Source organism: Mustela lutreola, chromosome 8 (assembly GCF_030435805.1).
Source record: "Mustela lutreola isolate mMusLut2 chromosome 8, mMusLut2.pri, whole genome shotgun sequence".
NCBI lineage: Eukaryota > Metazoa > Chordata > Mammalia > Carnivora > Mustelidae > Mustela > Mustela lutreola.
In genome coordinates this window covers 65,582,883-65,722,612 of record NC_081297.1, presented here as the reverse complement: position 1 = coordinate 65,722,612, position 139,730 = coordinate 65,582,883, and the positions used below count along the sequence as shown (strand labels likewise).

Genomic DNA, 139,730 nt, shown 5'->3' with positions numbered 1-139,730 from the left:
AATCAGGGAGGCCTTTGAATGCCAGGTTTAAAAATTTGATTTGGGAGAGCACCTGGGTGGCTCAGTTGGTTAAGCATCTGACTCTTGATTTCAGCTCAGGTCATGATCTCAGGGTTGTGGGATGGAGCCTCACATGTGACTCCATGCTGGGCATGGCATGGAGTCTGCTTAAGATTCTCTCTCTCCCTCTGCCCGTCCCTCACCCACCAGCACACACTTTCTCTCCAAGAAAAAAAGAATTTGATTTGGGGTGCCTGCCTGGCTCAGTGGGTACAGCGTACAGCTCCTGATCTGAGAGGTCATGAGCTTAAGCCCCACGTTGTGGGTAGAGTTAACTAAAAAGAATTTGATCTTTGGGGCACCTGGGTGGGTCAGTGGGTTAAGCCTCTGCCTTCAGCTCAAGTCATGATCTCAGGGTCCTGGGATAGAGCCCCGCATCAGGCTCTCTGCTCAGCAGGGAGCCTGCTTCCCTCTCTCTCTCTCCTTCTTGTGATTCTGTCTTTTGTCAAATAAGTAAATAAAATCTTTTAAAAAAAAGAATTTTATCTTTATTTTGTATTTTTTAAATATTTTATTTATTTACCTGACAAAGAGAGAGACACCGAAAGAGGTAACACAAGCAGGAGGAGTAAGAGAGGGAGAAGCAGGCTTCCTGCTGAGCAGAGAGCCTGATGTGGGGCTTGATCCCAGGACCCTGGGATCAGGACCCAAGCTGAAAGCAGATGCTTAAAGACTGAGCCACCCAGGCACCCCAGAATTTGACCTTTATTCAGTATCCAGCATTCTTGAAATATACCACTAGTGGTATGTAAGATGATTCATGTAACATACACACTTTAAAATTTTGTTTTGTTATGTAATTTTTTAAAAGATTTTATTCATTTACTTGACAGAGATCACAAGTAGGCAGAGAGGCAGGCAGAGAGAGAGAGAGGAGGAAGCAGGCTCCCAGCAGAGCAGAGAGCCCGATGCGGAGCTCAATCCCAGGACCTCGGGATCACGACCTGAGCCGAAGGCAGAGGCTTTAACCCACTGAGCCACCCAGGCACCCCTGTTATGTAATTTTTAATGTGTGGTGGGAAAAACAATAGTCATAACGTCAAAATTATGATTTCCCAAATATTCTTGCACAGAAGCTAAAGCTGATAGTAAGAAAAGCCAACAGAATTTGAGAAGAGTAGTAAACATTTATAGGGGTGGACAGACACTATGGACATCATCATGAATACAGTACAAGGCTTCAGTAGCACTGCAGTGAGCGATGGGATCTTTGCCATTACATTCGTGGGCTAATGGGGAGAGGCAGTACCACAAGGAAAGCTGGGCTTTATGATGTAGAGGATGTAGGACCAAGAGAGGTTGGGGCTGGAGGTGGAAGTTCTATTAGGAGGCCAATACTCAGAAAGGAGATGATGGCCTGGACCAGGTAACAACCAAAACAATAGTGGAGGGGCGCCTGGGTGGCTCAGTGGGTTGGGCCGCTGCCTTCGGCTCAGGTCATGATCTCGGGGTCCTGGGATCGAGTCCCGCATCGGGCTCTCTGCTTGGCAGGGAGCCTGCTTCCTCCTCTCTCTCTCTCTGCCTGCCTCTCCATCTACTTATGATTTCTCTCTGTCAAATAAATAAATAAAATCTTTAAAAAAAAAAAAAAAAAAACAATAGTGGAAAAAAAAAAAAAAAACCAATAGTGAAGACTCATAGAGAAGGCACTCCAGATAGAAGTTGTGAAATTAAAGATCTGATTAAAGCAGACGAAAAGAAGGAAGATGGCAATTCCATAAACAGGATCAGAAGACATGGGAAGAACAGGAATGTTTTAGCAGGGGTAAGGAGAGAGAGTACTGAGTTAATGCATTTATTTTTGACATATATTTGATATTTGGGGCTCCTCCAGATATTCACATGCTGATGGGCCAATGAAGGATGTGTGTCTCTAGCACTCCACAGAAAAATAACCAGGATATACATGCAGGCCTCTTCCTTGCATGTTCCCTAGGTCTGGTTCTCCTCTCACTCCTGCACCTACACCTGACTTCTGCTAGTATGGAGATGATAAATACCAGTCCCTTTCAGGAAAATGGGAAGTACTTAGGTCCTCTCAGGGGAACTTGCTCAATCCAGGGACCATAAATAGCAATATGCAAAATAATTGAATCTACCTATTAGAGCTGGAGGATCTTGGTGATGACCTGGTATCACCATTTTCTCCACACTATAGGCTGAGAAGCAACAGCCTGGAGAAATAAAGAACATGGATCTTGCAGTCAACCAGACCTGGTGTCAAATCTTAACTTATTCCCTATGAGATCTTAAGCGATTTACTTCACTACTCTGAGCCTCAGTTTCTCACGATAGCAGATGTCTGCCATTCTTTCTGGCTGCTGGCAGAAAGATAGAGGTCCCGGAGGCCCATGGCAGTGGTGTCAGCAACACCCTCCAGCATCCGTGGCAGAGTCAGCATTGGGCTGTAAGCTACAGTGTCCAGTGTTCAGTGGCGGTTGCCACAGTGCCCCCACCGGCTAGGTTCAGTGATTTGAGGCATTTTTTCTGGCTGCCTAGCCTCAAAAACGCAGGTCTCCAGTGGTCCCTGTGACCTGCTTAAATCCTTCTGGAATCGAATACTTATTTTTGCACAACGGTTGTGAGAAATAGATGTGATCCTGTATGTGATATGTATTTCTTAACAAAGTATTACGAAGTATTCTATTAAGAAAGAGTTGGTACTCCCTGAATTAACGCCATCATAATAACTGTCATTATTAGTCAAAAAGTGAATTCACAGTTCGGCTAGAGAGGTATGCCCAGAGGAAGGCAGATGGGCGGGCTCCCTCCCTGACACCACCGAGAAAGATGATACTGGGAAGAATACTCAGTCTAGCCAATTTGCAAACTGGACTTGCTCAGGACACCTCCAAATATTTGTATGCCAGGGAAGCCTTGCAGTAATTCCCAAGTTCCTGATCTGGGTCCTCCCATGCCAGTGTATCCATCGCATTCTCTATCCACTGCCCAGAATGCCTGTGTCCTCTATCTAGGGTACTCTCTTTTCTTTCTTTCTTTTTTTTTTTTTTTTAAGATTTTATTTATTTATTTGACACAGAGAGAGACAGATCACAAGTAGGCAGAGAGAGAGGGAGAAGCAGGCTCTCTGCCGAGCAGAGAGCCCGATGTAGGACTCAATCCCAGGACCCTGAGATCATGACCCGAGCCGAAGGCAGAGGCTTAACCCACTGAGCCACCCAGGCGCCCTGGGTACTCTCTTTTCTAGTGAGGTACCAGATTGCTGCCTGATGAATAGAAAATTAGGACTCTCTCAGTGGGGTATTTCAGAAAGTCGTCTGGAGGCCTGAAGAACCATTCCTGTCCCACCAATGACTATGTTGGGTACCTCTCTCATCAAGATCATTCTGGGCACATAGTAACTATTCTTATTGACTGAGTTACTCATGTTGCCACACTCCATTTTGGATTAATAGAGTGATATTAGCTGATCAATTATTCTTTCTCATCTATTTCATTTTATTTTTTTAAGATTTATTTATTTATTTTGAGAGGGAGAGTGAGCGGGGGAAGGGAGGGACAGAAGGAGAGGACCTTAAGCAGATTCCATGCTGAGCATGGAGTCAGACTAGAGGCTCGATCTCATGACTCTGAGATCATGACCTGAGCCGAAATAAAGAGTCAGACACTCAACTGACTGAGCCACCCAGGTGCCCCCTTCTCTTTCATTTTAGATACACTAATATCACGCAGTCTTTTTCTCCTCCACCTTACTCTTTGCTCCCTACTTCATCCTATGAACTACTAGGTCCTACCAATTCCGCAAATATAAATATTGCCTACAACTGTCCCTTCTCTCCATCTCCACTGCCATCTCTTTATCTCCCAGCATCATCTCCCATCTGCACCACTGCCCTACCCTTTCTCCTTTTGCTTTCCTCCCTGGGCTCACTAACTCCCTTCTAGTCTGTTCTCCACTCAGGAACTAGAAAAATCTTTCTAAAATCCAAACTTGATCAGGCCATTCCACAAAGCTAAAACCTAATTAAATTAATTTAATCTATTCAAATGACTGTTTCTCTAGAAAAATATTTTTTAAATATTTAGCATAGTAAAATGTCTATTAGTACTTGCAGAGGCCTAATAAATATTTGTTGAGGAGGGAGTCAAATGTCTGAGCCTGGGAAGAAATGCCTTGTTCTTTTGTGTGTTAATTCACCTTGTTCAAATCTCAGGGCACCTCCTTCTTTCCAACTACTTGGAAGTACCTCATTGTGGCCTCTGGCATCTCTTACATAGTGATTTCCTCAAGGTCACACAGCTGGTGCAAAAGCACCAAGTAGAATATACAGCCCTATTGTTCGCAACTGTAGAATCACAGTTAAGGGAGAAGCAAGTGCGGCTGAAAAGTGACAACCACCTGTATGAGGTCTGATCCTCCTGCAACACTCCCACCAAGTTTCTAGGTCTTGCTATAGAGTTTTTCCAAGATAAAGGACATCTACCTCCTCATCCCACCAAAGCAGCCCCTTCTTCTTTAGACAATTCTAACAGTTATTGAAAAGCAGACAAGTCAAAGAATAATCCATCCTAGCCCACTTATCAGAGAATAGAGAGAATGAGGGAAAGAAGGTTGGGTGTGACAGAGACCCACATCCTCCTTCCTGGGCTGGTCCGAAGGTGCTTTGGGTCAGCTTCCTCTAAGAGGAAGGTGGATGACTTTGGCTCTAGCTTAGTTTACAGGCAGACTTGTGACATTTAGCCTCAAAACCTCCAAGATATACTATAGACTAGCCAGGGACTAGAACAGGGAAGGGATGTGTGTGGAGGAAATGGGATTAATCCCAGCTCAAATGTTGGGTGGAATCCCAGCTGCTGCAGCTGCTGAAGGCTTAACCAGCTGTTTCCTGGGCAGCTGCAATGTCCAGCCCAGGCCTGGCTCTCGGGGTGGCAGCTCTGCCTCAGCTTAGGGCCATCAGCTCTAAACTAAGCCAGACTCTGCCAAGAGAATGGCTGGAAAGCAAAAGAGAAGAGCAGAATAAGAGTTCCCAGTCCCAAGAGCTTCTTCTGTTTGGACACCACGTGGTGTGAAGTCAAATAACTATGTTCTTAGGTGATGTGGTCCCCAGGAGAGAAGCTGAGAAGATAATTTGGGTTTAGGTTTCGGAGAGAAGCAAAGCCAGGGCTGGAGGTATCGCCTTCAAATCTGTCCCCATCTTATCCTGCCCTGCTCCAATATCCCTACGCTGTCCTCCACCATCTGACTCCAGGCCTTTGGAAGATGCCGTTCCCTCTGCTTGAACAACTCTTACCCATCTTTCAGGTCTCAGCTTCAACACCACTCTTCACCTTCCACCACATTCAACAACCGTCTGACCACTATTTCTTGCCAGGTGAACTGTGAGAGCCATGCCTGCCTTACCATCCTCTCCCCAAGGTAGGAACTCAGTAAGATCTGCCTGAAGATATCCCCCCATCTAATGGGAGATGTTCATGTGCATACAACAACCAATTCACATACAAAGACAGTAACAGGTAGGAGAGGAGAGTCTGAATGTGCTAATCACCCACACAATCCCACAGAGAAATACCCTAACCAGCCATAGCCTTCTTCCCATAGACAGCTGCTCTAGTCTTCCAGCCAGAGAAGGCTTCCTCTAATAGTAGAGACCACACAGGTACCGTCAGGGATAAAGGCTCTAGGTCGGAAATGCTCACTTTTCAGAGTTCATTATATTCACTAAATAAAGACCCCATCTTGGCACTGGATTTTTTTTTTTTTACTTCATACAGCTCTGGAAGATTGGATTAGTCCACTACGGCTGTCATAACACAATACCATCAACTGGGTGGCTTAGACATCAAACATTTATTTTCTCACTATTTTGGAGGCTGGAAAAGTCCAAGATCAACGTTCTGGCCAATTTGGTTTCTGGTGAGAACTCTTCCTGGCCTGCCCATCGCTGCCTTCTCACAACGTGTTTGCATGGCCTTGCCTTGGTGCATGCAAAGAGAGAAAGCACCTTTCTGATGTCTCTTCTTAGGAAGACACCAGTCCTATCAGATCACGGTCCTACTCTTGGGACTTCATTTGACCTTAGTTACTTCCCAAAATAGTCACACAGGGGCCTCACCTCCCAAAACAGTCACACAGGGGCTGAGTGGCTCAGTGGGTTAAGCCTCTGCTTCAGCTCGGGTCATGGTCTCAGGGTCCTGGGATCAAGCCCCACATCAGGCTTCCTGCTCAACGGGGAGCCTGCTTCCCTCCTTCTCTCTCTGCCTACTTGTGATCTCTGCAAATAAATAAAATCTTAAAAAAAAAAAAAAGTCACACAGGCATTAGGGTTTGCCCATGTGAATTTGGAGGGGGAAGCATCTATTTAATCCATAACAAAGTATGATCTCCCCTCTCCTCTAATCTGCAGGATTTCCTTTATTGGCTAGATAACTTTAGTTAAGGAAGGCAGTGATCCAGACAGGAGAAAGAAGAGCCAATGAAAATGAGAAATAGCTGTCAAAAAGCTGGGACTAACTAGTGACTCAGTGAAGGGAAGGAGAGTCCAAAACTTTTTATTTATTTATTTTAGAGCAAGTGAGAGGCAGAGGGAGAGGGAGAGAATCTTCAGCAAACTCCCCGCTGAGCTCAGAGCCCGACACGGGGCCCAATCCTGCAACCCTGAGATCATGACCTGAGCCCTAAAACCAAGGTTCAGACACTTAACCGACTGAGCCACCCAGATGCACCAAGTCAAAAACTTCTTAAGGCCCTTTCAGATGTGGTCTTTTCCATCAAGGCAGTCTTATTTCTTGTTATTCCTGCTCCAGGTCTCCCACTTACTAGCTGCGGTCACTTGAGCCAGTGACTTAAACCTGTCTTTGCCTCGGTGTCCTCTTCTGTAATACATTCCCACAGGGTTATCGTAAGGAGGAAATGAGAATGCATGGGAAGAGCTAGCACAGGGTCTGACATGTAGTAAATTCTCAAGAAACATGAGCTACATATAGTTACACTCCCAGATCTCCCACTCTAGCCAGCTTGCTAGAATCCAGATTCCAAGTGCCTGTTCATGTCGTTACTTCTGCCTGGAATGCCCTCTCTGGTCTCCTCCACCTACATGCCTCCACATCCTAGCCAGGCCCTACTTTCTCCACAAGGCTTTCTCTGTACTAATATGACATTTTCCACCCATTCAGTTCACCCTGATTAAGTAACAGTGTTGTTTTGGTAGTTAAACATCTTATACCTTTCCTCCCAGAGAGAGCTCTTTCTTAATATTTTGTGTTTTTCATGTCTAATGCAGCGCTACACTGTAGATGTCCAGTAAATCCGGCTTGAAGAGAGGCTGGCGGGGGGGAGTCTGGATTTTGGGGGGTTAAAAAGGTCAACTGAACCTTGAAGCGGTGGTTCTCAAGTCTGGTTTCCCAGGACGCAGAGAGGTCTTGCTGAGATAATCACAAAATACTCTGTAAATTCTCAAAACAAGATCACTTTAAATTATTCTTTAGTTCTAAAGCAAGCCCAACTCTTTCACACAGCACCTTCTGAAGGAGTGTTATGAAATCAAACAATTATGGGGGCAACACCCCCCCCCAAATATTTGGGAACCATGGATAAATTCTGCTTCTAGTGGAGTGGTGAGGAGAGAAGCACACAAGCAGCGGAAAACAGCAAAGGCAGTGAGAAATGGGAGCAGAGTGTAGAAAACCTTGACCGAGTGCCTTGGCCACACTGGGCACAGACACTGATCTTGTCAACAGTCCTTCTGGGGAAGCGTCAGTATCTGCAGGTCTTCCTGACTTTCAGGCCATGCTCTGGGAAAGATCCACAGCTTGGACTGTGAGATCAGAAGAGGGGTGGGAGGTGGCAACAGGTACCTGGTAGGGACAGAAGGAAGTGGTCGGTGGGAGGACACTAAAGTTAAGGTAAACTTATTCTGCTTCCTGTTGCTTTTATCAAGCACTTCCTGGAAACCTAAGTATGTTTTTATCTCTAGACATTGAACTCCAGGGTCACAAGGTGAGGGAGATGCACAGAATCTGGCTACAAGTATACCTCCAGTTTCTGGGAGCCATAAAGCTAAACCAGGTAGGAAGGATGCAAAAATGCCAGGCTCCGACGGGTTTTCACAAGGAGAGGCGTGTGGGCTCCTTACCAGCTCTTAACACCTGTGGCTCAGCCCTGGCAGCTTACCAAGCCCCACCCACCATCTCAGGCCTCCTGAGACAAGTTCTCCTCCGCGCAGGTGCAGTCCACTCATCCCTGCAGTCTAGTTCTTTCTTTGGTCTGGAAAAGAACTAATCTTGACGGCCACCAGAGGGCGGTGTATAGCAGGGACCCTATGGACTGAAACCGCACAGCTGCTACGGGCCAGGGCTGGCTCCTTGGTTTCACCACCAAACTTCTCTCGGCCTGAACCCAGACATTCCGCTTCTACTGAAGTCCAACTTCCTCTGAGCTTCCATTCTTTTTTTTTTTTTTTCCCTAAGATTTTATTTATTTATTTGACAAAAAGAGAGAGAGAGATCACAAGTAGGCAGAGAAGCAGGCAGAGAGAGACGGGGAAGCAGGTTCCCGGACGAGCAGAAAGCCCAATGCGTTACTTGATCCCAGGACCCTGAGATCATGACATGAGAGGAAGGCAGAGTCTTAACCCACCCAGGCACCTCCCTCCGAGCTTCCATTCTAGCTCAGGAGCACCTGACTGTCTGAGTTCCTGCCTGTCTGCTGCATTGGAACCTGAAGGTTCTCAGAATATCCAGCCCAGGGAAGCAGAGCCAGGAGAAGAGGAGAGGAAAGAAGAGGGGTGGGGTGTGGGGTATAGGAAGCCAGCAGAAACAACAACTAGGACAAGCGATCAAGAAGAGGGTTCCAGTTGTAATGCCTATATGCTCCTTGCTTGGAGAGCCTCCCTATCTTCCCCTAAACACACACACCAGGGCTTGAAGCTGTTCTCTGCCCCCAGGCCTTCAGGAGAGAGAGGTTCCAGCCCTCTGATCCCATTCTTTCTCTTGACCAAGAGTGTGTGGGGACTATCAGTTATAAATTAACTGGGGATTCCCACGGATCACCAGTTGGTCCAGTGACATCCCAGAATAAAACATCACCCCCATTCAGACCCTGGCACCTCATTCAGGGCCTTCAGGGAGGGACCAAGACTGCAGGCTACCAATCATGGGCCAGAATTCTCTGAGTATCAGTAATGCAATAGCCTGTGACCTCGCTGGAGCCTCTGTAAATGAGAAAGGACATGTGCAGACCCTCTTGCTCCTTCAACAACCCTGGCCCCTCCAACATTCGGTATGCAAGCATGCGGACAGAATGCTGGTCCTCTCTGGGTGGGAGAAGGAACCAGCAGCCTAGAAAAGCACACGACTCTCTGCTCTCTTTGCTGATCAATAGGGACGCCCCCTCCGATGGAAGGAAGCAGGCAGGAAGACCTGCTGGGCAAGGAGGGAGGAGTCGGAAGTAAGGTATTGACTCAGAGTTGGTCCCCTTCTCCCCTCCTCTCAAGGTGAATCCCCCTCTGAACAGAGATATTTTCCAATAAGCTCCTGCAAGCCTTCCCTTTATTAGGCCACCTGTAGGAAAATGTCAGACATCAGATTGGCTGGCTGTGTCAAACAGTGTTAACGCCGTGCCCTGGACCCTCACCTTGCCAGGCGGGGCAAGCAGATCATTATATTACAATTTATAAATAGAAAATAAAATAAAATAATTGGTTGGGGCTGAGGCACTCGGGAAGAGGTGAAATAGTCCTCTTCAAGGAGTATCCACCATCGACCCCAACTACCTAGGGCTAGGGATCTCCTCTTCGCTCCGGTGGAGGTTGCCCCTAAACCAAGCAGTCCGGTCTCGTGTCCATTTTTCTCCCTATCCCCTCCTCCCTGCCTTCCCGAGTCAGCATCCTCTGCTGCCCACACCCCCAGATCTCAGGCCACACGGCCGGTTTCCTCGGGCGCCTCGAGGTTTCTACGCCGGACGCATTCAGCCCAGTAGCTCCTCCGCCAAGCGGTAGAGGAACCGAGAGTACCAGTGCATGCCCGTGGGCTGGACTGCCCCGCCCGGAAGCAGCGCCCCTAGCGCGTGCAACAGGCGCAAAGGAGCGAAGGCGCGGTGTGCCCACTGGTGACTCTCCAGAACCGCATAGCACGAGGCCAGGACGTCGTTGACCAGCAGCGTCCCGTGTGCTGTGAGTGGCGCGAACACGCCCACGGCTTCCTCGCGCGCCACGCGGGCCACGCGCGCCGGTCGGAGCGCGTCCCCGCCGGGCGCCAGCACCGAGTCCCCCGCGCGCAGCCTGCGCGCGAACACCGGCGCAAAGTCGCCCGGCGCGGGAGCGGGCCCTCGAGCAGCGAACACCAGGTGCCAGGGCGTGAGCAACAGCTTGCGCGGGGGCCGCTCGGTCTCCACAGCCACGAAGGAGGCCCGGCGCTGCAAGTCCCGGTCCAGGAAGAGCAGAACGGGCGTGGGCACCACCCGGCCTGCCGCGTCTGCCGCCAACACCCAGTCACCACGGTGCAGTTCTCGAAGCCCCTTCCGCTCGCCGCTCCGCAGGCGCACAGTGGCATTTCCCGGAAAGCAGCCGCCTGCCCTGACGGCCAGGGAGTTATCTGCAAGGAACAAGCACAGCGATGATTGAATCAAGACCGGAGGTTCCGGGATGTTGGTACGGATTCTCAAAGATGTGGGTCAAGCCCAGAGCAGACCTCGCCAGTCCTGGGACATGTAATTTCTCACGGATCTGGCCCCAACATGGGCAGAGATACAAGGATGGTTTACAACACTAACGGCCAGTTGGTCTCCCCTAGGGTCGCACCAGAGCTACGCAGCCTCAGTTTCCCGGAAAGAGCCCCCTTTGGGCGGACTTCACCACCCACCCCCTACTGTACCGGCTTTGACCGACACGTGGACGTGGTTGCGGGACTCGTAGTAGACCCAGTCGAAGCCGGCTTCCACTGCCAGGCGCGCCAGCAACCCATACTTATTGCGGTCGCGGTCAGACGTGGTGATGTCCAAGGCACGACCTTCGTAGTGGAGAGAGTCCTGAGCATGGTGGCCGTCCTCGTCCCAGCCCTCGGTCACCCGCAGGCGCACTCCGGGCCACATATTCATCACGGCAATGGCCAGCGCGTTCACCCGCTCCTTACAGCGCTGGCGGGGAATCAAAGAGTTAGTCTCCTCACTACCACGACCACCGCAGGGGCAAAAGGGACCTGAAAGGGAGGGTCAATTCTTCTTTGTTTTCCTGCCCCCACACCACTTCCTCCCAGCTTTTCAGTGTCCCGGAGAAGTGAGAACCCGAAGAGGTGGCGTCGTCAATACCCACTCCCGTTTCAGAGCACTGTGGGAGAACTGTGGGGTCACCTCAGAGATTGAGAGGGGTCCTGTACCTAACTCTTTCCCTACTTTGGACCCCTGCCCCTCACTCATTATGGGATCTCGGCTCAACCTGGGAGAGGGCAGGAGCTGAAAGGGCGGGTGGAAGCTCTGTCAGGGAGGGTTGAGCTGCCTGGCTCCCCGAGAGGAGCCCCTGTTTTGGCCTGGCCCCCGCCCCAAGCCCCGGCTGCCCTCCCTCCGCCCTGATTCATCTTTTGTTTCGTTGCCTTCCCTGGCACCGGGCATCGCTTCCTTCCTTCCTTCCTCCTCCTCCTCCTTTCGGCCCCTAGCATTAACCCCTTCGTGGTGCGAGTACCCCCCACAGAGGTGCCCAAAGCGTAGCCGTGCGGGATCAAGGCTACTGGAAAAAGGGTTTGGATGGCGGGGGCTGCGCGAAGTACAATGGCCATTCTCCGGGATGACTTAACCGAGCGAGAATCCCGGGCCGAGGCCGGGGACTCGCCGGGAGAAGCGGACTCAGCAGCTCCATCCACAAAGGCGCTTTTCAGCCGCCCCGGCTCCGGGAGAGGAAAGGGCAGAAAGCCGCGCCCCCCATGCCTGCTCCCGCCCGCCGGGGCCCCCTCCCCCAGTGCGACCAGCCCTCCCAATTCCAGCCCAGGCTCTGCCAGCCCTGAGCCCCCGTCTCTCCATCTCTGTTCCAGATGCAGCCCAGAAAGGCGTGGGAGTAGCACCTGAGATTAATGGGAGCTGCCCTAGCGTGGACCTGGGAGGCCCCCTGCAGGGTGGGAGTGGAGAGGAGGAAAAGCAGCGGGCTGGAAGCCTGCACCCGGGGGAGTGAGATCGCGGTTATCTGGGCTGCTCTAGTCTGGGAGCCGGAGACCTTGGCGCGCACCATACCACCGACGCCGCGGGAGGAGGCGCAGAGAGGACAGTTTCCTTTTCTTCTCCCCGCTCCGACCTCTCACCTCAGACTTGGTTTTCTCCTAAGTGCCAGAGGGGCATTTCCCTCCTTCCCTTCTTCCCGCGTTTTCTACACCTCCGCAGGGTTGGAGAGCAGGGGAGGGGAAGACAGGAAAAGTGGTAACTCCATCCAACTTTTTGTCGTTTTGTCCCCTAAGGAGGCCCTGAGGCCTTGACCTGCGGGGGCAGCAGCCCAGTGCAGAGCCAACTCAATGGAGGCCTTTTGCAGCCAGGGTGTGGGAGATAAGCAGGACGGAGGGGTTCCCAGGCCTTGTCAGAGCCCCTCCAAGGCCTGTCCCTTGTTCTGGCTCTTCTGCTGCAGGTGGCGGCCAGGGAAAAGGGCCACAATATTCCACGGCCAAGGAGGGAAGGAGTGTCCCCTTCCCAATCTCTGAGTAGTAGTAGAAGGAATTCTTTCTCCCCTGGACAGGTTTTCCTAACAAAGTAACCTGGAAAACTATGGCAATTAATCAGAGGAAATCCGTCCCCCTCCCTCTCCCCCCACTTCTCCACTCCATACACAATTAGGTGGTGTAATGGAAAGTGTATAGACTTAGAATCAGGAGTCCTGAATTCTAGTCCCAGCCATGCCACTAATTAGTTTTAAGACTTTGATTAAATTGCTTTTCCTCTTGTGGCCCAGCTCTCAGCCGCAAAATTAAAGCGAGGAGGTGGAAGAATGTGATTTCCAAGTTTCCTTCCAGGTCTGACTTTGAGATCACTGGCCAGAGATGGTCCTTCACTCCCAAGGCATTGCTCACCTCATCCTAGGTCAGCTGGGTTCTAGTTGCAGTAGATGCTCAATACATGCTAGTTGAATTTAATTCCAAGGAAAACCTCTGAGCTAAGCTGAACTTGAGGGATGTGGGAACACTTTGATTCTTAGGTGGGCCCATCTGTTTTTCCCACTGAGAACTACTTTTCACCCAAAACAGTCATTTAGACTCTAGAATAGTCTTGCCTTGCTTCTAGGACTCCCCCAACCCCCATGCTGAAGACAATTCCTGCCCAGCCCCTTCTCAGGTACATGGCCTGGTGACCTAACCCTTGGCCATCTCTTTCCCAGCCTCCTTCAATCTCTTTAGCCCACAGATCTTTTCCACAATCAGGTCAGGAGCCAGGCTAAGGGTAGAGCTTTCTGTCTGCTGCCTCGCCAGCTCCTGGCCCCCAGCTCACCCCAGCCCTTCCTGCCTGGCTCGGTAGCTGACCCCCGGTCCACGCCTCAGCCATTTCCCGTCTCGCCTGCCGCCATCCTCTTTTCCCCGCCCTCGCTGTCTCTCCCAGCTTCACTCTCACTAGTCCCTCCTCCCCTCCCCATTCCAGCTTCTCCCCGTTGGAATCGCTCCTATCACTGAGCCCAGTAAGCACTGGTTTAGGGTCTTTTTTTTTTTTTTTTTTTTGGTTGGGGGGGGGAGGGAAGGTGGAAAGGTAGGGAGAGGAGATCTTTGGGATTAAGGTGTCTATAGATGAAGCCCAGCTTACCCTCCCAGGCTGCCACAGGAGTTGGCAATGCCCTGGCGCAGGTGGGGAGAGGTCCTCCTTACCTCGGTCATCAGGCGGTCTGCACCACTATTCTCCTCATCCTTGAAGATGATGTCGGGGTTGTAGTTGGGCACCAGATCCCGGAAGCGCTCAGAGCCCCTTGCCACTCTCCCCTCGGCAGGCCCACTGGCGCCCAGGGTCCGCTCAGGCACGCTGGGCACAAATTGCTTGTAGAGCAACGGCACGAGCTGCTTGCGCACGTAGCGGCGCCTGCCAACAGGCCCCCGGCCGGGCCCGCAGCTCTGAGCGGGCAGCGCCAAAAGTGCCAAGCAGCACAGGGGCACTAGCCTGGCCGGCAGCGCCATGGATGCAGAGCACTCGGGCCAAAGGGAATGTTCTTGTCCTCACCAGCTCGCCCGTCAGTTGGGCATTTCCCCAGGCACCAGAGAGCGCAGCAGGCAGAGCTGCCCTCAGAGTGCCCTAAAGCTCTTGGGGCTCTGCGCACCTGGCTGCCGCTAGCTCAGCCTACATGCTCCCGGGGGGTCTGGAACCTGCTACTGATGGGCCATCATAGCAGGGAAGGGGGGTCGTGGGTGAGTGCCAGCCCAGCCTGGCTCTGCTGCCCGGCTCCTGCGCTGCCAGAACCCGGCTCCGCCTTAAGTGGCCCCTGGCCCCGCCCCCCGCCCTTCTCCCAGGACCGTCCCGCCCCCTCCCACCGGGGCGGGGGCTCTAGCCGGTGACCGCTGGTCCATTTCGCGACTGAAGCGTGTTCCATCCTGGAAACCAGGCAGGCACCTGTCTAAGAAATACTAGTAGCTTTTCAATCCTTAGCTGCCTGGATAAGCATCCTTCTACTTCCAAGCCTAAGCCTGGCATCAAACCACCCTTCTCTGATACTTGAATTGGATCTTTACTCTCCTAAAGCCTATCCTGGCAGGCCATTGTCCTCTGCTCTCCTCCAGGAAGTATGGGTTCCAGTTTCCACCTAAGGCTAGCCAATCCCTTTGGGCATACAACCAGAAACTTTCTTCTCTGTGGTCCTCCCAAAGCCTCCCCGACTTTCATCTCTCCTTGGCAGTAGTAACCAGAACTGGAAGGGGTGGGTACCAGTGGACCATTTTCTCTGGTAACTTTGCAGCCTTCTGCTGAGAGCTTCCCCCAGAATCAGGGACAGCTCTCTGTAGTTATAATTTGGTTCCGGACTTCAAACGTCTGCCCCCTGTCTTGTCCTTGCCAGACATCCAATGGCTACTTCTTTTCAAATGTATAACCTGTCAACTGGAAGATTCTGGAGGGCAGTGGGTACTTAAGGTCATAGTCTTAACAGGCTAAGGGGCTCTTCCCTTCACGTTCAATTTAGGCACCTCTCTAGCTTTCACCCTCTGGACCTCCTGGGGCTCTGCTTCCAACCACTCAGGTCTCATCTCAGAGGCCTGGAGCCTGCAATACTTCACCCACCAATTCACTATTGTTCAGAGGCTTCTGCCTTTGGCTTGCATCACAGTCCCAGGTCCTGGGACGGAGCCCCACATCGGGCTCCCTGCTCAGTGGGAGGCCTGCTTCTCCCTCTCCCACTCCCCCTGCTTATGTTCCCTCTCTTGCGGTCTCTCTCTCTCTGTGTCAAATCAATCAATCAATCTATCTATCTATCTTTAGAAAAAAAAATCACTTTCTCACGGGGCCTGGGTGGGCTCAGTCAGTTAAATGTCTGCCTTTGGCTCAGGTCATGATCCCAGGGTCCTGGGATCAAGCCATAGATTAGGCTCCCTACTCCATGTGGGGCCTGCTTCTCCCTCTCTCTCTGCCTGCTGCTCCTCCTGCTGGTGCTGTCAAATAAATAAATAAAATCTTAAAAAAAGAAATCACTTTCTCTAAGAAGGCTTCCCTGATGTCCTGACACTGCCCAGCTGTTTCCCTGAGAACTAGGAATGAACTGCCAACCATTGTGGTGTTAGAATTGTATCACCCTTATTAGACAAAGCAATTCTTAAACACGAAACTGTTTACCATGAATCCCCACAGCTCAGTGCCTGGCCTATAGTAGGTGCTCAGTTAAGTATTTGTAACATCCACACTTTTTTGCTGTTCAATACCCACCCCCCAGCTCCATGGCTAGCACATAGAGCAACTCTGTATACATTAGAAAAAAGTGTTCCTTCCTCAAGACACCTAACTGCCATCTGCAAGAAAATAGTCATAGCAACTGTATATAAGACTACAAGGTGAACGATACCGCTCCAGAAGTTGCACAATACACAAATCTGTATCCTCTTGAGCAGAAACTTTGTCCTTGCCCCTCCCCCAGCACAGAAGGGGGGCTCACACAATCTTCTAGGCACTGACAGCCTCTGGAAAGACGGAGTTATGTTCTTTTCTGGGAACCACAAACCCATGTCAGCCAGCCGCTTTTTACTTTGCGTCCAACCCAAGTCAGGGAGGAAAGGGCTGAGGATGCTGTGTGCATACAGGGAGAAGTTATCCCATTCTTACAGCCATGCCCACTTACCGCCAATAACCAAAGCACAGAAACAAGCTGTGAGTACAAGAGTCAGGAGACCAGCCAGCTTTAAACAAGGCTAAAGGAGGAGGAGGTTCCCACTGCCTAATTGTATGACCTAATACTAGACCCAAGTCCCTAAAAGGTACTAAGAATGCAGATGGAGGAAAGGGTAAGGATGGTAGGCAGGATCTCTCTGTTCTTCTCAGCTGGTAGACTCAGAATTGGTGGGAATAAGGCTGTTCAACAGACACAGAGACAGGCCCTTTAAAAAACCAACACAAACCCTGGGATCAATTTTATTGCTGATGGTTGTGGTCTCTTCTTTCCTACACCCTTGTCTCTCTGATGGTCCAAAGCCCCTGAAGGATAGCACAGTGCTTAGGCTCTGCTGGGCCAGAGGCAAGGGAGACAAGCTGCCTCCCAAGTCTGCCCCCAGCTCAGTTTCTCCCCTGTCCCCACCCCACCCTATTGCACATCAAATCATGTAAACATGGCTACGGGCATGGCCCTGAACAGCAGTGAGGCAGATTGATGTGTAAACAGATTTGGGACCAGGAGCCAGACCCAGTCACCCAGCCCCACCCCAAGCTGAGGCCCTCAGTTACATTTGGAAAAGCAGGGGGGCCTGGTCCCAAACTCTGGCTCAGATTATGCAACAGTGCAGACAGCTCAGCTCCCCTCTACCACCCTCTCAGATTCCAGGTTCTGAGGTCCACCCACCCTTGGGCACCCCTCCAGGCCTGGGCAGCAGATGGCAGTGTCCAGTTTTCTCCCTCCCACCCCCAGCTGGAAGTCATTGGTGCTGGCTCTTCCGAGATGCCCGGGGAAAACCGGAGACAGGCAACGGCAATCTGTCCAGCCCTGGAGAGGAGGGAGGGTGGGCAGTCAAAAGCAGGGCATAGGCCCAGTCTCAGGGAATAAGACAACCAAGCCATAGAAGGGGTATATGAAGTACATAACAAACAAAGCAGACAGCATGCCACCTCTCCTGCTTGGATGACCCCAGTTCCAGAGGGCCCCACTTCACAACCACCCCATTAGCCTGCGCCCCCACTCTCTCTCACCAAAGGCCCGGATCAGCTCTGCCCGCACAGCTGCGGTAAAGGTCTTCACCAGACAGAGAGTGGTGAGGCCTGCGAAGGCTGCGTTGTAGAGGAACACGATGTAGAAATTGCCCAGCCAGTTGAAGCGTCCAAAGTCACCCAGCAGGTCAAAGCGAGTGAGCCCTGAAGTACAAAGGCCGGTATGGGAGTGGGCTCCCCAGCTCCAACTTGGCTCAGAGCCCCGTTTTCTGCTGCCTCCTAGTGGCCACATCTCAACACTGCGTTTGACAGGCTGGCCTTTCCTATGTATTAACTCATTCCTCCTTCCCAACTTGTTCTCAGAGGGAGTTATGGCTGTTGAAGAAAGTGTCAGCAGCTAGGCTTGCTCCAACTTCCCTTCCAGAGTTCGGCATCTTCTCCAGTGGGACCCCCTCTGGCACCATGTGTCCCGAAGAGCAACCTGGGCCCGCCACTTGTTCCTGGGCCAGAAACCTAAAAGCTGGTCACCCTGTGTAGAGGCTAAAGAGCTTGAACTCAGATCAGGCTGGTTTGGTTCAGATAAAACTCCACCCCTAACTGATTGTGTGATCTGCAGCAGATTCCATAAATTTCTGTGCCTCAGTTTCTTGGACTATAAAGTAGGGAAAATAATGGGACTGTAAGAATTAAATGAAACAACACATACAACACATACAAAGTATGTGCCAGGCACTATTCTAACACTCGAGTCCTTAATCATCATAATAATGTTATCACAAGTCCAAATTTTGGGGCCATCACCCACTTAAAAAATATTCTTACCCGCATCCAATTTAAGGAACTAACTAGTGGACCCATAAGCCTAGTTTCCTACTGAAAACCCATGGCATAAATACAATGGTACAGTGGAGGCAGTGTGAACAGAAAAGAACCAAACAAAACTGATGTAAATACTAAATCATTTAGGAAATGTGGTTCATGATGTGGTGAAGGCAGAACTCCCATACTACCCTAGGGAGAACTATTACTTTTGAACTTTTGAACATTTTTACCAGGAAATTCTAGATGGTAGCTCTGAACGTGGGAGAAGGACTGAGTGTGTTGTTCATGTCCCAGTGTGTAGAAAAAGCACTGGACTGGTGTTTAAGAGACACTGAACTGGTGTTTAAGAGACAAGGGTTCTAGCCTGACTTGGCCTTGCTTTAAGTGAGCTGTATAGCTAGGTACATTGATCAGCTTCCCTGTTTTTTGTCTTTAGAAGATGAGAATGTTTATCGAGGATCCAGCTCACAGGAAGATTTGGGGGAAAACGGTGCTTCTCCACCAAAAAATGGAAGTAAACAGGGGAGGCTGTGGTATACAGCTAATGGGAAGATATGAGCTTTATAGCAACACTATTCTGAAGCTCAACAGAGGCATTTTACAGAGCCTCAATTTCTCCATCTCTATAATGGGGGTAATATCTCCTCATAGGTTGTTGTGGGAATTAGAGAGAGAATATATATAAAATGTATGCTTAGCACCAGTAGGTACTCAAGAAAAGCCAATTCCCTTACCTCCTCTTGGTACTTACCCAGGGTTCGAGAAAAGACAGGAAGTGCTGAGCTTAGGACCAGGAGACAGACACAGTTCCCAATTATCTAGGTGGGAGTAAGGAAAGGGAAGGTGAGGGTAGCAGAGCTGTCAGTACCTCGCACCCATGCACGCCCCCAGGAGGCTTCCTTTTATTCCCGCCTAGCTACCTGTGTCATGGCTGTGTCATGCCATCTGGGCCGCAGACTCCGGAAGAATGGAGAGCTGTAGAATCCCACAACTGAGGATACCATCAGGTAACTGCCACGAAGTTAAGGAAAAACTGGCCAGGTCCTAAGGATGAACGCCTCATTTCAAAGGGAATGGACCTCTCCCCTAACCTTCCTTTCAAATAAAGTCTTTTTTTTCCTTCTTCCTGAACTGCAAGGTGGGTGAAGACTTGCCCCCTTCCCCATCATTCCCACCACACCTCCCCACCACAGTCCCAGGAGACAGGTTCAGTGAACAGAGGCAATGGTGGGTTTCCAGAAGGATACAAGATGAGTATAACCTGAATGACGGCACCAAAGGCGCCCAGCTTGGAGAAGGAGACCTGGCCCAGGGAGGCATCCTGAGAGATAGAGTGGCACCACTATGGAGTACTCCCTGCCAGGAACACCACCCAGCACCCAGTACCCAGACTTCCCTCAGGTCTCAGCTTCTGTCTCCCACCCCAGCCTTTCTTAAGCCTTCCCTAAAAGATACACAGTCCAGTACCTGCATGCCCCGGGGCATGGCAGCCTCATCAATGAGCAGCTCCAGGATGTGGATGGCCACAATGAGCACAGAGAGGCCCTGTGGGAAGCAAGGTCATGGACTCCCATTCCTGCCCCAGCCCACAGCTATACTGAGAGCTGAATGTTAAGAACAGACACTCTAGGGGCACTTGGGTGGCTCAGTGGGTAAAAGCCTCTGCCTTCAGCTCAGGTCATGATCCCAGGACACTGGGACTGAGCACCGCATCGGGCTCTCTGTTCAGCGGGGAGCCTGCTTCTCTTCCTCTCTCTCTGCTTGCCTCTCTGCCTACTTGTGATCTCTGTCTGTCAGATAAATAAATAAACAAACAAACAAATAAATAAATAAGAACAGACACTCTAGTCCAACATTCCCTTTCCCACTAGCTGTGTGGGACCTCTTCAAGGTTATTGTTAGCAGAGCACCTTGGAGGGTAGTGTAAGACACACCTTTCCCAGTAGGAGGATGGCAAGAAATTTGACTAGAAAAACATACCTCCTCCCCCAGATTGATGAAACTTATTTCCAAGTCCAGAACATGGCAAGTGGAGGGATGGACTGATTTCAACCCTTATTTTCACCCCAGAGAAAACCTGTGTAACTACTCAGTGGCCATCTATGACCTTAGGCAAACTCCTTCAGTCCTGTTTCTTCACCTACAAAATGGGTATCAGTGGGCTCAGTACAGGGCAGGACACAAAGGAGGCAATAAGGGAGAGGCAACTACTATTATTGATGATAACTGGGTCCATGCATCTCCTCCCTCCTCCCTCCTCCCTGAGAAGACCTACAGTAGTCAAGAGCCTGCCATTCGTCACCCCCACCAGGAATGGAATACCTACCGTCAGCACCAGCAAGCACAGCATGGCCAGAGGGTAACCCAGATTCCGCTGCCAGGCTGAGGCCTTCCGCCGCTTCTCTGCATGGAGATGGAAAGCTGTTAGCGAGGGCCTAGACTGACGGGCTACTCTCCCTGGGGAAACACAGGTATCCTCATCCTACCAACCTACATACCCAGCAGGACCCTCTGTGTCTGCAGAGCCAGGACCTGTCTGTGCAGCAGCTCCACATCCAAATGCAGCCAGCAAGAGGTGGGATCTGAGGGCAGAGAAGATGGGGCGGCCTCCCAGTCCTGTAGCCCCCACTCAAGCCACAGCCCCTATCCCAGCCAGGGGGAACCACGACTCACTGCAAATCCTGCGGGTTAAAGCTGCCTCCTCAAAGGCTGAGCAGTACAGCTGCTCCTCTAGGTCTTCTAGCAGCTGGGGACAGGGGAAAGGGAGGGACTAACTGTCAGAGGCTCCCCGATCCTGAGGGCACCAAGGAGACCCCTGCTCATCCCAGGCTCCACAGTCTCATTCACCACCCCGTGGCCAGAAGCTTGATCCAGGCCCTCCCAACTGCCTTTTGCTCTGCCTTGCATGTCTGGTGACCAGCCCCAGATGGCGGGAAAGGGTGAAGGATACAGGAGCCAGCAAAGGCTGTGGCCTTCCTCAAGGTGTGTACTAAACAACTGTAGGGTAGCTTCACTGTCTGGCTCCAGCTTTGCAGGAATCAAAGGGCAAAGAGCACTACATACCCGAGGCTTGACCAGTAGCTTCCCAGTGACCGAGAACATGCGGGCGAGACCTAGTGGAGTACACACTGTGGGGACAGAAGCCAGTTACCTCCCAGACCCTTCTCTCCACCACTTCCCCTACCCACCCTTCTATTCCCTTCTCCTTCCACCCTGGTTACTTTGATCCACGGACCTTGCCCATTCCCTCCAAGACCCTCAACACTCACCCAGGAGTAGCAGGACTCCAAGAAAGGAGATACAGGAGTAGAGGTAGGGGAGGTAGTACTCCCAGAAGTCTAAGGGTAAAAAAGAAGTATGTCAGTTTTTCTTCCTGGGGACTGCTGGGCCTCAGCGACTAGCAAGGACACCATACATAAGCCTACAAGGGTTAGGCAAGTAATGGTGAATGAGGAAAGCTGGCCTAGTGTCAGCAGAAGAGGGAGCAGTGGGGCTACAGCAAACTGTAGGCCCTAAGACGTATCTACAGAACACAGCTACAGGGGTGCCAGGTGGCTCAGCCGGTTAAGGGTTTGCCTTTGACTCAGGTCATGATCCCAGGGTCCTGAGATCAAAGACTGTATTGGGCTCCCTGCTCAGTGGAGAAATTACTTCTCCCTCTCCCTCAGGCCCTTCCCCTTCCATTCATGCTCTCTCTCTCTCACATAAATAAATAAAATCTTTAAAAAATAAGATGGGAGGGGTGCCTGGTGGCTCAGTGGGTTAAAGCCTCTGCCTTCGGCTCAGGTCATGATCTCAGGGTCCTGGGATCGAGCCCCGCATCGGGCTCTCTGCTCAGCAGGCAGCCTGCTTCCCTTCTTCTCTCTCTGCCTGTCTCTCTATTTGTGATCGCTGTCTGTCAAATAAATAAATAAATAAATAAATAAATAAAAAATATGGCAGGGAAGGAACATAACTGCTATTAGGCCCAGCCCCCAGGGTCTAGTGAGGCTGGATCCTCAACTTTGTCAGGCAAAGCCACAAATCTGGATACTAATGTGAAATCTCTCCACTTTTGCATGTCAGCAACTGACTCATTTATATTTTTAATCATTGCGTGGGCCTGAGGGATCATTTCTGCAGGTTGGACTTGTCCTGATGTCCATCAGTTTGAAACTTCAGTTGAAGGAACACCGTCCCAACCTTCCCCACCTGAGAGGGATACGGTTGCTCCAGGCAGGGGAGTGCATCAGCCAAGTGCAGAGCCACTCAGCCTGGAGGGAGGGGAGGAAGGCGGCCCTCTCACCATAGAGTGACTCCCTGCTGGCCTTGTTGTTGTCCACAATGGCCGATGCCACCCATACCATACCCAGCACCAGTAGGGTGAGGAGCATCAACATCACCACCGTCTCGTAGACCCGGCCCAGGACACCCTATAGGAGGAGGCAACACGTGAGGGGCAGGATCAACACCAGGGGAAGGAAGGAGACATGGGCTGGCATGGGCTGGGGAAACCAGAGATGGCTGGATTTAGGAGATAGGGAAGGGCATCTCCCTCTTATTGCGCCAATTTGCTCCGTCCTCCGACCCTACATCTAGGGCCAATCCTCATGCCAGACAGTCCTCATGGGCAACCCCCACTCCCCAGATCCCTTCTGTATCCTGCATCCTGCCTTGCTGTGGGAGGCTGACCCCAGAGGGCTGCATCACACAAGCTCTTTGCCCTCTGGTTCAGCCTGCCCAGCGAGAAGGACAGGCAGGGCAGTGGAATGTAGAGAGAGAGGGGGATCGGGGTAGTTCAGTTTCCTTTAATCTTTGTCACTATGGTTTTGGCAGTAGCTGTGAAGTACCTCCCAGCTCAACTATCAGTGGGTTCCAGAAACTATGTCCTCCTTTCGTTCCCACAGGCCTAGGGGTGGTAATGACTTCCAGCTAACAGTAGCACCTCAAATTCCTTATTGATCCCTTTAACTCTGACTGAACCTCTGCAAATAGTCTTTGTTAAAATCTCTTCAGTGGGGCACCTGGGTGGCTCAGTCAGTTAAGTGTCCGACTCTTCTTTCGGCTCAGGTCATGACCTCAGGGTTGTGAGACTAAGCCCCAAGTCAGGCTCTGCACTGGGTATGGAGCCTGCTTAAGACTGTCTCTCTCCCTTTGTCCCTCCTCCTCCCTCTCTAAAATTAACAAATAAGATAAAATTAAGTAAATCTCTTCAGTTGACCCATCTGAGTAGAATTCTGTTTCCTGCCTAAATTGATTGATATATTCCCCCACTCACCTTTCTGGAGCCAGCGAAGCCCTCAGACTCAGTGAAGAAGTATGCAAAGGGCATGAGGAAGATGAGGGACAGGTTGGAGAAGAGAAAAATGAGGTTCCAGAGGCCTAGAGCAAAAAAGGAAAAGCAGAGGTGGTTAGGCGGGGGGGAGATGGGGCAACGACTTATGGGGGACTGACCAGGTGGTGGAGGAGGGGGCAAGGACAGGGTGATATAGGACTCATTAGCTGAGGCTGCCCATGTCTGCATGAACCTAGGCTGTTCCCTATCACCATCCCAAGCTGCAATCTGAGCCACGTACCATGGATGAGGGAGCCATTAAGCCACTGGATATAGTAGTTCCGAGGCAGTGAGAGGAGCACCTCGTTGCTGATAATGGAGAAGGGCAGGAGCAGGACAGCACCCAGGGCGACGGCCAGAGTAAAGGTGCAGAGCTCGAGCCTGGGCAGAGAATGGGTAGTGCCCTTGCTTAGTTCAGACACTCACTTCCCTGGGCCCAAGAATTCCCTGCTCATCCCCCTCGGTACCTATGTTTCTCCTGAACTACCTGTAGCAGCGACAGACCGAGGGAAGGAGCCATGCAGCTGAGGCTCTACCGACTGCCCCTTAACCTCCCCCCTGCCGCAGCAAAGTCTTGCCACAGGGACGGGTACACCTTAGGCATTCATGTCATGGGTCATGACACTTGCCCAGACTATCCCCAGGAATGCAGTTCTCCTACACACACCTGCCTGGTACAGTAGGCATGCCAAGCTAAGGGGCTTGTCTTCTATGTTCTGCTCAAAGATATGGGTTTCTGAGTTTGCTTTCTCTAGCCTAAATAAGAGCAGGGTCACCCCATATGGCTAACCCCTGCACGAAGGCACCAGGCAAAGGGGGAAAAGAAGAACCTGAAACCCAGCTTCATAGCCAAGGCTTGTGTCCGTGGCTGCCTCAGGTAAAAGAAGAGGCACTTTTACTTAGTTGGCCCACCAAGGGGGAAGGTTGCCTTCTTTTAATCTGCTGACTGGAGGGGTCGTCTCTGTATTTTCCCTGTATGTGCTAAAGAATAATAACAGCCTGCAGCAAGGGCCATCCTGTCAGAACCAAGCCCCCCTGCCCCTGAGGGTTCCACCTTCCACATCCCCTGCTCTAGTCCATTTGTCTACATCCCTGCCCCACTCCTTCCCTGATGACCACTGGGAAGCGAAGCCAAGCTGGAACCATTTCCGGTGACTCAGGCCCCAGCTAACAGTTCCTGGCCAAGAGGCTCCCAGAAACCCCTGGCCTAACTGGGGAGACAGGAACAACAACTTTTCCAAGCGTCCCCAGGGTGAGGTAAAGCCGGAAGAAGCCAGAAATGGGGTGGAAGCAGGAACCTTCTCTTCACTGTGTGACACCCCATTCTCCCCCTAGCTCCAAGAGTCACACTATCCCAGCTTCTAAAGGCTCCTAGTACCAGAAGCTGGGGCAGCAACACTTACGCAATCTTGTTGACTGTGGCATCTTCATCGTCTACTACGAAAGAGAGAGAGAGAGAGAGAGAAAGGCATGGGGAAAAGGCAAGACATCAGTGGGCAGCTCTGGGGACCATCTGTGCTGCTGTGTGCCCTCCTGTCCCCTCCCTGCCCCAGAAGAAGGGCCTGGGCCACACAGGCAGAGTTGGCCTGAGGCTCTGGGAGAGTTCACACTATGAACCCCGCAACATATTCTCTGGCCAAGGTGGCATGTTAAAGATCTGTGTCCCAAGTGGAAAGAGTACAGGCCAGAAATTCTCTCACTTCTGTCTCTCCCCATTATCTCTCTCTTTGTAAGCTGGAAATATCAGAAACCAGTCTGGGCAGCTGATGACATCAGTGGCTGGGGGCAGCAAAGGGAAATGAGGCAGGTGGGGGGGCAGTATTCACAGGGAAAGTCCTCAGGAGAATTATACTGAGGAGTAGCTGCCTTCTTGGGTGGGGGTTCATGAAGCCTTCTGGAGGGGAGGAAAGACTGAGGCCAGGACAGAATGATCTGGACAGGCTGGGGCTAGGAACTGGGGCCAACGTGCCCCCCAAATCGTACAATGCCTACAGAAGGAAAGCTCCAATCTGAGCACATTTATGCCCTCCATAAAGAGAAAGGCCACCATCACCAGGTACTAGGGTCCCCAGCGGTCAGGTAGGTCTCTGTTCCTGGGTATAAGTGCTCTAGATGAGGACAGAGTTTGTGCCCATGATTACACTGTCCATTTTAGGTTCCCAGAGGGCTTTCACATTAACTATCTCACATGAGGTCAGTGAACTGGTTAGAGACTGTTAGGCCCATTTTGTAGAGGATGGAACTGAGGGTCAGGAAAGTTACAGGACTTTCCCGGGGGCTTTATTCATTGCAGACCCTTCTGTCTAGAATACCACCTTGCTCCAGGCTGTGGAAGAAGTGAAGCAGAACAAGGGAAGTTTCCAGAACAGCTATCCTTCCTTTCCCAGCAGGCACCATGGGCCCACTCCCCTGAGGCTGGCCCCATGGCAACAGGAACATCGGCAACGAGTAGGGGAAAGGGAGGGCAGTCACAGGTACCTGTGGTGAACTCAGCAGGCTTCCTGAAGTGGGTCAGGGCGATGTGGCAGAGGATGTAGAGTGTCGCAAACAGAAGTGTTGAGATCTGCGGCAGAGTGTGAGCTGGGATGAGAAGCTCTTATCTCCAACATATTTCCAGAGCCCCACTGGCCTCTCTGTTAATTCTATGGAGTCACTTTCCCAAAACAAGGCTCCACACTTCTAGGGGTTTCATCTTTCTCCCCAGCATTTCCTTCTAGTCAGGGTCCTCAGGGACTTCTAAGAAGCAGCAGAGAGAGGATAGGGAGACAGTACTATGTCCTGCCCTATGAAGCTTTGCCCTGGAGAAAACAGTTTCAGCTGAAGCCTGGTTGGTAAATAGACAGAGAAAACCCTTAGAGATGCACAAACACACATACCTGAAACGGGCCACAGAATCAGAGGGAATTTACTCCTGGCACATTATTGAAAAGGGAAGTAGGTTTCAAGGAAGAAGGGGATGTGTGCACTGTCCTGACACCCTGTTCCTCCTCCCATTCCTCCCTTGCCCCTGCTGCCACTTTGACCCAAGCTCCAGGGAAGAGTAAGTAGGAATCATGTTCCTAGACTAAGTCAGAATTTCTAGGGGTGCCTGGGTGGCTCAGTCAGTTGGGCATCATCTGCCTTTGGCTCAAGTCATGATCCTGGAGTCCTGGGATCAAGCCCCGTGTCGGACTCCCTGCTCCACGGGGAGTCTGCTTTTCCCTCTCCCACTGCCTCTCTTGCCAGCTTGTGCTCTCACTCTCTCTCTTTCAAATAAATAAATAAAATCTTAAAAAAACAAAAAAGAATTTCTACTCTGTGTTTATTCAGGGGCCCTGAAAGATCAGGTCTGCTCTGGGCCAACCCAGAGCCTCATTTAATCCCCCACCCCTAAGAGTAGACCTTAGTTGGGGCCCAACATCTAAAATCTACAATGTTTCTAGAGCCACATCAGACCTTTTAAAGGCTGTCAATTCCTGGTCCTTATTAAGTGACTTCCAGCTCTAGAGCCAGGCTGACCCATGCCCCTGGGCAACTGGACTTCCAATCCACAGGCAGGACTTGGCCAGGTTAGTCTGCACATGCATGCATCCCTACACTGTTCCAGGTAAGCTACTGTTGCAGAAGGGAGGAGTCGCCGGTCAGCCTGGCCCTACAATCAGTGCCAGAGAGCCTTGAGATATTATTGCATGTATTTTTTATTTTTTTAACTAGTTTATTTAAGTAATCTCTACAGTTGACACGGGGCTTGAACTCACAACTCTGAGATTATGAGTTGCACACTTGGGGCATCTGAGTGGCTCAGTCAGTTCAGCATCTGCCTTCAGCTCAGGTCATGATTCCAGGTTCCTGGGATCAAGCCCCATATTGTGCTTCCTGCTCAGCAGAGAGACTGCTTCTCCCTCTCCCTCTGCCTGATGTTCTGCCTACTTGTGCTCTCTCTCTGTCAAAAAAAAAAAAAAAAAAAAAAAAAAAGAGTTGCACACTCTTCCAACTGAGCCAGCCAGGCACCCTGCCATGTTATTGCATATAAAGTATGCCAAGAGGGGCGCTGGGTGGCTCAACTGGTTAAGTTAAGCCACCTGCCTTTGGCTCAGGTGATGATTCCAGGTTCCTGGGACTCCCTGCTCAGCAGGGAGCCTGCCTGCTTCCGCCTCTCCTCTGCCCCTCCCCACCCCTGCTCCTCTTTTCAGTCTCCCACTCTCTCTCATTCAAATAAATACATAAAACCTTTTTTAAAAATGAATAAAGTAAGCTAAGAAAGCAGGATCAGTCTCCTGAGTCCTACAGTCTCCAAGAGGAGCTGACCCCACAAGGAATCTGCACACACATATCTACACACGGAAGGAAGAAGTCAAACAGACCCAAGGAGAGTGACAGGTCTAGAACAAAATTTTAGCTTTTAGCATTAGGGAAGTGGAGTAGAATGAGTTACTCAGATTGTACTGAAGATTTTCTACTGCCTAGTGCTCCCTCTGCCCTTGGGCTTGCGTAATAGCCAGGAAGGTGGGAGGGCTCAAAAGGTCAGGCTGGAGCTCCACCCAGTTTCAGCAGAGGCTAGGTCATTCTCTAGAGCAGGGGATGGGAGCCAGGTGGGGGAGGCAACAGAAGTCTAAAAGCTGCCCTTGGCCAGCACTGATGTCCTCAGCTAATAGGACTAAAGAATGGGGGAGACATTTAGGAGGCTGCTTCTCTGTCCAAGGTCTCATCCCTCCCTGTTCTCTAGGAATGTGGGCCTCTGTCCCTACAATGTTTCAAGGCCTGGGTGTGTCTTCACAACATGCCCAACCTTACCATGTGGGACTATCCATTAAGGATCACACAAGGAAAGTTGATCTGGAGTTCCACACATGGACGGGTACATTCCCTACTTTTCAGTCCTCCCAGATAAGAACAGACCTAGTTAGGTGGTGGCTCACTTTGCTCCTCCCTCCAGTCTGAGGCTGCAGGGCAGACTGAGGAAAAATAAAGGATGACCCTATCAGTGGGTTCCCTCTACTCATTAATACGTCTGTCCTTCCAAACCTTTCCTTTTTTCCTTCCATTTAGTGTTTGGGGGTGAGGGCTACTCTGAGGAACTCTGAGGAAAGACATAGGGGAGAGATGAGAATTGAAAGCAGGCCTGAGAAATCTGCAGCTCCCTAAGTACCCCGCCCCGGGGGTTCCCCTGGGCCCCAGAAACAAGGAGTCCATCGCTGTGTGGCAAATTCAGCTGTTGCACAAGGTGGCAGTGGGGGAGTGGGGAACGCAGCCTGCTGCCTCTGGAGCTCTGGGGAGGAGGGGGACCACTCAGAGGGAAAATCCCTGAATGGCTGGGGAGCTAGAAACCTCGGTTTACGGAGTTTCCAAAAAGCATCAGTGAGGATGCAAAGGAGGAGATAACTTAGTTGTTCTCCATCTCTACACAGTAAAATCCACCCCACAAGAGGCCTTCCTTCCGAAGTGGGAGACCAACCAAAGTGCCCCGTTCCTCTGGCATGCCATCCCTAAAACTCCCAAGTCTTTTCTGGAACGTAGTTCAGCTTTTGGACGTCTCCGCTTCGTCAAACATCAGCGGAATTTGCGGGGTCTCCACAATTAAGCCCATCCCTCTCAGACTATCCGATTACGAAATCACTCGACTCGCAGACCCATGCCCTGAGGCCCCGCAGGCCCCGCAGGGGTGGGGGACCGGAGGGCGGGTGGGGGACTGGAGGGCGGGCGGGGGGAGGGGCGTGCAAACGGGAGGAACGGAAACCGACCCGCGGCTTTGTTTATCGCGCAGCTCCCCAACTGATCCGATCTAGAGGTTCACCAGCCCGAGCGCGGGTCTTTCTGTCACACCGGGGCCATCCGTCGCTCGCCCCTAGACCACGCAGGACCTGACGGCGCTCTGACCCCGGGTGGTCGCACTCCAACCCGAACTTCTCCCTCTCCCGCGACACCCTTGCTTCTCCCCCGCTCGGTCCCAGGTACCGTTCCTGCCCAAGTCCCGTACTCACAATGCACTCGCGAACCCTCTCGTGGAAGAGCTGCTCTCGCACGGATAGCACTTCGTAGTCAGCTGCTTCCATACTCCGTTCAGCATGACTGGGGCGGGGGTGTCTCCGGGCCCGGGGAGGACGAGCGGGGATGAAGCCGCCGCCGCCAAGCACCCGGACCCAACCAAGGAGCCTTTCCTCGCAGCCTGCGACGGAAACTCGGGGTAATCTGGAGCTCAGATTCAGTCGTCCGGACGCCTTAAAGGGGCAGGTACTACGCGCCTCGTTTTAAAGGGCCCCGGCCCCCTCCGCTCCCTCCCCTTTAAGGTCCGGACTCCTACAACTTTAACGCAAACACCCTCCAACAAGCTCGCAACGAGGAAGCGCAGGTGCTGGTTCTATCTACCGGAGATCCCCTGACGCCACAAGGGATGGGCGGGTTTCTTCCAGAGAGCGGGGTTCATTGGCTCCTAAGCGCTGCCGCTCATCGCTAGAGGAACGTTGATTGGCTTGCCTCGAGGAGGGAGGCGGGATCTTTGGGGCCTTTGAGCGCTAGCTCTAAAACTAAGCAGCCGTCTCCTTCAGCTCCTGCAGTTGGGAGAGGACGGTTCCTGCATTTTCGGAGCAAGCAAGATTTTAATTTGACTGTGGTTAAATGAACCATTTGGATCCGGCCAGCCAGGCAGGATGTGAGGGCACCAAGGGGGTTCCGAAAGGTACTGCTGCTCAGTAACCCAAGGCCTGTAGCAGCATTTTCTGAAACCGAGTTTCTGTTGGTGCGGGACCCCTCCCCTCCACTGCTAGGAGTTTTCACGCAGTCACTTTCGTGGGAAGCCTAGTGCTTGCTGGAGCAAATACTGAAGAAAAGTGGGTAGAGAACCACAGGAATATCCTTCTGAAACTTTGAGGAACTACCCCTGGGGGACTATTGCTTAATGGGGCTGAGTCAAATGTTAGCTGACCTCCTATTCTGTGCCACTCACCTTACAGACTTTTATCTCCTTTGGACATCACCAGCCTTTCAGAGGAAGGTATGATTAGCATTGTAGAGATTAGAAAATAGTGAGACGTTGTTACGTGCCAAGGTCACACAATGAAGGAATGCCAGTTACCTTCCTGAGACCTTGGAATATGTACCGTTGGGGAGGTTCCACCTTTATGGACTTGAACGCCTTCCTCTAAATTGGATAAGCAAGGGAAACTCAAGAGGACAGAGTTTTGCAAACTGCCCCAGTGATGGGTAAGAGCCCAATTGTAAAGGCATAGAGTGCATCCAGTTATATCTGAACGAGAGTCAGAGGCCAGAATTAACAGCTGAATTCTGTACCCTGGTAACTTTTCCAGAGCAAGTTATTTTTGTCCCTTTTTTGCTTCCCCACTGATTTGCAGTTGAATCGTGGAAAATAAAAAGCATGTACTTAAAAAAAAAAAAGCATGTATATATGTATATGTACACAGATATATATCTGTGTATACACATTTGTCTTTAGTGATAGCAAAATAATGAGAGGAGGTAAAGAGCTGATTTCCCTCTTAGCAACCAAGCTTGGGGTGAACTGAACTCCAGCAGGAAGAGTGGGTAGTTACAAAGAGATGAAGCTAACTGGCTGGGTCCTGGCATCTGCTGGAAGGAAGAAAAGGAGAGCACAGGGAGGCAGTTTGGGCCTATCGAGTGTGTTTTAGGAATAAACATACTGTGTTTCATTTGGCTTAAGGTGTATTTTTTTTTTTAAGATTTTATTTATTTCTTTGACAAACAGAGACCACAGGTGGGCAGAGAGGCAGGCAGAGAGGAAGGGAAGCAGGCTCCCCGCTGAGCAGAGAACCTGATGCGGGGCTCAATCCCAGAACCCTGGGATCATGACTGAGCCAAAGGCAGAGGCTTTAACCCACTGAGCCACCCAGGCTTAAGGTGTTTTTAACAAATCAGAACAAACATTTAAAAATCAGGATACCGGGGCGCCTGGGTGGCGCAGTGATTTAAAGCCTCTGGCTTCGGCTCAGATCATGATCCCAGGGTCCTGGGATCGAGCCCCGAGCCCCAGGGAGCCTGCTTCCCTTCTCTCTCTGCCTGCCTCTCTGCCTACTTTTGATCTCTGTCAAATAAATAAATAAAATCTAAAAAAAAAGAAGGAAAAATAAAAATCAGGATACCTTAGGGGCGCCTGGGTGGCTCAGTGGGTTAAAGCCTGTGTGCCTTTGGCTCCGGTCATGATCCCAGAGTTCTGGGATCAAGCCCCACATCGCATAGGGCTCTTTGCTCAGCAGGGAGCCTGCTTCCTCCTCTCTCTCTGCCTACCTCTGCCTGCTTGTAATCTCTGCCTGTCAAATAAATAAAATCTTTAAAAAAAAAAAAAGGATACCTTAAAAATTCAGATTTCTGTCTCTTAGAAGATCCGGCAGAACTGGGCAACAAGGACATACGGCTCAGTAGATGGGGCAGGATGTGCTCCGGTCTTCCACAGTCCCTATCACTTGGGTAAAACCTCCCCAGTTTTTCCATTTATATTGTCACCCCAGCTGTGCATTGGAGGTTGTTACCTACGCTAACTCCTCTCTCCTGCTTCAACTTGCTGCCATCTTCACCCCGGCCTTTGGTCACTTCTGGGTGGATCCTGCCAAGCTCTTTCCTTCCTTAAGGTTCTATACTTGATACTTCCTCTTCCCCTTCCCCTTCCCAGTTTGTTTTGGCTGACTTCAGTCGCTTTCAGGTTAATACCTGTTCAGTCTTCCCCCACTACATTATCTAAAGCAACCGAATTTTGTCACATTATTTATAACAAGTTACCATAACTTAATTTGCTTGCATTTGTTTGTCTGCCTCCTCCATATAGGCTTGTAAAGGGAAACAATCTTATTTGTCTTTTTATTTTTTTTCCAAGTAGGCCCCAGAATGGAATCCAATACAGGGCTTAAACTCATGACCTTGAAATCAAGGCCTGAGCTGAAATCGAGAGTCAGATGCTTAACAGACTGAGCCACACTGGCACCCCATATTTGTCTTGGTTGTAGTTATTTCCCTAGACCTTAGCCTGATACACAATACATGTAGACACTCAAATATTTACAGATGTGATTAGAAAAGATAGCCGGCATTGCTGGTAATCAGAAGAGCTGGGTTCTGGTTCTAGCACTGTCATCCTGGACTACACTTAATGTCATTTGCAAAGCTAGAACAGCCTTCAGATTGCTTCTAAATCTAAAAATCAAATGTTCACAGTCCTTTGCAGTTTACAAAGTGCTGTGACATCACCAAAACGACAGACTATTAAATCTCATTCGTACAACAACTGGTTAGTATAGACTCTGCTTAGAGATTTATCATCCAGAATGTACAGTGATGTACAACTGAAGTAAACTTTAAAAGGCAAAATATCAATAAACATATGAACTTGGAACTGCATAATAGAAGACAAGCTCAAGGTCAGAACAGAGAGAAGAAATCTAGAATACCTTCTAGAGAAAGTAGTTTTGAGCCCAGTGACAATCATTTATTTGCTCACAAGTCCTTGAGCCCTTGTTTACAAATCCAATGGAAGCCCAATAACTTTCTTTTCAATGCCTATGTTTAGGGGTGAGAGATTTTCTGGTTACTGTGTTACTACTCAAAAACTATGCAGAAAGACACTCCATAATACATTTTTTAACTTATCACATCCCACTTAGTCCAAATCCTATCTACTTGCAAGGCTCAACACTAATAATGTCTTCTCTTCCATTCTTTCCTGAAGGGATTTCTGCCTGTATAGTTTCAATTATTTAGTTCGGTGAACAATTAGGCATATATGTGGTGTTTCATAACATTATCTTGAGCTATTATTTAAATCTTTTGTATTGTTTAAATTTACCTCCATTTATGTATTTTCTCCTTTCCCCTCTCCTTCAAGAATTGGAAGCGTGTATTTGGCTTCTAATTAATTAATCCCTTTCCTGCCAACCTCAGTGCAGTTCTCGTAGTAAACACTCAATGTTTGTGGATTCAATCTGCTTATGAGATTAGTAACCCATTCTTCATAAGGAAGAGGCTACCTTGATTATGGAGGGTTAATTTCAACTTCTTCAAGCAACACAAAGAACGGAATTAATCCATACTGAGCCTCCACCAAGTGCTAATTATTTTTTTAAAGATTTTTATTTATTTGACACACAGAGAAATCACAAGTAGGCAGAGAGGCAGGCAGAGAGAGAAGAGGAAGCAGGCTCCCCGCTGAGCAGAGAGCCTGATGCTGGACTCGATCCCAAGACCCTGAGATCATGACCCAAGCCAAAGGCAGAAGCTTAACCCACTGAGCCACCCAGGCGCCCCCTCAAGTGCTAGTTATTAATAGATACTTTACAGGGGCGCCTGGGTGGCTCAGTGGGTTAAGCTTCTGCCTTTGGCTAAGGTCATGATCCCAGGGTCCTGGGGTCCTCTGCTCAGCGGGGAGCCTGCTTCCCCCTCTCTCTCTGCCTGCCTCTCTGCCTACTTGTGATTCCTGTCTGTCAAATAAATAAATAAAATCTTTAAAAAAAATAAAGGGGCGCCTGGGTGGCTCAGTGGGTTAAAGCGTCTGCCTTCGGCTAAGGTCATGATCCTGGGGTCCTGGGATCGAGCCCCACATTGGGATCTCTGCTCGGCAGGGAGCCTGCTTCCTCCTCTCTCTGCCTGCCTCTCTGCCTACTTGTGATCTCTGTCTGTCAAATAAATAAATAAAATCTTAAAAAAAAAAATAAAAAAATAAAAATAAATTTAAAAAATAGATACTTTACATAGATTATTTTGTTCGGTGTCAAAAGGACCCTAGAAAATAGACTTTATTGTTTTTAGAGATGAGGAGGAGTCAGTTCAAAGAGATTGAGTAAGGTGTACAAGGGCCAACACCACCAGGTGGTGGAGCTAGGGTTTGAACTTGGCCTGTTTGATTCCAAAGCCTTCCTTTTTCCTGGTATTTTGCTATTGCCTCTTTGTGGATATATCCCCCACTTCTGTATTCTCCTCATTACTATATTGCTTAGATATTCAGTGTAGTAGAAAGCTAAAACTTGAACTTCAATAACTTCAAGAGCCCTGGAACCCTTCCATCTATATCTTTGAGGCCACTTTTGAGCTTCTAAAGATTTACTGCTGAACAGCAGGGTGAGAGGAGCAGATAGAAGGCCAGAGGCATGCACTCCCCAAGGTGACTGGGGCAGGAGAGGGACAGAGAGGGACAGACAGATTAGGAAAAGTTGCCCTTTTCTTTAAACAGAGATTTCAGAAACCTTCCAGATTATGGATTATCTTCATTTGCTCTTTGCTTACCTACATTTCCTAATTTTTCCCCATAATTTCCTGGGTCCTCAGGAAGAGTTCCTTTGGGGTGAAAATGCTATAGGCTAAGCTATTTTGTGTGAATTTTGTTTCCAGGTGTCCCAAATTAATGGTAGTCAAATTATACCTCAAAAAAATTCATACTTTTAAAAAGATTTTATTTACTTGAGAGAGAGAGCATGAGAGGGGAGAAGATCAGAGGGAGAAGCAGACGCCCCGCTGAGCCAGGAGTCCGATTGATGCAGGACTCAATCCCTCGACTTCAGCACCAGGACCCAAGCTGAAGGCAGCAGCTCAACCAACTGAGCCACCCAGACGCCCCTGACAAAGTGATGATATTAGGAGGTGGGGCCTTTAAGAGGTAATTATGTTTAGATAAAGTACACCTTCCTTGATGGGATTAATGTCCTTCTAAGAAGAGAAAGAGACTAGAACTTTCTCTCTTCGTCTTGTGAGAGTAGAGCAAAAATGCAAGCCAGGGAGAGAACTCTCACCAGACACTGATTCTTAAGACTTCCCAGCCTCCAGAACTGTGAAAAATAAGTCTGTTGGTTAAGCCATCCAGTCTATGGTATTTTGTCATAGCAGCCCAAGCTAAGGCTGTAAACCTCCTTTCTTTCTGATGGAAATTGGACCAGTTCCTAGAAATGGACCAGCAACTTTGGGATTGCCTTCCTCTCTAGGGTGCCAGGGAAGCTAGAAAACTAGAGGTTTCTTTTAGGTAAGAACTACCTGGATCTGAGAACCTGTTGTTGTCAGTAGGGGGTGGGCAAGGGTTTAAGAAACATGCTTTGAGAGATTCTGTTCCTTTGTCCCTACCTATCTCTGGCTTTTCAAAAAATATTTGAGAGGATAGTTGTAATGAAAGATAGGCTTGAAATAGCAGAAAAATTTGAAATCCTGGACTCTGGGAATGGAGAGGGATCTTAGAAATCTTCAGTTCTCCCTGTTTGCCATTCATGACATGGATGGCACAGTGGCCCACTGTTGATCCTAGCTGATTATTAGAATGTGAGATGCAGTGTTTTCCCCCCATCTGTTGCTGTGCCCTCTGGATTTTTGAGAAATGAGGCTGCTGCCATTTCTGGATAGCAGATCTTCATTGGGTTTCTCTATTCTAATCTAAACATCCTCAGTTCTCTGAGTTCCTCTACCCAAGGCTACTTAGCATTCCACTCAGCCCTTGGAGGGAACTCTCTTGCCTTTCTGTATCTTTTTTGAGGTGCCCAGAACTGCATAAACAGTTTGCATAGCAGGACAAATAGTGAAGAGGATTGTGGGAGTGCTCAGCTGCGTAACTTTGCATACTGATGTAAAGATGGAATGTCTAGGGTGACACCTGCCTGTTCTGGCAGCTGGGCCACACTTTGGTCCCTGGCACACATTCATTTAGTCAGTGTGAGCTGGCAGAAATTCCTGCATGCTAGTATCATAAGACACTTGAGAGGGTGAGGGGTCCTATTTATGATGAATCATATCTTATTTATGAAGAATGTTGGGAACAATTTTCCCTCTACCTTTATTTGATATCACTGTCTACCCTGTGGTGTCTTCCTGAGGCATCTTAGATCTTTGGGCCTGGGAAAAGGGGAAAAAAGGGAAGAGAGTGGAGGGGCAGTCATCTCTAGCTTGCAGAGTTAAAAGTTTGAATCTTGGTCCTGGGTGGCTCAGTCAGTTAAACAGCTGCCTTCAGCTCAGGTCATGATCCCAGGGTCCTCAGATTGAGCCCCACATCAGGCTCCCTGTTCCACAGAGAGCCTGCTTCTCCCTCTCCCTCTGCCTGTCGTTCTGCCTACTTGTGCTATCTCTCTGTCAAATAAATAAGTAAAATCTTAAGAAAAAAAAAAGTTGAGGGATGTCTGGGTGGCTCAGTCAGTTAAGTGGCTGCCTTCAGCTCAGGTCATGATCCCAGTGTCCTGGGATTGAGTTCCACATCGGGCTCCTTGCTCAGCGGGGAGCCTGCTTCTCCCTCTGCCTCTGCCTGCCACTCTGCCTGCCTGTCCTCTCTCTCTCTGACAAATAAATAAAATCTTAAAAAAAAAAAAAAAGTTTGAATCTTTGTTCTTGCCCCAAATTAATTCTTGGAATATTTATTGAGTGCCAGTTATGCACTAAGCACCAAGCTAGGTACAGGCCATAGAAGGGTAAACACAATAGATGTGGAGCTTATAAAATCCGAAAGGGAGAAAATATATTAATTAAATAATCACACAAATGATTAAATAATTCCAAAATATGATTAATGCCTTGAGAGAAAAAGTGGAAGCTTCTATGCAAATATTTAATGGGGACTCTGAGTCTGATCTATTCTTTAAGTTCTTGAAGAGGTAATACTTCAGTTTCCATCATCAAAGAAAGAGTATGAGAAAGTGAGCAAAGATGGAGGAGGCAGTTATGGCTGTAAAAGGTATTATATAGGTGGAGGGAAGAGTGAAGGCCCCAGGCAGGAATGAGATGAACTCTACTCCATCACAGCTGGACACAGTAACATTTGACAAGCTGTTAGTTGGGAGATGGGTTGGTCAGTTGAGGGGTGGGTGGGAAGGGCATTTATTTTGATGTATGGACCAAATGGCAGAGAAGAAATAGCTGGGCCTCACAACACAAAGATACCAGTATCTACATGATAATGTCCACATCATCAGATGGTTATTGACTTTGTGTCAATGAGTTCAGATTGATCTGGCAATCTCCCTTCCTACATGTTGACCCAAGACCACGTTTTTATACCCATCCCATCCTGAGGAGTAGGGCAGAAGCTGAAGTTAAGAGCTTGAGTATGGGGCGCCTGGGTGGCTCAGTGGGTTAAGCCGCTGCCTTCGGCTCAGGTCATGATCTCAGGGTCCTGGGATCGAGTCCCACATCGGGCTCTCTGCTTGGCAGGGAGCCTGTTTCCTCCTCCTCTCTCTCTCTGCCTGCCTTTCTACCTACTTGTGATTTCTCTCTGTCAAATAAATAAATAAAATCTTTTAAAAAAAAAAAAATCTCCTTTAAAAAAAAAAAAGAGCTTGAGTATGGGAGTTCCTAAATCCTGTGGCTGCCTGATTCATAATGTCCGAGCATGAGGCCTAGGTGCCTCTAGGGATGGACAGAACAACAACAACAAAAAACGACAAGCCAGAGATGCCAAGTCAGTTACTTCCTGTTTGTTGCGTATCTTCTAGGCTCAGCTCCAAGGTGACAGGGCAGAGTTCACAAATCTGAGCTCTGCTCTTCTGGGCAGAGAACTCGTTGTCAGTGGTGCCATCTGCAGGACATTAAGGAATTTGCCAGGAATTTGATGGGATTGGGAGGGGAAAATGCCATCTCTCTTCTCTCTCATTCGAGCCTCTTAATCTGACCATGTACCTGGCCCTCCATAGGGCTGAAAGACTCCTATTCCTTCTGAACTTTTAGCAGGCAATATTTAAGGCCCTTGGTCCTACAAGACAGGACACAGGGCTATAGTATCACTTCCCTTCTTCCCCGCCAATTAAATCTGTCATTTGTTTAAAAAAAAAAAAAAAAAAAAAGGCACTGGGCTCCTCTCATTTTAAGGTCATCTCAAGGAGGTTAGGAATGCTACATTGTAAAGGCATTTAAGTATTCTGGTGTTTAGAAAAAGGTAGGTGGGAGTAAATCCAGTCTTGATGTGCTAAGGTTAATTATCATCATCATACTCGCCATCTGTACGTAAACCCTCCTTGGGCTTATTTCTATTTCTTTTCAAAATAAATTGCTCGTTTTTCCTTGGCAGTGGCTTTGGTGTCTCACTGAGTAGAGCTGTCAATTCCTGGGGTGCCCTGTTCCTCATTTCTGAAGCTTAGATGCACATCACTAAGCTTCAAGTCCTTCCAGACTTAATTGTCCTATTTGCCACCCTCTTCTGAAAAAGGCAAATGGGAATCCGGAGTGCAAAAGGAAAGATAGGTCGGGGTGCCTGGGTAGCTCAGTCATTAAGCACCTGCCTTCAGCTCAGGTCATGGTCCCAGGGTCCTGGGATGGAGCTTGGCATCAGGCTTCCTGCTCAGGGAAAAGCCTGCTTCTCCCACTCCTCCTGCTTGTGTTCCCTCTCTCTCTCTGTCCAATAAATAAATAAAATCTTTGGGGAGAAAAAAAGGGAAAATAGGCCTAGAAGGTTAAGAGAGCCTAATGACAGAAGAAAGAGTCGAGTGACTCAATCTGTTTCCTAGGCCTCTCTACCATGAAACTCAACTCAGAAGGTGCTTAAAGAGACCTGGGCCTGAAAAGAGAGTGAATATCTTTTAGAAAACCCTCAGGTTCGATGTTTGTAGTGAATAGAATAATCTGTCCTAAGAGGGAAATAAATAATCCTTGTTTTTACTTCCATTAGAGCAATCTGTGGGCCATAATCATACCAGGAATTGTGTTGCTGCCAGGTATCAGACCTCGGGGGCCCCCAAAGGAATGCTTCATGACATTTCCTGGCTGCCTTGGCATCATTATAGGCAGCCCCTTCCTCCCCACCCCAGTCCCACACTTGATATTTCATGTCACCAAAGGTTTTGACTATTAGTAACTACTAATCATCATGTTGCATATAAGATGATTAGGAACAGAGGGGACAGAGGGAATACTGAATTCAAGCAGCCGGTTGGATCAATAACCAAATAATTAGAGAATAAAGAGGATTGGATAGTTCAAAAAGAAGGTAGATAGGAAGTGTCTCTTCTGAAGATAGCTTAAATTAAAACAACCACAAAGGTTGAAATTTGAGTTTGTACTATAGAAAATGGAAAATATTTCTAAATTACAGAGGTTTCCTCCCTTTTATTTATTTTTAAGACTTTATTTTTAAGTAATCTCTATACCCAAAATGGGGCTCAAACTCACAACCAGGAGATCAAGTCGCATGCTCCTCTGAGACAGCCAGGCACCCAGGTTTCCTCCCTTTTAAAAAAATGAAATATATCAAGTGTACTGGGAAAAAAGATTAATATAACCATTATTGTTCTATCCTATAAAAACATTAAATCTTGGGGTTTGTCTGTAACTCCCCCTGATTCTTGCCTCCTGTCAATGTGAAGTTTTCTCACAGACTAAACAGGACTGACATGTGTAACAAATGGGATACTGTAGAAATGAGACAGTGTGACTTACAAGGTTAAGTCATAACATTGCGGTTTCCAACTTACCTTCTCTTGGATCACTCACTCTGGGGGAAGCCTGCCCCCATGTTCTGAAGACACTCAAGTAGCCCTATTGGAGAGAGGTCCACGTGTGAACTAAGCCCACCTGCCAACAACCAGCACTCACTTGCAAGGCAGGTGGGTGAACTGCCTTGGAAGAGAATCTTCCAGTCCCAGTGAAGCACACAGGGCCTCAGTCAACACCTTGACTTGCAACCTTATGAGAAATCCCAAGACAGAACTAGCCAGCTAAACCACTCCTTAATTCCTGACCCTTAGAAACTGCATGAAGTAATACATATATATTGTCTTAAACCACAGAGTTTTGGGGCAATTTGTTGTGATAATAGGTAATAAAATTCCAAACAACTAAGTGCCTTACACTAGCCTGTCCTCTTATTTTGCTTTATTACAGATTAATCTTCTTAAAAATACAACCTCCTCCCCACCCCAACACACACACAAAACCCAAACAAAATAAAACATCGGGGTCACCTGGATGGCTCAGTTGGTTAAGCAGCTGCCTTGGGCTTGGGTTGTGATCCCAGGGCCCTGAGGTGGAGCCCCAGATCAGGCTCCTTGTTCAATGGGGAGACTGCTTCTCTCTCTCCCTCCGCCTGCTGCTCCCCCTGCTTGTGTTTGCTCTCGCCCTACCTCTGTCAAGTAAAATCTTTTTTTTTTTTTTTTTTTAAGATTTTATTTATTTGAGAGACAGAGATCACAAGTAGGCAGAGAGGCAGGCAGAGAGAGGGGGGGAAACAGGCCCCAATGTGGGGCTCAATCCCACGTCCCTGAGATCATGACCTGAGCCGAAGGCAGAGGCTTAACCCCTTAAGCCACCCAAGCGCCCCTGTCAAGTAAAACCTTAAAACAAAAAACCAAAAACCAGATGCAGTTGAAATGCTGGCTTCTTGATCCTGTCCCTGCCTTGTGCCTCAGAACTCTGAAAATGCTCACAGCACACTGCAGACTGAGTGTGTGCTTCCCTGATTTCAGGAACCCAGGACATCTTTCTGAAAAGGTCTTCTCTGCATTACTTTGCTGCTGTTTCCAGGACTCTAGTGTAGCTACCTTTCCCTCTTGTTTTGCAGAAGAGAGGGATATATCAGAGGGTTTTCAGACATCTCTCAAGACCGCCTTTGCAATCAGCACTAACTCAAATCCTTCAGTCCCCATTTGGTCAGTAATGCAGTTTAGGATTTCCCCATAGCACTTTCCAGTCCTGGCATCTGCCTTCCCCAGGTGGCTCCATTTGTGTTGCTATGCTCACAAATCAGATTGTTTCAGGAGCCAAGAATGCTTCTGTAAATTTGTAGGGGAAACAACTGGGAGAACTTTGGTATTTTTTTAAACCAAGGATCAACATCTCCAAAACTTTAGTCCCTGTACTTCTGTTCCACTGTGCATTTTCTCTGCAGTAACACTATTTGCATCCTGTTTTCCTATCTACTATAGTTTAGATGTAGCCAAACTATATACTTGAAAGAATGTAAATGATGCCAAAGGCCCTAAATTGTAAACTCTTACCCTACAGAAGTGTTGCCACTTCATTCTCCAGTAAAAGTAGTGCTTTTCTACAAACATCCTCAGCCTTGTTTTTTAAGCACACAGCTTATTACTTGGTTTTCTTGTAGAATTTTTGCTATCAGCAGATATTATGATCCCGCAACTTATGACAGGGCTGTAAACAGCTTTTACTTCATCATGCTCAAGTCTGTTTTCCCGTAGAAGGGTCATTTTGAGACTCTTCGTTATGTTGGTAGATTAGCACTCCTTTAAAGAGCAGTCATGGGTTTGTAGGACATTTAAAACTTCGCTGACCAATAAGCTAGATTAGCTCTGAACTAACATTTTTCTAAGCTGCTTTCAGATTCTAACACTGGTTGAGGTGATATTAACAGATCAGTGTCAGAATCCAGCTCTCCTGCTTTTCTAGTCCAGTGTGCTCCCTTGTCCCCAGAGGTGGCTACACAGCAAATAGGATTCTTGGTATTACCACCCTACAGCTATTTTCCAGACATGATGAATGGTAGGACATCCCGAATTGGAAAAGCAATTTAGAAAAAGCACACAAGTCAAACTTTCTTTCTTAAAGCCTTTACTTTGAGACATGATGGAGAAATGCAACAGGTACACATGGAAAAGACATGATCACAGTTAAAAGTGAAGACAATCTAACCAAAAAGCTTTAACGCCTGTCAGCTAATGTTGAAGCTTAAGTTCGGAGTGTGACATGCTGCAGGGCTGAAAGGAATGGTAATTAGTATTCCTCTCCTTCTTCTTCACCCTCTCCTTCAACAGAATCTACACCAACCTCCTCATAATCCTTCTCAAGGGCAGCCATGTCCTCACGGGCCTCAGAAAACTCCCCTTCCTCCATGCCCTCCCCCACATACCAGTGAACAAAGGCACGCTTGGCATACATCAGGTCAAACTTGTGGTCCAGGCGAGCCCAGGCCTCAGCGATGGCTGTGGTGTTGCTCAGCATGCACACAGCTCGCTGGACTTTGGCCAGGTCTCCACCGGGCACCACTGTGGGAGGCTGGTAATTAATGCCCACTTTGAAGCCAGTGGGGCACCAGTCCACGAACTGGATGCTGCGCTTGGTCTTTATGGTGGCAATGGCGGCATTGACATCTTTGGGAACCACATCGCCACGGTACAACAGGCAGCAAGCCATGTATTTACCATGGCGAGGGTCACATTTCACCATCTGGTTGGCTGGCTCAAAGCACGCATTGGTGATCTCTGCTACAGAAAGCTGTTCATGGTAGGCTTTCTCAGCAGAGATGACGGGGGCATAGGTGGCCAGAGGGAAGTGGATACGGGGATAGGGCACCAGGTTGGTCTGGAATTCTGTCAGATCAACGTTCAGGGCTCCATCAAATCTGAGGGAAGCGGTGATGGAGGACACAATCTGGCTAATAAGGCGGTTAAGGTTAGTGTAGGTTGGGCGTTCAATATCGAGGTTTCTACGACAGATGTCATAGATGGCCTCGTTGTCTACCATGAAGGCACAATCAGAGTGCTCCAGGGTGGTGTGGGTAGTGAGGATGGAATTGTAGGGCTCAACTACAGCTGTGGAAACCTGAGGGGCTGGGTAGATGGAGAACTCCAGCTTGGACTTCTTGCCATAATCGACAGAGAGACGTTCCATCAGCAGGGAGGTGAACCCGGAACCAGTCCCCCCTCCAAAGCTGTGGAAAACCAAGAAGCCCTGAAGACCTGTGCACTGGTCAGCCTGGTAGAAAAAAGAAATAGAGAAAACGTAGGATTACTGCTCTTTGCAACATATCCCAAGTAAATATATTGTCACTTTTCATACAAGTCCAAGAATACAGATCTTATTTTGATAAGAAATGCTTACATGGAGACCTTCGTAGAATTACTAAGCATTTCCTACTTACATGACACCAAATAGTTCATGCTTTAACTGGGTTTTTAAAGAAAAACTATAAAGGAATAGTTTACCTCACTCTGTTACACTTTAATTCGGTGTCTGAGATGAAAAGAACCTATTTCAAGTGTCTTCCTTAGGATCATTATTTACTTCGTGAGAATAAACATACCAGCTTCCGAATTCGGTCCAAGACAAGGTCAATGATCTCTTTGCCAATGGTGTAGTGCCCTCGGGCGTAGTTGTTGGCAGCATCTTCCTTGCCTGTGATGAGCTGCTCAGGGTGGAAGAGCTGGCGGTAGGTGCCAGTGCGAACTTCATCTGGAAAAGGCAAACACAGCAGCCCCCCATCACTCACCACCTGCACAAGCCTGCTCAACTTCACGGGGTCCCTGGGGCTCCAAGACAGACCTCCTGTCCCAGACCGCCCGGGGGGAGCTCACCAGGTTACAGAGGCCAACTCACCAATGACTGTGGGTTCCAGGTCTACAAACACGGCCCGGGGCACATGCTTGCCAGCGCCCGTCTCACTGAAGAAGGTGTTGAAGGAGTCGTCTCCTCCCCCGATGGTCTTGTCACTTGGCATCTGGCCATCGGGCTGAATGCCATGCTCCAGGCAATAGAGCTCCCAGCAGGCATTGCCGATCTGGACACCAGCCTGGCCGACGTGGATGGAGATACACTCACGCTGTGAAAAGTAGATTAAAAAAAGATAATTAGTACTAAGCTAATCTAGTAAAGACTGTAAAGCAGAACAAAATAATTTATATAATCAATCTCACAAACTCCCCCTTCTAAAATGAACTAAAATTTATTACTCTTCTAGGAGAGAATCACTATACTTTTCGATCTGCATTGCTTTTAACGAATTTCTTCTCCCTATCTAAATTGGGAAGGCCTCTTTCCAGACCAAGAGCGCTTAGTCACAGCTTCCTCCTTTGAAGAGGAAGATAGGGAGGCCATTCATTCAGTGCTCAGGCCTCATAATTCCATTTTAGACTAGGCGGCCAGATTTCCGGGCAGCTACCATCGCAGGAAGCACGTGGCCAGAACGGTGCAGAGGAAAGTCTGGCCGCAGGGACAAAGGGCGGGGCTTTGCGGCACAGGATGAATGAGCAATTCAGGGTGAGCGCGCGTCCGCGCCCCTCTGTGGCCACCGGGGCCGCGCAACTGCAGCCACACGCAGCAGCCACGTCTGCGGAGGCGCCTGCCATGGCCAACCATCTTCTGCTCTCCCAGGCGTTGGGCTAAGCCCAGCACGTTCACATCTGTCAGGGCACAGCAGGGGATTATCGGCGGCCCAGATCTGGACCAAGATCCGATTTCTGTCCCCTCAAAATCCCTCACCGCCACCACCTGCTCCTCTGCGCATTCCTAAACTCTGACCAAGGAAAAACAGATGGCCTCTTGAAGCTGTTGGGAGCTAATTGTCCTAATTCTCTGGCGTATTGCAACATACCCAACAAGGAGTCGTTCTTTACATTTACCTTATCGCTCTCGTTAAAAAACAACAAAAAAACCCCCAAAACTGAGGCTAACAGAGACACGCCCTACAGCAGTACACCCGCAGCTCCCCGGCGCGCACGCGCAGACTGCAGGGGCGGGCTCCCGCCACTCCCAGGCGGGAAGGTAACGGTCGCGCCTGCGCTTTTGTGTCGGGCTCCTTCCCGCCTCCGCGCTTCTGGCAGAGAGGAAGTGAGGGCGTGGAGAGCCCGGGCGCGCGCGCGCCCGCCAAAAGCTGGGGAAGGAAGGGGGGATGGGAACGCGCGGGAAAAGACTGCAGGGTCTCGGGTCTCGCGCCCAAAAGGTAAGGGCTAATTGAGAACCCCAACCACGGTGTGGGGAGCCGGCGCCCGGCCATGCCGTCCCAGAGTCCGAGAAGAAAACGCGGCGGCCCCCCTTTCGGGCCCCAACCATTCTCACCATTCCCACCCTGGCCTCTAGCCTCAATTTTCTAGCCTTCCAAAACCACAGCGAGATCCCTTACTAACGCCCCCCGCGAGACGGTCCGGCTCACTTTTCCCGAGCAAGGGCGGAGCCCCGAGCGGCCCACTCACCATGATGGCTACGGGTTAGCAGGCGCAGGCGACAGGAGCAGACACCGCGTCCCGGTTACCGTCCCCGACAAGCTAAGAGTCGAGGTAAGTAACGCACTGAGTCGGAGGCGGTGCTGGAGCCACTTAAGTAGCGGTCCGGGGAGGGGCTGGCGGGTCCAGGCGGTGCCACGGCCGCGGGCCCCTCCCCCGTCTCGGCGCGCCCACTCGGCGCCCAGCTCGGCCGCCGCAGAGGCGGGTTTCTGGCTCAGAGCCCCCTCCCCGCGCCGGCCCTACCGGGCGGGGTCCGCCGCGCCTGCGGACAGTGAGCTCGGGTGCTGCAGTCTGCGGCGCATGGCCGCCAGGGCCTGGGCGTGGGGGCGGTCGCAGGTTTAGAAACCAACCAAATGGGAACGGGAAAGGAAGCTTGCCTTAATTTGGACTAACCCTAAGACTTAAGAAGTCTGTCCAGTTTTAAAGGTGAAGCACCATGAGATGCAGAAAATTCTGGTCCGGATAGCTTGGCTGATTATTTTCATGTTGCCACAATTTGTCAGTGAGTTTTCCTTTTTATCTGCCCTCGGTTCTTTTAAAGGCAGTGCATTCTTTACCTACCTGATAATGTGGAGGATGCAAGGTTTAGAAAACAGACCAGCTTTATTTGGTTTATTGTAATGACTTGTTCGTTAAACTAATGTGCCAGAGGTTGGAAGCAGAAATATTTCAGTCATTCAAAGAGTAGTACATAAGCATTGAACATCAAAGCTGTTAAAAAGGCCCACTAGGCCCCATTTTTAGACATAACCAACAACTTTATGAGACAGTCCCAGGGGCTTTTAAAAAGGGGGATACAAAGATACATTTCAGATTTGGTAGCTGAATTGTAGAAGTGAGGACGGAAACTTGGGTAGTGAGGAAATTGACACTGAAGGACATTAGGAAGTAGGGAATCCTTGTGTTATACAGAGCTTTGTAAAAACTCGATAAAGTAATTGCTTTCTGTTACATCATGATAGATCAATTGGTTATAGCCTCCTTCTAGGAGGCCCCGATTGTAGCTGATACCCTCCTTCCCATCTCTGCCTTTCAGGAGACTCTATTCCAAGATCATAAACTTTGTAAACCCTTGGTAATGCATGAAGTGGTTAGTTAGGGTTAAAGTGTGGCTTTAAAATGGTCCTAGAGGAAACCTGTTGTTACACTATTCAAAATATCCTCCCACTGATAGTATGTAACAAAAAAGTAAATGGGAAACTAACAGTCCACAGTTCATATTCAGTTATTATGCTCAGATTTGGTGAGGGCTTCACCCTCCATATCAGACAAATAACAGATTTACATTGTTAATATGTGTATGTGGCTTGTAAGGATATGTACACACAAACACACACACACATTTTTACTTTCTTGTATATGTCAAATTTCCAGTCATATGAACCTGGAATACAAGCAAGGAAGTTTCCTTTTATTTCTAATAAATATATTTTCTGTACTCCTTTTTTTTTTCTTGGTATGATGATTTTCTGTTAAAAGATTTTCAACTGAAGATAAAAATTTACACATATTTTCCAAACTAGGTTACTGGAAACAGGATATTTTTGAATATTGTCTCACTTATTCGTAAAGAAGATAGAAAATAATTAGTTTATCTGGATCAGGAAAAGAATGTTAGGGAACCACCCTGCTTAACTCCATTTTGCTGTCTGCTCTGGATGGAAGCCTTTGGAAGCAGGCACCTCCCTCCTTCTAGCTCTCCGCAGAACCTTAGAGCTTTCACTGCAGAGATTTGCTCCTGTGGGCCTGTATGTGTCCCCAGATATCTCCCTAAAACCATTAGCTTTGCTAGCCTTGTTTCTGTGAATTCCCCTGTTGTGAATGAGGAAGTATTTGAGGGTTTTTTAGGTCCCTGATGACACCGTACTTTTCAGAGAGTAATTTAGATCCAAATGGACTTTTAAATATAATCTAATCTGGTATCTTTATGCCAGAAAAATACTGAATAATGGTAAGTTTATTTTGTTACCTCTTTAGTACCTGAGAGGAAAGGCTGACATTTTTTCCTTTTTTTACCCATATTAATTTACATAGGTTTATTTGTTTATATCATATATAAGATGTATATACTTTGTGTATATTTAACAGCTAAATAGTAGTTATCTATTGCTGGAATATAAACACAGTATTGTCCACTGTCTTAACATTTTAACTGATTATTAGGTGTTTGTTTTGTTGGACTGTTACAGGGCCTGTAACTATTTCTTTTAAGTCTTTGGTGTAATGGGAAACCCTGTGTTGCTATTTGAGCCACTCCCATTTTTGCTACTTAATATCATGGCCATTTGCTACTCTTCTACGCAGTCAGCAACATTTTTAATAGTTCCATATTACGGTTTTAACACAATAGTTCACAACATATTTTGTTCCTTTAACCAACTCTATAGGGAAAGGAAAAAAAAAGTAGCAATTAAATTACCAAACAAAATATTTTCAAATATTCGACCTTTTATTCTTATTTATTGCAGTGTTTTAAATTTACATATACTGTTTTGTGTTCTCTCTCCCGCTACCTCCTACCCCCTACCCCCACCCCCACAAGTAGATGGTCTAGGGGAAATTGGTTTCAGATAGTACTAGATGCAGTTTTAACTTTGTCAGTTAATAGTGGTATGACTTTAGACCCTTAAATATCTTTCTCCAACTTCATTTATAAATGGGAGTCAGTGAATTTGAATCATCTTTTTCTCATACTGTCACATTCAAACCCATTAGTATATTTTATCAGTTTTATTTTCAAAATATGCCCATCTTTTTTTTATCACATCCCCTTATTTTGTAGCATTTATAGAACCTGAAATTATCTTCTTTATATATTAATTTACTTGTTTAAAATTTCTCCCTAATTACATGCAAACTCCATGTCTGTTTTTGTGGAAACCAATCTTGGTTGCCCCTCCAAAAAACACCTTCTTCCATTCTTTGCCAAGATAATCTCTCTCTCTCTCTCTCTCTCTAAAGGATATTTATGTGCTCAAAACCAGTGGATAAATCAAAGGGAACCCTATTTCCCTTTACCAGATTTTTACTTGCTTTTTCAGTCTCTTTCATAATTGGACCTAGTTCTGGGAAGTTGGCTAGGGTATTTCTGCAAATGGATTTGAAAGAGGACTTTAACTACCTACATTTAAAATATATATATATTTTATTTATTTATTTGACAGAGATCACTAGTAGCCAGAGAGGCAAGCAGAGAGAGAAGGGGTGAAGCAGGCTCCCCGATGAGCAGAGAGCCCAATCCAGGGCTCAATCTCAGGACTCTGGGATCATGACCTGAGCCAAAAGCAGAGACTTTAACCCACTAAGCCACTCAGGTGCCCCTCAACTACCTCCATTTTGACCTCAGCCTTTACCTTTTTTCTTTTTTTAAAAAAAAAAGATTTATTTATTTATTTATTTATTTGAGAGTGAGAGTGAGAGAGAGAAAGAGAAAGAGAGAGAGAACGTGAGAGCATGAGAGGGGAGAAGGTCAGAGGGAGAAGCAGACTCCCTGCAGAACTGAGAGCCCAATGTGGGACTCCATACTGGCAATCCTGATCACGACCCAAGACAAAGGCAGTTGCTTAACCAACTGAGCCACCCAGGCATCCCAGTCTGTACTTTCTAAGGGATTAACTTCTTTTTTCCAAACTTATCTCTCTCTTTTTTTAGGATTTTATTTTATTATTATTATTTTTAAAGATTTTATTTATTTGACAGACAGAGATCACAAGTAGACAGAGAGGCAGGCAGAGAGGGGGGCCGGGAAGCAAGCTCCCCGCTGAGCAGAGAGCCCGAAGGGGCTCGATCCCAGGAGCCTAGGATCATGACCTGAGCGGAAGACAGAGACTTTCACCCACTGTGCCACCCAGGTGCCCCTAGGATTTTATTTTTAAGTAATCTCTACACCCAATGTGGGGCTCGAATTTATAACCCCAAGATCAAGAGTCACAGCCAGCCAGGCGGCCCATACCAAACTTATCTCTCTTTTTTTTTAAAGATTTTATTTATTAATTTGACAGACGGAGATCACAAGCAGGTAGAAAGGCAGGTAGAGAGAGAGGAAGGGAAGCAGGCTCCCTACTGAGCAGAGATCCCGATGTGGGGCTCATCCCAGGACCCTGAGATCATGACCTGAGCCGAAGGCAGAAGCTTAACCCACTGAGCCACCCAGGTGCCCCCCTAACTTATCTCTCAACTCAGGCAAAAGACCTTGTGGGCAAAGCATCCCCTGATGGGAACCCAAACTACCCTTTTGAGCAATAAGGACTGCCTGAGCCAGCAAGACCCCTCATGACTGACCATAAGACAATGATCAATTTAACCTTCACTGCCTACCTCTATGTACCCACCAACCTTGTTCCACACTTTCCTTATATATACCTGGAAATATTTTCAACACTTTGGAGTCAGTCTTTGAGATGCTGGTCTGCTGTTTTCCTGGTGTTGGCCTCACTGAAATAAATTCTTTTTTTGTTTCACCACCACTCTTTCCTCTGCCTTTGGATTTTGTCAGTGATGAGTGGCTGAACCTGATGTGTTTGGGACCCCCAGAGCCAGGTGCTTTTCCACTCTTGTGCCCTGGCTCTAGTTTTCCTCCCTGATCAAAAGAGATTGCATCTTTGAGGACCTTTTGTTTCACTCCTTCCCCTTCCTTTCTGCTTTTGGAAATATTTTGTGAAGGTGTGTTGTCTATAGCCAATTAAGATTTTCAGCGTCTTAATATAAAGAGAATCAAAGAGATGGTAACTCAGTGCTCTGACACTCTGAAGCTGCGGAGCCAACCTTGAAACCAGCTACGTCCAGATTTTTATTTATTTATGAAAATATTTTATTTATTTTAGAGAGCATGTGCACGCTGCATGGGGGAGATGAGCAGAGGGGGCAGAAGGAGGAGGAAAGAATATCAAACAGAACCCCCCCACACCCCCCGTCTGTCCCATACACAGGGCTGGGTCCCATGACCCTGAAACCATGACCTGAGCTGAAACCAAGAAGAGTCAAGAGTTGGTCCTCAATGGACAGAGGCACCCAGGGCCCCCCAAATTTATTATTACAGTAAGTGCCTAATTTGATGTTAAATTTCAGACTTGGTGATTGGATACAGAATTTGAAGGAAACTGAGCAATGGAAGTTAATTTTTAGTTTGGGGGGTTAAACAGCTAATTGAATGGTGGTTTTTGTTTTGTTTTGTTTTGTTTTTACTGATATCAGAATACTGAAGGAAGAAGTGGATGGGAACTGAAGAAGAGACACAGGAGAAGCTAATAATTCAGCTTTGACATGTCTTGAGCTTTAAGTGTCTGTGGTACAGGTACCTGGAGAAGTCCATTAGTTAGTCATATATGCAGGTATGAAGAGAGGAGTGGGATACAGATTTGAGAGTCTTCAGCATAAAGATAAGTAAATGATGGAGATGGATAAGACCACTCATGAGGAATGCACTGAGCTTGGAGAGTGGTGGTCTTAGAGAACTTGGCCTTAGTAGGGAATCTGAAGAATGGTCATATTTAAAGCAGAGAAAAGAAACCTATAAAAGAAGTCTGAGAAGGAATGATCAGAGAGGTAGTACTGGGGGTTTCACAGTCCTAGGAAAAGGAGAGTTTCCTGAAGGAGAACTGGTACAATGCCAAATGCTGCAGAGAAGTTAAGCAGGGTAAAGACTGGAAAGTGTCCATTGTGTGTATATAGAAAACAATATTTTTAAAAAAGATTTTATTTATTTATTTGACACAGAGATATCACAAGTAGGCAGAGAGTCAGGCAAAGAGAGAGAGGAAAGCAGGCTCCCCACCGACAGAGAGCCCGATACGGGACTCGACCCCAGGACCCTGGGATCATGACCAGAGCAGAAGGCAGAGGCTTAACCCACTGAGCCACCCAGGTGCCCCACAATATCTGTTTTTATTTATTTATGGGACAAATTTATTGAGAGCTTACAATGCAAATATTCCTTTTAAGTGTTGGGTGGATATAACAATGAACAAAATATGTCCTCCCTCTCATGGAATTTATGTTTTAGTGAAGGAGAAAGAAAATAAGTATATAACAAAGAGATGTGAAAAATGGGGCGCCTGGGTGGCTCAGTGGGTTAAAGCCTCTGCCTTCAGCTTAGGTCATGATCCCAGGGTCCTGGGATCGAGCCCCACATCAGCCTCTCTGCTCAGCAGGGAGCCTGCTTCCTCCTATCTCTCTGCCTGCTGCTCTGCCTACTTGTGATCTCTGTCTGTCAAATAAATAAATAAAATCTTAAAAAAAAAAAGAGATGTGAAATATAATGTCAGGTGCTTTGGGGTGCTATGAAGAAAAATAAAGTGTGGAAAAGAAATTAAAGTTACAGAGGAAGGCTATTTTAGTTAAAGTGATCTGAGAATGCCTCTCTGAGGAGGTAGCTATTTGAACAAAGACCTGGATTAGGTGGTAGAGTAGAAATTTCAAGCAGAGGAACATCAGGAGCAAAAGCCTGAGGTTGAGTGTGTATGCCTTTTTTAAAGCAATATTAATAAAATCAGTGAGATAAAAGCAGAGGAAGTGATGGAAAAGTTATTTTGAAATGAGATCAGAGAAGTATATCAATGTCTAGATCATGTAAGTGTCTTTCTTATTAGTCCTGGGAAGACTGTTTTATTCTAAAATCAGGGAAACCATTTCATAGTTTTGAGCATAGATGTGACATATTCTACTTTGAGATTTTAAAAGGATTGTCTAGCTGTTATGAGAATAAACTATAAGGGGTTAAGAGTAGAATAAAAAAGGGGTACCTGGATGGCTCAGTTGGTTAAGCGTCTGCCTTTAGCTCAGGTCATGATCCCGGAGTCCTGGGATTGAGCCCCTTATCGGGCTCCTTGCTCAGTGGGGAGCCTTCTTCTCCCTCTCCTTCTGCATGCCACTCCCCCTGCTTGTGCTTTCTCTCCCTCACTCTCTCTGTAAAATAAGTAAATAAAATCTTATTTTTTTTTAAAGTGTGGAATAAAAAATATGAGTTGGAAAGGAATTGTAGTAATGCAGATAAGAGGTGATAATTACTTGGACCAGGGTGGACCAGTGGTGGAGCTGGTAAAAGGAGGTCAGTGTATGGACATATTTTTGAAGGTAGCATGGAATGTAGAGTGAGAAACAAAGAGAGGAGTCAAGCATGATCCTAAGGTTTTTGGCTTGAGCAACAATGGGGAATACTGAAGGAGGAACAGGTTTAAGGAAATAGAGGGAATCAGGTGTCAGTTTTGGACATGTTAAGTTTGAGATGTAGGGTATTAGTCATCTGAGTAGAAATGATGAGGCAGTAGGCTAAAGTGTAAAGAAGTCACACTGGAGATAAATTTAGGAGTCATCAGCATAGAAACTGGGTAACATCACCTAGGAAGAAAGTATAGAATAAAAGAAGACCAAAAAAATAAAATAAAAGAAGACCAAGGATTGAATGCCAGAGCACTTCAGCTTTTAAAAATTAGGAAGTGCATCCTGTAGTCAAAGTGGGAAGGAGCAGCCAGGGGTGTAAGAAGAAAAACATGAGGAGTGTGGTGTCCTGGAAACCAAGTGAAAAAAATGTTTCAAGTAGGAAAGTGATAACTGTGTCAAACTCTTTTTTTTTTTTTTTTAAGATTTTATTTATTTATTTGACAGAGAGCGATCACAAGTAGGCATACAGACAGGCAGAGAGAGAGAGGGGGAAGCAGGTTCCCTGCTGAGCAGAGAGCTGGATGGTTGGGGGGGGTGCTCAATCCCAGGACCCTGAGATCATGACCTGAGCCGAAGGCAGAAGCTTAACCCATTGAGCCACTCAGGTGCCCCTCTTTTTTTTTTTTTTAAGGTTTTATTTATTTATTTGACAGAGAGAGACACAGAGTGAGAGGGAACACAAGCAGAGGGAGTGGGAGAGGGAGAAACAGGCTTCCACTGAGCAGGGAACCAAATAGGACTCCATCCCTGGACCCTGGGATCATGATCTGAGCCAAAGGCAGACCCTTAATGACTGAGCCACCTAGGCACCCCCAAAGGAAATATATATATATTTTTAAAGATGGGAGATACTTTCGCATGTTTATTTGCAAGTGAGAATAAACAAAAGGGAGGGGAAAATTGATGATGTGAGGAAAAGGGAATGAATTCAGGAGCAAAGTTTTAGAATAGTGAAATGGGAAGGGGTTTAGTGCGCCACTCAAAGGGTTAACATTGGAAAGGAGTATAATGGTTTAGCCACTGACACATAGGAGGAAGCCAGAGGATGAGCACAGATTTGGGCTGGCCGTTAGATTTGGTGGTAGGAATGTTGGAATTTCTCTTCTGGTGCTTCTTTTTTCTTCTAGTGAAAGAGGAAAACAGGTAATTTATCCTTATTCTCTCTCTGTTTGTTTGTTGGAGAGGGAGAGAGACAGGGGTGGGGAGTGGCAGAGGGAGAGGGAAAGAGAGAATTGTAAGCAGGATGCACACCCAGTTCAGAGCCCAACATGGGGCTCCTCCGATCTCACAACCCTGAGGAGGTTATGACCGGAGCTGAAATCAAAAGTTGGAGGCTTAACAGACTGAGCCACCCAGGTGCCCCTCTCCCTGTTTCTCAATAACAACAGAACCCTGATTTTGTTGGGAGCAGGGTACCAAGCTTCTATTCCAACTACAGAAGGGATATCTATGTGACCAAGTTCGGGTGAGTTGTTAGTGGAAGTTGTCTTGTGGGGCTTCTGAACTGGTTTATGTTTTTGTTCTTTTCTCTTTTTCTTGCTTAGCATGTAGACATGATAACTGAAGATCAACCATCTTATGACAATAAAGTGTACCTAAACCATTGCTAACGGTGAAGGAAGATAGAGTCTTGGTCCCTGATGACATTGTGGAGCTGTAGCACAAGTCCAGATTGCCTATCTCTGAACTTCTCATTATGGGAGGAAATAAAACAATTTGTTTAAGTCACACTGATCTTTTCCCCTTTTTTTCCTTTTTCTGGGATGTATGTGTCTGTTATTTGCAGCTGATTGAATTTACAACTGATGTGGTGGTGGGATCTTGTGGAATTTTTCTTCTGTATTTAAAATTTTTTCTTTTTTTTAGAGATACGGTGTTGGGGAAGGATCACTGGCTAAATGTGAGGATTGGGGAGGAAGTGTGGGAGTTCTGAAGAGAATAATATAAAATAGTCATCTCTGAGAGAGGGACAGTAAATCAACTATGGAAATGTAGTAGAATTTTCAAGTATTGTTGAAGGCATAGTAGGTTTTTCAGACATTTGTGGCTGTAAATATAAAATAATATCAGTCATCCTGGTTATGTTTTTCTCTAGTCAGTTCAGCTGCTCAGGTGAGGTATGAAATAGATGGAGAGATGGATTTAACCAGGATTGATATTTTGCTGAAACTGCTGGATCACACTGTAAAGTAGAAGACAAAGTAGATGTTAGTCACTGAGAAGACAATTGAATATCTGAATGGATTTTAAAAAACATGTAGTAAAAACAATAGACTTGAAAGCAAAACTTAAACATATTTTGTGACTAATTAAAAATTCTAATTGTTCAAAAGTTGAAGAGAGGGACAACTGGGTGGCTCAGTCAGTTAAGTTAAGGTTAGGGTTAGGGTTAGGCTCAGGTTGTGATCCAGGGGTCTTGGGATCGAGCCCTGCATCAGGCTCCCTGATGAACTTGCTTCTCCCTCTCGGGCTCCTCCTGCTTGTGCTCTCTTTCTCTGTGTCAAATAAATAAATAAAATCTTTTTAAAAACAAACAAACAAAAAACAAGTTGAAGAGAGGTGCCTGGGTGGCTCAGTGGGTTAAAACCTCTGCCTTCGTTTTCTTGACTGTTTCCTTTGCTGTGCAGAAGATTTTGATTTTGATGAAGTCCCAAAAGTTCATCTTCGCTTTTGTTTCCTTTGCCTTTGGAGACATATCTTGAAAGAAGTTGCTATGGCTGATATTGAAGAGATTACTGCCTATGTTCTCCTCTAGGATTGCCTATGTTCTCCTCTGAGTTTTGAAGGGGTGGGGGGTGGGAGGTTGGGGTACCAGGTGGTGGGTATTATAGAGTGCACGGATTGCGTGGAGCACTGGGTGTGGGCAGAAATAATGAATACTGTTATGCTGGAAAAAAAAAAAAAAGCCTCTGCCTTCTGCTCAGGTCATGATCCCAGGGACCTGGGATCGTGCCCCGAGGTAGGCTCTCTGCTCAGCGGGGAGCCTGCTTCCCTTCTTTCTCTCTGCCTGCCTCTCTGCCTGCTTGTGATCTGTGTCTATCAAATAAATAAATAAAATCTTAAAAAAAATTGAAGAGATAAGCAGGTATACATTGAGAAGTTTTGTTTCTACCTTGCGATGGTTAATTTTATGTGTTAGCTTGACTCGGCCAAGGGATGCTCAGATAGTTGGTTAAATACTATTTTTGTTTATGTCTGTGAAGGTGTTTCCAGAAGAGATTAACATTTGAATTTGGTGGACTGATAAAGTAGTTGGCCCTCTCCCAGGGGAGCAGACGTTATTCAAACCACTGAGGGCCTGGGATTCCTGGTTAACTCAGTCAGTAGAGCATGTGAGTTCAAGCCCCATTTGGACGTAGAACTTACACAAAATGTTGATGAAAAATGAACAAGCATTTTATGATCTCATAACATAAGAAAGAAAGTGTTATTTGAGGGGCACCTGGGTTGCTCAGTGGGTTAAGCCTCTGCCTTCAGCTCAGGTCATGATCTCAGGGTCTTGGGATCGAGTCCCACATCTGGCTCTCTGTTTGCAGCAGGGAGCCTGCTTCCTCCTCTCTCTCTGCCTACTTGTGATCTCTGTCTGTCAAATAAATTAATAAAATCTTAAAAAAAAAAAGAAAGCGTTATTATTTTTTTTTTTAAAGATTTTATTTATTATTTATTTGACAGAGAGAGAGAAATCACAAGTAGGCAGAGAGTCAGGCAGAGAGAGAGAGAGAGAAGCAGGCTCCCGCTGAGCAAAGAGCCCGATGCGGGGCTCGATCCCAGGACACTGAGATCATGACCTGAGCCGAAGGCAGTGGCTTAATCCACTGAGCCACCCAGGCGCCCCAAGAAAGCGTTATTTGAGTCCAAGTTAGGACAGCTGCCCAGGAAACATGATCTCCACAGGGAAGGTGCTCTGAGAATGAATAATTTTTACAGGGTTATATACTTTTTACATCTCATGAAAGCTGAAAGGATTATAGATAAGCATATAGGCAGGAATCACAAGTTTTATCATAAAAGAATGCAGGGAGTAGGAGCATTGATGGATATCTCAAGGACAAGATGGTTTTTCTTTAGGCTAGTTGTTCACAAAGCAGATGTACAATGCATCCGTGGCAGGTCATAAATCAGGCTTTTGGTTTGAAAGAAGTTTATGTACAGTCATGCTGACTTAGAAAAAAATCTAAAATGGCTTCTCTTGTTTATCAGGCCTTTAAAGAGTTTTTCTGTCATCAAGAGTATTCTTTTGTTATAGATGTATCATGATTTCTTTAATGAATATTTTGAAAGCAAGGCCTTTTTTTGAAGGAACTTTTTTTTCTTTTTTCAAGGCTTTGTGGTTTCCAAGGAGTCAGTATAGCAGGACTTCATGTTTAAAGTTCATGCTGGGGCACCTGGGTGGCTCAGTGGGTTAAAGCCTCTGCTTTTGGCTCAGGTCATGATCCCAGGGTCCTGGGATCGAGCCCCGCATCGGGTTCTCTGCTCAGCGGGGAACCTGCTTCTCCTGCCCCCTCTGCCTGTCTCTCTGCCTACTTGTGATCTCCCTCTCTGTTAAATAAATAAATAAAATCTTTTAAAAAAACAAAGTTCATGCCAGGATCCATAGAATTGTGAAGAATATGTGGTGATGAACAAAATCATTATCTCTACAAAAAGAAGTAAGGATTCAATCAACAGACAGGAAGTAGTAAATCTAAAGCAGAATGGTTAAAGGTTTAGCTGCTTGTGGGTTCCTAAAACCAGATCCAGATTCTCATATCTTAAGATTTTCTTACTTTACTTCACTAGGCCTTGGTCCTGGCAGTTGAGATTCGGGTAGATCAGCCAGTTGAGGAGATAGTCTAAGTAGAGAAATCTTGTGTTTCACTTTCTCTGGTATAGGTTGGAGGACTGTAAGATTCTTAAAGAAGCCCAACATCTGACATAGTGCCTGAGTAGTTGAGTAGCCTTGAATATAAGGGGGCATGCCTAGGCATCTGGGACTAAAAGCAACCAAACAAAAATTTTCCCTACACGCCACCATGATGGCAAAAGAGAGCAGAGAGCACCCAAGTACCTAGTGAAATGCAGAATTTCTGAGAAGGCTGGCAAACTGAAAAAGACTTTGAATTAGAGTAAGGACTCTGACTAGAAACCAAGGCAGGAACTTAGATACCAGTACAAGTCAGAAGACAAGTGAGGTGAACAACTCATCAGAGACCATCAAGGTTGGAAGAAAATATAGGGATCAGATTCCGTTCTTCCATTCAAGAACAATACCTAAGCCCCTCTAGGAACTTAGATCACTTTAGAGAAGATAAGAGGAAAAGGAGAAAGAGTTTAAATCTTGATTTAGACTAAATATTTACTCAAATGAGACCATTTTAAACAAGAAGTAACTGATTTACCTTGAAGTAGTATTTCTGTTTTCTGTCCTTGCTGAGTGTTTGTGAGATATTGAATTTCAGCTATTGAGAAGGGAAATCCAAAGGAACAAGAACAAAAATGTAATTAATACCACTAATGGACTTTTGGCGGAGAGGTGGGAGCATTTGGAAAATTTTATATAAAAATCAAGCAAAGATTGACGCAGTTATGAGGTTTAGGAAAAATAAAAGTTTGTATAAGAAAGGAAGTATGATTATAGTGGACTATTTGCTTCAGCAATGAATAATTTTAAAATAATCACAATAATACAAACACTGGCTCATTTCTGTTTGTTTATTTATTTATCACTGGCTGATTTCAATTAAAACTATGTTTAGATAGGAGGTGAAGTGTGAAGAGTATAAAAGAACTAAGTTCTCAAATGACATGATGAAAAGTAAGTAGATAATGTCTAAAATTGATAAATTAAGAAAGGGGTGCAGCATAGGGGCACCTGGGTAGCTCAGTGGGTTAAAGCCACTGAGAAGGAGACTCCCCTGAAGCTGGAAGCCCAATGAGGTACTCGATCCCGGTACTCCAGGATCATGACCTGAGCGGAAGGCAGTTGCTTAACCAACTGAGCCACCCAGGTGCATGAGAACTATTATTTTAAAACAATATTATTTGATTTTTGGTTTTTGTGAATTTTTTGTTGAACTCTAAAATATATGTAACAACTTACATATAGAAAAGAGTGTAACTCACAAATGTACAACTTGATAAATTAAACACACCTGTGTAAATTAGCACCCAGATCAAGAGTATTTTATTTTTAAATCATGTACATGGATTCTTTATTATATGTTTAAAATTAATAATAATAAAGAGTTAAGATATCAGGAGGGATTAAATGCTTTTTTAAAAGATTTTATTTTTTTATTTGACAGACAGAGAACACAAGTAGGCTGAGAGGCAGGCAGAAAGAGAGAGGAAGAAGCAGGCTCCCCGCAGAGCAGAGAGTCCGATGCGGGGCTTGATCCAAGGACCCTGGGATCATGACCTGAGCTGAAGGCAGAGGCTTAACCCACTTAGCCACCCAGGCACCCCTATTTTCATTTATTTTATTATTATTTTTTAAAGTAAGCTTTATGCCCAATGTGGGGCTCAAACTCATGACCCTGAAATTGAGAGCTGAATGCTCTTCCAACTGAGCCAGGCAGATGCCCCTTGAATTTTAATTTTTATTGTTGAGTTATATTTCTTTATATAGTTTGGATATAAGTCCTTTCTCTGATAATTGATTTGCAAATATTTCCTCCCATTAAAAGGGTTTTCATTTGTTTGATGGTGTCTTTTGGAGCACAAAAGTTTTAAATTTAATGAAGTCCAATGTGTCTTTTTTTTTTTTCTTCTGCTGCTTGTAATCTAAGACCATATTTACTCTAATGTTTTTTTCTAAGAGCTTTACAGTTTTAGCTCTTATATCTAGATCTTTGATCCATTTTTTTAAAGATTTTGTTTATTTGACAGATGGAAATCACAAGTAGGCAGAGAGGCAGGCAGAGAGAGAGGAGGAAACAGGCTCCCTGCTGAGCAGAGAGCTCGATGTGGGGCTCGATCCCAGGACCCTGGAATCACGACCCAAGACGAAGGCAGAGGCTTTAATCCACTGCGCCACTCAGGCGCCCCTCTTTGATCCATTTTAAGTTAATTTTGTATATGGTGTGAGATAGGAGTCTGTATTAGTTTCCTAAGGTGCTATAACAAAATACCATAAACTGGGTAACAGCAGAAATTTATTCTTTCATACATAGTTCTGTAGGCTAAAAGTCTGAAATCAAGGTATTGACCAGGTTGGTTTCTTCTGGAGGCTCTGAAGGAGAATCTGTTCCATCTTTTTCTCCTAGTTTTGGTAGTTGCTGGCAATCCTTGGCCTTCCTTGTCTTGTGACATATCACTACAATTTCTGCCTTCCATCACTACGTGGCATTCTCCCTGTCCATCAATGTCTTCATGTGGCCTTCGTTTTTTTTTTTGTTTTTTTTTTTTAAAGATTTTTATTTATTTATTTGACAGAGAGAAACACAGCGAGAGAGGGAACACAAGCAGGGAGAGTGGGAGAGGGAGAAGCAGGCTCCCCGCTGGGCAGGAAGCCGGATGTGGGGGCTAGATCCCAGGACTCTGGGATCATGACCTGAGCCAAAAGCAGAGGCTTAACCCACTGAGCCACCCAGGCGCCCCTTCATGTGGCCTCCTTATAAGGATACTTGTCACTGAATATAAGGTCCACTCTAATCCAGTAATACTTCATCTTACCTAACTACATCTGCAAACACCCATTTCCAAATAAGGTCCACTCTGAGGTTGTAGGTAGAGATGAATTTTGGGGGACATGATACAATAAAATAAATACAGGATCTAGCTTCATTCATTTGCACGTGGATAACCACTTGTCCCACCACTGTTTTCAGAAAAGCAAATTCTGTGGGGCACCTTGTTATAGCCTGGCAAAGGTTAAAATCTAGGTTCCCCAGTCAGCGTTGTTGGCATGAGTGGGGGTGGGATCACAGATTTTTCTGTGGTGCTTGTCTGGAGAAGAGCACTACTTACCTAAAATTTTCTGTTTTGCTATACTGCTCCTTCCCTGATCCTTTGGCTAGGGAGAGCAGGTTTGTTGTTTTATCTGTACCTTTTGGTTGACATTTCTAGATTATCAACTTCTTCAGCTCAAAGGAAATCAAAGCAGAAAGAAAACGCAGGGAACTCACACCATGTTGTTTCTTGGATGCAAGTTGTCTAGCCAGATGCCTCCTCTCTGTCTTTCAAAGTCTTTTTTTTTTTTTTTAAAGACTTGATTTATTTGACAGACAGAGATCACAAGTAGGCAAAGAGGCAGGCAGAGAGAGAGGGGGAGGCAGGCTTCCTTCTGAGCAGAGAGCCCAATGTGGGGCTCCATCCCAGGACCCTGGGATCATGACCTGAGCTGAAGGCAGAGGCTTTAACCCACTGAGCCACCCAGGTGCCCCCTTATATAATATACATATATATATATATTGTTTGTTTTATATGTAATGTCTAGAGTTAGAGGGAGGAATTAGGGAAATACTCCACTATTTTACTTCTCGAATGCAATGAATTTACAGATCAAATTTAGGTAGAACTTACATCTTTGTAACTTGATAATTCCAAATCATGAATGTGATATATCTCTCAGTATATTGATTATAATATCTCTTAATGAAATTTTTAAATTTTCCCTTAGCTTTCCTGTTCATTTTTGGGTTAGATTTAATCATAGATTAAATTTATTAAATTTATCTATGCACACTATATACAATAAATCAGATAAATTTATTAAATTTATTTTTTAAATTTATTTATAAATTTATTTATAAATTTATAAATTATATTTATTAAATTTATTAAAATTATTAAGTTTATTAAATTTATCTGATTTATTGTACATAGTGTATTTGAAAACTTTTCATTTTATGTTCGTAGTGACTATATACAATACAATTGATTTTTGTATATTAATTTTGTACCTAACAACAACCTTGCTGAACTCTTAAATTCTAATGTAAACTTTATTTTTGGAAGTTTGTATTATGTAACCACTCTGTAAGATTCTTTCTGACACCATGGCGTTTTCCATTCCAATTTTTGATTCTCTGCCGCCACCTTGGTGTTTAGCATTCAATTCAATTCTGATGCTACCTATATAGAATTAGTGAAGACCCCAGCCAAGGGCTCAGTCAAACAAGACTATCCCCACTTCAGGTGCCAGTTGCAAGTCCCAGTTTGCCACCTATACTTCTGACCCACCAACTATAAATTCAGGAGTTCCTGTGACCCTATCTCTCAGGTTCAATAATTTGCTAGAAGGACTCAGTGATCTCTGAAAACACTATGTTTACATTTGCCAGATTATTGTAAAGGATACAACTCAGGAATAGCCAGGTGGAAGAGATGCATGGGGCAAGGTATGGAAAGAGCATGAAACTGCCATGCCTTTTCTTTGTATACTACCTCCCAGCACTTTCATGTGTTCACCAACCCAGAAGCTCTCTAAATCCTGTCATTTAATTTTTGTGGAGATTTTATTTCCACAGATGCTCAACTGACTGGCCACCCAGGCACCCCTAATTCAGACTTTTAATTTCTTCTTTAAGTTCTTTTCTCAGTTTGTCTTTGTTTACAAATTTATTGGAATTAAATTATTTATAATATCCTACTTTGTCTTTTTAACTCATACGACTTCTGTGATGATGGCCTTTTCATTCCTTATATTGGTTATTTACACCAACTGTTTTTTTTTTCTTAACCAGTTTTGTCAGAGGTTTTGTCAATTGCATTATTATTTTCAAGGGATGAACTTTTGGCTTTATTTGATACTCTTTTTTTAAAATTTTTTTTTTAAGATTTTGAAAAATTTATTTGACAGAGAGAGATCACAAGTAGGCACACAGACAGGCAGAGAGAGAGGAGGAAGCAGGCTCCCTGCCAAGCAGAGTGCCCAGTGCAGGACTTGATCCCAGAACCCTGAGATCATGACCTGAGCCGAAGACAGAGGCTTAACCTACTGAGCCACCCAGGCACCCTATTTGATACTCTTTATGTAGATTTGTTTTTTTACCTTATAAATTTAGCTTTTAATTTGATTATTTTCTTCCATTTTTTCTTTTTATTATTATTATTATCATCATTATTATTTTAGTAATCTCTACCCCCAGGATGCGGCTAGAAATCATAACACTGAGATCCAGAGTCACATGATCTACTGACTGAGCCAGCCAAGCACCCCTCTAATATTTTAAGATGAGTACTCAGATCTTTACTATTTAGCTTTCATTCTTTTCTGATATATACATTTAAGGCTATAATTCTTCATGTGCATGCTTACACAAAAAAGCCCTATATACTATAGTCATTGAGTAAAATGTTCTCTACAGATCCAGTAAATCGAATTTGTTCACCACAATATTGAACTATTTTATATCTTTACTATTCTTTGTATGCTTGTTTTGTTTTGTTTGGATTTATTTATTTATTTAGAGAGATAGAGAGTGAGCCAGTGTGGGGAGAAGCAGAAGAAGAGGGAGAGAGAGAATCCCAAGTAGACTTCCTGCTACTGTGGATCCCAGCTTGGGGCTTGATACCAGCACCCTGAGATCATGACCTGAGCCAAAATCAAGAATCGAAAGCTTAACTGATGGAGCCACCCAGGCACCCCTAAATGCTTGTTATTGAGATGTGTTTGTGGTAATTTGCTATGGCAGCTCTAGGAAATTAATACAATAATTTTAATTTTTATCTCTACTATTTCTGTTTTTTTTCTTTTTTCTAATCTGTTTGCTCATCTTTTCTTTTTTTTTAAAGATTTTATTTATTTATTTGACAGAGAGATATCACAAGTAGGAAGAGGCAGGCAGAGAGAGAGAGGAGGAAGCAGGCTCCCTGCTGAGCAGAGAGCCCAATGCAGTTCTCAATCCCAGGACCCTGGGATCATGACCTGAGCCAAAGGCAGAGGCTTAACCCACTGAGCCACCCAGGCGCCCTGCTCATCTTTTCTTATTTTCTATTTCTTACAGGTATTTTCAAGTTTATCTTTTTTTTTAAAAATACAGTATACAATTATTTTATAATCTGGATCTAGTAATTCTAATATCCAAAACATTTGCTGAACTATTTCTGTCCTATGTTTATACTGGGTGATGCCTTATTTCTTTGCATTGGATAACATTGTTTTTTTACCATGAAAATTCAATTTCCTCGGGAGATTTGATTTTTCAATGCTTCCTTTTCTAAAAATTAATTTTAATTTTAATTACAGTGTAGTTAGCATACAGTGTTATGTTAGTTTCAGGTGTACAATATAGTGATTCAACAATTCCATACATCACCCAGTGCTCATGATATCAAGTACACTCCTTAATCCCCATCACCTGCCCTCTGGTAACCATCAGTTTGTTCTTTGTAGTTAACAGTCTGTTTTTTGGTTTGTCTCTCTCTGTGTCTTTTTCTTTTGCCCATTTGTTTTGCTTCTTAAATTCCACATATGAGAATGCCTGGGTGGCTCAGTCAGTTAAGTGTCTGCCTTCGGCTCGGGTCATGATCCCTGGGTCTTGGGATCGAGCCCCACATTGGGATCCCTGCTCCGTGAGGGGTCTGCTTCTCTCTCTTTCTCTGCCTGCTGTTCCCCCTTTGTGTGCTTTCTCTCTCTCTCTCTCTGTCAAATGAATAAATAAAATCCTTTTTTTAAAATCCACTTATGAGGGGTGCCTGGGTGGCTCAGTGGATTAAAGCCCCTGCCTTCGGCTCAGGTCATGATCCCAGGGTCCTGGGATCAAGCTCCTCGTCTGGCTTTCTGCTCAGCAGGGAGCCTGATTCCCTTCCTCTCTCTCTGCCTGCCTCTCTGCCTACTTGCGATTTCTGTCTGTCAAAGAAATAAAATCTTAAAAAAAAATCCACATATGAGTGACATGGTATTTTTCTTTCTCTGACTGATTTATTTCACTTAGCATTATACTCTCTAGCTCCACCTACATGTCATTGCAAATGGTAAGATTTCATTCTTTTTTATGGCTGAATAATATTCCAGTGTATTTGTATGCCATATTTTTCTATATCCATTCATCTGTTGATGGACACTTGGGCTGCTTTCATAATTTGTCTATAAACATAGTGTGCATGTATCCCTTTGAATTAGTATTTTTGTAGTTTTGGGGTAAATACCCAGTAGTGTAATTACTGGATCAGAGGGTAGTTCTATTTTCAAACTTTGTTCAATCTATTTTTATTTTTTTATTTTATTATTATTGTTAAATTTTATTTATTTGACAGAGAGTGAGAGCACAAGCAGGGGGAACAGCAGATGGGAAGGGAGAAACAGACTCCCCACAGCCCAGTGCAGGGCACGATCCCAGGACTCTGAGATCATAACCTGAGCTGAAGGCAGACACTTAACCACCTGAGCCACCCAGGTGTCCCTCAAACTTTTTAAAAAAATATTTATTTATTTATTTGAGAGAGAGAAAGAGAATGAGTGGGAGGGGCAGGGGGAGAGGGAGGGAGAATCGCAAGCAAACTCTGAGTGCAGAGCCCCACCTGGGGCTCAAACAGCCCTGAAATCATGACCTGAGCTGAAACCAAAAGCAGGTTGTGTAACTGCACCACCCAGGCACCCCTATTCTTAACTTTTTGAGGAACCTCCATGCTTTGATAAATTAGATTTTGAGGGTGGAATTTCTTTTTTTTTTTTTTTTTTTTTTTTTTTTTTTAATTTTAAAGATTTTTATTTATTTATTTGACAGAGAGAGATCACAAGTAGGCAGAGAGGCAGGCAGAGAGAGAGGAGGAAGCAGGCTCTCCCCGGAGCAGAGAGCCCGACGCGGGACTCGATCCCAGAACCCTGAGATCATGACCTGAGCCGAAGGCAGCAGCCCAACCCACCGAGCCACCCAGGCGCCCGAGGGTGGAATTTCTTGATGTCTAAGATAAGGATTTGCTTTATCTTCTGCCAGATGCCTGAGGGTACTACCAAACTAAGATGACTTTAAACTTACAGCTTTAGGACTTTTTGGAACATCCAAGTTATGTGGATTAGAGTTGCAGATCCATGCAAGAACTGGTTGTTTTGGACGTATCTCAGGTATTCTTGTTTGTTTGTTTTTCCCCTTTACCTTGCTCACCAAGGCAATTTTTTTAAAAAGATTTTATTTATTTATTTGACACAGAGAGAGAGATCACAAGTAGGCAGAGAGGCAGGCAGAGAGAGAGGGGGAAGCACGCTCCCTGCTGAGCAGAGAGCGTGACATGGGGCTTGATCTCAGGACCCTGAGATCATGACCTGAGCCGAAGGAAGAGGCTTAACCTTCTGAGCTACCCAGGTGCCTCACCAAGGCAATTTTCATCACAACTTTCTGGACAAAGGGGTTGGTGTAGATTTAATTCTGGATCACTCTTAACACTGAAGACTTGGCCCTTTGGAGTTCCAACTTTTTGAGCAGGTTCTTCACTGATTGTACTTCTCGTTTTGGGTGACCCTAAGCTTTACAATCCATTCTAGCACTTAAAAGGTCTTAGAAAAAATGGAATTAGTGTTCCATTTCCCCCTGCCTTAAAGATTCCTTTCTGTCATACCAGCTTTTTGAAACTTTTAAGAAAAGGCTTTTATCATTTTATCCATCATTTTTAGTTTTTATCGGAAGGCACTTTGGAATATCTAGTCTACCATATTGTTGGAAACCCAGTTTTCTCTTACCTTTTAAAAAACGGGTGATGGCACATATTGAGTTACTGCTTTTAGGGGCACCTGGGTGGCTTAGTTGGTTAAGCATCTGACTATGGCTCAGGTCATGATCTCGGGGTCCTAGGATTGAGCTCAGGGTCCTGGGATTGAGCCTTGTGTCAGACTCCATGCTTAGCAGAGTCTACTTGTCCCTATCCCTCTACCTTTCCCTTTGGTCATGTTCTCATTATTTCTCTCTCTCAAATAAATAAATAAAATCTTTTAAAAAGGTATTGTGTCTTTAGACTCCATTGGTTTAAGTTTTACTTTAAAAAATGTCAAAATATAATATGCTTATAATTACATTCTTCTTAGCCATTTAAATTTAACTGGAACAATTTAGATAGCCACTTGGGTGGCTCAGTAGGTTAAGCGTCTGACTTGATTTTGGCTCAGGTCATGATCTCAGGGCTGTGAGAGTCCTGTGTTGGGCTCTAGGCTGGGCAAGGAGCCTGATTAAGATTCTCTCTCTCCTTATCTCTTCCCTCTCCCCACCTCATGCACATGAATACTCTCTTTCTCTAAAAAGAAAATGTCTGAAGAGGTATGTAGTTTTCAAAAAATTTTAGGTGGTACACACGCAAAACGTGAAGACCACTGATCTAGAGAAATGGTCACATAAGTTTAAAAGAAGACATATATACCCATCCGGTCTCATGGCTTTAACTGTTATCTATACACTGGTTACTATCAAATTTTATCTTTTTTTTTTTAAATAAAGATTTTATTTATTTATTTGACAGACAGAGATCACAAGTAGGCAGAGAGGCAGGCAGAGAGAGAGGGGGAAGCAGGCTCCCCACAGAGCAGAGAGCCCCGCGAGCCCAATGCGGGGCTGGATCCCAGGACCCTGGGATCATGACCTGAGCTAAAGGCAGAAGCTTTAACCCACTGAGCCACCCAGGTGCCCCACCAAATTTTATCTTTTACCCAGGCCTTTCCCCTATTCCCTGATGCACATATCCAGCTGACTACTCAACATCTCCAACAGGATGTTAAATAAGCATCCTAGATTTATCATGTCTACTTCCTCCTTGTACTCACACGCACACAATCTACTTCTTTCCTCTCCTAGTGTTCTTTCTCTGTGTTCTCCCTCTAAGTAAATGTTATCTCTGTTCACCCAGTTGCGTAGGCCAAAGACCTTTGAGGAATTAAAGAAAAAAAACAGCCAGTAGAAATACCAGTCACATTATGTAACATAATTGTGCATAGGTATTAAACTTGGTAACTCAAAAGGAATATCAGTTATGTTGAGTCAGTAGTGAAGAAGCTGATTTTTACCTTTGGTGTTTTTTTTTTTTTTAAGATTTTATTTATTTATTAGACAGAGATCACAAGTAGGCAGACAGGCAGGCAGAGAGAGAGAGAGTGGAGAAAGCAGGCTCCCTGCTGAGCAGAGAGTCCGACGCGGAGCTCAATCCCAGGACCCTGAGATCACGACCCGAGCAGAAAGAAGGCAGAGGCTTTAACCCACTGAGCCACCCAGGTGCCCCTTTGGTGTTTTTGAAGGGAAGATAAAAACAGATGAGAGGCTGGTAATTTTGAAGTGCTCATTCATTAATTATCATTAATAAAAGTTTAAAACAATATAGTTCATTTAAGAAGGAAGAGAATCAATGTTTAGTTCCGTATAGGTTTTTTTTTTTTAAGATTTTATTTATTTTAGAGAGAGAGCACATGTGTGTGTATGTGCATGCATGAGAATGGGGAAGGGCAGATGGAGTGTGTGAGAGAAAATTCCAAGCAGAGTCTGTGCTGAGCACAGAGCCCAACATGGGGCTCAATCCCATGACCCATAAGATCATGACCTGAACCAAACCCAAGAGTCAGATGTTTAACCAATTGAGCCACCCAGGCTCTTCTAGTTCTGTACAGTTTTTTTTTTTTAAAGAGATGAATGTTTTATTTTTTTAATTAGTTTTATTAACATATAATGTATTATTTGCCCCATGGGTACAGGTGTGTGAATCATCAGGCTTAGGCATTTCACAGCACTCCCTATACCACATACCCTCCCCAATGTCCATAACCCAACTCTGTACAGTTTTTTGAATTATCTAAGGTTTTTCTTTTTTTTTAATTTTAAAAAATTATTTATTTATTTAAATAAATAGGCTCTATGCCCAAAGTGGGGTTTGAATTCACAACCCCGAGATCAAGAGCCTTCTGTTCTGCTAACTGAGCTAACCAAGTGTCCCAAGAAAGGTTTTTCTTTAAATTTAATAAAATTTATAATGCCCTGAGTATACTAGCTTATATACCCCTAAAAACATAAACTGGGAGTTATAAAATATGTACTGCTGAAGCCATGTAAGTTATGAAGAATGTTGGCATTTATTCTACCAAACAACATATGATTATGTCGGGGAAGCAGGCAGATATTCTGCTTCTCTCTATATATATATGTGGAAGAAAATTACGCTGTGTTTAACTTACCCATCTGGCAGAACTTAAGGTTCAGAATATCAAATAAGGATTCTTTAAAAGTTAACTTTCTCTCTTAAACAAATTCTCTCTTGCCCCATTTAACTGATTCTACAGAAGGTGTCTTTTTTTTTTTAATAATTTTCCTTTTTCCTTTTTTTTTTAAAGGATTTTATTTATTTATTTGACAGAGAGAAAGATCACAAGTAGGCAGAGAGGCAGGCAGAGAGAGGGGGAAGCAGGCTCCCTGCTAAGCAGAGAGCCAGACGTGGGACTCGATTCCAGGACCCTGAGATCATGACCTGAGACGAAGGCAGCGGCTTAACCCACTGAGCCATCCAGGCGCCCCTACAGAAGGTGTCTTAATGCTCTTCTGTATAACAGCTGCAGAATAAGATGTTCTACTTAATAATAAACCCAAGGAGGGGAGGAGAGTCCCTGCATCTTATCACAGATGTAAAAAGCCATCCCAGTCAAACAAGTACATTGGATCCCCAATGAATATAGAGAATATGTTGTGTGTAGCACACTGGTGTTTCTTCAGAGAAGTTAAGACCACACAAAAGTAAGAAACTTAGCCAAACATGGGATAGAAATTTAGTTGTCCAGAAATGAAAAAATATGGGGATGGGACAGAAAATCTAAATTGGAAATACGCTAAGGTTTTAAAAGTTTTTCATTCTGTATGACAAATAAATCTCTTCAAAATCTTGTAAAAGGACTGAGAGACTTGAATTATAATTACTACATTTTCTAATAATAGATAATATTTCAGTTAAAATCATGGAATAATTATAAAACATTGTTGAGAGAAATTAAAGACAATGTAAATATATAGATATTTTATATATAAGGATTGGAGGAATTAATATTATTAAGATGGCGGTATTGCCCAAGTTGATAAGTGGATGCAGTGTAATCCCTATCAAAATCCACAGCTGGCTTTTTTACAGAAATTAACAAACTGGTCCTAAAATTCATTCGAAAATTCAAGAAACCTAGAGGAGCCAAAACAATCTTGAAAAGGAAGAACAGAGTTAGAGGACTCATGCTTCCTGATTTCAAAACTTTCTGAAAAGCTACAGTAATCATGACTATGCAATAGTCATGTAACAATAGATTTAATAGATTAATGGAATGGAATTGAGAGTCTAGAAATAAACTTTAACATTTATAGTCAATTAATTTTTTTGACAAGGGTTCCAAGACAAATCAATTAGGTAAAAATAGTTTTTTCAACATAGAGTGCTGGGACAACTGGATATTCATATGCAAGAGCATAAAGTTGGGTCCTTTCCTTACACATGCACAAAAATTAGCTCAAAATGGATTATAGACCTAATGTTTTGGATAAAATGATAAAACTTATAAGGAAATGTGGAAGTAAATCTTAATGACCTTGGGTTAGGCAGAGCCTTAAGTAGATACAACACCCAAGGTGTAAGCAACAAAAGAAAAAATTAGATAAATTATATTGCATCAAACTTAAAAACATCTGTGCTTCAAAAGACACTATCAAGGAAGTAAAAATACAACCCACAGAATATAAAGAGAAAATATTTGCAAATCATAAATATTTTAATAAATATTAATAATAAATATTTTAATATACTTGTATCTGGAAGATATGAAGAACTATATAACTCAATAACAAAAGATAATCCAATTTTTAAAAGGGCAAAAAAATGGACAAAGAATCTGAATATATAGTTCTCCAGAGAAGATGTACAAATGACCAGTAAGCACATGGAAAAGTGCTCAATATTATAAACAATCAGGGAAATGCAAATCAAAACCCCAATGAGATACCACATCACACCCATTAGGATGACTACAATAAAAAAGACCAATAATAGCAAGTTTTGGAGATAATTTGGGAAACTTGGAACCTTATGCACTACTGATAGGAATGTAAATGGTGCAACCACTTTGGAAAACAGTGTGTCAGTTTTACAGAATATTAAGCACAGAGATACACTATAACTCAGAAATTTCACTTCTAGTTATATACCCAAGAGAAATAAAAGCATAGCCACATAAAAACTTATACACAAATGTTCATGGCAGCTGTGTGGGGAAGAATATTTTTTTCTTTTTCCTTCTGGGTTCTTGGCTGGGGCTCTGTAACAAAAAGAAAAAAAAAATGGAAATTTATTAACATGTATATCTCATATATACATAGGAGAAACTCGGGGATAGTAACTCAAAGGTTTGGGTAGAACTTGGACTTACATAACATCATAGCAAGGAAATAAATCTTTAGAGAAGTGACAAGACAAAGGAAGAGAGCCTTGAGTCTCTAGGGGCAGCAAATTGTAAATATAAGGGAGCCTAATGGAAGATAATTGGATTGGTCAGTAAGGTTTGTGATGTAGAGTCCTCTTGTGCTGTCTCTGGGCTGACAAAAGTCTAGGGTTGTTAGTGATTAATTCTGTACAAATTTATGTCTTGCTTTTAGGCAAATAGGGAGAGGACAGAGAGACCTCTCTCTCTCTCTCTCTCTCTTTTTTTAATCTGCTTCTCTATTGCCTTCAATTCAAAACAGTTGTTGTGTAGGGGCGCCTGGGTGGTTCAGTGGTTTGGGCTGCTGCCTTCGGCTCGGGTCATGATCTCAGGGTCCTGGGATCGAGCCCCGCATTGGGCTCCCTGCTCCGCAGGAAGCCTGCTTCCCTCTCTCTCTCTCTGCCTGCCTCTCTGCCTACTTGTGATCTCTGTCTGTTAAATAAATAAAATCTTAAAAAAAAAAAAAAAACAGTTGTTGTGTAAAAGTGACATGTGTTGGGGTAGCAAATTCTGCTATCCTTTATAGTATTATTCATAGTAGCCAAAACGTGGAAACAACCCAAATGCCCATCAACTGATGAATGAATAAAGGGAATGTTGTATACCGATACAATTGAATATTATTTGGCAATAAAAAGAAATGAAGTACTGATACATGTTATAACATAGCTGAACCTTGAAAACATTATGCTAAGTGAAAGAAGCTGCCCATTGAATGGTTCCATTTACATGAAATTTCCAGAATAGGCAAATCTATAGAAACAGAAAAACATGGATTAGTGTTTGCCATGGGCTGGGGTCAGGGGTAATTGAATGGGGAATGACTGCTGATGGATACAGAAGTTTGGGGATTTTTTTTGTTGTAGCATGATGAATGATAAAAATGTTTGGAATTCCATGGTGGTAGTGGTTGCACAACCTGGTGACTATACTAAAAACTTAAATTGTACACTAAAGGATGAGTTTTATAGCATATGAATTATATATATCAATTAACAATGCAAAGAAATTGCTGTATTCTAAAATTTCATGCCCTACTGATATTTCCTATAACAATTTGGATCAATGAAATGGAAATATATCTACTTAAGTTGATTTTTAAAAAAACAAAAAAGCCAGTTACAAATGCCTGCATGCTGTATGATACCATTTACATCAAGAGTCCAGAATAGGAAAATATATAAACACAGAAAGTTTTCATTCCATAAATTCTTTGTTTTTATCTGCTCTCACATATCCTTAAATGTAAGCTCTTATTATTTACCAGGATTTACCTTCATATTTGCCCTTTTAATTTTTATTTATTTGTTTTTAAGATTTTATTTATTTATTTGACAGAGATAGAGCACAGCAGGGGGAGAAGCAGGCAGAGGCAGAAGCAGGCTTCTCGCTGAACAAAGAGCCTGACGTGGGACTTGATCCCAAGACCCTGGGATCACGACCTGACCTGAAGGCAGGCACCTGACCGACTGAGCCACCCATGTGCCCCCGTATTTGTCCTTTTTGTTGCTCTTAATTTCCTTCTGCATATCTATCCTTCTATTTGGGATCATTTTCCCTTTGGTAGAACTCCCTTTGGTATTCCTTTTTTTTTTTTTTTTTTTTTTTAAAGATTTATTTATTTATTTATTTGACAGAGAGAAATCACAAGTAGACAGAGAGGCAGCCAGAGAGAGAGAGAGAGGGAAGCAGGCTCCCTGCTGAGCAGAGAGCCCGATGCGGGACTCGATCCCAGGACCCTGAGATCATGACCTGAGCTGAAGGCAGCGGCTTAATCCACTGAGCCACCCACGCGCCCCTCCCTTTGGTATTCCTTGAATGAAGGTCTACTGGTGGCAAGTTTTCTGTTTTTATTTGTCTGAAAATATATGAATTTGTCTTCATTTCTGAAGAACTGTTTTTACTGAGTGTAGAATTCTATTTTGGCCATTATTCTCGTATACCACTTTGAACATATCATTCCATTATCTTTTGGCTTCCAACAATTTGTTGAGAAGCTAACTATTAGCCCTATTGTTCTTTTGAAGATATGTCCCCCTACCACAACTTCTTCTAAGGTTTTATCTTTATGGGTGGTTCTATCAGTTTAATGGTTAAGCATCTGACTCTTTTAAAAAATTAATTAATATATTTATTTATTTTTAAAGTTCATTTTAAAAATTATTAACATATAATATATTATTTACTCCAGGGTACAAGTCTGTGATTCATCAGTTTTACACAATACACAGCACTCACCACAACGCATACCCTCCACAATGTCCATCACCCAGTTACTCCATTCCTCCCACCCCACTCCCATCCAGCAACCCTCAGTTTGTTTCTTGAGATTAAGATTCTCTTATGGTTTGTCTCTCTCTCTGGTTTAATCTTGTTTCATTTTTTCCTCTCTTCCCCTTTGATCCTCTGCGTTGTTTCTTAAATTCTACGTATCAGTGAGATCATATGATAATTATCTTTCTCTGATTGATTTATTTCACCTAGCATTAATACCTTCTAGTTCCATCCCCGTCGTTGCAAATAGCAAGATTTTTTTTGATGGCTACATAATATTGCATCATATATTCCATCATATATATACATATTCCATTATATATATATATTCCATTATATATATATCTATATATCTATATATATCACATCTTCTTTATCCATTCATCTGTCAAGGGACATCTGGGCTCTTTCCATAGTTTGGCTATTGTGACATTGCTGTTATAAACATTGGGGTTCAGGTGCCCCTTCAGATCACTACTTTTATATCTCTGGAGTTCATACCCAGTAGTGCAATTGCTGGGTCATAGGGTAGTTCTATTTTCAAGTTGTTGAGGAACCTCCATACTGTTTTCCAGAGTGGTTACACTAGTTTGCATTCCCACCAACAGTGTAGGAGGGTTCTCCTTTCTTCACATCTTTGCCAACATCTGTAATTTCCTGACTTGTCAATTTTAACTATTCTGACTGGTGTGATGTGAGGTGGTATCTCATTGTCATTTTGATTTGAATTTCCCTGAAAGCATTTGACTCTTAGATCTCAGCTGTGCTGACTGAACCATGGTTGTGAGGTCAAGCCCTGTCTTGGGCTCTATGCCCAGCATGGAACCCACTTAAAAAAAGAAAGAAAGAAAGAAAGAAAGAAAGAAAGAAAGAAAGAGAGAAAGAAAGAAAGAAAATGAGTTTAAGATTTTATCTTTATCTTTGGTTTTTAGCAACTTCACTATGACATGCCTAAAGTATGCTTTTCTTTGTATTTGTTCTGCTTTATTTCAGAGAATTTGTCATATTTGTGACTCTGGTTGTTTCACTACTTTTGGAAAAATTTTGGTGATTTTCTCTTCAAATTTTATTTCTATCCCATTGTCTCCCTCTTGTCTCTGGATCTCTAATTAGGTGTGTATTAAATTTTTTTTTTTACAGTGTCTCATCTGTATTTTATGTTCTTTTTTGTATTTTTTTTTTCTTTCTTTTTTTTTTTTTTTTTTGTCTTTGCGGTTCAGTCTGGATAATTTCTTCTGACCTGTCTTTTATTTATTTTTTATTTTTTTTAAAAGATTTTATTTATTTATTTGACAGAGAGAGATCACAGTAGGAGAGAGGAAGGGAAGAGATCACAGAGAGAGAGGAAGGGAAGCAGGCCCCCTGCTGAGCAGAGAGCCCGATGTGGGACTCGATCCCAGGACCCTGAGATCATGACCTGAGCCGAAGGCAGCGGCTTAACCCACTGAGCCACCCAGGCGCCCCCTGACCTGTCTTTTAGTTCACTAATTACCTCTTTATATGTGTCCAATGTGCTATTTAGTCCTATTGACTTCATGTGATTATTTTTTGGTTCTGGAGTTTTCATTTTATATTTCATACAGCTTCCTCTGCTGAATTTCTCTATCTTGTCATTTAACTTCCTAAACCTGGGCTCTTTCCATAGTTTGGCTATTGTGACATAATGGTTATTTTTATTTTTATTTTTTTTAATTGTTTAAGTGATTCTTTACACTTAACATGGAACTTGAACTCATGACCCAGAGATCAAGAGTCACATTCTCTACTGACTGAGCCAGCCAGGCATACCTCATTATGCTTATTTGAAAGCCCATGCATGATAATTCCAATATCTGACTCTTCTATGGATCTGTTTCTATTCTTTGATAGTGCTTCAGTTTTTGTCATTTTATCTTGTCTGTGGAAAACCGGTAAAATTTTTGTTTAATACTGAAAGTGGTTTATGAAAAATTAAAGAGAGAATTCTAGGCCCTGGATGGTATTATCTTTCTCTAGCAAGAGTTTACTTTTGCTTCTGGCAGTCAGTGGGGGTAAGATTAGACCATCTTAATCAAGTTGATGAGAAGCTGAGTTGATGAGTTGATGAGAAGCTGAGCTTTGGTATTTATAAGGGCTGGTCTCTTCTAAGGTAAAGGGCTATGTCTCTTTATTTGACACAAAGAGAGATCACAAGTAGGCAGAGAAGCAGGCGGGGGGGTGGGGAGCAGGCTCCCCGCTAAGCAGAGAGCCTGATGTGGGGCTTGATCCCAGGATCCTGAGATCATGACCTGAGCCGAAGGCAGAGGCTTAACCCACTGAGCCACCCAAGTGCTGCAAGTTGTAGGCCTTTGGGGGTCCAAACTAAAAGTAAAGGAGTTTACCAAAGTTCTGTAATCGTAGTAGGTCCCGAACATCCAGTTTTCCCCACCATGCTCTGTAAGACTACAGGTAGACCAGTTTTCAGTCTTTAGCTACTGCTTTCTGCTCAGCTTCTCAAACTATCATTATTCCTTTGAATCACTAATGCCTTGAGAGGAAAAGTGGCATCAAATGTCAGATTTACCTCTTTGCACTTCTTTTCTGTCTGAGATTTTAGCTTCTCGGCTGGCTTGGTAGCTCTCTGATTCCTATGCATAGATTTTTAATTTTTATTTTTATTTTATATTTTTAAATTTATTTCAGTAATCTCTATACCCCATTGGGGCTTGAACTCATGAACCTGAGATCAAGAGTCACATGCCCTTCTGAGTCAGCCAGAATCTCCTAGATTTTTAAATTTTAAATTTTGTCCATATTTTCCAGTTGTTTTTTACTGCAGGTTTGGCCTACAACAAGATACTCTATCATTGCTGAGAACAAAATGCCCTGAAGAATAAAAAAAAAATAATAATAAGAAGAAAACAATTGAAGAAAAGCAGTGATACTCAAATCTACCTTAAGTTATTTACATTTGTGTAAATATTGTATCAATGTCAGCAAAGCTGATTTTCTTTCTTTTTCTTTTTTTCAAAGATTTTATTTTATTTTAAGATTTTCTTTATTTATTTGACACAGAGAGATATCCCAAGTAGCCAGAGAGGCAGGCAGAGAGAGAGAGATCCTACTGAGCAGAGAGCCCAGTGCAGGGCTCAATCCCAGGACCCTGGGATCATGACCAGAGCTGAAGGCAGAGGCTTTAACCCGCTGAGCCACCCAGGCGCCCCTCAAAGATTTTAACTAATCTCTACCCCCAATGTGGGGCTTGAACTCACAACCCTGAAATCAAGAGTCACATGCTGTGCTGACTGAGCCAGCCAGATGCCCCAAAGAGGATTTTCTATTTACCTTTGAGATGCCTTGAGTTTCAAGGGCATCAAGTGATTTTTTCATTTGAAATTTCTCCTTACTTGTCTTATTTCTACTATAGCCATTATTTTCTTCATTTCTTTCCCCACCTCTTCCTTCATAGTTCTGAGAGTCTTGCAATTTTGCTTAGACAAGACTTATCTAAATTATCCCATTAAATTGTATCTACAGGTGATAAAATGATGCTTACTCTCTCCCTTTAGCTCTAGAGAATAAGGCAGTCATGAAACTGATTGAAAACATGCCATACCTTTATTTCCCAATACTCAGTCTCAAATTAATCTTTTTAGTTTTTACACAGTTCTTTTTTTTTTTTTAAGATTTTATTTATTTATTTGACAGACAGAGATCACAAGTAGGCAGAGAGGCAGGCAGAGAGGAAGGGAAGCAGGCTCCCTGCTGAGCAGAGAGCTAGCTCAACATGGGGTTTGATCCCAGGACCCTGGGATCATGACCCGGGCTGAAGGCAGAGGCTTCAACCCACTGAGCCACCCAGGCGCCCCTTTTACACAGTTCTAATAATAGCTTGATAGTGTGTCTTTGTAACACATTTTCATGTGGCTAGCAGGCCTACAACAATTTCCTGTTCTCTAGAAATGGCTTATATTCGTTGCCCCTTCTAGTCAAGGCTGATCAACCCACAGAAGAAGATTTGACCCACACTGGGCCAATGAGATCATTATTCCCAGGAATCTGACATTTGCAGCAATTAAAAACAGGGATAGAATTTTTAGAGCTGAGTAATTATGATACACAACTCTAAGATGGTCCCCATTGTTCCTTCTCCTCATATTCATGTCCTTATGTAATGCTTTCTCCTTGACTGTGGGCTGGATCTAGTATTTTTCCAATAGACCACAGCAAAAATAAAAAGATGTCACTTCTGAGGTAGGTTACAAAACGACTGTGGCTTCTGTTTTGGGGGCTCTCTTTTGCTTTCTTTCTTACTTGCTCTGAGGGAATCTAGTTGCCATGTTGCATACTACCCTTTGAAGAGGCCCATGTGTTAAGGAACTACAGAGCTCCAGCCAATAGACAGCAAAGAACCGAGGCCCTCAGTTGAACAGCAAGGAGCTGAGGCTCTCAAAATAGGTAATGAATTCTGCCAACAACCAGAGGAATGAGGAGGGAAACGAATCTGCCCTCAGTTGGGCCTTCAGATTGACTGCAGCCCTGGCCAACAACTGAAACCTTATGAGAGATCTTAAGCCAGAGGGACTCAGCTTAAGTGCACCCAAATTTCTGACCCTCACTGTTTCTCTTCAAATGCTTGTTGCTCTAATCTCTCCTGTGTAGCATTCCAACTGATCAGCTCTTTTAGTTCTCACCTCATTTTCCTCTTTTTCATCATCAAGGGTTTCTCCATGAGTTCTGGCATTTAACTCATTTGGTCTGCTTTCCAGGAAATTCTCACTGGGCTGGGCCTTTTTATGATATTCTATAGCAAGGATTACTTTTAATGCCACCCAGAATCCTTGGTTTTGCCTTCTTCTCCATGTCAGACCTTTGTATATTTTGACCTTCAATAACATGGACACTTGAAAATCTGCTGCTTTCTATGGGACACCTGGGTGGCTAAGTGGGTTAAGCCTCTGCCTTCAGCTGGGATCATGATCTCAGGGCCCTGGAATCGAGCCAGGCGTCAGGCTCTCTGCTCATCGGGGATCCTGCTTCCCCCTTTCTCTGCTTGCCTCTCTGCCTACTTGTGATCTCTCTCTCTATCTTTCTGTCAAATAAATGAATAAATATCTAAAAAAAAAAAAAAAGAGAAAAAGAGAGGAAGAAAGAAAGAAAAAATCTGCTGCTTCCCGAAATATGGGAACATGCAAGTCAGACATTCTGCCTAGCAAGCCTCTGCCCAGGTACTTGAAACATTCTCTTTGAACTATTTCTGAGTTTCTGGCCTGATCTCCTTAAGCTCTTTTTCCCAGGGTTAGCTTCTCTTTGCTATATTATCTTCTACCCTTCTGATCCGTTTCATCTTTTACTGGATTAAAACTAATGGCCCACAGTACTGTCATATTCCTTCAAACCCTCTGCCTTACCCCACCCCATTCACCAGATGGAAGCAATGCTCTATGTCTCAGTTATTTTTTATTTACACTCTGTGGGGATAGGCTCTAACTCAGTTTTATATCACATTGACTTCCCATGATGGCTGTTTTGATGATAGTTTTGATGGTAGTTGAATACATCCAGCTGGTTCATATATGCAAACACTTTTTACCATATTTTATGGTATAGAATTTTGGGTCTGCTTTTGTTCATTTCCCTTTGTATAACTTTTGGTTGTATATTTTCAGCATGTTCTTGCATATAATTTTTTGTGAAGCATTTTGGTCTAGCCCTAAAATACCACCTAAACTTACTTCAGAGTGGAGAAGAGATGGTCCAGTATGTTTTCACATTTTTTACCATAGGTTGTCAGTCTCTTTAGATTGCTAAGCATATGAATTTTCATTTAATGGCCAAATTCAATAACTTTACTCTGCTTACTCAGGTCAAAAGATTATAATCTTGAGCACACTGCTATTAATATCTACCAAAAACACTGAAAAAAAGGGTATTTATGAGGTATTTCCCAAATAATCTTCAGTATTTAATTTCTCTGGTGGTTTTAATCATTTTAGAGAATCTGATGAAAACTGTATATATTTTCTCAAGATGTATGTGTAACTTTGTTTCAGTTATCTGTTGCTGTTTATCATCCCACCCCAAAACTTAGTGACTTAAAACAACTATTATTTCTCATGATTCCATGGGTCGTGGACAGCTCCTCTGTTTCACAGAGTGTCATCTGGCTCATTCCCATAGTTGCATTCAGCTGGGATCTTAGCTGGGGCGAGAATGCCTAGGATAGTGGCATTTGCAGGTCTGGGGTCTATTTGGTGGCTCTTGGGTAGGGTGCCCTGGTTGTTTTTCACCTGACCTCTCTGAATGAAAACAAGCTGCCAGGCTTCTTAAGAGATTGACCTGAATCTGGCACAGCTTCCTTCTGTCATGTTCTATTAATCAAAGCAATCATAAGGCCAATGAAGATTTATAGAGAGAGGAATAGACTTTATTTCTTGATAGGAGAAATACCATGTACATACAGGAATGAGAGAAATGGTTAGAAATTTGAAAGTGCTAATGGTAGATTGTCTTTGGTTTCATACTCAAAAAGCAATGAATCAAATTCACCATATGAATACAAGAATTAAAAACCACCCATATGATCATCTTAGTAGATGCATGCAGAAGAAGAATTTGACAAAATCCAACATCCATTAATTTAAAAAAACTCCAAACTTTCAGCAAACTACAAATAGAAGGAAATGTCCTCAATCCAATAAAGAACATCTATGAAAAACTGACAGCCGACTTTATACTCAATAGTGAAATATTCAACACTCCCTAAGATTGGAAACAAGACAAAGATATCTGTTCTCATCACTTCTAGCCATCAAGAATGAACTCCTGATTTTGATACTCTAAATTCTGTCTCTGAATTGAGTTTGATGATCAAAGGTCTACTTGCCCAGACACGCACTTTTTTCCCTTTCTGTTATGTGCTGTGGTGTGATGCCACAGTCTATATTAAAAAAATAACATTAAGACTCAGCAGTATGCTAACATACACTACTGGTGGGAATGAAAATTCACATTATTAGACAGAATCTAGCAACGTACTAGAAGAATAATCACTATAAATTCGTTTTTTGTACTGGAAATGCCATGATGATCTAACATTAGGAAAGATTTTAAAATAATTCATCATAGGAGCCCTTGGGTGACTCAGTTGGTTAAGGATCTGACTCTTGATTTTGGCTCAACTCATGACTTCAGGGTTGTGAGATCGAGTCTGCTGAAGATTCTCTCCCTCTCTCTTTATACTCCCCTACCCTCTCTTAAAAAATATTAAGTTAAATAAAATAATTCATCATAATATGTTGAAGAAGAAAAATGATGTCAATCTCCAAGTATTGTTGAAGACATTTAATAAAATTCAACATACTTTCAGGGCACCTGGGTGGCTCAGTTGGTTAAGTGACAAATTCTTGGTTTCCGCTCAGGTCATGATCTCAGGGTCCTGGGATCAAGCCCTCTGTCAGGTTCCGCACTCAGTGGAGAGTCTGCTTGTTCTGTTTCCTCCCCCTCTGCTCTGCCCCCTGCTCACATGTGTGCATACAAGCACAAGCACTTTTTCTCTCAAATAAACAAACAATCTTTAAAAAATTCGACATGCTTTCTGATAAAAATTCTTAACATATAAATAATATAGAAGTTCTGTATTTTTAAAGAGATTTTATTTATTTATTTGAGAGAGAGAGCATGCACACGTCTAAGCGAGAGAGCATGAGAGAGAGAGAGTGCACAAGCAGTGGGGAGTGGTAGAACAGGAAGCAGCTTCTCTGCTGAGCAGAGAGTGTGAAGCAGGACTTGATCCCGGGACCCTGGATCATGACCTTAACCAAAGGCAGGCGCTTAACTGACTGAGCCACCCAGGAGCCCCAGAAGTTTCTATATTGATATGTGTTTTTCCATATATTGATAAAAACTTATGTATTTTTATTTACTTATTTATTTTAAAGATTTTATTTATTTGACAGACAGAGATCACAAGTAGGCAGAGAGGCAGGCAGAGAGAGAGAGGAAGGGAAGCAGGCTCCATGCTGAGCAGAGAGCCTGATGTGGGGCTTGATCCCAGGATCCTGAGACCATGACCTGAGCCAAAGGCAGAGGCTTAACCCACTGAGCCACCCAGGTGCCCCAAAACTTATGTATTTTTTTGTTTATAATGTCTTAAGGCCAAAAGCTACATTCTAGTTAAAGATAGAAAAAAGGATAGGATAGATATCATAGCCACCACTGTTACTTTTTATTTTTTAATATGAAGGGATTAATACATAGAGAGAACTATAAAGTTTATATAATGGTATCAACAAAAATATTTACTTTGTTGTCAATTTTTAATCTTTTACATTTTAATTATCTCAAAATTCTTAGAGCCTCATCGATTAAATAGCAAGATAAAAACATTTTAATTAGGGGTGCCTGGGTGGCTCAGTGGGTTAAGCTTCTGCCTTCGGCTTGGGTCATGATCCCAGAGTCCTGGGATCGAGCCCCACATTGGGCTCTCTGCTCAGCAGGGAGCCTGCTTTCCTCTTCTCTCTGCCTGCCTCTCTGCCTACTTGTGATCTCTGCCTGTCAAATAAATAAATAAAATCTTTAAAAAAACATTTTATTTATTTATTTTTTAAAAAGATTTTATTTATTTATTTGAGAGAGAGACAGTGAGAGAGAGCATGAGCGAGGAGAAGGTCAGAGAGAGAAGCAGACTCCCCGTGGAGCTGGTAGCCCAATGCGGGACTTGATTCCGGGACTCCGGGATCCTGACCTGAGCCGAAGGCAGTCGTCCAACCAACTGAGCCACACAGGCATCCCTAAAAAAACATTTTAATATAAACAATCCAGTTAAAAGGTGAACAAATTTTAGACATAGCAAACAGATTAGTGATTGCCAGAGGTGGGGGAGGTGGGGTCATAGGTGGTCAAAATGGGTGAAGATGGTCAAAAGGTATAAATTTTCAGTTGTAAATAACTCATAGGGATATATAACATGCAGCATGGCAACTGTAGTTAATGATACTATATTGAATGTTTAAAAATTGCTGTGAGGGGCACCTGGGTGGCTCAGTGTTAAGTTAAGCCTCCGCTTTTGGCTCAGGTCATGATCTCAGGATCCTGGGATCGAGCCCTGCATCGGGCTCTCTGCTCAGCGGGGAGCCTGCTTCCCCCACCCCCCACCCCCCCTGCCTCTCTGCCTACTTGTGATCTTTGTCTCTGTCATTAATAAATAAAATCTTTAAAAAATAAAAAAATAAAAATTGCTAAGAGAGTAGGTCTTAAAAGTTCTCATCACAAAAAAATGTTTAAATATATATGGTGACAGATATTAACTAGACTTACTGTGGTGATCTCTCTGCAATATATATGAATATCAAATCATTATGTTGTACACCTGAAACTAATATAATGTTATATTTTAATTATACACCAATTAAAAAATTATTACACTAAAAAAAGTAAACAAAGTATTTCTCCAAAGAAGATATCCAAATGGCCAGTTAGCACATTAGAAGATACTGAACATGAGGCACCTGGGAGGCTCAGTCAGTTGAGCATCTGACTTTTGATTTAGCTTGAGTTGTGATCTTGGGGTCCTGGGATCGAGCCCTGTGTTGGGCTCTGTATTCAGCGCAGAATCTGCTTGTCACTCTCCCTTTTCCCATTTGCACACACACTCTCTCTCTTTCTCTTTTTCTCTCAAATAAGTAAAAATAAAAAAATAAAAAATAAAAGATAGTGGGGTGCCTGGGTGGCTCAGTTGGTTAGGTGTCTGGCTTTGGCTCAGGTCATGATCCCAAGGTGCTAGGATTGAGGCCTGCATCAGGCTCCCTGCTGAGCAGGGAGTCTGCTTCTCCCTCTCTCAGCTCATGCTCTCTCTCTCAAATAAATTAATAAAATCTTTAAAAAAATAAAAGATACTGAACATCACCAATCAGGGAAATGCAAATCAAAGCCACAGTGGTATACCACCTCATACCCACTTAAATGACTATCATCAAAAGACAAAACAACAGAAAAGAACGAGTGTTGGCAAGGATCTGGAGAAATTGGAACACTTGTACACTGTTGGAATGTAACACATATAGACTCTATGGAAAAGAGTATGGAAGTTCCTCAAAAATTTAAATGTAGAATTACCATATGACCATTTCTGCATATATAAATAAGATAATTAGGAATAGGGTCTGAAAGAGATATTTATATACCCATATTCATAACAGCATTATTCACAATAGCAAGAAGGTAGAAGCAACACTAATGTCCACAGATAAATGATTGGATAAACAAAATGTGGTATATACAATGTGGAATATTATTCAGGCTTAAAAAGAAAGGAAATTCTGACACATGCTATAACATGGATGAAACTTGAGGATGTTATGTTAAGTGAAATGAGCTAGTCACAAAAAGACAAATATCTGATTCTATTATTTGAAGTTCCTGGAATAGTCTAATTCATGGAGACAGAGTATAGGATGATGTTTGCCAGAGGCTGGGGGAGGGGGAATAGGGAAGTTATTTAACGCATACAGAGTTTTACTTTTGCAAGATGAAGAGAGTTCTAGAGATTGGTTGCACAACTATGTGAATGCACTTAATACTGATTTGTCTATTTAAAATATGGTTAAGATGACAAATTTTATGCTATGTGTATTTCACCAAAATTAAAAATAAAGTAAAATGAATATATATAAAAATTTTTAAAAACCAAGTTTTAACATTATGTAATTCTTTTTTTTTTTTTTTAAATATTTTATTTATTTATTTGACAGACAAAGATCACAAGTAGGCAGAGAGGCATGCAGAGAGAGAGGAGGAAACAGGCTTCCTGCTGAGCAGAGAGCCCGATGCGGGGCTCGATCCCAGGACCCTGGGATCATGACCTGAGCCGAAAGCAGAGGCTTTAACCCACTGAGCCACCCAGGCGCCCCTAACATTATGTAATTCTAATGTTAAAAAGACCTCTTTAGGGCCTCCTGGGTGGCTCAATAAATTAAAGCCTCTGCCTGCAGCTCAGGTCATGATCCCAGCGTCCTGGGATTGAACCCCACATTGGGCTCTCTGCTCTGTGGGGAGCCTGCTTCCTCCTCTCTCTCTCTGCTTGCCTCTCTGCCTACCTGTGATCTCTGTCCGTCAAATACATAAATAAAATCTTCAAAAATTTTTATTGTAAATTTGTCTGTAGCACTGTACTCTATGTTGAAAGCAATTTGTTTTTTTTTTAGATTTTATTTGTTCATCTGGGAGAGCAAGAATGAGAGAGAGAGAGAGAGAGAGAGAGAGAGAGAGCGCGTGCGCACAAGAGCCTGCTTGAGCCAGCAGGGAAGTGCAGAAAGAGAGGGAGAAGCCGACTCTTTGCTGAGCGGGGAGCCTCACTTGGGGCTGTATTCCAGGACCCTGGGATCATGACCTGAGGTGAAGGCAGACTGATCACCTAGGTGCCCTGAAAGCAATTTGTAATTGAGAAAATATGATACACAAAGTTTAAGACCTCATTACAGAAGCTTTATAAACTGTTTAAAAATGCTGAGTCATCCTCAGTCTGCTTCTGTTTATGTCCTATTTAGTATCTATTTATTCTTTTTTCCCAGTTTATTTTTGTTCTGTATTTAATTTTGGATAAGTTTATTGTTTATCTTCAATTCATTAATCTTTTCTACTGTGGTGACTAACTTACTGTTAAGCCCATTTGGTATATTTTTAATTTCAGATATAGTTTTCATCTCTAGAATTTTTACATCTCTTTTCCCATATCTCTACTTAAAACTCATCCACTTTCTTGAATATGTATAATGTAACTTTTTTTTTTCAAGATTTTAGACAGATCACAAGTAGGCAGAGAGAGAGGGGAAAGCAGGCTCACTGCTCAGCAGAGAGCCCAATGTGGGGCTCAATCCCAGGACCCAGGGATCATGACCCGAGCTGAAGGCAGAGGCTTTAACCCATTGAGCCACCCAGGCACCCCTGTATAATGTAACTTTTGAGGGTTTTATATACGAATACATTAATAAATCTTTAGTTTATATGTTATTTACATATAATTTCAAAACTATAATATTTCTAGTATGTTTACTGAAGATAGCTTATTTTTTTGGATTTCCTTTTTTTAGGTTAGATCTCTCTGGCTATACAATCAAATTACTGTGTGTTGGGGTGCCTGGGTGGCTTAGTCATTAGGTGTTTTTAGGTCCAGTCGTGATCCTGGGATCCTGGGATCACCCCACATTGGGCTCTCCACTCAACAGGAAGCCTGCTTCTCCCTCCCCACTCCCCACTGCTTGTGTTTCCTCTCTCTGTCAAATAAATAAATAAAATCTTAAAAAAAAAATTACTGTGTCAAAGTCAGGTGAAATAATTCTGAATTCTCTCTGTAGTTAAGCTACAACTTGATACTTGGTTAAATTCATTTGTTTCATTTTGTTTTTAATTTTTAGAGATTTTTTTCCACCTTGATTTAAATCTTTATTATAGTTATGAAATACAATTACATGTTTCTGTAGTCAATAGACTATATCCATATTTTTTAGTTTTTGGTTTATACTTTGTTTTGTTTTGTTTTTTAAAGATTTTATTTATTTGACAAAAAGAGACAGCAAGAGAGGGAAAGCTAGCAGGGAGAGCGGGAGAGGGAGAAGCAGGCTTCTCGCTGAGCAGGGAGCCCGATGTGGAGCTCCATGTGGGGCTCCATGTGGGGCTCCAAGGGGGGCTTGATACGGGGCTCGATGTGGGGTTCGATGTGGGGCTCGATGCCATGACTCTGGGATCATGACCTAAGCAGAAGGCAGATGCTTAACAACTGAGCCAACCAGGCGCCCCTATACTTTGTTTTTTAAACTGTGGTGAAATACATATAACGTAAAATTTACCATTTTAACCCTTTCAGTTATTTATTTTCTAGTTTTTTTAAAAGATTTTATTTTTTTTTAATTTTATTTATTTGACAGAGAGAGACACAGCAAGAGAGGGAACACACGCAGGGGGAGTGGGGAGAGAGAGAAGCAGGCTTCCCGATGAACAGGGATTCCAGGACTCCGGGATCGTGACCTGAGCCAAAGGTAGAAGCTGAACTACTGAGCCACCCAGGCACCCCAAAGATTTTTTTTTTAAAGATTTTATTTATTTTTATTTGACAGACATCACAACTAAACAGAGAGGCAGACAGAAAGAAGAGGAAGCAGGCTCTCCGCTGAGCAGAGAGCCCGATTGCAGGGCTCTGGGATCATGACCTGAGCGAAGGCAGAGGCTTTAACCCACTGAGCCACCCATGCACCCCAGATTTTTTTTGATTTTTTAAGTAATTTCTGCACCCAGTGTGGAGCTTGAACTTACAATGCCAAGATCAAGAGTTGCATGCTTTACAGGCTGAGCCAGCCAGGCACCCCATTTTAACCCTTTTAGAGTACAATTTTGTGGCATTAAATAGATTCTCATTGTTGTACAAAATCACCACCTTTCATTTCCAGAAAATTTTAAGTGTATCTTTTTTAGTTATCTCTGTACCCAACCTGGGACTTGAAGTCATGACCAGGAGAGATTATGTGTAGTCACTTGCTCTTCTGACTGAGCCAGTTAGGCACCCCTCAAGAACTTTTTCATCATTGCAAACTGAAACTCTGTATCTGTTAAACAATAACTTCCTATTACATCCTTCTCCCTAGCCCCTGGTAACCACTATTATACTTTCCATCTCTCTGAATTTGACTATTGTAGGTACTTCATGTAAATAAAATCAGATAATATTTGTCCTTTTATATCTGGCTTATTTTACTTAGCTTACTATTTTCAGAGTTTATCCATGTTTTCATATTTGTCAGAATTTCAGTTCTTAAGGCTAATAATATTATATTGTATGGACATACTACGTTTTGCTTATCCATTCATCTGTCAATGAGTGTTAGGGTTGCTTCTGACTTTGGGCTATGTAAATAAAGCTGCGGTGACACAGGTACACAAATACCTGTCTGAGTCACTGCTTTCAGTTCTTTTGGGTATATACCCAGAAGTAGAATTCTGAGATCATAGATCTATGTTCAGTATTTTTGAGGAACTGTATCCTGCTTTCAGTTGTTTTTTAAATCACACTGAAATACATGAGCTTACAGGTTTTAACATATTTTATATGGTTCAACCCACTGCAGTCACTATTTATTTTCAGTGCTCAATTTGTGCCATCAATGAGAGCCTCCTCTACTAGACTTCTGTATCCCTTTGATATAACTTTGTCTTTGATTATCTTCCTTGCTTTCTGGAATGAGAAAATATTTGGGGCTGAATTTGCATATTTCCTGCTCCCGGCTTGAACATCTCTAAAACATTGTGATTCCTTTTAGTGGAAAATGGTATTTAAAGACCACCATCAGGATGCCTGGGTGGCTCAGTGGGTTAAGCCACTGCCTTCGGCTCAGGGTCCTGGGATCGAGTCCCGCATCGGGCTCTCTGCTCAGCAGGGAGCCTGCTTCCCTCTCTTTCTCTCTCTGCCTGCCTCTCTGTCTACTTGTGATCTCTCTCTCTGTCAAATAAATAAATATTAAAAAAAAAAAAAAAAAGACCACCATCTGGGGCACCTGGGTGGCTCAGTGGGTTAAGCCTCTGCCTTTGGCTCAGGTCACGATCCCAGGGTTCTGGGATCGAGCTACACATCAGGTTCTCTGCTCAGCAGGAAGCCTGCTTCTCCCCTTCCCACTTCTCCTACTTGTGTTCCTTCTCCTATTGTCTCTCTCTCTCTGTCAAATAAATAAATAAAATCTTAAAAAAAAAAACAAAACCCTAAACTTTAAAAAAGTAAAAAATAAAAACCAACGGGGCGCCTGGATGGCTCAGTCGGTTAGGTGTCTGCCTTGGGCTCAGGTTGTGGTGCCAGGGTCCTGCAATTGAGCCTTGCATCAGGCTCCCCACTTACCTGGGAGCTTGTTTTTCCCTCTGCCTGCCACTCCCCCCTGCTTGTGTTCTCCCTCTGATAAATAAAATCTTTAAAAAAATAAAAAAATAAAGACCACCATCTAAGTGGTAGAGGTACTCATTCCTAAATTGGTCCTCGGCCTTTTCAGTGGACAAAATTATAGAATTTTTCATAATAGAAAATGTATAACAAATGCATAGTTATTTACAATTAAAATTAGGATTGTAGGGCTTTTTTTACTTCTTACTTATCTCTTGGGGCGTCTGGGTGGCTTAGTCATTGGACGTCTGCCTTCGGCTCAGGTTATGATCCCAGGGTCCTGGGATCGAGCCCTGCATTGGGCTCCCTGCTTTGCAGGAAGCCTGCTTCTTTCTTTCCCACTCCCCCTACTTCTGTTCCCTCTCTCCCTGTCTCTCTCTCTCTCTCTCTCTGTCAAATACATAAATAAATAAAATCTTAAAAAAGTGAAAAAAAATGGTACTTAATCTCTTTTATCCTACACTTTACTCATTCAACCAATAATTATTGTACATACATCTATCATATTCCTTATATTTTGCTATGTGCTGACAATGCACATTAAAAACTTACATTTGATCTAATTTCCACATTGTTTTTTTATCTGAATTAGTGAGGACTTTTACTTTTTTCCCCCCCAAAATCTATTCACATTGGCTTCTAAACTGCTGAGCAGTATTGGATTGGCTTTAAAGCTAGTTGATCTTGGCTTATTTCTTATTTTTCCTTATTTCCATTAACTTAAACTCAGATTCCAGTAACTATAATAGTATTACACCCCTTTGTTGGCACTGTCAAAGGAAAAACAGATTAAATAGGCTATAAATACAAAAAAAGAACTTCCATCCCAACTGGATATTACCCTAGAACAAGATGGTGTGATAACACAAGACAGTTTGCTGTCCTTGGGTCCTCAGCTTTTTGGTCAGTTGGACTGGCAGCAGACCTCTATTGTGGAAGAAACCATTGGCCAAGAACTGTTCCTCTCCCTATGTTGGTGCTGATGCCTACAACTGCACTGTTCGTTTTATTCTTTGAAGTTATTTGCCCGTATCGAAATAATGTATTTGGAGAGTTAAAATTCAGACATACAACACATTAGAGTGAGTAAATATATCAGGCTTTTCTACTATGACATTTAGCTGAAATTAAGTTTGTAAAGAAGTAAAGAACTGGGGCGCCTGGGTGGCTCAGTTGGTGAAGCTGCTGCCTTCTGCTCAGGTCATGATCCCAGGGTCCTGGGATGGAGTCCCACATTGGGCTCCTTGCTCAGCAGAGAGCCTGCTTCTCTCTCTGCCTCTGCCTGCTGGTGTTCTCCCTCTCTCTCTCTGACAAATAAAATCTTAAAAAAAAAAAAAAAAAAAAAGAAGAAGAAGTAAATAACTAGGGAGCAATTGCTTGGATAGCAGACTTGTTCAGAGAATCCTGGGCAGAAGAAACATCATGGCACTAGACACATGCCAAGATGAGAATGCATGAAAATAAATTTAAGACATGATAGTGCATTTGGAATAGTCACCATTTTGTCCTATGAGACTTGGCAGGTAACCAGACCTTTGGCTGTGTATTAGTAAATTATCAATTCTAAAAAGAGTACTAGCAATTTAAGTAACATAGTGGAGTTAAAATTTAAGAGCATGGATGTGGCAATTTTGTTATTTTGTATTTTATGATTAAGTTTTATAATATACTAAAATTTAAAATAAGTCACTTCATAATACAGAACTAAATACATGAATTTCAAACACCCAAATAGAAGATACAAGACTGAATCCATTTAAGACAGGGAATACTTTATTCAAACCCATCAGAGAAATGGACAGCTTGGGTCTGTAACAAAGCGTTGTGTTTTAAAGCATAGGTCAGTAATTGTATATGAGAGTATACACTGCTACATACAAATTAACTGATCAGAGCACTTTTCAATATTCAAAACAGAATAAGCTTCCCTGTAAAAGCAGCACCTTTGTGACATTTTTAACTTTAGTATTCCTCTCCTTCTTCTTCACCCTCTCCTTCAACAGAATCCACACCAACCTCCTCATAATCCTTCTCAAGGGCAGCCATGTCCTCACGGGCCTCAGAAAACTCCCCTTCCTCCATGCCCTCCCCCACATACCAGTGAACAAAGGCACGCTTGGCATACATCAGGTCAAACTTGTGGTCCAGGCGAGCCCAGGCCTCAGCGATGGCTGTGGTGTTGCTCAGCATGCACACAGCTCGCTGGACTTTGGCCAGGTCTCCACCGGGCACCACTGTGGGAGGCTGGTAATTAATGCCCACTTTGAAGCCAGTGGGGCACCAGTCCACAAACTGGATGGTACGCTTGGTCTTGATGGTGGCAATGGCGGCATTGACATCTTTGGGAACCACATCGCCACGATACAACAGGCAGCAAGCCATGTATTTACCATGGCGAGGGTCACATTTCACCATCTGGTTGGCTGGCTCAAAGCACGCGTTAGTGATCTCTGCTACAGAAAGCTGTTCATGGTAGGCTTTCTCAGCAGAGATGACGGGGGCATAGGTGGCCAGAGGGAAGTGGATACGGGGATAGGGCACCAGGTTGGTCTGGAATTCTGTCAGATCAACGTTCAGGGCTCCATCAAATCTGAGGGAAGCGGTGATAGAGGACACAATCTGGCCTATCAACCTATTTAGATTAGTGTAGGTTGGGCGTTCAATATCGAGGTTTCTACGACAGATGTCATAGATGGCCTCGTTGTCTACCATGAAGGCACAATCAGAGTGCTCCAGGGTGGTGTGGGTAGTGAGGATGGAATTGTAGGGCTCAACTACAGCTGTGGAAACCTGAGGGGCTGGGTAGATGGAGAACTCCAGCTTGGACTTCTTGCCATAATCGACAGAGAGACGTTCCATCAGCAGGGAGGTGAACCCGGAACCAGTCCCCCCTCCAAAGCTGTGGAAAACCAAGAAGCCCTGAAGACCTGTGCACTGGTCAGCCTGGTAGAAAAAAGAAATAGAGAAAACGTAGGATTACTGCTCTTTGCAACATATCCCTAGTAAATATATTGTCACTTTTCATACAAGTCCAAGAATACAGATCTTATTTTGACAAGAAACGCTTACATGGAGACCTTCGTAGAATTACTAAGCATTTCCTACTTACATGACACCAAATAGTTCATGCTTTAACTGGGTTTTTAAAGAAAAACTATAATGGAATAGTTTACCTCACTCCATTACACTTTAATTCGGTGTCTGAGATGAAAAGAACCTATTTCAAGTGTCTTCCTTAGGATCATTATTTACTTCGTGAGAATAAACATACCAGCTTCCGAATTCGGTCCAAGACAAGGTCAATGATCTCTTTGCCAATGGTGTAGTGCCCTCGGGCGTAGTTGTTGGCAGCATCTTCCTTGCCTGTGATGAGCTGCTCAGGGTGGAAGAGCTGGCGGTAGGTGCCAGTGCGAACTTCATCTGGAAAAGGCAAACACAGCAGCCCCCCATCACTCACCACCTGCACAAGCCTGCTCAACCTCACGTGGTCCCCAAGACAGACCTGTCCCAGACCCCCGGGGGAGCTCACGAGGTTACAGAGGCCAACTCACCAATGACTGTGGGTTCCAGGTCTACAAACACGGCCCGGGGCACATGCTTGCCAGCGCCCGTCTCACTGAAGAAGGTGTTGAAGGAGTCGTCTCCTCCCCCGATGGTCTTGTCACTTGGCATCTGGCCATCGGGCTGAATGCCATGCTCCAGGCAATAGAGCTCCCAGCAGGCATTGCCAATCTGGACACCAGCCTGGCCGACGTGGATGGAGATACACTCACGCTGTGGGAAGGAAAAAAAGAAAATTGTAAAATTAGGTTATGTTAGCATTTTGAATTTTCAGCAAATTTTTGAAAATAATTCTAATTATATACAGGTATTCTTCAAGTGTATTTGAGATTATCCCTAATTCAATAGAAATTATTAAGGAAAAGCACCTGCTACAAATGCTGCAGATGGGTGTGGTCTGAATAATAATGTGGCGCTATTTAACCCATGTTCAAGCCCATTGTTTCCAGTCATGCTTGAATAGAAATTTTTTATATTTAAAATATATTTAAAGCACAGATTTTGTGAAATGAAGTAAGTTAAATTTAATCATTAATTGATTGGAATCAGTATTACTACTGCTTTCCTTTAAATGAGGAATTTCTTCTACATTTGACTTGGAATTTTAACATGGACATCTGCGTTGCAGCTGAGGCTAGATGCCACACCCCTCTGCAGTCTATCTGCAGAATCCATTAGTACTAAGGGATTGGAAGCTAAACAAGGTCTGCCTCCTGCATTGCTGCATTTGCTGTGCCTGGTACTAGCCTGTTCTGTCTGCTATATTATTTAACAGAGTAAGTTCTATTTCCAGAAACTGCCTACATGATCTCATTGTGCTATTCTGCCAGTTTTCCTTCTCTGACCCCGGCTGGGACCATATGCCTACATTAAAATGAATTAATGTAGATGCACTAGAACAAAAGACAGCTGGACAGAGGATAGTTCTTTGTCTGCAGCATTTTCATTACTTAAAAAGAAGTCTTTCCAGAATCTTCTCCACTGCAAAAGACTGAAAAATTATTAGTATCTTTAAAACAACTGTTCCTAAATTAGAAAAATATCAGAGGATCTACTTAAGAATAAAAGCCCGGGTGAAAGGATAAGGAAATATTTATTTGAAACAACAAAATAGTATTTTCATTCTGAGATTGTCTACTCACCACAGAATATTCATACTTATCACGTTCAATAAGAGATTTTCTTCTCTATGGTCTTTATGGCTATAAGTTCCATTGTCTACCCATTGTCTAGTCACTGACATATGGGCGGGGGCGGGGGTGGGGGTGGGGAAGGGCGTTTCCCTGGGTTCTGGGCGTTAGGGTACCCTGGCTCTCCAAAGTGGGCTTTTCTCCTGCTGGACGGACGTGCGTACGCCTAGCACACTGAGACGGGACAGACGGACAGACAACAAAGACACACACACTCCAGTCAGTAAGGGCGGGGTGGCCACAGACCAGACTTCAAAGGGCTTGTCAAGAGAACTGTGATTTTGCATCTCAAGAAAAAAATATTTCATCTAAGTTTTAACAGTGAATGAAAAACCTTTTAACGCCTACATTTCCGCAATGATGAAAGGCTTTTAGTTAAGTCTTCTGACAGTGAGAGCGAACCCCGCCCAGTGGCTCCAAGGCCCGAGAAGCCAGAAACAAACAACTCCGCCCCTGCGCCGCCCTGACGCGGGCTGCCAGGGGCTCCAGCAGAAACTAACCATTTTGTCCCCGCTAATATACGGGTATCCTTCTAAAATGCCAAAGAACCGGGGAGGGATCTTTTTATACTAACCCAAGGTTCCGCTTTCTCCCTGTGCTTTCCCGCCCCCCTCCCTCCTTCCCAGCTACACCCACTGGGCTCGGGTCCTTTTGGACGAGTTCTTCTCTCCCTCCCCCTGGGAACAACGCCAGGAAGAAAAGCCTCTCCGAGTCACACGAATACCGTGCGCACAGACGCTGGGGCCGGGCAGACAACGCCACGACCGCCTTTCCCTGCCCCAGACCCTTTCGTCACCGACAGATGGACTGCTGGCGGCTCGGAAGGTCTCAGATAACAACTACTCGCTCTGTGCCGCCTTTGTTCTTCCCCACGGTCGTGCTGCGCCCGGGCGCAGTACTGGCTGGGCTCCTGCACCCCGCACTGCGGCGGCGGCCGGGCTCCAGGATGTGGGGCAGCACAGCTAAACCTCGCACACAAAGCATAAAGGCTACCCTTAGCCAAAGAAATTGTAAAGGAAAAAGGGCTTAAGGTTTTCTAAGTAGATCTTGGGGGACTGACCCCACCCAATGGCCACAAAGAGCCAGAGAAAGAAGATTCTTACCATGGTTGCTGCTTTGCGTCTGCCGAACAGATGGCGGAGAGGAAGAGGAGAGGTTGTTGCTTCTTACAGCGCGACTCTTAGGCGGTCGATGTAAGAGAACCTGCGGCACATGGGCGGATGCGGCTCCCTATATACAACTCGGTCACCATGGGGATGGGCTGGGGCCTTTTCCTGTTGGTCCAGACCCCTCGATCTGCCCGGAGAAGCCACGACAGGAGAGTGGTGATTGGTGCAAGCAACATGGGATGAGGTAATCTCTCCCCCACCCCCTTTTCCCTAGCATCCATAGACTGTTTGCATCCTTCAGACAAAGAGACTGTGCAAAAACAGTCAGCCGAGCATCCATTATGGGGTGGGGTTGGGGGGGAGGGGGCGGGAGAAGGCAAGAAAAAGAACTTGAATTGGATGATTTTTATATTGCTTAAACCTCATATTACAGTTGAAATCACCAATGTAGGTTTTCTCCAACACTTATATCGCGGATTTTGTGTTGAGATGAAGTATTTAATGGAAAATTACTCCCAGCCCCTCTCTCAAAGTATATTAAATTCTGCCACATTCTAGGAAGTTTCAACATCTCTAATTGCTTTACAGATAAAGTAGGAGAGAAGATGGGAATGATGCTTAAAATGGCTTAGGTAAATGTGATTTTTTTAAATATAAAAAAGAGGTTTAATAATAGAGCCACGCAAAATGGTTTTTCAAGTTCAAGTAATTTATCTTCAGACCTTCTTTTGCACCCCTCCCCCAAATAACTAAACAAAAAGGGAAGATGGAAGAAAACCATACTAAATATGGAAGTACACAAGTAGTTCTAACGTGGTGATAATTAAGATCCAAGAAACATACCATAGTTAAATAGACTATTAGAAATATTCCTTTATCAGAAGTCTGTGTAATGTATTTTATGTAGTGTATTGTTCCTTAAAATGAATAGTCTTTCCTGGTATAAAATGGAGAAAATACAAGGAGTTCAGAAGCTAGTGCTGTTACCTGTGCCATGCAGTTATATTTTGCCTTTTTTTTTTTTCCTGGAAAGAGAAGAATAACTAAAACATCAAATTAAAAAGGAGAGCTGTATAATGTAAGAAAGAAAACCATTTGTGATTTTGTCTCCATCCACGGACAACTATGTCAGCTTAATAACTGCTTTTCTTTTTTGTGTAGTTCTTTCGTGAATTTGGTAAATCTACTCAGAGATTGGGCTTCCAACTGTGGGAATTGTGGCCAGCCTCACACCGTTGCTATTCAACTAGAGACTCTGGTGGTTGCTCAATTGCCTCTTGGGACAAAAAGGCTTTGCTTTCACCCCTAGGAAATGGATTGCAGTAATATTCTTTTGCTATTTAGAAAGGCTCTATTATCAGCAAGGATGGGCTCTGAAAAATAAGACTCTGGACTGATCACCACCTGATGTTGCTAAGGAAATTTTACAGGTAAAAGAGGTTTGCTATGACCACCAAGGTTGAAAATATATATTCTCGCAGATGATTTTTTAATGTTCGGTTTTCAGCAACAGCTTTTCAGGGTCTGCAGCACCATTTACAGTGCTCTGCGGAGCCCATTCATTCCTGCTGGGCTGGCAGGCAGGCAGAGCAGGCGTGGGAGGGAGGGACTTGAGACAGCTGCTGCAGGTTGTGGTGTGACAATGGCTGCCATGGATTTTTCTAGCCTGCTCTCCATAGCTCTGCTTTACTTGTTCAAGTTTGCTGCAGTAGTCTCCCTAGAAAAAAATAAAACAACACACAACTCATTTTATCTACTTCTCGCACATTCCATAGGAAAAATCTTAACATCCATCTTATCTCCATCCCTTTAGCAAATAAAATTATATTTCAGTAAAAAGACAGGAGAATTAAGGACAGTTTGAATGTTTCTTTCTGCACCTAAATGTACATTTAATAAAAATAAGAATTAAATGACATTGGGGAGTATAAGAATTTATAAGTCGCTCATTGAAAATACTTCTTGTGAAATATTAATAGTCAAATAAAAGAAACGCTGCTGGACCACGGTAAAGTGTACAAATCTTTCCTTATAGAATGAGAGGCACAGTCTTGAATTTTACTTTCTTTACATTATAAAAGAAATATGTAATTTTCCCAATAGTTTCAGTTCCTTATGCAGTTTACAGAGGATTAAATAAAAGAGAGGCATGTTCATGCAATTGATTCTTTGTAATTCTATCTCAGAACTATTCTGTTCCTTATGCAAATGAGGATTTTTTTTTCTCCCCTTGGGTATAAGTAACAATAAGATCTAGGTCAGAAATAGATTATTTGAGCACTGATAATCTTAAATATATAAATGGGAGAGCAGAGAGAAATAATTAATCTGTTCTTTTTTCCCTCGTTATCTGACTTAATAGCATGCAAACTATTAAAAAGATTTTTTACTAGTTCACCTCTTTTTGTTTTCTGCTAATTTCTTTTACTTACAAAGTATAAGTATTCTACTAATAAATTTGTTCATGTCTACAGTAAAATTAGCATAAAACATCTTTTCTTTTATAATATTTGTAGAATTTAAATTATTTATTTGTGTATCTACACCTCTTCTGCATTAAAATATGAATCCCAGTCTCTGGCAAACTGCCAAGCATCTATTAGACATTATACACACGTTTGTTAAATTAAACGAACAGTTTCTTTCTGTGCATATTTTCATTAACTACTATAATGACTAACTTAAAGGTATTGAATAAGTATTTTGCCTTTTTTATTCAATAAGCATTTACTGGGTTTTTACAGTGAGTCCTTGACCATCCTAGATAGTGTAATTCAGAGGTAGTAACATGGTCTCTTTTCTCTAGAGTCTTTCAATCTTTTTTTTTTTTTTTTAGGATTTTATTTATTTATTTGAGAGAGAAAACAAGCAGAGGGGGGAGAGAGAGAGAGAGAGAGAAGCAGGCTTACCTCTGAGCAGGAAGCCCAATGCAGGGCTCCATCCCAGGGCCTGGAGATCAAGACCCACATCAAAGACAGACACCTAACCAACTGAGCCACTCAGGCACCCCCAGAGTCTTCCAATCTAACTGAAGTAATAAAACAAATACACTTATATAGAAGAACAGCATGTGTTTGTAAGTATACAGAGAGGAGCTTTGTAGAATCCATTGCACAATCTCATGTGTTATAATTTATATAGGAAACAAGAAAGTTGTTTTTCTTTTTTCTTCTTCACTTCCTATTTATCCCTAAATCCATTCAATCTGGATTCTGCTCTTACCATTCCTTGAAACCAAATGCCCTCCATGGTTGTTGCTAAATCCACTGGACACTTTTTAGTCCTTGTTGACCTGTGATAAGCTTTGTCACAGTTGATATTTTATCTCTTTCTTGGAACACTTTCTTCCCTTGTCCTCAGAAACTCTACATTTTCTGGGTTTCCCTCTTACATTTCTTTGTTTCTTCTCTGTCTCTGCTGGTTCCTCCTCCTTTACCAATCTTTAAATATTGGAGTTTCTCAAGGTTCAATCCTAGACTCTTTCCTCATTTTATTCTATATGATCTTAGTCACTCCTAGATGATAGTAAGTGCATTCATTCCCAAGGCTTCAAATTCTTTTTATATGCCCACCACTTCTTAACAACTCCTCTTAGTTCCAGGTTGTGTTGTAAACTTCTAGTCTCTGACTGGGTTTCTCACAGGTATCCCAAATTGAACTAGGTATCTTCTCCCAAATATATACCTCCTCCTTATGTGGTTCTCTTGCTCAGTAAATGCAGAAGCATCCATCTGGATTCTCATACAGAAATGAGAATTATTCTTGATATCTCCCTCTCCTTTTCTAACCACCATAGAATCAGTCACTAAGTCCTGTGAAGTCTACCTCCTAAATCACTCTCAAATTTTGTGCTTTTCTCTCCACCTCAACCACCTCCATTCTAGTAAGTACATCATCTTTTGCCTGGACAACTTTAGTACCCTCCTAGATTTTCTATATATTTGCTCTACCCCACCCAGTTCAGTCTTCACACAACAGCCGAAGTGATCTTATTATAATACATCTCAGAGATCATGTCACATAATACAGATCATGTCACTTCACTGCTTAAAGCAGATCAATGGGTGGCTCTTAGTTTTAAAATGAAGATCCCAAATCCTAAATATGGCTGCTTCAATTCTATAATGGAAGTAAATCTTATACTTAAAAACCTGTGAAAGGACATATTGATTTAAAATTATGTTAGGGGCACCTGGGTGGCTCAGTGTGTTAAAGCCTCTGCCTTTGGCTCAGGTCCTGATTCCAGGGTCCTGGGATCAAGCCCCGCATCGGGCTCTCTGCTCTGCAGGGAGCCTGCTTCCTCTTCTCCCTCTGCCTGCCTCTCTGCCTACTTGTGATCTCTGTATGTCAAGTAAATAAATAGAATCTTTTAAAAAATAAATAAATAAATAAAAATAAAATTATGTTAAAATGGAGATAATTTCCTGAAAGTTGATTTTGGTAGGAAGGCAAAGGAGTTATAAAAGCCAGCTAGTCACTTTGCAATTATTATGCTATAAAATTCTATTTTATTCATTTTTGTATTTATGCAATTTTAATAATAATAAATTTAACAATATAAACCCATGAGATCATAAAGATACCACAAAGGAAAAATAAAAATAGAAAAAAGTAAATTAAAAATAATCATCTGATACCATTGCACCACTGGAAGTAAGTAGGACACCAACTCCATACTCTACACATGGGCAATCAAATAAATGAAGATCGGGACGCCTGGGTGGCTCAGTCATGATCCCGGAGTCCCAGGATCCCACTCCCCCTGCTTGTGTTCCCTCTCTCTCTCTGTCTCTCTCTCTCTGTGTCAAATAAATAAATAAATCTTTAGAAAATAAGTACTAAAAAGAGGAAATTGTGGATGTTGAAGACAATTTGTATCTGCTTCACAATTTATTCTGTACTACCTTGAAGAGAAAGTTATAGAAATTTGAAGAGAAGGAAAAAGTCCTTGTATTAAGAGCTATGGTTTATCATGGAAGTCTTCACTCAGAATGGTGGCTCATAACCAAATGTTACAGGAGCAGAGTGAGTACTTTTAACAGAGAACATTATGTTAACAAAGACATAGTATGATGTTGATCTGGTGTACCAGGGAGAGCAAAAATCTTGTCTCAATTTGGGCATGCAAAGGAATGATGGATGAAGTGTTATATATGAGAAGTGGAGCTAGTTGATGAAACATTTTGAACTCCAGTCTGAAGAAGGAGTTGGGGCTTGAATCCATAGGCAGCGTGAAGCTTTTGTGTTCTTATAGAAAAGAGTGAACAGCATTTTAATAAGAGTAATATCAATACATTATAATTTATAAATATAATTCTATATTTTTAGTATTTATAAATTTTATAATTTATAAAATTAATCTGACAGCTAAGTGGAGTAGGGAAAGAAGCTGGATAATGGCACCAATAAGGAGGTTATTGCAAACCTAAGCAGAAGGTCTCAGATCTTCATAATTACAGAAGGAATGGTTAGAAAGGGATAAGAAGGGGCACCTGGGTGGCTCAGTGGTTTAAAGCCTCTGCCTTCGGCTCAGGTCGTGATCCCAGGGTCTTGGGATCAAGCCCCGCATCAGGCTCTCTGCTCAGCAGGGAGCCTGCTTCCTCCTCTCTCTGTCTGCCTCTCTGCCTCCTTGTGATCTCTGTCTGTCAAATAAATAAGTAAAATATTAAAAAAAAAAAAAAAAAAAGAAAGGGATAAGAAAAGATACCATCCAAAGGAAGAATCCCAAGTGGTGACTGGCGGAACATGAGGCAAAAAGGAAAGAGTAAAAACCCTTAAAATTTTGAACTTGGTGGATTCGAGCATGAAATGGTTGATAATGGTGCTCTTTATAAAAATGGGGAAGTTACTGGGGACACCTGGCTGGCTCAGTTTATAGAGCATGCAGCTCTTGGTCCAAGAGTTGTGAGTTCAAGCCCCACGTTGGATATAGAGCTTATTGTAAAAAAATAAAGAAAAAGAGAGAAACAGAGGAGGGAAGGAGGAAGGAAGGAAGGAAATAGGGAAGTTGAAAAGGGATACAAGTCTGAGCAGGAAATGCATTTGTGGGGGGGGTTGTCAATCTGTTGATGTGGTCTTACAGTTGAACTTTACACGGTTTGCGGTGATAGAGGGATTGGAAGCTGCTGGGAATTTGAGAAAGGTAAGGAGTAGAGGGGTGGTGATGCATATTTAAAACCTAATGAAAACAGCATTGTATGCTGGCAGTATGATATGAGAATAGAATTCTCCAAGTATAACCCAGAATTTCAATGGGAAACACAATTCCTGTGCATGCAGTTATGTTCACCACGTGAAAAGCCTTTCTGTCTTTTTTCTTCTTTATTTTGAAAACTTTTTATCGAAGGATATCATACATGCATAAATTTTTACCAATCATAAATTTACACTTCAGTGAATTTTTTGCAAACTTAACATTATTAGTAGTGTAACCAGCAAGCAGATCAAGAAACAGAGCATTATCACTATCTGAGAAGCCTCCTGAAGTTGTAACGTACACTCCCACTAGTAGTGTAAGAGACTTCTGCTTCTCATCCTCTCTCATTGTAGCCATTCAGGAGAGTTTATAGTATAGTATCTACCACATTGTGACTAATGAGGTTGACACCTTTTCATGTGTTTATTTAATATCCTCTATGGTGAAATGCCTGTTCAAAGTTCTCTCATATTTTCTCGTGAATTGCCTGTCTTTATCTCAGTGTTTGGTTCATTATATATTATGAAGAAGAGCCCTTTGTTGGATTTAAAGATTACAAAAAAAGTTTTTTCCCTACTCTGCAGCTTGCCTTTTCACTCTCCTAATGGTGTCATTCTATAAACAGAAGTTTTTTAAGTAGTTCAATTTATCATTTTTTCTTTATTGTTAGCATTTTAAAAAAAGATTTTATTTTTCAATAATCTCTACACTCAACACAGGGCTTGAACCTATCACCCTGAGATAAAGAGTTGCAAACCTACCAACTAAGCCAGCCAGGTGTTCCTATTGCTAGCATTTTTTGATTTGCGTTTAAGAAATCTTTGCCTATGCACAGGGTCATGATTGAGATAGAATATATTCTAAAGGATTTATTTAAAGGACTTGTTGTAAACTTTTACATTCAGTTCCACAATATATATGGGAACTGATATCTTCGTGTGTATTTGGTATGAAGTAGAGATCAGACCCATTTTTTCCCTCATATGGATATCCAGTTGGTCCTGCACTATTTATTTATAAGACCATCCTTGCCCCACTGACTGAAGTGACACTTTTGTTATGAATTAAGGTACCATATGTATATATGGGAAGCCTCCTCTCACTAGCTCATACGTATTTCAACTTTATTATTTTCTAAATTATTATAATCGTTTTTAACCCAAGTAATTAACTCATATGGATAATCAACCCTATATGTTTCAATTAATTCATTTGTTTCTTCTTTTTGCTAACGCATATTGATTGCCTACTAAGTTGCGTATATTGGGCCAGGCATAGTGTAGGGTAAATAGATGTTAATTTAGCTAAGATTTAATTAGATATAATGCATTCTGATAAGTCCCAAGAAAGAGGCATGGCTTGATCCCATGCAAGGATGTATATATTACCTATAACCTCTAGATCTTTGGGGGATGGGGTAGTATAGAGAATGCAGGAAGGCTTCCTGGAAGAGACAATTCTTGGGATTGTCTTGAAAAATAAATCGGAGTAGCAGGTACAAATGGAGAAGAGAATGCATATGCAAATACACAGACAACTGGGTTAGTTTCAGAAACTGGAAGTGGTTTGTTAAGGTTTGTTACATAAATATAAGGAAAGGGAATTGGGGAGCCATGAGACTGGAGGGTTAGACAAAGAATTGATTATGAAAGGACCTTATTTCAAACTCAATGAGAACCATTAAAGGAAAGAGGACTAATGAACTTTGCATTTCAGAAAGCTACTTCTGACTGCTACCTGCAGGAAGAATAGATAGAACAGAGTTGAGGATAAGGAAACAGTGTAGGAAGACTGGTTAGAAGATTGGTGATTAGTAGATAGTAAGACTGACTCAAAGAAGTAAAAAGAAGTAGACCTACTTGGGAAATATATGGAAGGGTCTAGAGCTGGTGATGTCTAGGAATGAGGTGCAATGAGCAGTGAAGGATGGGGCAGACCTGGGTTCAGTTCTCCTTTCTGTCACAATTTAGCCAAGTTAGAAAGACCATTCTGCCTTCAAAGAACGGACTGGAAGAGTTTGAGACTGAAAGCAAGGAGACTAGTTAGGAGGCTACTACAATCATCTAGGCTTTGTGATGAGAGCCTGATTGAGGATAAATTTAGCTACAGGGACAGAAGGAAAGAGATGGATTGAAAGAGAAATTGATTGAGGAATATATAGGAGGTTGATTTATCGATTTGAGAACATACTTAATACATTAAAGACAGCAAAGAGGGGTGCCTGGCTGGCTCAGTGGTTAGAGCATGTGACTCTTTTTTAAAAAACTTTTTATTTATTTGAGAAAGAGAGCATATGCACCTGACACGAAGAGTGGGGAGGAGCAGTGGGGGCAGGAGAAAGAGGGGGTAAGAATCTCCAGCAGACTCCATGCTGAGTGGGGAGCCCCATGCTAGGCTGGATCCCTGGACCCTGCAATCACGACCTGAGCTGAAACCAAGAGTGAGTTGCTTAACCAAATGAGCCATCCAGGTACTCTGAGTATGTGACTCTTCATCTCAGGGTTGTAAGTTAGAGCTCCACCTTGGGTGTAGAGAATAATTTAAAATAAAATCTTAAAAAACAACAACAACAAACAAACAGTAGAGGACTGAAGCAGCAGCAGCAGCAGCAGCAGCAGCAGAAGCAGGAGTGGAAGTGTGGGAGGAGGAGGAGAAGTAGCAGTGGTGGTGGTGTAAGGAAATGAATAAAAAAGAACTGGCCAAAAAGGGAGGAAAAGCAAAAGATACCGATGTTACAGAAACAAAGGAAGGGCAGTGTCAAGTAGAGTGCTGAATAATAGTGAATACGGCAGAGGGGGTGTTAGTCAGGGCAGGGGAATGCTCATTGGATTTAGCAACAAGGAAATAGTATATAATAAGGCTTGACACGAACACCTAAAACATGTTTCTTGGCCCAGAGAAGTTCAAGGTCCTATCATTAAAACTGTTACTACAATACATTGTGTCAAGTGCTGTGAGAGAGAGGACAGTGCAGGAGCTGCCAACGCAAAGAAGTGTGCTAAATTTCCCAACTTCATCCCAGTATAGTGTTCACTGTCTCACACCACCCAGTGCCCCTACCTCCTTTGTGGAATGCACACTGCCCTTCCTCATGCAAGTCAGAGTAAATTCAAGCAAGTAGGTTTCTCTTAAATTCTCTAACAAAAACAGATTTCAAACTCTAAATTTAAGCAAGGATATGGACATGATTATGCTGACATGATGAATTTGCACTTATCTTTACTTTAGGGTTCAGTACTGATCAATGTATTGAGATTTCGTTCTCACTATGTACGGCCTTTAAAAACTATCCTTGGCCAAATTCCACCATTAACAGTTTAGGTGAGATTATGACCCACATCTGAATTCAGCATTTTGTTTAGAGCTTAACATTATCTTTCTCAAACTCTGAGAAAACTCTGTGTTTCTCAACATAACACAACATTACTAAATAATCATTTTTTTTCTGGATAACAGTGGTAAGAATTATCAGTGACTCTGGTAACTGAGTTTCATCTATTTTGGGAAGGACTTTGGTGTGTATGGCAGAGAGAAATATTAATGAATTTCTATTCCAGAAGTAAGACTTATGAAATAACACAAACACCTGTACTCTGTTAAAAACAAATCTCTGGCATTGTAATATAAGCTTTGAGGTCACTCATGGATGTTCAGTCACTTACTGAAGCACTCTTTTGAACATCGTATTTATGCCCTGAGATACACATTTTAATTTTTAATTTTGCTCTGACATATTGGGGAGGTGGTTTACCTAAGCCTATTGACATGTGGGAAAAGGGACAATTTGAAGAGGCTCAAAGGCATCCTGAGAAGAGAAGAAAGAGAAGGAATTAGGGAACACAGTAGATAATCTCAGTTTTCCATAAAATGCAATTTATAATTTGGTTGCATTTCATTAACCCAAATTACACACACTCACAAGAATGCACACTGACCGGCTTTGCTTCCGTTCCCCCCTCCCCAACCTTTCCCCTTAAAGCAGATGGAAATTAGGTGGCAGACTGGGAAGGTTGCCATGGTGCCCTGGCTACAAGGATTTGATAGTAGTCAAGAGAAGCTCCAGAGTCCCCTCCCCCAACCATCCAATGTGGGCTTCTCTTTTTCTTTCAAATTCTTGTTTTAATCTATTCCATAGTGTAGAAAAATCAGGGTGAGATTGATAGACTAGTAAACAACAGAACAGATGCAATGATGTTGTAAGAAGTAAAATACTGAGGAATTGTAACGTCCATTTTTATGTGGCACTAGCCACACAAAAAGTCAGAATTCACTTTTAAAATGACTTATACAACATGCTCCCATCTTTAGGACTTGTATTTCTTTCTGGCTTTATCCCCTTTGATGACCTGCAGGTATTTCAAGTTCAACATATCTAAATGGAATTAGTTATTTTTCTCCATTACCCTCCTTAGTATTCTATATTCTCAATTACTCTGTGTTCTCAAGGTCAGTTCATTGTCATCTTTCTATTCTACCAAGATAGATTAAAATAATAATAACCTTATATAATAATATAACCTTATATAACTTTTACATAATATTTCCTATATGCCAGATGCTATTCTTAGCACTTTATGTATATCAACTCTTTTAAGTTAATCCCAACTGATCACTAAATTCTATCAATTATATTTCAAATTGTCTTAATAAATATTTCCAGAATGAGCAAATGACTAATTATCTAAAGCTTGACAGCTTTATTAGTGGTAGACTATATAGGACTTGGTCTTTGAAGCTTCCTCTTTAAGTATTACATATATAAATCTAAGAGCCAAGACAGTAGAGGATAGCCCTTTTTTTTTTTTTTTTGTAATATTTCATTTATTTATTTGTCAGAGAGAGGGAGAGAGAGAGAGCACACAAGCGGGCAGAGAGGCTGGCAGAGGCAGGCTCCCTGCCGAGCAAGGAGCCCATGTGGGACTCGATCCCAGGACTCTGGGATCATGACCCGAGCCGAAGGCAGTGGCCCACCCACTGAGCCACCCAGGCGTCCTGAGGATAGCCCTTTATAACATAGTAGAATCATCCTCTATACTGGTGCTTCCTAACTGCGCTGAAATAACGAGGGTACTAGTTAAAAATACTGATTCCCGGTACCCTCACCAGAAAATCCAATTTAGTAGGTCTAAATCAGTAAATGGTATTCTCTTAAAATTAATATTTACTATTTTGGAACTTACAAGTTTTAATAGTTTTGGGTGGTATGATTCAGTTATTTCTGAATTCTGAAAACTATTGGACAAGTTGACAAAGAATTACTCTCTATACTGTTGTAATCTTAAAAGACACAACTCCCAAAAACAGGTGTTTTGGGAAACATTCTCAGTCTCCATTTAGATTTAAAAGTCAATTATGGGACCGTCTGGGTGACTCAGTTGGTTTAACACCTGACTCTTGCTTTGGGATCAGGTCACGATCTCAGGGTCCTGGGATTGAGCCTGGACCTCAATCAGGCTCCTCGCTCAGCAGGGAGTCTGCTTGAGGATTCTCTCTCTCCCTCTCCCTCTGACCTCCCCCTACTCTCTCTCTTTCTCAAATAAGTAAATAAATCTTTAAAAAAAAATCAATTATGCATGTGCAGAAAAGAAAGTTTGTGTTTTTCTTCATCTGCCCAGCCTATAAGATCATTTAGGAAACACTTCATTCTGCTTCAACACTGATGATGCGATGATGCCTGTATAGAAAAGAAAGGATTAGAAAAGGCTGTGTTTTTTTTTTCTTCTTTACCTGTTTATAAGAAAAGCTACCTGTTATTTTAGTATATAGATTATAAGAGATATAGAGGTTTACTCAAGGTAGCATGGCCTGAAATAAGTTCCCTCTGTGGAAGATTGTTTCTGGATTTAGTATATGCAATAAGCCCACTATTTTTTTTAAATGATTTCAGTATTTTTAGATATGTGAGATAGACTTCACTCTCACCCCTCATGTTACTAAGCAACATGTCATACAGTCGCTAGGAAACAGACTAGCAAGCTTGGGGGCACTTCAGTTCCCTTATCACCTTGCATAACACATGACTATACCCTAGAGAGTTTTACAGCCTTGGAGAAAAGAGAGAAAAGTTAATGGCATATAGAAAGGTTAGAAAAAGTGACAGGGGCAGGGAAATAGAATAAGGAAAAGAGCAAGGTATTTGAGAAGAGTGTGTGAGCTTGGCAGAGAAAGGCTATTATGCAATTTCCTTGAATGAGTCATGGAAAAACCTTAAATTGCCAGTGCTCTATTTCATATTCTGTATGCTTCTACCTTTTCTAGAAACAAATTGGAGACTATACTTGGAGAAGAGGATCTTTCAGATAGTATTACTGAATATTATCAGAAGGATAAAAATCGATTGTAACTTTGTAGAAGATTGCCTATTACAAACACATTAAGCAAGTCACACCTTATTTAAAATGCCATATCAGATCTGCAGTACTGTTTCATTCCATTTCTCCCCCAAAATGAGGAGTAAATGGACAGTATTACTGTAAATGTCCATTACAGTAAATGGACAGGGGAGTAAATGGGGGAGTAAAAATGGACAGCACTAAGAGAGAGGTTAGAATGTAAGTGTTCTTGAACAAATTAATGCTCCTGGGCAGTGTTTCTGTACAAAAGTTTAAAAATCAAATATAAAAGGGGGAAAGAAGACGCTGCTGTGCTCTACCTAGAAGACTGTTGGATCTGAAATAAGACACCAGGCTCCAGGTTTCATTGTGTGCATGTGAAAGGTTGAGTCTTTGTGTCTCTGTGGCATTTACTGTTGCTGGCAACCAGGAAGCTCCCTAGCAATTGTTGCTAGGTCCTCAGTGCCTCTGTTTGCCTGAAACCTTAATCAGTGCCAGAAACACCAGAGATAAAAATCATTGCACAAAACCCAGCACCCATTATCCCCAATGGTCCTGCCGCAAACAGTCTGTCTTGTGTTCAGTGAAAATCAGTGTCAAATGGAGACTTCACACCAATAGTTCATCCCCAATATCCTCTCCATGAATGCCTGTTCTTTCAGCACAGAGCACTGAGAGAACACTGAAGAACGGTTTAATTAAAGTAAAAGTTATATTCTGGTGTCACCAGCTTTAACTAAATGCCTAACAGTCTGAAAGAGGGACACAGACAAGAAAGATTTCATCAGATTTAGATGACTTCCATTTCTGAGGTCCCATCATGTTTATTTGACAGCTTGAGATCACCTTAGTGACCACAGAGTCATGGTGCAAATGATGGTACCATTTCCAATAGGACTCCAGAGACTCTGATAAAGATCCGTGTCAGGACCACCCCCAGAAATAACCTACATCATCTCTTGACATTAAACATTGGCTCTTAGGTGAGCTTCACCGACCTGTACAACCCACTACTCACGCCATCTTGTACAAACACACACCTTAAAATTTTGCTTCCTGTGTATTTCCTGCCTAAGTGTAGACAGAACTTTGAACTTACCTGGAAACAGTTGCAAATCTGGGCTAAGATTTAGAAAAGATTGATGCCGTGATGACATAAATTATCTCCTTCCATCAGGCATCTAGCTGCCAAAAGCAGGCTTGAAGAGATAATTATTGTGATTATTACTAATTTTTGAGCACCTGTTCAAGGCTAACTGCTATATTATCTAATCTAATCCTCAAAATAATTCTTGGGGATAGTTACAATTATATTTGCTTTATTCCTCCATTGAGGAAACTGAGGTGCAGAGAAGTTACATAATATGCCCAAGGTCTCTCACAGTTAATGAGTTACAAAATGAAAATTCAAACCTAGGCCAATCTGTCTCTGGTGTTTGACTTTGAACCACTGCTCTATGCATACAGTTTAATAGAGAATTTTTTTTTATAGGAATAAATTGTGTAGGACATCACCTATGTGTCAAGGTGGAGAATATGGGTCCCGGGGTCTCTCTGTCCCCTTATGGGGTAGTTGAGACTCCGAATGTCTGCCTCTTCTGGGGTTGACTTTTCCACAAAGGCCTCAACCCATCTGCCAGAACCCTTCATTGCCCCATCCTTGCATTTCCCCAGATCTAGGTTATCCAGTGTATAATAACATTCCATGGGGTCTTTAGATGAATGTTTCAGATTGGGTTCTGCAATATCAGCCCAGTCTGAGGCAAAGACTTGTCCCGACAGCCTTTCTGCATTTATCTGATCTCCTCTTTTCATTTCCTTATCTAATAAGAACAAGAGATCATTTTTAGGGACTGTGTGATCTGAATTCTAATTTGGAAAAGAATACTTTTTCAAAAGAACCGGGTTGGAAAACTGTCACAGTTTACATTATCCAGAGCTTTGATCAGTGCCTTGGAGTCACATTGTCTCAAAATCTCCATTTTAAAGTAAAATATTTCCTTTTCCTTTGCATAACCAAAAAGCCCACTGAATTAGTTAAAAAACGCTTTCATTCTTACATACACACTGGACAGAAAACCTGAAATAGTCCCATGTGGGTGGTGTGCTGGGGCCTGCTCTAACACACAGACTGTAGGCTCCTCTTTCCAACTCTGTAGTCAGTGACATCACATTGGTGGCTTGAAACTGGTCATGGTGGGAGTGTTTACACCATGGAAATTGGCCAATGCTACAAACCAGGGCTTTTTTCTTTTCTTATTTTTTTTTTAACCTCTCTCTCTCAGAGCCAGTCAAACTACTAGGAGAGGAGTTTTCAAGGATCAATGTACCAGCAGTATAACTTCAGGGAAACAGTCCACCCTTGTGGCAGTGGGCATCATGTTGCTGGATTCTCATGTTGTATAAGTGAAGGAAGTCATCTGCTCAGTGATGTAGACTACTACAAGTTTTATTAAATGAGTGCCCTCAAACACAGGACTTGGTAGAAATTATGTTTACCATTAAACACAGGACATTCTCTTGTATGACCCACCACTTCTCAGCACATGGGGTACATCTGGCAGCGTCATAGATAGAAGTATAAAACAGGTTGCAAGGACAGCACAGTTTTCTCATCATAGCAACTATTGGAAGCTTTTGGATTCTGAGGTGGTTACCCAAAGAGTCTTTAATGAAATCTATAGATCATAGACCTTGTCTGTATGTGTGAGAAGGCTTATGACCTAACCTGGAATGATAATTTTTGAAAAATGGGATTTAAAAATATAATTTCCATGGCCAAGAGATTTAAGAATATTTATAATTATAGCTAACATTTCTTAGTTTACTGCTGTGATCTGTTCTAGGCATTGTACTTGGGTCTGCTTGTGTTAACTCATTTATTCCTCATTATAACTCTCAGAGATAGGTACTATAATTATCCCCATTTTATAGATAATAAAATCAAGGTACAAAATGTTTAAGTAAGTTGCTGAAGGTCACCAAGTAAGTAGCAGAGCCAGAGTTCAACCCAAAAGTCTGAGTTCTAATCCTTTGTAGCCTCCTCCAATATACTTAAAAAAAAACAAAACAAAACAAAACAGATTTTAGGGGCCGCTGGGTGGCTCAGTGGATTAAAGCCTCTGACTTTGGCTCAGGTCATGTTCTTAAGGTCCTGGGATCGAACCCCACATTGAGCCCCGCATTGGGCTCTCTGCTCAGCAGGGAGTCTGCTTTTCCCCCTCTCTCTTCCTGCCTCTCTTCCTACTTGTGATCTCTCTCTGTCAAATAAATAAAATCTTTCAAAAAAAAAAGATTTTATTTATTTGAGAGAGGGAGAGAGAAAGAGTGCACATGAGTGGAGAGAGGGGCAGAGGGGAAGGAAGAAACAGGCTTCCCACTGAGCAGGGAGCCTGATGAGAGGCTAGACCACAGAACCCAGAGATCAGGACCTGAGTCAAAGGCAGATGCTTAACTGTCTGAGCCACTGGGGTGCCCCCCCAGTATATTTTTCATACTAACCATAGATCAAGCTTAATGCTTAGGTACTTTCTTTCTTCCTTCTTTTTATTTTTTTTTTAAGATTTTATTTATTTATTTGAAAGAGAGAGAGACAATGAGAGAGGGAGCACAAGCAGGGGAAATGGGAGAGGGAGAAACAGGCTTCCCACAGAGCAGGGAGCCTGATGCAGGGCTCCATCCCAGGACCCTGGGGTCATGACCAGAGCCAAAGGCAGATGCTTAATGACTGAGCCACCCAGGTGGCCCTTAAGATTTTATTTATTTCAGAGAAAGAGAGAGGGAGTGGCAGAGAGAGGGAGAAGCAGACTCCATGCTGAGCAGGGAGCCTGATGTGGGACTCAATCCCAGGACTCTAGGATCATGATCTGAGCCGAAGGCAGATCCTTAACTGACCGAGCCATCCAGGCACCCCAACACTTAGGTTATTTCTAATAATTTTTTAACAGAACATGTACAATACTAATCAGTATTTTTCCAACCTTTGACCATTGACCCATTGTAAAAAATACATTTGTGTTCATATTATATGCCTCAAACAAAATAATATTCTTACTATGCATAATATTTTCTGATATTTTCTATCCTATTCTATTTCATTTTTAAAATACTGGTCGTAATTCACTAAATTGATTTATTGACATACTAATGAATAGTAAACCTACTGTTTGAAATTCACTGTAGTAAATTTTTATAAATGTGGCCCCATTCCATGGTTTACTACTGGTGTCCTAGTTTATTTTATTTCTTTAAGATTTATTAATTTGAAAGAGAGAGAGATTGAAAGCAGAGGGGAAGGGCAGAGGGAGAGAGAATCCCAAGCAGACTCTGTGCTGAGTGGGGAGCCCACTGGGGCTTGATCTCATGACTCTGAGATTGTGACTTGAGCTGAAACCAAGAGTCAGACTCTTAACCAACTGTACCACCCAGATGCCCGCTGGTATTCCACTTTAGAAGCCACAGTATTCTATTTCCTTTCCAATTACCCTATGGTCTAGTGGCAAAGTCACTTTCAAGGGACATATGATTTAAAAAGAGGCAAGAAGCCATGGAAGTCTGGGCTGGGCTGATGGCAGTGAAAATGAAAAGAAAGAATATAATGGGAGAGTTTTAGAGGAAGACTTTCAGGATTTGACAGGACATGAGTGACTAGTGTCCCTCCTCAGATGATACAATTAGAACATCCTACATGTCCAGGCTGGGCAGAGGTGAGATGAAAATTATGGAGAGTCATGGGTCAATAGCCAGATGTAATGGTGTATCAAGTTTCCAGGCTCGTGGTGCTCAGGTTACCGCATTCTAAAGCTGAATCGCTAAATCCAAATGGTTGAAACAAGAAGAGAAGACATGAAGCAAGCAAGTTAGAGACCAGGGAGAGTTCCTGCCTACAGAAGTTCTAATGATCTGAAAAGGCGGTAATAAAGTGAATCCAGCAAAGGATTCCTGTCCATAGTTCTGAGTGTTCCTTGAGAGTTTAAGTAAAGGAGATGGTGGTAGGCACAAGCATGTGCTGCATACTAACTCAAAGATTAATATATGGCTTCATTCCTTCAGGAGCTGAAAATCTATGCAGCATGATATGAAGGAGCATCATTAGAGAAAAGCTTGTTTTCACCACCCTGCACAGCTAGCAATGATGATATTTGTATAGTGCATTAGAGTTTACAGAGAACTTTCACATCTGATATCTCATTTAATCTGCTCATCAACCATGTGGGACAGATACTGTTTTCATTTTATACACGTAATAAGAGAAAAACTGAGGTCTTGAACTCAAACATATCTAGATTTATGTATTTTTTTAAGTTTATTTACTGAGGTAGTCTCTACACCCAACGTGAGGCTCAAACTCACAACCCCAAGATCAAAAGCAGCATGCCCTTCTAAGTCAGCCAGGCACCGTAGCCCCCCTTTTTAAGTTGATTTTTTAAAATAATCTATACACTCAACATGGGGCTTGAAATCATGACTCCAAGATTAAGAGTTGCATGCTCTTCTGACTGAGCCAGCCGCATACCTCGCCTCCCCCCTGCCCTGCCAAGTATATCTACATTTAGGTTTCATTCTCTTTCCACCATTTCAGAGCTCTTTATCAATAATTAACTGTCATCATCAAATGAAATTTACCTACTGTAGAAGATGTTTTGGGAAAACAGCATAAAAATAAGAAGAATCAACAATTAAAAACAAATGCCTGGGTGCTCCTGGGTGGCTCAGTTGGTTAAGCGTCTGCCTTCTGCTCAGGTTATGATCCCAGCGTCCTAGGATGGAGCCCTGCATTGTGCTTCCTTCTCTGTGGGGAGCCTGCTTCTCCTTCTCCTGCTGCTCCTGCTTGTACACGCTCTCTCTCTCTCTTTGTCAAATAAATAAATAAAATCTTTAAAACAAAACAAAATAAAACAAAAAACAAACACCTGAAGCTATCTCACCCCTGCTGGAATGGCTATAATAAAAACATAGATAATAACAAGTGTTGATGAGGATGTGGAGAAATTGGAATCCTTGTACACTGCTCATGGGACTGTTAAATGGCACAGCCACTTTGGAAAACAGTTTGACCATTCCTCACAATGTTCAACACAAAGTTAGCATAGGACTCAGCAATTCCACTCCTAGTTATATACCCAAGAAAAGAAAATGTATGTCCACATAAAATCCTGTAGACAAATGTTCATAATAGCCAAAAAATAGAAACCACCCAAATGTTCGTCAACTGATGAATGAACAAATAAACTACTGTCTATCCTTATAGAGGAATATTACTGAACAAGAAAAAAGGAATGGTGTGTATGTCACAATAGAGATGAACTTTTTTTTTTTTTTTTTGAGTCTGTCAACACTTACTTATCCAAGAAGCATCTTGAGCCATTTCCACACATTACCCTCCCCTCGGCCTTATTCATATTCTTTTTTTAAAAAGATTTATTTATTTATTTGAGTGTGTGCATGTGTGAGTTTGGTGGGGGAGGGCCAAAGGAAGAGATAGTCTTAAGCTGACTCTGTGTTGAGTGTGGAGCCCAACTCTGGGCCCTGAAATCATGAAATGAGCCAAAACCAGAGGCTTAACTGACTGAGCCACCCAGGCACCCCTTAAGCATATTCCTATATAGCATTTATGCTACCTGAAGGTTATCTATCTATCTACCTATAGGTAGTTTGTGACTCCACAGGAATAAAGATTTTTTAGTGTTTTTAATTTTAATTCCAGTATAGTTAACATACAGTGTTATATTGGTTTTAGGTGTGTAATATAGTGATTGATGATTCTGCGCATTTGTGAGTGCTCATCATGATAAGTTTACTCTTAATTTTCCTCTCCTATTTCATGCATTCCCTTATCCACCTCCCGTCTGGTAACCATCAGTTTGTTCTCCATATTTAAGAGTCTGTTTCTTTGTTTGACTCTAGAGATGAACATTGAAATCATGTTGCTAAGTGAAAGAAGCTAGACATAAAAACCACATCTTGTATGATTTTGTTTACGTAAAATAGGCAAATTCATAGAGACATAAAGTAAATTGGTAGTTGCCTGGGGCTGGCGTAGAGAAGGTTTGTGGGAAGAAGTTGGAGAAAATGGGGAGTGACTGCTAATGTGTACAGGATTTCTTCGTGGGGTGATGAAAGTAATCTAAAATTGATTATGATGATGGTTGTACAACTCTATGAACCCACTCATAACCATTAAATTGTGCATTTTTAACTGGGTGAATTGTATGGTACATTAATTACATGTAAATAAAGCTTCTTAAAAAAAAAGATTATAGCCCTGAAAAAAATTATTGCCTGGTTCTGTTCACTGGATAGAAATAATAATATCCCAGTAGCAAAGAGCTTCTTTAGCCCCAAGATAGTGAGTTTTAAAAACTATTCTAAAAAAATAAAACAAACAAACAAACAAACTATTCTCAAGTCATTTAGGAGGTTAGGGCATCTCAGAATAGAATGTAATAAAAGAACCCAACTGCATTACAAATGTATGAAAAACCTCACTGAAAAGGATAGGGAGAAACAGTGCTCATCCAACTAACTTTGGAAATGAATGGAATCTATAAGACTAATGGTGAAAAGAATTGTAGATAAGTGCTGTACTCTAGGCAATAAAGTTGTTCCCCGCGAAGGTACAATTAACAGTTCTGAAATCACTATGTATCTATACTGGAACTAAACCATTACGTATAATGGATGGGGGGTGGTGGGAACCAAGTTTCCTTCTTACTGTTGGAGTTGCAGGTTACATACAAGCAAGAGAAGCAAGTTAGAATGTGATAATGGATTAAAGTTGGAGGCATCAGTAAGAACCCCTCTTTAGCTTAATATACATTTAATAGTTACATATAAAATACTAATAAATATGTGTGTATATGCACAAACTAGTATACGTACCATGTATTTCTTTTCTCTGCCAGCTGAAAATGTGTAGAACCAATGACATCCCAACAGCAACAGCACCCCAATCTTAAGTTAGTTTCTTTCTTTCTTTCTTTCTTTCTTTCTTTCTTTCTTTCTTTCTTTCAGTAAACTCTACCTCCAGTATGGGGCTTGAACTCATGACTCTGAGATGGAGAGTCACATGCTCTGCTGACTGAGCCAGCCAAGTGCCCCCTAATCTAAACTTCTTTTCTTTTCCTTTCTTTTCTTTTTTCTCTTTTCTTTTGTCTTCTCTTTTTTCTCTTTTCTTTTTCCTTTCCCCTTCCTTCCTTCTTTTCTTTATCTTTCTTTTTTAAAAGATTTTATTCTTTTTTTTAAAAAGATTTTATTTATTTATTTGACAGAGATCACAAGTGGGCAGAGAGGCAGGCAGAGAGAGGAGGAAGTAGGCCCCCCACCGAGCAGAGACCCACCCCCCCCACCCCATATGGGGCTCTATCCCAGCACCGCAGGATCACGACCCGAACCGAAGGCAGAGGCCTTAACCCACTGAGCCACTCTGGTACCCCTAAGATTTTATTCTAAAGTAATCTCTACACCCACTGTGGAGCTCGAACTCACAACCTCAAGATCAAGAGTTGCATACTCCACCAACTGAGCCAGCCAGGCCCCCTGACCTACCTTGTGTTTCTAATAAAATTTTTCCAATAAAAGGAACTGGAGCTCCTTGGAGCAGTGACTGACTCTAGAAGTAAGGCAAGAAATATGCAAGATGTTCCTGGAGCAGCTTATAGTGCCAGAAAATAATGAAGTGCTTGAAAAACCCCAGAGTGATGAGGTATGTCAAAGGGATCCAGGAGCCAATTGAAAATAGCCCAATGGTCAAAGCCGGAGCAGTTTCAGCAACAAATAAATGAAGTAGTACTAAATTAAAACCTGGAATATAGGGACGCCGGGGTGGCTCAGTTGGTTAAGCAGCTGCCTTCGGCTCAGGTCATGATCCCAGCATCCTGGGATCGAGTCCCACATCGGGCTCCTTATTCGGCAGGGAGCCTGCTTCTCCCTCTGCCTCTGCCTGCCATTCTGTCTGCCTATACTTGCTCTCTCTCCCTCTCTCTCTCTGATAAATAAATAAAATCTTTAAAAAAAAATAACCTGGAATATAAAATATTTATGAGTACATACTGATATCAGTTAATCATCAATTAATGTTAATTAATTAGTGGAGGTGAATCGACAAAGCTCTCATGCAGGAGAATTTCAAATAATTTATGTAGATACACAGCCTTAACAAGATGGAGTGTAATTTGCCACTCGTCTTAAGTGTGGGTTGTGCATAATAACTTCCTTCCAAGGAATACAATATGAAGGGGAGGAGAAGAATAACTTTTTTTAAATTATATTTTTAATTTTGATTCCAGTATAGTTAACATAAAGTGTTATATTAGTGTCCGGTGTATAATATAGTAATTCAGCAGCTCTATACATGATGAGTCAGTCCTCATGATGACAAGTGTTCTCTTTAATCTCCATCCCATAGTTCACCCATTCCCCCCACCCACCTCCCTTCTGGCAACCATCAGTTTGTTCTCTATAGTTAAGAGTGTTTTGGGATGCCTGGGTGGCTCAGTTGGTTAGGCATCTGCTTTCGGCTTGGGTTATGATCCCAGTTCCGCATCGGCTCCTTGCTCAGCGGGGAGCCTGCTTCTCTCTCTGCCTGCTGCTGTCCCTGCTTGTGTGCTCTCTCTCTGACAAATACATAGATAAAATGTTTTAAAAATGGAAGTCTGTTTCTTGATTTGTCTGTATGTCTCTCTTTTTACTTTTGCTCTTTTGTTTTATTTCTTAAATTCCACGTATGAGTGAATCATATGGTATTTATCTTTCTCTGACTGACTTACTTCACTTAGCATAATACTCTCAAGCTCCATCCATTGTTGTTGCAAATGGCAAGATTTCCTTCCTTTTCATGGCTATATAGTGTTCCATTATGTATATATACCACATCTTTATCCATTCATCTACTGATGAACATTTGAGCTGTTTCCATAATTTGGCTATTGTAAATAATGCTGCTATAAACATAGGGGTGCATGTATCTCTTTGAATTAGTGTTTTTGTATTTTGGGGTTATATATCCAGTAGTGTGATTACTGGATTGTGTGGTAGTTCTATTTTTAAATGTTGTTGTTGTTGTTGTTGTTGTTAAAGATTTTATTTATTTATGATATGGAGAGATAGTGAGAGAGAGAACACAAGCAGGGTGAGCTGGAGAGGGAGAAGCAGGCTCTCTGCTTAGCAAGGAGCCTGATGCAGGGCTTGATCCCAGGATACTGAAATCATGACCTGAACCAAAGGAGGGCACTCAATGACTGAGCCACCCAGATGCCCCTATTTTTAACTTTTTGAGGAACCTCCATACTCTTTTCCACAGTGGCTGTACCAGTTTGCATTCCCACCAACAGTGCAGAAGTGTTTCTTTTTCTCCACATCCTCACCAACACATTTTTGTTTTTTGTGTTTTTGATTTTAGCCATTTGGACAGGTGTGAGGTAGTGTCTCATTGTGGTTTTGATTTGCATTTCCCTGATGATGGGTGATGTTGAGCATCTTTCCATCTGTCAGCCATCTGTATGTCTTTGAAAAATGTGTGTTCATGTCTTCTGCCCATTTTTTATTTAGATTATTTGGTTTGAGGGTTTGAGTTTTGATTTTTTTATATATTTTGGATATGAACCCTTTATCAGATGTAATTTGCAAATACTTCTCCCATTCAGTATGTTATCTTATACTTTTGTTGATTGTTCCTTTTGCTGTGCAGAAGCTTTTTATTTTGATGTAGTTCCAATAGTTTGGTTTTGCTTTTATTTTCCTTGCCTCGGGAGGCATCTAGAAAAATGTTGCAATGGCTGATGTCAGAGAAATTACTGCTTGTCCTCTCTTCTAGGATTTTTATGGTGTCAAGTCTCATATTTAGGTCTTTAATCCGTTTTGAGTTTCTTCTTTTGTATGATGTAAGAAAGTGGTCCAGTTTCATTCTTTTGCATGTGGCTATCCAGTTTTCTCAACACCATTTGTTGAAGACACTGTGTTTTTCCCACTGGATAGTCTTTTTTCCCTTGTCAGATTACTTGGCCATATAATTAGAGGTTCATTTCTGGGTTTTCTATTTTGTTCCATTGATCTATGTGTCTATTTTTGCAGTACCACAGTTTATTTTATTACTACAGCTTTGTAATACAACTGGAAGTCCTGATTTGTGTACCTCCAGTTTTGTTTTTCTTTTTCCAGATTGCTTTGGCTCTCCAGGGTCTTTTCTGGTTTCACACAAATTTTAGAATTGTTTGTTCTAGTTCTGTGAAAAATGCTTTTGGTATTTTGGTAGCGATTGCATTAAATCTGTAGCTTGCTTTGGGTAGTATAGACTTTTTTTTTTTAAGATTTTATTTATTTATCAGAGAGAGGGGGGGGGAGAGAGCAAGCACTGGCAGGCAGAGGCAAAGGGAGAAGCAGGCTCCCTGCTGAGCAAGGAGCCCGATGTGGGACTCGATCCCAGGACGCTGGGATCATGACCTGAACCGAAGGCAGCTGCTTAACCAACTGAGCCACCCAGGCGTCCCTAGTATAGACATTTTAACAACATTTTTTTTTTCTTCCAACCCAAGAGCATAGAATGTTTTTCCATTTCTTTGTGTTATCTTCAATTTCTTTCATTTATGTCTTATAGTTTTCAGAGTATAGGTCTTTCACCTCTTTGGTTAAATTTTTTCCTAGGTACTTTACTACTTTTGGTATAATAGTAAATGGGATTGCTCTCTTAATTTCTCTTTCTGTTGCTTAATGTTACTGTATAAAAATCCAACAGATTTCTGTACATTGATTTTATATCTTTCGACTTACTGAACTCATTTATCAGTTCTAGTAGTTTTTGGTGGAGTCTTTAGGGTTTTCTACATATAGTATCATGTCATCTGCAAATAGTGGAAGTGTTACTTCTTTTTTTTTTTTTTTTAAAGATTTTTTTTTTTATTTATCTGACAGAGATCACAAGTAGGCAGAGAGGCAAGCAGAGAGAGAGGAGGAAGCAGGCTCCCTGCAGAGCAGAGAGCCCAATGTGGGGCTCAATCCCAGGACCCTGGGATCATGACCTGAGCCGAAGGCAGAGGCTTAAACCACTGAGCCACCCAGGTGCCCCGGAAGTGTTACTTCTTCCTAACCAATTTGGAATGTCTTTTTATTACTTTTTTTTTTAAGATTTTATTTATTTATTGGACAGAGGGAGATCACAGGAGGCAGAGAGGCAGGCAGAGAGAGAGGGGGAAGCAGGCTCCCCACTGAGCAGAGAGCTCAATGCGGGTCCTGATCCAAGGACCCTGGGATCATGACCCGAGCTGAAGGCAGAGGCTTAACCCACTGAGCCACCCAGGCGCCCTTTTTATTTCTTTTTGTTCTTGGATATCCATGGCTAGGACTTCTAGTACTATGTTGAATAAAAGTGATGAGAGTGGACATCTTTGTCTTGTTCCTGACCTTAGGGGGAAAGCTCTCGGTTTTTCCCAGTTGAGTATGATGTTCGCTGTGGGTCTTTCATCTATGGCCTTTATCATGTTGAGATACATTCCCTCTAGACCTGCTTCATTGAGGATTTTTATCACGAATGGATATTTTGCCTTGTCAAATTTTGTTCACATATATTGAAATAATCATATGATTTTTGTCCTTTCTCATAGTGATGTGATATATCACATTGATAGATTTGTGAAAATAGAACCACCTTGCATCCTAGGAATAAATCCCATTTGATCATGATGAATTTTTTTTTTTTTTTTTTTTTTTTTAGAAAGGGCAAGAAGGAGAAGGGGAGTGAGAGGCAGAGGGGGAGGAGAAAGAGAGAATCGTAAGCAGGCTCCACACCCAGTGCAGGGCCCAGCATAGGACTGAATCTCACAACACATGAGATCATGATCTGAGCCAAAATGAAGAGTCAGATGCTTAACTGACTAAGCCACCCAGGTGGCTCAGTTTTTTTTTTTTTAATTAATGATTTTTTAAAAAATATATTGCTGGATTTAGATTGCTAGTATTTTGTTAAGGATTTTTGCATCTATGTTTGTCCAAGATACTGTCCTGTAGTTCTCTCTTTGTGGTGTTTTTATCTGGCTTTGGTATCAAGGTGATAGTGGGCTCATAGCATGAATTTCAAAGTTTTCCTTCCTCTTATATTATTTAGAATAGTTAGAGAAGAATAGATACTAACTCTTTTTTAAACACTTGGTAGAATGTTTAAATGTTTAAACATTTGGTAGAATGTTTAAAAAACCATTTGTAAAATCATTTGATCGTGGATCTTTGTGACAAAAAAATAAAGTTAAGCTGTCACAACCCGAACCTACCCATGAGTTTTAGCATCACTAAGATAACCTTGGATAACCAGCAGTTGTACCCTCTAATGTGATGTAGTGTGAAGCATACAGTGCTACCTATGACAGATCCTTGAACCTGAATCTAATCAAGCATTAGAGCTAACTTCTAATTTACAGGAAATGTGGGGAATAGAGGAGTAAGTTAAATAAACCACTAAGAAGCAAATAAAGAATGGCTAAGGGGTGCCTGGGTGGCTCAGTTGGTTAAACATCTGACTCTTGATTTTGGCTCAGGTCATGACCTCAGGGTTGTGACATCTAGCCCCACATGGGGCTAAGTGCTGAGTTGGGGCACCTGGGTGACTCAGTGGGTTAAAGCCTCTGCCTTCAGCTCAGGTCATGATCCCAGGGTCCTGAGATCAAGCCCCGCATCGGGCTCTCTGCTTAGCAGGGAGCCTACTTCTTCCTCTCTCTCTGCCTGCCTCTCTACCTACTTGTGATCTCTGTCTGTCAAATAAATTAAAGAGATAAAAGACATAACCAAAATAATGTGTTCCCTTTGTTTGGATCCTAATTAAAACAAACCAATTATAAAAATAAAATTTTGAAAAAATAAAACAAAATTTTTGAGATAATCAGGGAAATCTGAATATGGACCAAGGAATTGTTGTTAATTTATTAGATATGGTCAGTGAAATGTGACAGAAGGAAAAAAAATCCATAGTTCCATTTTTCATGCCCAGAAAACATGTTGTTCATTTGAACTCAACAATGGATCAGCTGAAGTGACTAATTTCTGTAGTTTTGAGAATGGAGTCAGCAGGTTTCTTTAATTCCAACATTGACTGCGGTAGGAAATAATGTGCTTGACCTCATTCTACATCTTGCTGGAAAATAGGATTAATGTTTACCTCAGAACAGCAGTATGAAGCTTAATGTTTCAGAGGAGGCTTTTGGACGAGAGGTGTTCAAGGAATCTGACCTGTTTGGGCTGTAAGTGAGATTGGCTGTTTTCTTGTTTCACTAAACAGAAATTCTATTTTCTTCTTCTTTTAGCATCGGCCTGGTGCCTGGTACTTCCTCAGAAGCCGACAGACCTAGGCCTCTCAACTTTCGGGGAAAGTTAGGATGTCTGAAGCCACAGCTAGGTAAACCATTGCCCTGCTGCTTGTTGGGTGCTGTTGCCCTCTCGGAGGACGTGCCTTCCCTGCTGCTCAGGTAGCCAGCCCTCCGCAACTTACACTTGCCATCCTCAGGAGGGTAGCAGGAGGATGGCTTAGGGCTGAGCTGCTTCAGAAAAGGCAGTTAGCCTAAGTTGGGAGAGCAGCCCAGTCTCAGAACCTGGCAGCTAAAGGGACTGGAACCCAAATGACACATCTAAATGTTTGGGAGTAAGGTACTATGAAAATGGGCAATGGCTTCAGTGGACATGTAAAAACTATTTGCCCAAAGCAGCAATTGTGTCTCTCTTTCTCTCTTTTTTAACCTCAAATAAAGGATGGATTTGAAGCTCTTCTCAGAAAACAGGTGGGATTGAGGAGATTTATTTATGACTTACTGGAAGCACAAAGAGAAGCTTTTATTGTTGATAGCTAGCTGGGTGGATGCCAAGAGACACATCCCAGAGGAGCTGTGCTGCCAAGGACTGACACAAAGAGAGCTGACCTAGTCCTTTTTTATGCTGACTGCTTGCTCAGAAATTATATCAGAGGACCGTAGTGAAAGACCCAGTGTGATCTGGAACAATCATGGAGACTTTAGAGCCATCCTAATTCTAAGATACCATTTGAAGGGACATGGAGAAGCCATATATTCATTAGCTTTACATGGAACTAGTGCTCAGCTCGTATAGGAAAACTGCCTCGAGATGGCTCTGCATGGCCAGGAGTTCAGTATCAGCCTCCTTCCTCTTCCTTTGCAACTACAAATTCAAATTCAAGTTTTCAGCAAATGCCTCCTAAACACCTCCAGCGGGGGTGGGGGATGGGAAATCTAAGGAACACATCATTGCAACCAATAGTTTTAAGTTTGGGAATGTTTTTCAGATTCCAAAATGAAGGTCAGAAGGAGAAAGGGACAGGGTGTGCATGCTGGGATGACTGGGGTGGAAGGAAGAGGGAAAGATCAGGGGAGAGGAAAAGACGGATCTTGTAGGGAAGTAGTAATCCAAAATGGAGAATAATTCATAGATTTTCTTAGATTCAGCCAAACCATAGACTGTCAGGGCTGGAAGGAGCTTTAGAGATGATCTTCCTATCTCTCACTGGTCATCTTACTGATGGGAAAACTTGGACCAGAAAAGTGACTTGTCCAAAGAGGCAGAGCCAGGTGATGGCAGAAACAGGCTGGAAACTAGGTGTACTCACTGTTCTCATGACACCATTGACTTCCCACCATGTCTGCATCTGATTCCCACCGGATAGCTTTGACCTCTCATTCATCACTTTAAGAGCTTTGGACAAAGGGAATAGTAGTCAGCTGTTGGGATTGTGATTCAGTGCAACTTCCTTCTAGCCTCTGTGTCTTGTATCTTCACAATGTAAAGCAAATCAACCATGTTTTTCAACCAATTCATTTTTCATTTGAAAGATCTTCTATTCAAAAGATCTCAGATCTTTCATTTGGAAAATATGAAACTTACATGTAAAAGAGGAAGAAAAACCCCAGAGAATTGCTTTATAATGCAATTCACATTCTGTGATCTTTTATGGTATGGATCCTACACATGGCCCACAACCATCCCGTAGTATCAGCTGCTGTATTCTCCCATTCCTCTCCTCCAGCAGTGCTTTTTTCTCCCCAGTACCATGATTTTGGGTCTTCCAAATAAGCTGGTTGAAGCTGTTTAGTTTGTGGAATATTTGGGGGGAGGGCCATGCCTCGTAATTGGTATAATATAAAATATAATAACAGTGTGTGTCTAGAGCTCAGCCTCAGGTCTTTAATTACCTTCTTCTCACCTTTATCATTGTCTTGCCTTCCACTAGACATGCCGTCGCCTCAACTACCAACAGGCCAATACAGACATTTACATGCCTGTTTCCTTGAGGAGATGGGTATTTGGCCCCCAGAATACTCCAGGCATCTGAGGTCAATCTTGACATTGAATATCCATTCCCTGTTTCCTTGGGAGATGAGGGAGATTAGCCTCTTGATTTCTTCATCTGGACACCAGGACCCAGGCAAGGGAATACACGCAGGACAATGATAAGATGATCTCCCAAATTTGGGAGGAAACATTATATTGATAAATGTTTAAAAATAATTATTGTCCGTACAAATACACATGTTCTAGTCTCAAGAGATTCTGAATCTCCTAGACATATTATTGAGATTTGTGTCTAACCCACTAAATCAGCAAAACTTAATTTGGGGACATGTATTCAGTGTTCAATGATATGCTAAGCGATGTGGGGTAACAGTATTTTTTTTAATTTTTTTAAAGATTTTATTTATTTATTTGACAGAGAGAAATCACAAGTAGTCGGAGAGGCAGGCAGAGAGAGAGAGAGGGAAGCAGGCTCCCCGCTTAGCAGAGAGCCCGATACGGGACTCGATCCCAGGACCCTGAGATCATGACCCGAGCCGAAGGCTGTGGCTTAACCCACTGAGCCACCCAGGCGCCCCTGGGGTAACAGTATTAGCTAATGTTTACTGAGTTCTTATAACGTGCCAGGTATCTGCTGAGCACTGTGTATGAGTTGTTGCATCTAGCTGTATAGCCACTCCTATGAGATAGGTATTTTTATTAGCTCCATTTTAAATTTTAGTAACTAAGGTATAGAGACCTGGTGTCCCATAGCTGGCAGCAGGAGAGCCAGGATTTGAGCACAATCTGCTTCCAGGACTTATAAAGAAGGATAAATGATGGTTCCTACCCCCCAATAAATTTATAATCTAGTTGGGGGAAACATGACTAACACACATTAAAACAATAGTAAATTATGTTAGATGCGCATATATAATTAAATGCTAAATTGGATGCTGTTAACTATGAATGCTTCAGGACATCAGAGGGCACAGGGAGGCATGGACCAGGGAGGCAGGATTTCATGAAGCTGAGCATTGAATGGTCCCTGAGATGTGCATGGGGGTAGGACTGCCTGGGGCAAGAAGGTGGCCAGAGTGCTAGAAGGGGGAGTAAGCAAGATCTGTGCAGGGAGGATGAGGCAGCCGGCTGGATCACGGCCAGGTGGTGCTGATGGGAAGGGCTGATCCAGCTGTAAGAGCCTTTAAAGCAAGCAGAGTTTAGGCTTGGTGCATTAGCGAGGAGAGAGTCATTAAAGACTCTGGATCAATAAAGCAATATTAGAAAAAAGACGTTTAAAAGGAAGACGTGCTTGGCAGGACAGAGAGAATCATCTTATTAAAACTGCAGATGATATAAAGCTTGGAAACATATGAAATTGCTCTAAATTATTACCAGTTCTTATTCTCCCATTCAGTGTTAATTCTATTTGATCCTTAAGATTTATGCTTGCATTTATTTCACATTGGCAAGTTCTACCAATTCTCCCTCCTTAAAACTTTTCAAATTTGTCTGTTTTTCTACACTTCCTTGCCATTACTTTAGTTTGGCCATCATCCTAATGATGAGGGGAGGTGTCAGAGGCCTTTCTGGAAGAGACGGTATGTTTCCAGAGTCCTGAATATTTAAAAGTTAGGCAGGAATGAAGGGCAGAGGTAGAAAGGGGTGTGGGAGGGGCACCTGGGTGGCTCAGCCTGTTGAGCCTCTGCCTTTGGCTCAGGTAATGATCCCTGGGTCCTGGGACCGAGCCCCTTTATAAAAAGGGGGGGGGGTAGGTAGGAGTGAGGAGGTGGGAAAAAGAGCAGGGGAAGGATAGCATAATGGGCAGAAGAAAGCAAACAAACAAAACAAATGACACGGAATTTGGTGCTAGACAAGGGTGCTACAGGAAGGAAAATGAAATTAGTGAAGGACCACTGGCCGGTGGTAACGGCCAGAGCCAGGCTAGAAGGCTGTTGAGCTTTGTTACATGTTTTCAAAACATCGGGTCAGAATTTTATATCCTGGAAGGCAGAACACCCCCAGTGTGGTGGGAGGAAGACCCTTGAGGAGGGGGCATCTGACCTAGGTAGGCCTTGAACACACAGATTAGCCTTCTCAGTGGAGGGAATGATCTTGGCAAAGGCAAGGAGTCTGACACTTTGAAGGACAAGGATCCCGAATACCATACAAGCTCTAGGAAGATTTATCTGTTGTTGGGGGTACAGCACACTGGGAAATGGACCTAAATAGAGATAACCTAAATTTAAGGGTAAAACCCATCTGGAGACTGCTTATAATTTTAGAGAAATGTTGGTGGATGAAATAAGTAAAAAAATGTAATTATCTTTCAGAATCCAGTGAGAAGTTAGTGCTAGGTTTTTAACAGCTTTATTGAGATATAATACACATACCATACAACTCCCCTTTTGAAAGTAGTATGATTCAGTAGCTTTTAGTATATTCACAGAGTTGGGCAACCATCACCACAATTAAATGTAGAACATTTTCATCACCGCAGAAAGAAATCCTGCCCCTCTTTGCACCCTATCCCCACAGCTCCTGGTGATCTATTAACCTACTGCCATCTCTGTGGGTTTGCCTGTTCTGGACATTTCATGTAAGTGAAATCATATCATATAGTCTTTTGTAACTGGCTTATTTCCTAAATGCTAGATTTTGCAACTCCATGATTTTGTTATTAAAATGGCCAGTAGTTGGATTATACATTTTCAAATGTATTAGGAAGGAATAATAGGAAAAATTTAGAAATGATCGATGGGGCAGAATGCTAGTGTAAGAAGAAAGACTCTACGCCAGAAATCAGGAGGTTTGAGTTCTAGTCTCGATTCTGTTTTTAACCAGGTGTGTGATCTGGGGCAAGCCAGCAACCTCTCTGGGCCCCAGGCCTGTAAAATGAAAGGAATGGGATTTGAGCAGTGATTCTCAGCTTTGAATGCCCCACAATTGCCTGTGAAGCTTTTTTGAAAAATATACAACCCTGGGACCTTACCCTGCGATATTTCAAAACTCCTAAGGTAAGTGTATTGTTTCTCAAAGGTTAGAAACTACAGGGCTGACGTGTATTTTAGTTTTCCTAGTAAATCTGACATTCTATGAGGTAAAATTGTTTACCAAAGCATTTTTGCCTAGAGCCATACCTGTGGCTCTTGGTCAAGGTCTTTTGTCTGTGATCAGTCATTACTTCAAATGGGGCAACTCCAGTGAGGGTAAGGATGCAGCAGCTGCTGATGGCTGTGATCCTGGGTGCCTGACTTGAGCTCACTGTGAGTCACAGCAATAACTAAGAGTAATTGGCCTCCCCCAATGCTTCCCACTTTACGGAGGACAGAAATAACTGAAAATAAGGAAGAAGCCATGTGAATAAATAGCATATATGTGGTGTATTGCTAAGCACTGAAATCTGTGAATGTGTAGGGTGTGTATGTGTGAGAGAGAGAGAGAGAAGATGCTTGACATTTTTTTAGTCCACTTCTCCATGGACAGCTGGTCAAATTCCTAACTTGCGAGACTGCTTGGATAGAAGTAGTTGAGTTTAACGACAGAGTAATGCTTACTGGAAGTTTTTAACAACATGGGAGGAGATACAGAATACTCTAAGGGAAGTCTTGGTTTCCCTGTATTCTGTTAATGAAAAGTGTAGACTTTTGAGCCTTCTTCTCAAGTACTAGCAATTTGTTACTTCCGTGCCTTTTTATCTCTCTTCAGCTGCCAAACCCCTTCTTAAAACAGGGGAAGGGGAAGCTAAAATTACAAGCTTTTAGCTCAGTAGGTGGAACATGTGACTTGATCTTGGGGTTGTAAGTTCAAGCCCCATGTTGGGTGTAGGGACTACTTAAAAATAAAATAGGGTGCCTGGGTGGCTCAGTGGGTTAAACCTCTGCCTTCGGCTCAGGTCATGATCTCAGGGTCCTGGGATCAAGTCCCGCATCAGGCTCTCTGCTCAGCGGAGAGCCTGCTTCCTCTTCTCTCTCTGCCTGCCTCTCTGCCTACTTGTGATCTCTCTCTGTCAAATAAATAAATAAAATCTTGAAAAAAAAAGATCATTCTTCTGGAGATGGATGGTGGTGGCATCGACACACTACGTGAATATACTTAATGGCACTGAAAGATGGTAAACTTTATGTTACATATTTTACCACAATAAAAAAGAATAAAAGACAAAAAAAATAATTAGACTAGAAATAAAGTGTAACAGACCAGTTAACAAACGAAAACATAGGGACAGGAAGGCTTGTTGTACTGTACCAGTAAAATGAGTAATCATTCTCTACTTCTGGAAAATGCATCCTAGGGAGATAGATAAATATATAAAGTTGGTTTATCTGAGCATTATTGGTAACCTCAGTAGAAACTGGGTGCTAAAATCATGATATATTCAAAGAATGGGATATTATACAGTCATTAAATTGATAAAGTTAGATTCATATACTACTTTGGAACATATGTATCAGAATGCTAGAAATATTAGAATTATATTAATGTCAGTTTCACAAAAATAAAGCAAGACTTCTTATAAGATTTATGAATTAAAGCCAAATGATTGGATGGAAGAATATTATTCAGTAAGTGGTGGGAAGTAAACTGCTCACTCAGAAAGAAGTTACTGTACATCATTGAATATCAGATACCGCTGGTTGTAAGACACTTGCTGAGTTCAGAGATGTTAAAATGTGAAAAAGTGTATATCTAGAATTGACCAAATATAATATGTTTAGGGCCAGAAATTTATACATGTTGGTGACTGGAATGAAGGAAAGGGGACATGAAAATCATTAGATTAAGTGAATCTAAGAAGTAAAATGTTGGGGCACCTGGGTGGCTCAGTTGGTTAAGCATCTGCCTCCAGCACGGATCGTGATCCTGGGGTCCTGGGATTGAGCCCTGTATCGTCTCCCTCTCACAATACTGTTCCCCCTACTTGTGCTTTCTCACTCTCTCTGTCAAAAAAATAAATAAAATCTTAAAAAAAAAAGAGAGAGGGGAACTGTTTTCAGGTCAATAGAATAAAATTATTTTATACTAAGTTAAAAGGAAGAGAATTGAAAGGCTTTGAAGAGAGGTATAAGATGGCCACAAAAGCATGCACTGAAGGTTAATTTTGTAACTAAACTAAAGGAAACCAGCAACTATCCCTGCTAATTTGGACGCTGTACAATAGGTAATAATAAGTGTTAGCTCATTTACATTTGTGAGATATCTTTCTCTACTTTGTCTCAGGTAGAGGTCAGGCTTTGATTTTTTTTTTTTTCCTAGATTTTATTTTTGAGGTGCCTAGTTGAGGTGGTTCAGTCTGTTAAAGTTCCGACCCTTAGTTTTGCCTCAGGTCATGATCTCCTGGGATTGAGCCCTGAGACAGGCTCCATGCTCAGTGGGGAGTCTGCCGGAAGTTTCTCTCCCTCTTCCCCTCCCCCAGCTCACTGGGATGCCTGTGCGATCTCGCACTCTCTCTCTGTCTCTCTCCGTCTAAAATAAATGAATCAGTCTTAAAATTATATATATATATATATATATATATATATATATATATATATATATTTTTTTTTTTTAAGGCTTTAACCCACTAAGCCTCCCAGGCGCACCCAGAAGAATGATCTTTTTTAAGGTTGTAAATACATATTGCCAAGTTGCCCTATAGAAATCAGTAACTGCTGTAGCTCACAATGACTTACTTATCAACTAAACACACATTTGTTAAGAGTCTCATGTGTCAAACAATGTATTAGATTCAGAATAAAATAATTATTATATTAGTTACATAAATCAGTTATACGTAAATATTGTATCAGTTAAGATGGTTTTGTTGATGGGGTACATGAGTGGCTCAGTAGGTTAAGTGTCTGCCTTGGGCCGGAGTCATGATCCCAGGGTCCTGAGATGGAGACCAGTGTTGGGCTCCCTGCTCAGCAGGGGCCTGCTTCACCCTCTGCCCCTCCCCTTGTTTGTGCTCGTTTTCTCACAAGTAAATAAAATCTTAAAAAAAAAAAATAGATGATTTTGTTGCAAATAACAGAAAACCCAACACAAATGGACAAGCAATAGTTTCCTTTCAAAGCATAGCTGAATTCAGTTCTGCTTCCATCACCAGGATTGTTTCTCTCTTTCTTTTGGTTGTCTTCTCTCCAAGTATTATGTTCATTCTCAAACAGCAGTCTTGCACCCTATTGACTCCATGTCCAGCAGAGAGAGGGAGAGAGAGAGCGCGCACCCTTCTTCCACTAACTCTGAAGATTAAAGTCCCGAGATCTACTTTAATTGGAAGGCTTAGAGCATATGTTCACTCAAACCAGTCAGGAAGGCCATAGGAATGGGACAATAACTGGCTAATTTAGACACCTGTGACTTGTCTTCCACCCTCATCCCAGGGTTGGGGTGGGGGGACATCTGAATCACAAAGACTAAGAGCAGAGAATTCTGATCCTGTTGCTAGAAGAACAGGAAGGGACCCTGGGGTGACAAAAACAATGTCCACTGCCATGCAAAAATAGAGCGAGCTATCATATAAGAAACCATACCCTACGGCATGTAAAAAGGCAGTTTTAAAAAAGAGAAAAGGAAAAAAAAAGAAAAGAAAAACAGAGGAAACAGAGGAGAGGGAGCAAAGTTCTTTCAACACTTATTTTGTATGTAGAATGCCATGCACTGTGCGATGTACTGATGTTCTAAATACGTAAAATATACATATATGGCTTCGGCCTTCTGGAAACTTATATTCTAATGAGAGAAACACATTTAAGCAGATCCAAATAGGCTGAGTGTCAAGAGAGGTGGAGAGGTGGTGTGCTGCAGACCCAGGAAAGTCTTCCCAGAAGAGATGACAGCTGATCTGAATCTTGCCCTGTAACATAAAGGAAGGTGGAAAGACACTTTGGGGAAAAGAGAACTGGGGAATGATAAATCGGTTAGTATCCAAAAACAAACATCTGTTGAATGCTGTCACATGTTAGACCCTTCTCAGCCCTTTTTCTATAATATTTTAAGAAATTAATATATTTAGAGAACAGTGAGTAGCCTGGCATTTTGGAAGGAAGGTTCATGAAAAGGAACACAAAACAAATAAAAACAAACAAACCCCAAAAGATCAGGCTGAAGAAAGCAAGTTGGGGTCAGATTATGGAAGGGCTATATTATACCTAATACCTAATGCAATAGGTATTGGAGCTAATAAAAGTTTTGTGGCAAGGGTTTGACATGATCAAGGTCATGCTCTATAAGCATTTTCCAGATTTGCTACCTGCAAGATGGTGTGGAGTGGAGAGCATTGAATTTGGGGAATCACTGAAGAGGTTGCTAAGACACGCCAGCCAGAGGTCAAAAGAATCCCCGTCTGCCCTCGTGACTCTCAGACACTGCTGACCTCGTAAACTCTCTCCACAGTGCCCTCTGGGATCTTTGTTTCATTGAACTGTCCCCTATATTCTTTTTTCTTTTTTTAATGCTTAATCTCTTTATAGAATGCACCCTCCTCCTCCTCGCTTTACCTAAGACGTGTTCTTTTTCTCCTCTCAGGAATCCACTTCTACTGAACCCCATTGAGCAAAGGTTTGATTGGCCTAGAGCTTGCCTATTTGCAAACCATTTCTAGGCAACCCTCTCATCCTGTGAGGACCATGCAATCCAGCCCTCCCCCATCCTTCAGACTTCATTTACTCTCCCGATTCACTTTTCAACACATTACTTTCTCCTGAAAGTTCTTTGGCCGTTGTCTCTTTGATGCTAAATCCAATGGGTTTCACATTTTAACTTGGGGTATTTGATTCTGTTGACCCCTTATTTCTTGACAGATTCTCCAGAAATTATGTTTTTCCTGTTTCTTCTCATACTTATCCTCTGGCCATTCTTCTTTTCTGAAAGTTCTTCCTTCCTTTCCCCACTTCTTAAATGTAAGTGTGCCTTGGGCTTCTTCCTCAGCCATCTTACCTTCTCGTCCACCATGCTCTCCCAGTTGTTTGAATCACTACCCAAGTGTTGGTGAAGTGACAGCTCGCAAATTCACACCCCCAGTCATAGCTTCTCTCCTGATCTTTAGATCTATGTGTCCAACTGCCTACTGGACAGCACTAACTCAGTGTTTCTCTGAAACTCCAATTCTTCATGCCTGAAAGAGTAGGTTCTTTACTGTCTCCCCAGGCTCCCAAGCAAAAGCCTGGAAGTCATGCCAACTCTTCAGTTTCAATAACCACTTTTGGGGGTGCCTGGGTGGCTCAGTGAGTTGACTCTCTGCCTTCGGCTCAGGTCATGTTCCCAGGATCATGGGATTGAGCCCCTCATCGGGCTTCTTGCTCGTGGGGAGCCTGCTTCTCTCTTTCCTCCCAGCTCAGTGCTCGCTCTCTCTCTCTCTCTCTCAAAACAACAACAACAACAAAACCCCTCAGTAACCACTTTTAACCAGTCACTGAGCATTGTTAATTCTATCTTTAAGCTATCTCCTCTCCATTTTTACTCTAATTTCTTTAATTTGGGATCTCATTTTCCTTTGCCTAATATATTAGGTTTTCATTTTGATACTTAAAAAAAATTTTTTATTTATTTGGCAGAGAGAGTGACAGTGAGAAAAGGAACACAAGCAGGGAGAGTAGGAGAGGAGAAGCTGGCCTCTCTCATGGAAAAGGGAGCCCAATGCAGGACTCTATCCCAGGACTCTGGGATCATGACCTGAGCCAAAGGCAAATGCCTAATGATTGAGCCACACAGGCGCCCCTCATTTTGACAATTTTCAAGTATACATAGAGCATAATGGACCCCGACATATCCATCGTGTGGATTTAATAATTATTAACTTTTCTTCATAGTTACTTCATCTATTATTTCTACAGTGTTTTAGTGCAAATCCAGACATCATGCTATCTCACCCATTAAACCCTTCAGTATGCTGCTTTGTTTGAGGTAACATTATCACACCTAATAAAATGCACAAGAATACCTTAATCTTACTTAATACTCTATTTGTCTTCCACATTTTCTCTTTACAGTTGATCTAGTCGAGTCAGGATCCAAAGTTACTGAAGTCTCTTGGAAACAAAAACTAAAACATTGCCCTCCCTTGATTCTTCCTGCTGACTGAGTCAACTGTCTCATGTCACCTAAACTGCTGCAGTTGTGTCGTTAAGTCTTTTTGCCTTGGGTCTTGCTCCTTCCCAGTCCTCCCCCAATCTGTCTTCCCCACTGCCATCAACACCATCTTTATAAAATGCAATCAGAACAGTGTTATTTCTCTGCTTGGAACTTTGCAGTGATTCTTCTGAACTGCTACAATAAAATCCAAACTTCTTCCTCTGTGATATAGTGTTTTCATTGATCTCTACCTAAGTGCCCAGTCTCATCTTTGGTTGATGCTTTCTCATACTATGCAGGCCAAAAACATTCCCCCGCCCCCCAAACAACGGGCTCACTCTCTGTCTGAATGCCACATACTTTCCTTGCTTCCACCTGGAAAATAGCCTTCATTTCCTAAAGTTTTAGCTCTAGTTATCATCTCCTTTATGACTTTTTAAAATTTTTATTTATTTATTTTTTCTCTATTAGGTGTTTAAATTCCTTAAACCCCGGTCAAGGAGAATTGACTGTCTCCTCCTTCCACCCTCATCCCTCAGGGCTCCCACACACATCAGCCTTTACACTGCTGGCTCCTTCTGAGACTCCTAGAGGCCTGATCCTAGTCATTGTACCAGTCTTGCCAGCTTTCAGGGGCTTAACACAATAATGGGTTTTAATAAATACTTGGGGATAGGTGAGTGAACCATAAAGAGTGGGTTTACATTGCCAACTAGGAAACACTAGATTTGTTCCAAGGAGAAGATTGTTTTTTGTTTTTTTTTTAAGATTTTATTTATTTATTTGACAGACAGAGACCACAAGTAGGTGGAGAGGCAGGCAGAGAGAGAGGAGGAAGCAGGCTACCCACCGAGCAGAGAGCCCGACGTGGGGCTCGATCCCAGGACCCCGGGACCACAACAAAAGGCAGAGGCCCTAACCCACTGAGCCACCCAGGTGCCCCCAAGGAGGAATTTCTAACAGTCTCTCCTGCTCATAGCCCTTGAGGCAACAGGCACAGCCAGACTTAGGTCAAGGAGGGGGTCATTCCTATTTGAGAGGAAGGCCCCTACCCCAAGTCTGTCGAGTTCCATCCTGCACCCCAGTAAGAGCCATGTGGTGAGTCAGGATCTATTTATTACAGGACCGTTGGATTCTCAGTAAAGGGAAGCCTTTCTGAGAACATAGTCCTTGGGTGAGGAGAATTCCTTCCTCAGAGAAAGCAAGTTGCCTTCCTGGCCGATATGATTTGTTATCAAGCATAGGATAAACCAGGAAATGGCAGGTTAGAGACAAAACTAATTAGCAAGCTGTTGTTCAGCGCCAGGTGTTTAAGATTTAAGAACTAATTTCATGACCCTGTGCATGGCCCCTCCCTCTTTGTCCTCTATTTTTTATAATAATCTTCCAGATGATGATACTGGACTTGATGATGTCTAAGATCATTTCCAGCTCTACCATTTTATGGTCTAATTTTTATTTAACACCAGCTTAACCTGTTTTTGATACAACAGAGGTTCAAGAAGTATTGATGGCATTTTACAGATATGGACACTGAGGGCCGCTGGGCCAGGGATTTGCTTTAGACCCATGCAGGTCGTGTCAGGGCCTGAATCCTTCCAGAGCTCTGTTTCATTAAGCAACCAATATTTCTGGGCTCCAGGGCAAAATTGCAGTATCTTTCCCTTCAGAAAAGTTGGTCTGGTTTTTCCCCACCAGATCTGAAGAAAAAAAAGAAAACAACAACTAAGGGTCAGAGTATTAATATGAAAAATATTAGAGCACACGTATTTCCCTTCTGCAGACAATGAGGGTTTGAATCTCAAGTCCATGGCGACGGGACTGCCAGGGGGTTGAAGGGGAACAGATCCGAGCTTGGCGGTGGGGGGAGCTGGGGTGGGGGGGGGTGTACATTTCATACATTTCAGTGTTGGTGGAGTAGAGTGGGGGGTGGGGCTCTGATCCCAAGGGCACAGTGACAAGGTCAGCCTCACCTCTTCTCTCCGATCTTGGCCATAGCCAGTCTAGCCAGAAAGAGCAATCTGTCAAGTCTAATTAGAGTAGAACAAAGTGAACAATGGGCGCCCAGCTCGAAACTGACAGCCGGGTTGAATGGGGTGGAGGAGCCCGGGAGGAATGTGTGCTTTGTGTGCCTGGAATTGGTTCCTTCAAATGGATCCTTTCCGAACTCAAACAACTTAAACTGGATTCTTCTTCGCTTCACCAGAAATCTGCAGGTCCCTGCGCTGTTTAACACAGGCACACCCGGCAAAAGCCGAGAACCTGGCTCTGTTTCCAAGGTGAGGCTGTGATTGAACCTAGTTCCATCCTGCGTGGTCGGCATGGTGCTGTGTGTGTGCGACTGATATTTACTCATCTGCTCATGTTTCTCTTTTGTGTCTGATTATATTGGTGGTACTAGTGTTTCTTTGATTGTTTCTGAAACCCCTTTTCTTATAAGGCTTGTAGTTGGAGTCTGGAAATTTTGGAACAGCTTGGAATTTTAGTAGGACCACAGATAAGCACATTTAAGGTGCAAAAAAAATTTTTTTATGGTATTTTTGGCTTGTACTTTAAATGGTGTCTCTGATTTGGGTATTTTAGCTCTTGCATCAAAAGTAGGTTTCACAGGAAAAGGGTATGTTGTATACACGAATCAAATGAATATATTCCTTCAAATAAGTACACAAATGCGAGCTATTGAAGCTTAAAGGCTAGGCGTGTTCATAATCTAAAGCCTCAAATAATGGAAGCCTGTAATCAGCAAATATTATATTAAAGACTGATGGCTTGTTCATTTAATTCTGCCTCAGTGTGGGGCATACTCAAAGGTGTGAGAACGCATAATTGTCTGCAGTGGGAGGGAAAGGTTGGGAAGACAGTCAACACCAACATAATTTATAAGTTCTAAGTCTCAGTCTGCATGATTTTACTATTCTTTCCTGGGTATTATCTCAATCCTCGAAGCATCCTGTGAAGTATATTACTGCTATCTTCACTCTGCAGATAAGGACACTAAGGCCTTGAGAAATTAGCCCAAGTTTACAGGGAAATGCAGAGTCAGGCCTTGACCTTCCGCTGTCTGGCTCCAGGTCTAATGTACTTCTCAGCACTGTGTTTCTGGTGGAGTTAGGAGATACTGCATCTTAAAACTCACCAAATTCATAATAATAATGCCAACGTGAGAAATCTCTGCTCATCCTCTGGTTTCTTATGCACATGAGCAAGGCAGTGGATTTTTGTCTGGAAGGTTTCCTACCGCTTACAGTACTTTACTGTGTGTCGCTATTCTTTCTTTTCCAGCAGCGACACTTGTTTCTTTTCTGCTTTCCTTTTTTCCCCTTTCTCTTTTACATACACCTTATTTGAATAAATAATCTGGTAAAAAGATAAATTCTGCCGGGGCTACCCACCTCACCCCAGGCCTTGTCCTTTCCCCAGGGAAATCAGCTGTCAGTTTGGGGTATAACCAGCTGTTTGCGGTGTGTTTGCGTAGATGTGTGTGTGTGTGTGTGTGTGAGTGTGTGTAACATATTGTTTTGTGTCTTTTCAAAAATATACACGGTACCATGCTGTATTTTTTTATTCTGCAGTTTGCTCTTATTTTTTAAAAGCAGGTTTTTTTTTTTTTTAAGATTTTGTTTATTTATTTGACAGAGAGACACACTGAGAGAGAGGGAACATGAACAGGGGAAGTGGGAGAGGGAGAAGCAGGCTTCCCACCCAGCAGTAATCCCGACGCGGGACTCAATCCCAGTACCCCGGGACCATGACCTGAGCCGAAGGCAGACTCTTAACGACTGAGCCACCCAGACGCCCCTGCTCTTATTATTTTTGTCAACTTACTATGCCTGTGGAGATCACTTCATGGCGGTATGTTTCAATGTAATTCATTCTTTTTAATTGTTATGTAGCATTCCATGCATTGTCACTCTGTTTCCTCTCTACCTTGCTTCTGCTTTTGAAATGACTTAGTGGCACATCATGTCAACCATATTTGGATTTACGGCGCAGGTAGAGACAGACATAAGCTTTATGGCTCACGGAGCATTAATAAGGAAGAAAGGAAGGGAGCATAGGAAGCACCTACACTCTCACTCTGGGCTGAGGTGAGAGGCCAAGGCAGGCCTGGTGTTACCTATCAGTACATTTGCTATTTCTCAGCCTTGGAATTTAAGCATGTTGTTGTTGTTGTTTAAAGATTTTATTTATTTGACAGAGTCACAGCAAGAGAGGGAACACAAGCAAGGGGAATGCGAGAGGGAGAAGCAGACTCCCCAACAAGCAGGAAGCCCGATGAGGGGCTGGATCCCAGGACCCTGGGATCATGGCCTGAGCCAAGGCAGACACTTAATGACTGAGCCACCCAGGTGCCCCTGTTGTTGTTGTTTTAAACCCAACTGTTCTCTAGAGATACATTCCTTATCTAGAAGAAAGAATAGTAACATACTTGACAGAGAGCTGTGAGGATTAAGTGAGTTAACACACAGAAAAGAACATTAAAACCATGAAGATGGAGACTTGTCAGTTATGAATTGTGTTTATTACCCTCTTCCTCTTTCCCTCCCACCTCAGATATTATGTCTCGAGGCAATTCTCCCAAGAAGGGTAGTTAGTTAGAGAATGGAGCTATAAACGGTGTTATTAGATATTCTGAAGCATGACTGTGCCTAAAGGAGTGGCTTCTGAACGCTGACTTCTCTCTGGACTCAAGTCCCCATGAGGCTGTTTGCTAGTTGTGTGTCTCAGGTAATGTTTTCTGATATGTAAAATAAGGGCAGTAGTAATAGTAAACTTAGCCTGTGGTAAAGTGTAAATGAGATAATGTATGTAAAGTAAATCTATGGCATATCAGCCAGAGAAGCTGCGATATCTGTCTCCACTTCTGTTTTCTTTGGATGCAGTAGCACTCTCCAGTCTCTCCAGTCCTGACAACAAAGGCAGGACTAATCTCAGGATTAAAGCACAGCTATTCATCGCTCCTTTAGTCCATAATCTTTTTCTTTTCTTTCTTTTTTTTAAAGACTTTATTTGACAGAGAGAGACACAGAGAGAGAAGTAATGCAAGCAAGGGGGAGTGGGAGAGGGAGAAGCAGGCTTCCTGATGAGCAGGGACCCCAACACGGGGGCTCGATCCCAGACCCTGGGATCATGACCTGAGTGGAAGGCAGACATTTAACGACTGAGCCACCCAGGCCAGCCTGTTTTTTCCTTAAAGCAGCTCTTTCCTGAGCACCTAATGCGTGTCAAATACTCTGCTGGGTACTGTGTGAAACGTAAAGAAGGGGCGCGGGCATGACAGCACTCTTGTTCTCCAGATGCTTCTGGCTATAAAGTTGGAGTGCCTTAATATGCCAGCTTAACACAGGAAGGGACCTGTCAGATGAAAGGCATTCTGTAATATGCTGTCTGGGTAACAGATAATTATATAAATACAGGATAGTAGTATGAATATACATGCCCAGTGACTACTTTATCAAAATTTTCTGTTAATTACAAAGGTATATAGACTCCATAACACCTGCTTATTTGTTCCTTATCTACCTTCAGAATTATTTTAGAAGCTCATCTGGACCTCACCTACAGAACCCGAACCCTTAAATTAGCAGCTAATGCAGGGCGGTTTCCTGCCTGGGGACTGCTCTCACTTCCTCTTGAGAGTGCTAGAAAGAAGGAAGTCACCAGGAACTGGCAGAGAGGAGCTGCTCTCTCCTCGGCTGGTCTTGATGTGCAGATTTTCTATTAGTCTGGACCAAATAACCAATATTTAGTGAGCAGATAAAATCCCCCCAAAAGCAGGAACTGTAGTAAAGAGCCTGAGGATGCCACATAAAGGGACTGAAAGTACTTACTTTGGGGTGGGGGGATTCCCAAGAAGTAAACTGACAGTATTTCCAAACATCACCCTAGCCCTTCTCAGCCCAGTAAGCTTTCTCTTGACGCACAGAGCCCATTTTCTGTTGTGCATGTGAACCCATTCCAGCCAGCCCACACTGGACATCGAAGGCCACCTCAGCTGTCAAGCACAGAAGCCATGTGTGGCTTTTGATTTAAGAATCAGTCCAGGCAGGGACGCCTGGGTGGCTCAGTTGGTTGGACGACTGCCTTCGGCTCAGGTCATGATCCTGGAGTCCCGGGATCGAGTCCCGCATCGGGCTCCCAGCTCCATGGGGAGTCTGCTTCGCTCTCTGACCTTCTCCTCGTTCATGCTCTCTCTCACTGTCTCTCTCTCAAATAAATAAATAAAATCTTTAAAAAAAAAAAAAAAAAAAAAGAATCAGTCCAGGCAGCAGATGCTCTGAGGGCCCTGAGGGCTTGGGGAGTGGCCTGCCTATTTCTAAGACAAGCACTCTTTGTCTTAATTCCATGCTTATATCTGGGATAGAAAATTCTGAATGTTTTTACTTTGAAAAGAGCTATGTTAAATCATTCTTACTAGAAATAAGTCATTTATGGTATAAAAAGGTGTGGTTTGTCAGAGAGCCCTTTTCCTGCTGAAGTGATTTCTTAGCAGACAAAGAATTTGCTCGTTAAATCATAAGCTCTGTGAGAAAGAGCTTCTGAAGCATAAGGTGCAGGACATGTAGTTATTAGGTTAAGTGGGATTCAAAGCACTCTGCCTCCATTACCCCTTTTGAAGGCAGCATTTTTATTTTTATTTGATGGAGAAGGGCCCCTCTCTGAAATTTTTGCCTAAAAATGCAAAATAAAAATTTATAGCAATTTATAGCACATTAGAATTCTAAAAATAATTTAGTCCTGCATTTCCAAAGAGTTCAGGGCTCCAGAAATATGCTGTCCAAATAATTAGTAGCAATTACTTTATTTTGCCCTTGTACCAGAGGCGAAAGCAGCTGGTGTATGAGACCTGAGAGAGAGCCCATTTTCCAAGGAAGAACAAAGAGAACCAAGAGAGAAGCTGCTTTGCTTTGTCTGAGCCAACTCCCTCTGATCGCAGCCGGAAAGGCTCGGAGCTGTATCCCTCCCCATTACACTTGGTTCAGCAGTCCTGGAGATGTGGGGAGAACTACCTGAACAGTATTAGTGTTATCAGCTGCCCTGTTCATGGATCCTCTCCCCAGAAGACACTTTCATAACACAGTAACATTTAAGGAGACATTCCCTCCTTTACTTCCCTTTCTCTGCTGATAAACAAAATGCCGGGCTTCCTCTTGGATTTTGTCCCTGATTCACAAAGTTACTATATATTCATTGCTCTCCTTTGTGTTCCAAACACTGAGCTCTCCATGCTCACCTGGTTGGATCCAGGCTGTGAACCTAGCCAGTTGTGACTGCAGCCCAAGTCAGCAGTACAGGACTTGGGGGCCCAACCTTCCTTCTCCAGGACCCTCAAGAAGCCTTGTGTTCTAATTAGGTCCCTAATTAGTGTGTTTCTGATGCTACTGGGAGAAGGAGAGGGTCCTGTTTTGAACCAGAGCCTGTAATTTATGCCTACAGCTATACCCTGATGAGAGGTGTGAATTTTCATGTCAGAGAACAGGGACCCGATAAACAGCATGGCTAATCTAAAGGACACCGTTCCACCTATGGGTCTTTACTCCCTTACTGGAAGAAAAACAGAAATGGGTGATTTTTACACTTAATGTATGGAATCTTTGCTGCAAGTGGAAGGGACTTAGCACATCATTTGGGCAATTGAAGGACAGGGCTCTGGGGAGAAAGCATCAGCTAATGAAGGGCAACATAAAGTTCCTTGCAGCATAAAAAGAGAGGAAGCTGCCCTTTGGCATCATCTTGCAGGTTACAGTTCCCAGCAATCGCGCTGGCTTGAGAGCAGCAGCGCAGCCTGTCATCTTTCTCTGGGCTTCAGCCATAGGGGGGAGAAAGGTGGTGCCACGATTCTCTCCCAGTGGATGATGCTGACGTGTTCTAAGCAGATGATTGCGGAGGCTCCTGTCAAATGAGTGAAGCGAAAAGGGAAGTGGGGAGAGGAGGAGGGACTCAAGAAACACCACTGCAACAATCCTGGAATAAAAATGAGGGGCCGTTATGGGAAATGATAAGTGCATTCACCTTGAAACCCAGGGTCTTGCCCGTTTTTTCCAATTTGATTCTGATAACCATTTATAATATTTTGTAAATAACTGAAAACAGGATGGGATAAATC

At 43.1% G+C, this 139,730-nt stretch overlaps 4 protein-coding genes across 8 annotated transcripts; all 4 read right to left on the bottom strand.

The window, feature by feature from the left end:
* Positions 1–6,554: 6,554 nt before the first annotated feature.
* Positions 6,555–16,391, bottom strand: DHH (desert hedgehog signaling molecule). The gene is made up of 3 exons (XM_059185470.1): positions 13,843–16,391; positions 10,891–11,152; positions 6,555–10,611 (listed from the first exon to the last, which is right to left on the bottom strand). Exons 1-3 carry the CDS (start codon positions 14,143–14,145, stop codon positions 9,986–9,988), a joined length of 1,191 nt encoding a protein of 396 aa, XP_059041453.1. The 5' UTR covers positions 14,146–16,391; the 3' UTR covers positions 6,555–9,985.
* A 152-nt stretch (positions 16,392–16,543) lies between these two features.
* LMBR1L (limb development membrane protein 1 like) lies at positions 16,544–29,786 on the bottom strand. Of its 4 annotated transcripts, none has more exons than XM_059185467.1 (17): positions 29,399–29,784; positions 25,917–26,001; positions 24,842–24,872; positions 23,680–23,819; positions 23,382–23,485; positions 22,410–22,536; positions 21,394–21,462; positions 21,188–21,252; positions 20,798–20,870; positions 20,623–20,706; positions 20,451–20,527; positions 19,592–19,669; positions 19,372–19,445; positions 19,045–19,135; positions 18,876–18,942; positions 17,345–17,506; positions 16,544–17,141 (listed from the first exon to the last, which is right to left on the bottom strand). In XM_059185467.1, the coding sequence occupies exons 1-17, from the start codon at positions 29,468–29,470 to the stop codon at positions 17,074–17,076; spliced, it is 1,467 nt and encodes a 488-aa protein (XP_059041450.1). In that variant the 5' UTR covers positions 29,471–29,784; the 3' UTR covers positions 16,544–17,073. The 4 variants fall into 4 exon arrangements, with proteins under 4 accessions (XP_059041450.1, XP_059041449.1, XP_059041451.1 ...); XM_059185466.1 differs by having other exon boundaries at positions 24,842–24,875; positions 29,399–29,783; XM_059185469.1 differs by lacking the exons at positions 16,544–17,141; positions 17,345–17,506 and adding an exon at positions 17,513–17,954 and having other exon boundaries at positions 24,842–24,875; positions 29,399–29,786.
* A 12,091-nt stretch (positions 29,787–41,877) lies between these two features.
* Positions 41,878–93,869, bottom strand: LOC131838804 (tubulin alpha-1B chain). 2 transcript variants are annotated; one of them, XM_059185459.1, is made up of 4 exons: positions 93,779–93,869; positions 43,659–43,881; positions 43,366–43,514; positions 41,878–43,037 (listed from the first exon to the last, which is right to left on the bottom strand). In XM_059185459.1, exons 1-4 carry the CDS (start codon positions 93,779–93,781, stop codon positions 42,057–42,059), a joined length of 1,356 nt encoding a protein of 451 aa, XP_059041442.1. In that variant the 5' UTR covers positions 93,782–93,869; the 3' UTR covers positions 41,878–42,056. The 2 variants fall into 2 exon arrangements, with proteins under 2 accessions (XP_059041442.1, XP_059041444.1); XM_059185461.1 differs by lacking the exon at positions 93,779–93,869 and adding an exon at positions 45,251–45,268.
* Positions 89,680–93,920, bottom strand: LOC131838805 (tubulin alpha-1A chain). The gene is made up of 4 exons (XM_059185462.1): positions 93,779–93,920; positions 91,476–91,698; positions 91,196–91,344; positions 89,680–90,867 (listed from the first exon to the last, which is right to left on the bottom strand). Exons 1-4 carry the CDS (start codon positions 93,779–93,781, stop codon positions 89,887–89,889), a joined length of 1,356 nt encoding a protein of 451 aa, XP_059041445.1. The 5' UTR covers positions 93,782–93,920; the 3' UTR covers positions 89,680–89,886.
* Positions 93,921–139,730: the final 45,810 nt, after the last annotated feature.

Bases quoted from the DNA above. Each gene is read 5' to 3' on its own strand.
- DHH (XM_059185470.1), bottom strand. From the start codon at position 14,145: ATGGCGCTGCCGGCCAGGCTAGTGCCCCTGTGCTGCTTGGCACTTTTG. The intron at 11,153-13,842 runs GTAAGGAGGACC...ATTCCCCGCCAG, and splicing joins CAGACCGCCTGATGACCGAG to CGCTGTAAGGAGCGGGTGAA. The intron at 10,612-10,890 runs GTACAGTAGGGG...TGTTCCTTGCAG, and splicing joins CCACGTGTCGGTCAAAGCCG to ATAACTCCCTGGCCGTCAGG.
- LMBR1L (XM_059185466.1), bottom strand. From the start codon at position 29,470: ATGGAAGCAGCTGACTACGAAGTGCTATCCGTGCGAGAGCAGCTCTTC. The intron at 21,253-21,393 runs GTGAGTGTTGAG...CTGTCCCCACAG, and splicing joins TGGAGTCCTGCTACTCCTGG to TGTGTACTCCACTAGGTCTC. The intron at 18,943-19,044 runs GTAGCTAGGCGG...ACTCCCACCTAG, and splicing joins ATGACACAGCCATGACACAG to ATAATTGGGAACTGTGTCTG.
- LOC131838804 (XM_059185459.1), bottom strand. The intron at 43,515-43,658 runs GTGAGTTGGCCT...TGCCTTTTCCAG, and splicing joins CCTGGAACCCACAGTCATTG to ATGAAGTTCGCACTGGCACC. The intron at 43,038-43,365 runs GTATGTTTATTC...TTTTTCTACCAG, and splicing joins TGGACCGAATTCGGAAGCTG to GCTGACCAGTGCACAGGTCT.
- LOC131838805 (XM_059185462.1), bottom strand. The intron at 91,345-91,475 runs GTGAGTTGGCCT...TGCCTTTTCCAG, and splicing joins CCTGGAACCCACAGTCATTG to ATGAAGTTCGCACTGGCACC. The intron at 90,868-91,195 runs GTATGTTTATTC...TTTTTCTACCAG, and splicing joins TGGACCGAATTCGGAAGCTG to GCTGACCAGTGCACAGGTCT.